The following is a 120,117-nucleotide window of genomic DNA, read 5'->3' on the forward strand; positions in this document are numbered from 1 at the left end:
AGGTCGTGGGTTCGAATCCCGCCTAGGTGGTTTTTCCTTCGAATTGGGCTTGGGTGTGTATAATTGTCAAATTTGTATATGAATTCTCAAAGTACGATGTAAATATCGAAGTGCTGTTTTCGGACTAATGCAAAATAAATAAATAATTGATGATATGTGTCGATTTTAAACTCTTTTTTTATATAAACTAATTTCAGAATAGGCTTTAACAAGAACAGTAATTGAAATACCGATTCAGCGCATACCTAGAAACTTACACGATAAAAAGTATCAGCAAATAAATGGGAACCCCTAATATGTGCAAACTGGAAACATCTGCGGTTAGCGTGTTCATTCATTGAGTGAAACAGGACTCGACGGGCGTTAAATTCCCCCCTTCCTGACCCTTCAGAGAACACACCATTGATTATTCCAGCGGACTCCAGCGCGTGGGCACACACTTCCCTAACTCCCATCGCTCGCTTTTGGACACGGCGGCGGAGTTATCATTGTTTGGCACGCCCCGCACGTCCCCGTCTCTTGAATTGAGAGCCTTGATTAAAAACGGCGTCCTTTGCTTGGAAACTGCGCGTGACTTTCTATCTCCTCCACGCCGTCTTTTGTCTCCTTCCCTCTACCGAGATGCATCTTATGACGCGAATGTTTCCACGCCCCCTCTCCGCGCCCCCCCCCCTTAATCCAGCGGCCGCGTGAGTCACAACTTCCGCGAACATCTCGACAACGGTAAAAACCCACCCAATGTGTCCTCTCGCGGGATGACCGAGAGTCAGTTCTCCTAGTCTGGGGAGGAGGGTTAGATGATTTACGATGCAGCAGCAGCTCCAGCGATGGTTGAAGACGGCCACGGAATTACGAAAGGACGACGGAGCAATGTCAGTTCTATTAGAGATCTCTCGAGTAAATAAAGTAGTTCGTGCTTTTCAACTGACCAATCAAAGTCTTCGCCGCAGGACTGCGTAATTATTTTCATTGGTTGGGTAATTTTTTTTATCCTCGCAAGCCATCAGAAAGGTCAGGGATTCTAGGATGAATTGATAATGTATTTCCGTTGTGAAATGCGTAGTTTCATATGTGATTTGGTGGAATTTGGACATATCAATGATCAAATAATATAATTTTATTATAATATCAATTATTTGTTTGATGATAGTCTATGTAATTGCATGCGTGTAGAATGAAAGGATTTTCGTATGATTGTATACGCCACGGTGGGTATAGTTTTGCATGTATGTGATGATTTTGCATTTGGTTTAGTTTCTTTTTACGCGTGGTGACTTATCACCCCCCGCCACACCCCTTTGCGGCGGCTTGTGGGGTGTAATGTAGATGTAGATTTTTCCACCAGTGAACCAATTTAATTCCGACAAGGTTTTTGTGCAATACATCATCTTCTGGTGATGTACTACATGTACTATTTATTCGATGTACTACAAAATAATTGCCTGTGGAGTATCATAACCATCACCCGTAGATGTAAATCGAAACTTTGTCGAAGATAAACTCATTAATTGGTGGAAAATTACAATTATATGGCCATTATTTAGGTCCACTACATTATCCTGAGTTTTACATAAAATAATTGTGATAAATTCGTAAACAACAGAAATTATGGAGAAAAGCGGAGATACTGGGAGGCGGTTTGATTTTGCAGGTTGGAGTAACAGAAGGGTGGAGTAAGGAATCAGGATATTGGCCATCCAGCTTTCAAGAAATTCACGGAATTTACCTCTTTTTTCCGAGGAATATTTGCAATTTTCCAAGCTATTCCCCAAACAAGTGTATTTTGGAAAAATATTGGCCATGTAGTACTAATTGTGTACTGCATGTGTCGGATATGATAGGAAACGGTTGATGACCGACATCCGGAGAGCAACATAAGCATACCATTGCCTGCCGAAAGTAGAGAATATGAACGAACCAATAAGGTCACGCTGGACATGAACTTACTGCTGTCCCATAAAAGAACGAATTGCACACCGGCGTTTCAGCTAGCGAAACTGCTATGTTAAAAAAAACAATCCGCGGGTTGGTATCGTTTCAATTACATTAAAAATATATGCATGTATCTCTTTCATCAGAAGCCTGATGAACACTAACAAGAAAACCAGAGACACTTTTCGGCAACCAAACGGACGAGGAACACTGTGAAACATTTCCTCTAAGTATTCAATCACAAATACACCACAGCGAAACATAAAATATAAATTGCAAATCAAAAAATTCAGACGACAAAATGGTTAGGTTGTTAATTTCACTTAAGGCATGAGTCATCGCCTCAATTTTTGCAATCTCAAAACAGAGTGAGAGAACGAAATGAGGCAAGTAGGGTAAGAACTGCGAAAAAAGAACAGAATTACACCTAGGTGCGAATTAATGGTGTCTCTCAAATGCATGTCATAATGACAGGTGGGAAAAATTCTCTCTTTAAATACGTTATCGCTGATTTTCTCAGAATAGTCGCCAAATCCCCTTAGTTTTCCATCAGAGCAAAACTTCCCGAGTTTTCATAGTTTTCCAGGTTAGAGTACACCCTGGTAAGGAAAAAAAAGGCATTTTGGATACCGCATTGTGAGAAAAGGAAGGTGATTTTAATTTTAAGAAACACTTCTGGAATAACTCAAGAATAAAAATAATTTCGAAGACCATCCATCTACGAGCGGTATGCTGCCTGTTATAATTAAGAGACACGTAGCCACGGTTAAAAGCGGTCATGTCGTATTTAAATAGCGATGTCCTTTCGAGAAAGGGTAATTATTTAGGAGGCATTTATCATTATCGTCACAAGGCATTAACAGGATGGCCAGTTGCCCCAATCTAGTCGCTTACGTGGCGTGACTTCCTATACCATTACCGCTGAATTTTGTGTTAGAGGTGAGAAATTACATCAGTCATCGACGCTCCTGAGACCAAACGCAAATGTAGAGATGATTTCCGTAATATGAGTACCAGTGACTCAGCTACCTTCATGAATCTCATTCTCATCTTTCACAATGACATCTTGAACAGTTTTTGGTTCTCGATATGGTTCGCGTATGCTATATTGACTATGTTTCCATAAATTAAGCTACGTACTTCACTCCATGATATTTTCCCACCACTTCTGTGCGGGCGTTTCCTCTTATAATTCTGTAATACGCCTCCTTTGTCCTGTTGTCTTGGACGTTAGGTGCAATATGCTTTCCCATTCACTATATCAAGAAAATAAACTGTATATCATCGAGCTTCGTTTCACCTCCCGTCTTTAATTCTCGGTGCGACAACTTGGTTGATAAGTACTTACTAGATCATCCATTTCTAACGTAATTTGCAGGGTTTCTTCCACAATACCTTGTTATACGTATAACCTTTTTCTCCCAGTATCTGAAAGCAGAAAATGGCATTCTGCGTTTCTTTTCACTCCGTTCTCAAGTTCCCGTTTGTTTTTGCAGGTCTGTGCGATATATGATCTTGAATGATCTCAACGTCATTCCTGCTTGATGTGAGCACCGTTTACCTTGGTTACAGTGAACAACGTTAATAGGGCATGATTGTTTTTTAGCCAGTATATGTTCAAATGAATGCATGAACTAATATTTCAGAATATATAGCTGGTACCCTAACACTCCTCACCATACGCAGCTATTTGTGTAAGTGTAGAAGAACGCTGAAATTGGAATTCTATTTTTACCGCACCTGGTACATAAAAGATTAGCGTTAATAAAGTAAAGTACGATGGAAAGGAAACAAACTATGCAAATTTCACTTGAATAGAGATTTATTCACGACCCGGGTTTGAAACACTTAATGTCATCTTCAGGTGACCTGAAGATGACATTAAGTGTTTGAAACCCGGGTCGTGAATAAATCTCTATTCAAGTGAAATTTGCATAGTTTGTTTCCTTTCCATCATGGATAAATTTCACAGGGTTAACCCTAATACCGTTCGGTTTGTTAAAAGTAAAGTACATTTCGCTGATGAATTAACTCATGCTTGTATTAGCTAATGCACACATTGAGTGTGAGATGGTGACTTTTTATTATGCCGGATCACAACAAGGCATTCAGGACGAATCAGCATCGCGGGAATTTGATTCTTTCCGAGGACAATATTGAGGATGAAGAATAGAACCATATCGCGTATTGGACCGCGAATGAAACCAAAACATCGAAGCCAGCGCCGATATCTTAAGCGTGTCCACCTAGACAAAATGAATGATGCCCGCTCATCTTCGCTATTACTATTGAGTCGATTTTATTAAGCGAAAATGAGAATCAGATAATTTTGTCAGAAATTAAAGACTCATGGAGTTACTAGGGTCATTTTTAAAGCAAAGGGACCGGGAGAAAAACGAAGGGACATTGAAGAAAACTAAACAAATGTTATGAATAAAGAAAAATTCGGAGATTCAATAAGGGGTATATGAGAATGGAGAACTACTCAACCACTCTCATGATTAAAAGACAAATGAATGATTAAGATTAAAAATCACAACCTCAAGTGTATCAGCCATTTCAAACTATTTAAATATTCCAATGTAATTTTTTGGGATCTACGGAAACGGGATGCAATGTAAAGTTAGATTATTGTATGTAGAATATCGGAAGTATTTCACACTCGCATGCTAGGCCATAGCCCGTCATATGTACGCTGTTTATAGTTATTACTTTCATTAAGAACACATTTTATTGCATAGCATTTACGACCCAGTAATTCAGTTTTTAGCTTAACATTACGAAAAATAACGGAGGGGTGCTATCGATCAATTTTCGGATGGAAATACTAATGAATGAACCTGTTCCCTCATCACTTGGCCGATAGGCTCTCATTGTTTTTCCTCTAAATTCATGTCAATTTTGACTCCAATCCCACACGGGATAAATCATACTGTTACCTTCCTTATGACTTAAGCTTTCCTCTTTTTAGAGATACATGATTACCTCATCCACATCTTTACTTCTCTACATTCACAACCGAACTGCATGAGGAATTAGTCAAACTGATGAACTAGTAGGATACGTTGACTGAGAAAGTAAATGGAGAACGAGCGTGCAATTTAAATCCCCTGGTTAATATTTGGAGCAAGGTTAGAACAAGGAAAAAGAGGACATCAGGAAATGAAATTGGGTTCATAGTCACAGTAAAGAACAAGAAGCTTTGAGAAATTAGAAATAATTGACGCCTGAATTACCGCTCTTATAATTGTTTTGCACATAAAACTAGAATTAAATAAAGCATAACCCCGAAAAATCATTCTACGTTCGAGTGCATCAGGAAAACGATCCCGGAAATACGACGTTCACTCTAGTATCTTAACTAAATCATCAATCAAACCTCACCTTTCCTTGCACCTGACAAAATACGCATTCTAACAGAGAAATGAGAAAGAAAGGTACGTCTGTGTAGTATTGTGGCTGAAACAGGTTTCTTGTATGAGGATTCAGATTCTAACTAGGGTAGATGTTTCATCATAACTTCGATCCCCACTAGGGCGACCCGCACCGAAAGATACGTAGATAGATATTCGTCTGTATTTTAGGGCGAGATACAGACTATGGTGTCTCTTCTACCACCTTACCCCTAGACAGGAGAGACTTCAAATACATTGAACTCTGTCCTTCAGTTGGTGCGTTAACAAGGTTACCAAAACATCTAGGGCCGAAATTTCATGTTTCCACGTTCCTATGCTAAAATTTTCAAAATTTCCAGATATCTCTCCCGTAATTTGTAATGTAAATAAGCAAATTACTCCATAGTAAAAAATCTTGTCTTTTATAAAAGGTAGTAAAATCTCTAAGTGAAAAAATATTTATTCATAAAAAGCATAAAATTTCTTTTGAATCTAGAAAAGTTCCTTAAAATTTTCAGAAACATTAGCATAATGAATTAAACAACTTATGGGAACCTAAGAGTAAGTTTAGTGCTTTGAACATTGCCGACAAACTCACGGAATAGGACCTGTGGGAGGGAAACCCGCTCCAAGATACTGCTGCGATCACAGCTAGTTTGCTGGTTAATTAACAAAAAACGTCGCAGTAATGGCACAAAAATTCCAGGATATTTTCCTGTCTCTCCAGTCACTTTTAAAATCCAGGAAATTTCCTGGTGCGTGTTTTTATAAGGTATTTCTCGGTGAATTTTGCAAAGGAATGAGTTTATTCAGACACCAGGTTTTCCTCAACCAGTCCTTTCTTTAATGGACCTAATTACCTCAAGTTCTACGGAAGCTTCAAGCGTAAATGCTCCCCTCCCCTTCACCTTGAAAAGTAGTAATAGACACGATACTCTGATTCTTGCGATTGTTTGTTGGTTTATGGTGTATATGTTTGCATGAGTGTTGGATGAAGGGATTTTTGCATGAGTGTGTACGCCGTCGTGGGTGTAGTTTTGCATGTATGTGTTGATTTTGCATCTGGTATTGTTCCTTGTTACGGGTGGTGACCTAACACCCCCCGCCACGCGCCCTTGCGGCGGCTTGCGGGGTATAATGTAGCTGTAGATTCTTCTGGTGAAAAATTCAATCTAACGTGTCGTTCTATGCACATTTTTCTCTCCAAAAATCTTTTACAAACTGATTCCGGGAGGCTTATTACATTTCTACCGCGAAATCCGTGGCAAAAATTCTCATCTACAATGATCATTGACGTCAAGCTGCCAGCGCAGATCCTTCTTTCCCCGCAATCCGTCCGAGCGCCGCCCGTGGGCCACTTACACAGATACACCTCAACATCTGCGAGTTTCCTCTCCGCGGTGACGCTGATATGTTTTGCCCAACTCAACGCCAGCCGCTCGCAAGGGGGACGAAGTAGGTAATGAACTAAGAAAGCACGTTAACAGGAGCAAGAGAGACGAAAAAGAAAAAAGAAAAGAAAATGAAGATGAATTTCCGGGAGTTTGCGCAGCGTAAATCCAAGCGGAGGAGAAGGAGGATCCGTTGGCATCGCGAATAGGCCCTTGAAAAAAATAAAATCCCCTTCAAATTGAAATCCTCCTCGTCGACCTCGACCGCTCCGCGTCGGCGGGAGGCGTGATTTCTAAGAATACGAGGAAGTTTCGGGAGAAGAGCCCAGGAAAAAAACCGAAGGGAGAAGAATGGGGGAAAAAATGGTTAAAAAATAAAGAAATAAAAATCCCAGCATTACGTCAGCGGTCAACGAGGAGAATTTCTCGGAACGGCGTTCAACCGAAGCGACCAGCGTTTGGCCATTCATACGTAACCGCCTGGGGGCCCCTACCGAGTGCTATCCACACACACACACACAAAGGCCTCTTCCCTCCCTCCCTCAACTACCTCTTCGCTTCCCCCCCTCTTCCCATACTCAAGAGAGTCCTCCCACCTTGACCATCTTCGCGCTCCTGGGCTCGTCCCCCCAACCCAACAGCCCTCATCCCGCCCTTCCCTCCTCCGCCCCCATACACCTTTTTCCTGCAAACCTTCCCCTTCCACACGCACGCACCAACACGCCCCCTCCTACCTCCTCCCCACTACGCTCTCAGTCAGTCAGCGCATATGAACTCGACCCATTCCCTATCCAACCTCGCACAGACACGGCGCCGTTCGTGGAGGACTAGCGGGCGCACAGGTCTCCTCTCTCTTCGGGCCTTCCTTCCTCGCTGCTCATCCCTCGAAAACTTCGTCCCTCCCAAGCGTCCAGAAGGCCCTTCCGGAAGCTTAAACGAGGTAAGCGTTGTTTGTCTCTTGGTACTCTTATATTTATCATATGTCCATGGAAATGAATTCCATTCGATAGATAGGCTGAGGAGTAGACAGTCAGTCTTAACAATCCCGCACTGTTCCCCACCAGAATTGAACCACCGCATCGGATGCAGATCGACAAAATTCGAGTACGAATGTACCCTATGTGTATTATCAGTGATATGTCACATTTCCCAGTGCAAATCGGCCAAACAATACCCCCCCCCCTCCGTAGCCGATTACAGAATAGGCCTGGTCCATCCTGACCCGAGCCTGAGTTACTGGTCATTGATTCGTCACCGACGTTGAGCTAGGAAGACTACCTATGTACCCATGTGCGAAGGTTCTTCCGATTGGGTGAGAGAGTTGTGAACGCATGTTTTCGGATCGCTTGAGCCCGGCGCCAAGAGTTGGGACGACCCTAGTGCGGCCGGTTCGTCTGCCGCCTGCGGAGACAATGGCAGTTATTCCTATTGCACAGACTCTATACATGTACCGGAGATTTGGCCACCCTGCTAACATTCTCCGTTGATAGCACTTTTGAAAAGTCTCCGAAAACTATTACTTATTTCGAAAATTTAAATTTTCCATTAGTGTTTAAGCAACTCAATTTGTTTTACTTCGGGGTATATTAAATTCTATCGATCTTTCCCACCATGGGATATATTTTTATTGCCTGTGATTTTAGAATGGCAGCATCAATAAGAGCGAAACCCAGTTCCATATACTATGAGCTTCGTAGCGTCCAGCCGATGTCTTAATTCTCGACGTATCGATACATAACTCCCACCGATGTTTTTCGCTTTTTTTCGCTTCGCACCCAAGTTAAATATGCGGCTTTATTCCATATCAAGTAAATTTTCTCCCTGCAAGCATTTCGCCTCTCCAGTTTGATAATTTCGATTGTAAAATCCCATTCGTATGACAGATAACCGAGCCGTGACCTTTCTTAGAGGGAATGACCTCGTTGTCGAATTATTCCATAGACCTGATATTTCGGATCCGACGCGGCATTTTTCACACAATCGCCGATTAGCGCAAAATTATTTGAAATTCAACTCACAATATCGCTTTCTCGCCTCAAAATAACTACACTAACAAGATATTATATCACTCATGGTATCATTAAAGCCATGGTGAAACTTAAATTTAGTCGTGTTTGGTTCGTGATTGATTTTAGTGAGTAGAGTGGCTTTGTAACGAAGCTCTTCTGCTGTCACCCATTGCGAATCGAATAAAATTGCTGTAAAAAGTGAACAGCGATTTTAAGAAAACCACGGCATAGTCTATCAAAGATTGAAAAAGATGCGAACTTTTTGGTGTATTTTTATCTATATATATATATATATATATATATATATATATATATATATATATGTATATGTATATATATATATACATATATATATATATATATATATATATATATATATATATATATATATATATATATATATATATATATATAACCCCGCAATCCGCTGTAAAAGCTTGTGTGTGTTATGGTACCAGCCATTTATGCATTAATATGCAATTACATATGAATATAGGTTTTCACGAATATAAACACGATTTAATCATCGCTTCTGGAATAGATAATATATTTCGGCGTAAAAATAGTGTTAAACCCCAAATCCGCGTCGCCATGTTTTGATGCTATCTTTGAATGAATTGACGCATTGTACGTGTCGGCTAATTTTTTGATAGTTTTCTTTTTACCCCTCGCATTAGCCATGAAATTAACTCGGCATGTATTCACCCCTTGCCACACACCCTAGCGATGGCTTGCGGAGTACCCAAAAATGTAATCGGGTGCCCCATAACTTAAGAAAATATTGAATCATTGGAATGGGCTCCCACCCATGTTTTTCTTTCAAAAAACCCCGTCACTCTTAGATCGCGTAAAAGATGCGGATAACTATTGACTTTTTAATTTTAACGAATCCATTTGAACTTTATGTAATTAATCAATTAGGAAGTGCCATATAGATTCTTAGTTACTAATTAGAGGCTTGATACGAAGTGTCCTGAGTATTGTCGCAATGTTCTTAACGAGGTTTAATTAGATGATATAGTATACGAAAGCTTTTTATCGAGCTAATCCTAATGTTTCGAATACGAATCCTGGCAATAGTAAAGATCCTTGTTGAAGTTTTCCGACTTCTGAGAACAATTCGCAGCGGACGCTCAGTCTTGGGAACTCCATTATGTGACGAAAACAACGAGGCGGTCCCGACCTGGGCATGGTTGTTTAGCTTGTAGTGGTGTTATAGATTATTTAAACTCGAAGGATATGGTTTATCCTAACAGAATAACTCGACTTAAACGTTATTCTCCTCTTTAGATTGCATGCTTTGGGTATTAAAGACTATAGCACCCTGCCTAGCTATATTGTTCCCTGTCGTTCATTTTATGTCCTCATAGCCCCTAAGAAGTATATCTACATCTACATAACACCCCCCAAGCCGCCGCAAGGGCGTGTGGCGGGGGGTGTTTGGTCACCACCCGTAAAAAGGAACAATACACTCCTCGAATACCCTCAAGACGGTATATATATAACATGTCCCAATGGCATATTCCTGAAAGGCACGAAACCGTCTGAAAGACGTTCCTGTGCTGATAAATAAGAAGTAAAACTCGATGATTGCAGGAATATGAAAGATAAAGGTGCGTCATTCGGTGAAAATACGTGATATCCATAATAAAAGACTTAAACGCAAACTTAAAAATATATATGGGTGTGAAAATTTACTCAGTAGTTTTTATAATGTATTTTAGCAGTATTTTGATATTAAATACCTGTATAATGACGACGAAGTTGGATCTTAGAAAAGTTCATCAATTTTAGCTCAAAGAGTAAATGGATGCGATTGATAAACTAAACCAGAGAACATTACGCATGAGATAAAAGTATTGAAACGTAAAAACAGGTTAAGAAGTATTTCATAACCTGTTAGTCATATTCTCTCTTTTCTTCCCTCTTTAGATCTAATAAAACTATCAAATGTAGTCAGTGTAAGAATTTAATTAATTCAATGTGGCAGTCTCACAACATTTACTGGCTGCCTTCCGCTCTATCGATAAAAAGCGGACGTTGCCGCACTGTCTGCTACTTTTCCTTCCTCGGGAGACGTAGTTGCGACGGGAAGTTGAATCATAGGTACGTATCACCGGAGCCCTGAATGCTTTCCCCGGCGAAAGTATGAGGAAGCGAATGAAGTGCGCTTGATGAAGAAGAATGCCCCTTCGCCTGAGCTTGGCTAATCGCCGACCTCTGTAAATATATTTTCTTTGTTGGATACATTCAACGAGTTAGCAGTGAAGCAGGCACTTTCGCGAGGACAGTTCACCTGCGTATTATAGTTTGGATAATTATTCCAATAGATGTCCTCCTCTATTGCAACCCTCCTACCCCCAACTCTGGTAGTACATTTTCGGGCACTCCTTTCCACCACGTGGACGATCTGGAAGGAGTACTTAGACGTTTACGGCTAAAGTTGGTCATCAGCAATGGGCTGTGTCGATTATATACAAGGTGTATTTAAGAAGTATTGGGAACATTTTTTCCTGACGTGACTATACGTCGCAGCGCGCTCGTACCTCGCAGACACGGTTAAGGGGGGGGGGGTCTGACCTTCAACAGGCGCCAAGTGCCAATCGCCTGCTAGCGTCCGTTCAGACTAGATCGGGATTTTAGTGGACCCCTGTCGAGTGACTCGATGCAAGCTCAAAATCGAGCGAAAGATTGAGCCGCGGTACGCCATCAAGTTTTGTGTTGGGCTGGGGAAATCAGGTACGAATACGTTGGGGATGATTCGCCAAGAGTTCAAGGATGAAAGCATGTCACAAACTGCAGTTTTTAAGTGGCACAAGCTCTTCAAATATGGCTGAGAGAGTGTGGTGGACGAGCCCCGCGCTGGACGTCAAGAACCGACGACGACGTGGAACGTGTGAATGAAGTGCCGTTCATCAGTTTATTCAGACCGTTGGTTAAGTGTGCGAATGATCGCAGTTCGTATTGGCATTGATAAGATGACAGTACACACTATTACCATTGAAAATTTAGCGATGCGAAAGATCTGTGCTATACTCGTCCCGAAGGCACCCAGCCACACCTGCTCCAAGGTAACCGACCGCCTGACGAAAAACGGCGTCACCACGATTGCCCTACCCCTTTTCAGTCCCGACTTAGTACCAGCACACTATTTCCTATTCCCTAAAGTAAAATATTTCCTCCAAGGACACCACCGTGAAACCCAAACTGCTGTCAAAGAAGCTTGCACGCGTACCCTTAAGGACCTTTAGGAATCCGCCTACCAGGGAGCCTTTGAGTCGTAAAAAAACCGTCATTAAAAGTGTGTCGGGTCAAGGTATGTACTCTGGAAAAATTTTAGGCACTGTAAGAAATATTCCCAAACTTTAAATAAATCAATTTATCAGAAACTTTTCCCGATACTTTTTATACAACCGGTGATTTCCGGGATATGTGGTGCCAGTGTCTCTTCCCTTACAACGATCGTCCCTGGAGCCTAAAAATTAATTCTAGTAATAGAGTAGTCTACTAGGATCTATATTCCCGAAAGGATTCGATGGATAGCATAACAAATTCAGCTAACGGCAACTCGAAGCATTTCTTCATTACTTATCAATCCTGTCGGCCGTCACCGGTGTCAAAATATATGCCCAATGCGGGGATCGAACAAGCGACCTTTTGGTTTGGAGTGTGAAATCACTAGAATACTGCATCCGATGCTCACATGTCGTTAACCTGAGCACGCGGTCCACTCCTTCAATGCACTTCGACCAGCCATGTACCCAACACAACTCCACGCGTTCCTTCCCTCATGTATACTCAGCGTTATAGATCTCAGTGGCATTGAAAAGAGAATTTTCTAGCGATTCATTCAAAGTTGTGTCAGCTTTCATGCTTGAATTGGAAAGAATGGTCCCAAAATATTTCGGGTCGTGATATTTTCAGACTAATACGACACAAGCTCTCACGATTCCCGAGTGTTCTTTCTCGTCAAAGTGGGTACTTATTTGGTAGCCCAGAGATCTATAGGAACAAATAATAATAATGCATGCAGAGTAAAACATAAGAGATTATACATAAATGCTACTATATTAATCAATTGAAGATCGGTTTGCTAACCATTTACCAAGCCTCCCAGCGATATCAATCGAATAAGAACCCGTCGAATTCTTGATCGCGCCCCAACTCAATATTTTACCACGCCTACATATACCGTGCGCGTGAGGTAATATTATGGGAATACAAAACGCATCCTATTTTCTCGTTCGCCGTCATGGGGAGCTAGTTTGCGAATTCATCCGTGGTGCTTATTGTAACACGGACTTTCCGGGTATTCGCGTCGCTATTGTCGCGTGCTTTTGGTTCGCCACTCCCTGCCGCTCGCCGCTTCGGTGCCTCGTTCTTTTTTTCAAGGGAATTTATTCGGGATGAAACGGATCTTGGTGAATAGTGAAAGTATTGAGCATGACGGACCAAATCATACTGTAATATTAACTTCACCAGATTCAGCGTTAAAGAAATAAAAGATTTTCTACTATTTTCTTCCGATTATACGGTATATCATTGATATATTGAGGAGAAAAATGCATTTCTCTAATAATATATGGTAAGAGATGGGTATGAGGCAGTAAACTTTAAAGATGACTGGTGTGGTGAAACACAGCGAATAAGAAGGGAAATGATCACTTCTGATAATATTGTGCCGAATTTAATAAACAAAGTTGCTGCTACTTATTTGATCCGCGTGTGTTCTCTCAACTTACGTTTGTCATACTGGAGTTTTTGAATAAAATCCGATGGCACAACAAATAATAGCAGCGAAAACTGACGTTAAATACGTTGATACGCTTTATGTCGATAACATTCCGGACTGACGTCTTTAGCGAAGGTTGCAGCTTCTAACTTTGCTCGTGGTTTTGGATATTGTTCGTTGTACGATTAGTTAGCTACATTAAATGTTGCAATATAATCTTAGATCAATAATAGCAAGCATATGATATCATAATGAGTAAAAATTGAGCAGCTTTTAAATTTGATGTTTCTATTCTTGTGTAGGATATCCCCTTCCTATCAGACCCTCGCAGTGGCTTGCAAAACTACTTACTGCACAGATGTACATAGGTACGATTTGCACCGATAGACGAAGACAAAGCTGACCTTGTCACAGCGCGTGAAGCATAGAGTAGGGCTCATTTTAGGGCATACGAGTAAGGGTCGGTTCTATTCCTTTTACCAGCTACAATTACTCAAAAAGTTTTGGGAACTACGAAAACATTTTAATCTGCGTTATACGTTGCGAGGTGTGGGGCAGGGGATGTTAGGACGCAACCCTTCCTTTTGCAAATTCTGGTTATGAAGAAATTTCGTAATAGGAATATCAGGTTACTGTATGGTTTGTAGAGGATTGTTGTTTCCGTGTGTAAACTTGTTTTTTCTTCCTCTTGATCACGGTCCGTGCTTCATGACGATGTCTTCTCCGTGATCTTTTCCAATAAAAAACATCCCGCATCCCCGTTGATTCTCACCGTTTCGACCGAAATACCGGTATAGCAGTTAGTTTTATTTAATTTAAACATATTAGCTTATGATTTTTCTAATAAAAATCTGTGCCAATAGTTCAAAATTTTAAATTTAATCTTGTTTTTTTTTGTGATAGCGAATTGAGTGAGGGTAGAATTATTATTTCAACCCCTCCATGCTGGAATCTATTTCTCTGATCTTATCCAGATGATTTGATTTACCGAAATATGTGGGGAATGAGCCTCTAGAAAACCAATTTCCCTATACATTTCTAAAAGCCTTTGTCTGCGTATTTACATCCTAATTTTTGCAATTTTACTTCATCACTCTGTTTTTTCCGAGCTAATGTTTGGTCAATATAACTGTATTTCGTTTAACTTTATTCAGCTCCTTAATTTTTTCCAAACTTTTAAAAATAACTCGTTTCGGATCCCGGGACCCTTTTATCAGTAGGCGAACCCTCTACTCACTAGGCTACGATTCCCTCAAGCGTTTCGGCGGTCGCGCATTATTACACGCATCACTCAATGCTTAATTCACGCTATTATTGAATCATTACTCAGAATGCCGTATTTAAAAAAATAATAAGCACAACGTTTCGTTCAGTGGTAAGTTTTTATTTCCGTCTCGGCCCCTGTAAAAAACATTTGCAATATGAAACAAGTCTAGTTCCCGATGTTATTAAAGTAAACACCTTTTCGCGGAAAGTTAACGGAATATATATGGGGAGCTTCGTCATTGCCCGGTTTTAAGCTCTCAAGGTTTGGAGCAAATAGCCGTGTATGTTTTTCCCTTTTTTTACGATCACATACGACTTACAAATCTGTTTGCCAGTCCCCCTTTTGTATGCCCTTGATTGAGTTTATTTTTGTTTCGTGCTCCCGATGCTTGGAATTGTTCGCGGAGGTGACCGATGAACCCGGATGCCGCCGAAGCGATACCAGAATATTAACGCGCTTCAGTTCGTCTGCCAGCGTTGTCGGAGGGTCTTCTTCATTCTCAAGTTTACATTTTCAAATTCAGAGCCGAATATTAGGAAGAAAACTTGTTTTGCTCCTGGGGTAATGAACCACAACGAATACGAAGCGAAAGCATCAACTCTCTTAATCTCGTGCTGAATGTAATAAATTAGTTTACTGTTATACTTCATTCCGTGAGTGTTAGACAAGACTTTTCAGTCTAGAAATTTGATATCAAATTTCTTGGCACATCATAGCAATAGTGCTGAAAACCGTAGTTATGGGTTCCTGTTGGTCACCTTCAGGAAAGGTAGGGGGATCATATTTTGTCCTTGGTTTGGATTATGTGCGTCCTGTGATTTATTAGATCCGTTAGATGTTGCATTATAGCCTTGGGTGTACACATACAAATTACCCCGCAAGCCAGGATGGTGTGTGGCAGGGGGTGTTCCGGCGCTAGCCAATTACGTACAAATATGAGCGTACACATAAATATGAATGTATGTTTACTCAAATAAATAACCATAACACACTCACGCACGCATGGTTATCAGCATCTTTCAGTTATAGGTGTTTTATACTGAATCTTGAAATTTTGCTTTTTATGGATTTTTGAAATGTATGCAAATGCCACCATAACTTAATGATAATATTCAAATCCAAATTATAGAGCAATCTTGCATTCTACAATATTAGAATTTCATTTACAATATCATTTTTTGTCGTAGTTCGTACATGGTAAGAAAGATTTTCACGCTTGAATTATTTCTAACGTCCATACGTACATTTAGGAAAGAGACAAAATACGTGTGAATGTATGTGGTGGACAATCAGCAAGGAAAACTTCTTAATTCAGCAAGGTTGAATTTTTTCTTGACTTAATACTGTTTCACCTAAAGGGCATTATTAAAGACGAAAGGGAAATGTGATGGCCGAGCACCAGAGGATTCTCAGTTCTCACCAAACTTTCAGAAAATTGGATGGGAAAAATCGTTCAAGGTTTTCATAATCCTTTTGAAATTACGCCAGTTTTCTGACTCTATTTTAATGAATATTCAAGATGGGACTGTTTACGGAGTAACTCACCTTGAAACTAACTAGATAGGTGCGCTGCGACGAAAATTCACCATCAACTTTTCTCCCGTGGCGAAACTGATACGTGTGGTCCCTTTGTTAACGGATACAAGATTTTTTAGGGATATAAACTACATTCTATAACCTCAATCGCAGCCAAAATCCACTAATGTGGTCACTCCGACGGGCGAATCACAACAGTGGGTTCATTTAAATATTCTTTACGCTTGCTTGGCGTTGACCTACTATTTTCATCTGATAGATACTGAACCCTAGCTCAAATTTCTCTCTCACATATTGGATACAACTCGTATTTCCTGACGTGCCTAGTGAGTTCATGGCCGTCTACTTCCCTTGGACCACATTTGTTGGCTATGCGAACGACCAGCCCATATTGTCGACTTGAATATACATATACTTGATGTATTCTAGTAGGCATACACATCAACTGATTGAGCATATTGTCCAATTTTAAAAGTGGCTATTTTTTTAGTGGGGGAATTATTCTTTTTTGTTGATGCATCGAAGATAGCTTCAAGCGTGGCATCTCTCTGTGAGAGAGATGATCTTACGTTACCCTCAAATACGTACAAATGAATTTTAATGAAACTCATTAGTCGCACATAAATATTGATACCATTATTCACTATTAACTTTTCATTCCATCTCGCCCTTCGTCGTATTCACATAATATTAGTTTTTTCCTATACAACGTCATGTGAAATCGAGTTCTTGAATGCATTCATTCGCTGATCCTTCTCTCTTATTTCGTAGGGAAGATTAAATCTGTGGTCCATGCCCATGAGTTTATGTGTAGTGGCACTTCTGGCATGTCAGTCAATATGGAATGTTTCCCGCGAATTCGTCTCGATAACAGACGCCGCAAATAATAGAAACAGCATTTATTATAAAATAACTACAGTTCAGCTTTAAGTGACCATCAAAATTCAGTGTCATCTTTAAAGTTTAAGTGAACACTTCAATTTGCAGGATAATGTTTCATTCTTTTCGGCGATTATCATTTTGAAGGAGCAGTATTGTGAAGCGATATATTCGTTAAACTAAGCTGCGCGATGGAGGCATGGTCGTGAAAAATACAACATATATTTTTGGAAATTTCGGTGTTGCCTATTACCTTAAACTCTCGAAAAGTAAAGACTTCCACCAAGTAATGCCTGAAAACGCTTTCCATAATTTTTGGATTCCTTCGCCCCATTGTACGTAATTAATCTTCGTGGAGGAATATTTAGTCATTGAGATGGATAATTACGTTTGTTAATAGAGCTGCGTTGAAAAGATGATTAGTGGCAAATATAAATTTTGGTGTCGTAGGAGAAAAACTATAGACTGGATAGGGGGCATAATTTGAAATAATTCTATGTTGAGTTATCTGATGAGAGAGCAAATAAAATGCGAGGGATCGAAAGGGGATAACTTAAAGGAGCGGGGGCATTGAGAGAAAGGGATAGCTAGTGGAGTGGACGAAGAAGACGGCTCATTAAAATCTCAGAATCTGTCAGGGTGAAGGACAATATTAACGCAAAATATTAGATTACGTTCACCGTTTAATTTCCTCGTGGAATGCTAACTAATTTTGCATATTCCAGAGAAGCGCTGAAATTTAGTTCAAAATAAGCTATACGAGTCCCTTAATTGCCCTAATTTTTCACCCTCCATTTCTTGGAGCTACTCAGAAATACCTATTGGCCGTGTGAACGGCTCTTCTGCTGGGTTGTATGAAAAAGAAAGGTAAGACCGCGCTCGTCGACGCATGACCATATTTCTACGGTCGGTCTTGGTGCAGAGTAAGTAGCGTGGCAAAACGTCGTGGCGTTCCTGAGGCGAGAAAGTGAACTTTTTTTTGTAAAGGTCTGTGGAGTTCGGAGTCGGGGGCGTAATCGTGAGGGGAAGCATTCGGCTTAAACGCATCATTTCTCTTTAATTCGTGTTCTGCTTCCAAGACTTCTCCTATGAACCATTAGAACGAAGGAAGCACGCGTAATTTATTAAATTATTCCCCTCGAGTCTCACGCGACTTGACCGCCAAGGCACTTTCTTCATGAAAAACACGTGTCTCAAAATAATTGCAGTTCATCATAATTATCTTGTGAATGGTTGTAGAGGGAGGAGGGACTCCTGAAAGGCGAATTTTCATTCTCTCCAACCAAAAATGTCATTATTTTGACTGTCTATTGATGTCTTAGAGCGTGTCTTTTTACCACCTTTTTCAATGTTAGCAGCGAGCCAGAGTAGTAATTTCTACATAGCTTTGGGGTTTTGAGTGTGCCTGATTCCCTTCACTTACAGTTCATGGGGTAGAATCGGTTCCGTATGTAGAACGGTGTGCACAACTAGAGCGACGCCGGTTTTAGCACGCCCACGGATGTCCGGATGTACCCAAATGAAAGTGCACTCCAAGCAAAATGAAGAATGCACTCAGTCACTGAAAGTTGCGCAAATTAACTATCGAACGACGATTCCATGGAACGTTTGTATTGAGCTTAAGAAAATTACTTAACGCGTGCTTAAATCTGATTTACAATAATACATACTTATCCTGGAATACGTAAATCACAAGAATATAAAAAGAATTCAAGTTTGGAATACTGTGCTCATTAGTAATATGTCAGGATGGACAAGGCTGTGCAGTGTATTGCCATAAGAGAAGCATCAATCTGTCTCGTAATTTTTTCCTAAATGGTTCTAATAGTCATTCAAGACCTTTTGTCGTTATAAACCTATTCTAAACGGAAGGGGGAATCTGTCAAGGGAGAGAAGCACAGGCCAGTCAGAAACAAATTTGCAAGATTTTTGGTTTAGCTCAAGATAAATTATGCTAAATAATGCGAGATAAAGCGAATGTTTCTATTGTAAAAATTCAGACCGAAAGTAGTGGAACTAAATTCCTTATCGTGTTGTGAGAAATATAATAGGAAACTTCTTTGAAAATACTTTGTGCTATTACTTTTAAAGAGGATTTGGCCATATATGTGACGCACTGAAACACGAACTTTGCCATAATTGCCATAATATATGGTTATCGGGGTATTTGTGACAAAAAATTAGATTTTCCAATGCAATGTGTACTTACAACTGGAAGATTTTTATGCCCAGTAGGAACAATGTTTCCTGGAAAACACACGTAATGATATGAGCCGGGATAGAAATGAGTCTACGAATGGCGTAGGAGGAGAACAAAACCTCCACACTGTCGAACTTCGACCTTGGTGGGTTCGTTACCGCTTCAGAGGACCTCAATTATTGCACACAATAATTCAATACCTAACGATACTTTGAAGTCACAACTTTGTCACTGCCGGCAATGGGGCTTGTCTCCTCGAAAATAATTTTTTTTCTAAACATGTGTTCACCTGAGAGACTCAAAACTTAAATAGCGCAGCGGTAAGAACGCAGGCTGTGACCGCCTGTGAAGAGGAGCGGGGAGGGGGTGAAGTTGGATAGGTTGAAAAGGTAAGAAAATAGGAGGAGAGAGAGAGAGGGGAACACTACTAGGAGAAATCAGCGATGCGAGAGAAGAATAGAAGCAATAACACTACCACCACCACAACGAATTCCTGTGAGAGAGAGAGGATGGAGTGAGAGAAAGAGAGAGGCACTACCACAACTTTCCCACACTGAAAGGCCACCGCGAGTAAGCCGTTCGTTGTTAGGAGCTCAGGCAATTTTCGAATTTGAGCGTCGCGGTGCGATTGTTACTGCATACCGCGCAATCCGTGTATCGAATTTGCGATGTCAATTCGACAACGACGGATCTTAAATTTCGACTTCGCATTTCGCACGCTATATCTTACTGTAATTTGAAAACAGACGCATATACTTCTGAAAAAGAGGATTCAATATGTATTGCTGAAACATTACAAATCAATTGTATGATAAGAAAAATCCGATATAAGGAATACATTTGATCATACATTTGGATCTATTATTTGTATTGCTTCAAATTAAGAATCAAGCGAATGAGGGAATTCAACAAAAAGCATCATGGCAAAACTTTCTAAAACTAAAATCAAGAACTGAAATTGCATTATCCTGCAAACAGTTCAGTTAATAGATAATTAATTGGCTCAAAGAATCTAATTTAGAAATAGATATAGAGTGCTAACTTTTGATATTTTAGAAAAAATAAATGTTAACCTCAATAATTTGTTTTATGACTTTCCTTGAATATCTATTTATACTCACTTCTCCAAGGCAAATGTATGTATGTTGGTTTTTGCGACGTGAAGCCATTCATTTTACGACACGACAGTCGATTTTCTCCGTCCCTCGTGTTCGGACGATATCCGGACGATACGTTGAACACCCGCACTATATCCTCTTCACGTTGATATTTTTATACTTTGAAATTATTATTGGACATAAAATATCGCACAAACAAATTTGAAATATCATGATATCGCATGACTATCGTGGAAAAAGTCTGATTTCAAATATCGACGCCACAATCGTACGTTTTATCGTAAACGAGCACGTGCTGGCTTGTGCGACGTGAAGACATTTTTACTATATATCGACTTTCCTCCTCGCGTTTCCCGTGAATATTATCGATGCGGCTTTAGTGATATCACTGTTGCCGATACGATAAATACTCGTTCTATATCTTCGTCGCATCGATATTTATATGTATCGAATTCTGATATTGGAAATTAAATGTCGCACAACCATAATTTTAATAATACAAATATCACGATATCGCATTCGTAATAAAATCACGGCACTCTTCAATCCTCGACACCGCTGACGTCCACCCAAGATGCATGCTCATTGCAAGTGGAGAGGCCTTCTCTTTGATTTTTTTGCACGTGAGATCCGCGAAGAGCGTATAATAAAACGCCAATTGTTGGTACCCCTTTGTCTTGCCTTCGGTTGTTTGTTTTCTTTTATTTCCGGAGGGAGATGGGGATGCGCGTCTCGCATGAGCATCGCTTTATAATGCTCCCCGCTTCGACCTTGAACGGGAGAGACAACGTGTGAACCGAAAAAGAAGGAAAGTGAAAGGCGGTGGGTGAGTGGGGTGTAGCCGCCGCCAAAGGGAGGCTAGGCTCCCTCCTACTCTCCCTATCTCTCTCTCGCGGGAACGCCTGACGGTTGGTCGGGAGATGGGTGCGATTCGCGGCGGGGTTCATACGCCGTCGAAAGGATACGATGCTCGTGAAAATCCTTCGGAATTGCGACTAGCTCTTTTAGCGTCCGAGAGGAATGAAAGGAGAATGGGGGGGGGGATTCCTGTTCAGGATCGTTAAAAGGCGGTCCCTTCCAAGCGAGCTTCGGTGCGATTTGAAAATCGATAAGAAAAACTATTTCGTGTTTCCTCGCGTGAAAATTGACGACCACGGTGTGATTCCAGAATGAATGTCTCGCATATCAACCTTCAGATATATCTTCAGGATTCATGTCATGCGTTGGAAATGTCCCATGTTTGAAAAAAAAAGTACCGAAGTTATCCCCATCGTCGACTCATTCTTGTCAGTCACCCTTAGTCTATTCGACGACGATCTCCAAGAATCATCCAAAATGGTGTGTGAGAGAGATGGATTCCTATGCCAGGCAAGGTTCAATCATAGAAATCAATGGATTCCAATGCAAATCACGTCATATTTCCAGTGAGTAATATCTGGAAAGTTTCCTCCCTGTCCGCAGTAGTAGTAGTATTTAGGGGAGGCGACCAACAGCTGAGGTCATTTGCGTAATAGGGGATGGACAGGAAAGGATGAAGGGTGGAGAGAAACCCGGCGTCGGCATTAGCCTACTCTTTACGAAGGCTAATGCCAACGCCGGGTTTCTCTGCACCCTTCATCCTTTCCTGTCCATCCCCCTGTCCGCTCAATCTATTTTTCTAGCCGGCCACTTTTTTATATGTCCTCGATCAATAAGTGAGTGATTATCTTTCTGTTTTCCTCTTACTGAAGGGCTGTTTCTTGGATCCAAGAATTAATTCTAGGATCCAAGAATCAAAATTATCCTTTTAAAGTCAAAAAAGGTTCTACGACTGCAACTCTCACTACTTTGCAAAGATTCTTACGTCTGTTGTGAGCGACTTGCGTTGATTTTTGTGTGCAGTAATGCTTATTAAGTAATTGCTTATTAACATTTGAACAGCGATTTGGAAATCTCTTCCGATTTTCAGCCCTACACGTTACTAGTGGCCTATTATAATTATTTAAATTTTATTTCACAGCGGGACCAAATGTAATAGTTGTAAATCCACACGGCGCTCTTGTAACCATCAGAGAGCTTCTGAATTCGTATTAAAAATATGCTTGCACGTCCTCGTTATTTCTTGTTCAATGCTCTCATTTCACAACATTCCTACATTTATTTCCCGCTGAAAAGGCAATGGAAAAAAACGCTCTTGGATATCTACTCGCTTTCTGCTAATGTATACCTTTGTTTACCAGTTATGTCAGAGTGAGGAGTCCGTTCATGAAGTAATCCTTTAAAGTCTGCGATGATGTCATCCATTCGCATTCCATGAAGTACCACAAACAGCGCGCATAGAGCAAAAAAAATAGCGAAGCAAATCGAATGTGTCAATATGGTGTCATGTTGGTTTCCGCATTTTCACCGCGCATGAGAAAACAAAGAAATCACCCGATGAAACAGCGCACTTCCGTCAAAGTGTTTTAGAGTCATTCCGTTATTTCATGGTCAAGAGTTTATCAGGAAAAACTGCGCAGGACTTACATTGTTTCCATTATATTATATTAATACTTCAGTACAGTACAATTTAAAATATTTAATCTCAATGATTGAGCTTGTAAATCAAATTTTCAATCGATTTAATGTCATCGTTATTAAAGTCACTCTGCCGCTTATGTATAATATCAGCGGCTAAATTCCGAAATTAAACTCAGAATATCATGATTATATAGTCATTTTTTATAATATGATGAAAACCAAATATATGGTTTAAACCTCACGTCAAATTATTAATGTATCCAGGAAAAATTCATTTAATTCTAATTGTACCGAAAACGATTTACTTACGCTAAATAAGGAGATTATAAAACAGTACGCTATTAGTGCAAACCTAATCATTGTACCAATCTAAATGATTGTTAGTTATTATTAAGAACCCTGGTGCTATCATCTTCCTACGGTATTTTTCCAGCTATCACTGCTGCCATGTCATCTGACGACGTTCTACCCTTATCGTTCAATCTAGATTAACTAGTCGAATATCCACCATTTCCTCGCCCGACCAGAGTTTTCCCATTCATCTCGTCCTCTAGTAATCGATCTATTAACCTCCAAACACATCATTTTTCCCGTCCCCATTTTCCGCTTCCCTCCTTCCGCAGCCAATCGAAGGCTTAGAAATGAGAAGTTGCCTCATCTTGGACCACTACTCTTAATTATCTCATCAATCCATATTTTTACTTTTTTTCCTCCAGATAGCTCTCGTTAAATCTCTTCTCCATTCTTCCCTAAATCATAACTTCGAAATCAACCAAACTATATCCATATTCGTCATGTATCATGTTTCCTTGTCAAATAGAGTTACCGTCTGCGTCATCGTTTTAAATAGTACTTTCCTAACCTTTCAAGTCCTAGTCTTTCCCATTTAGTCGTTTCCTCATAACATCCTTGACAGATTAAGAAGTGCGCTACCTAGGCACCCAATTTGAATGTTTCCAGTTACTCTTTAAGATTTAAAAAAATTTTTTGAAAATTTCACAAAATCCCGTTATTTCAGGGTGTGTTGGCAAAAAAGAAAGACTCGAATCGACGATCTTGCGTCCTGAACCGTTCCAGTTGTTTCCCAAAATTTCTTGTCCACTTAATTCCGTCAGTAATTACGGCAAATCATATAATAGCCGTATTTATTAGCCTTATCTCGACAATTTTTTAAGACGAAAATTCATGTTTTTATATTGTAAGTTCATAGCTTTGACTCCATGAAATGGTCGGAAACGAACTTAAAATTGAATATGAAATTACCTTTTTGGAGCAATATTTTGATCGTTAAACTTTCTCTGAGTTATTTTAGAAAGGGGCACGCATTCATAAACAGTATCAATACATGGCATTTGCAGCATCTGAATATAAGCAATCGAAAGGCTGTGTTAATTGCAACTATCCTGCTATTTAAAAGTGTGCATTGACAGGATTCAGGAAAAACAGATGGTAACTCTTCGCCAATTCAGTTCATCAATATTAACCGGTGACCGTTGACCAGCCTTTACCTTTGCCACCAGGACAATAGCCTAATTGCAATGGTATAAATTCTTAAATAAATAGATACAGGCGAGAATATTTATTTTTGATGTTGTTCTTTACTTTTCCAGAAGATAAGCTCCAAGCTATGGAATAATTGATGATAATTCCTATTCTGTAGAGTGATGAGAGAAGCCGTTGAGGGGCAAAGATCACTGGCCGTTCTGCTCAAAACAATGAAAAGGCGCGCAATATGTTAAAGCGTTTATAAAACTCGTTAGATTTATTTCAGACTCGACCATGAAGGTTATCTTTTGTTACCAGTATGACTAAGATAAAAAGATCAAAAGCGAACAATGGTATTACTTAATTTAAAAATCAGAGGAGTGACTTAAGTGATTTAGTACGAATTTCGTATGACAAAGAACTTTTTTAATGGGTGAAATAAGCACTTGTTTGGAACTACGTTTTCCGCTAGCATGAATATGGATTTGCACGTCTTTTCCTATTTTTTAGTTGATATTTTTTCTCTTTGTCGAACTATTTAAACACCCTTACACTACCTTATCCCTTACCCATCCCACCTGGTACTTGCACCCCTGCCACACAACATTTTGCTGGATCGCGGAGTATTTACGTAGATGATTGGTTTAGAAACGATATGTTTAACTTACGATTTATTTGAGATATTGCGAGTTTTTATAAATATCTGTACGTTAAAATAGTAAAAACACCTGCACTAGGGATTTCGGAACAGTAAAAAAAATTAAGATTTCAATTTTTGTAAAAAAACTATGCTCGTCTTTTAAATGGCGTTCACTTTATGTTCAAGGTTTTGAACTAGTATTTACTTACGCTGTTATTTTCGTTTGAATATTAATTTGCAAATTATGACACATTATTCTCAGATGACGGTTCGTTAAATACAAATCATCTGGCATCTGAATATGTAGCAAATATGATCACAACTCTCCAAGGACGGAGAATTAATATGATGGATTGGATATGACGCTCGTAGTGGTCATTTTTTGCCTAAAAGGTTTGTTGGTGTAAGCATCGCGATGATGACTTCCACTTAGTCTTAGCGTTAGTGAGAAAATACCGATTTCGTCGGGGAAACGTGATAGGACATATTTGTGTAATTATGGTGCTCTTTCTTATTCGAGTCAAAGAAATGGAGGCAATACATCCGTCATCTTTGCGACGCACCTTTCATGTCACATTCACTCATCTTCTTCTTTTCCTATGCTTGCCCAGCCACCACCATCCCCTTACAGCCTTATTGCGAGGGCATTAAACACATTAAAGTTTAGTATTATACATACTTTTATACCTTATAGTAGCAAAACTATTTTTAACTTTATTTTAATCATCGTTTATTTTCACATTTATTACGTTAACCAAGGTAGTAAAATACAAAACGATCACAGAAACAAACAAACAATGACGCAGAAGGGATGAGTGGCAAAAGGTGGGCAAGAGGGCGGCGAGAGAATGGCTTGTGTGAAAATTGAGCATTTAATTAAATGCTAATTTCAATAGAGGACAAGAATGTTCATGGATTGAACCTCGAGTTCTTTGGAGTTCGAGGACTTTCATTAATGCTAACTTTTATAAAATTTGCAACACAAAAAAATAATTGTTTTAAAGCATAAGTGAAGTCGACCTGAATATGAGCGCTAGTTCCGCACCTTGAGTCCGGTAACCTCATTGACCATGAAGTGCTCAGACGGTGTTCTGATAGCACAGTTCTCTCAATTTTGCGAGTACCTGGCACGATTCGGGTCAGGATTCGGCATTGCTGGAATTGGAATCCTCGTACAACACTTAATTTGTCCTTCTCGTTTTAAGTATCCCTTTCCCTCTGTCTTTATCCTCCTCATCTCATTAAGACGTCCTCATCTTTTTCGCCCGCGGGACCAAGTCTTCCTCTTTGCATCCCGCCTCGCCATCTCACTCCACCCCTCAACATCAGCGGGTGCCGATGCCACTGTTGCAAAAGAGGATGAACGCGCAAAACTCGACATCCCGCCTCCGGAGACTTCGATGCTCGTCGTCCACCTGTGCCCCCACCTTCGCCCACCCTCAGCATCGTAAATTATCCTCCGCGGGGGGGAAAACCTAGATTTTGAATGCACAGAGTACGGCGACGGCTCTGTTTCCTGTCATCATCCAGGCGTCATCCGCAAATTACGTCAAGTTCATTTCAGCATGTTTATACCCATTGTTCCCACTTTCAGAGGAAAAGTTAATGGATCGTTCGATATGATGGGAGTTCTTTCGGTGAAATAGTAAAGAGTAAATCGGTGGTGGTGGTGGTAGTTATTGGTGCAATAAATATAAACGGCTGAATTCACATTTAGGAATTATGCATAGGGTTTAAGTAGGGGAAGTAAGAAACCTCTCCTCCGGCACTATTACCTACTCCTATTTAATTTTCCTACCATATTTCCTAGTTATCTTTCTCTCTATTTTTTGCACCACCGGTATAATAACGGGTTAAATATCGAGACGTGAGTCATAAGATAAAGTTTTGCTTGGATTTTCTACGTGTTATTCTTTTAACCTTGTAATTCAGTTGCAAAAAGATACGTTAAATTAGTATGTATACGTAGTCATGACATAAGTACACGAGATTTGTTTGCGAGATGGTTCGATTGCTGACGTATTTCTGTACTTTAATTTGAAAATATCATTAAGGACGGGATAAAAACACCTCTGCCGGAGGCGGGATACGAACTATAGGATAGAGGGCTCCAGCATTTACTGCTAGATTAGACGGTATTATAAAAAGTGGATGAGGGGCACTTAGAGGTTATTAAAGTATTATAATAGAGGAGTTAGTAGGTAAGCGAATTAGACAAAAGAAAATTCTATTGCTGTCAGAATAAGAATTTTAGAACTTAAAAAATAGTGTATTTATAATCGGGAGTTTGCTTAGAAAATAAGCCGGGTAATAAAGGAGGCTGTAATAATAAAAAGTATGCTCTTTAGATTCTTAGATTAACCTTGCTGTTTTCAAGATCCCTTATTTTGTACACTGTCTTTCAATCAACCCGTAATCCTTCTTATGCTACGAATAGTCAAAGAATGTACATCCATCCCCTAACATCACGAGTGTGGCAAATCACGGCAAATGAGCCCCAAAGAGTTTGACTAACTGTTTTGTTGAAGTATTTTACCATATACGTTCGTATTTTACGCGAATCGCATAAGCTATAGAATATTATCTATTATTTGAATCAATCTATGATATTACTGGTTAGTACACAAAGTTTTCCTCTGGCTTCTCCATCTATTACGCATACTTGACACGAGGAAACTTTTGATAATAATGGTGACGTCACTTTCAAAAACGTCAGTCGTATCCCATCATAGTCTAGCATTGGTCTAAACGATTAAAGGTAGTTTTCCATAGTCATTAAAAAAACTGCATGTCGCCGTGAAATTCTGAAATACGACCACACAAAAAACTCCTTAAATTTTAATATTTATCTCTCCAGTTGTGTGTCCTTATTTTCCACCCTTTTCTTCCCTTGAATAATATTCTCACATCTACTGTCCTTATATATATCACATTGCACACCTCTTTGTTGGTCTTCCTCCGTGCCCGGCTTATTTTCTCCGCTGCTCTACGGACCCATCATCTCAAAACTTTCGCTAATAGCAAATCTTGTCCTAACGTCTCTGCACCCTCGCATGTATACCTACCCTTTTGTGAATACGTCTTTTCGTAACGGAATGCTTTTCTCCCAATTACAATTATTGAAAAAAAATTAAATCGTTCACATTAAATCCTTGAATAACTTTCCCAATCGTGATCAGAATTGTACAAATTAATGGTGCTACAGCAGCCAACTGACATTTGGTGTGTTTTGTCAGCCTATTGCGGAAGTGGAGTTGTGTTGCGTGTTATTCTTACTTCAATCTCGAAATTCCACTTGAACGTTTTCAAAACAATGATCTTCCTGCGACAACATTGTTGATTAAGTAATGTGCGGCAGCTATCGCACTAATATTTGCCGATGTTTCTTCGAAGATATTAATCTTTATTTACCAATGCTGCTGCCGTGGATTTTATGGCTTTTTTTTCAAAGCACTTGGTAGTAGTGGTAGTATTTAGGGGAGGCGACAGCTGAGGTCATTTGCGCCATAGGGGATGGACAGGAAAGGATGAAGGGTGGAGAGAAACCCGGGGTCGGCATTAGCCTACTCTTTACGAAAGGCGCCAAGGGGTCCGCAGCTTAACGTCCCATACTCACTCAAAGTGCCCTCCACAAAGCACCTCAAGTAGGGATCTAGATAGAAAAATATTCAACACCGCCGGGATTTGAACCCGGGCCTGTACGAAAGCCACCGCACCATCTTGACCCCAAGCACTTTGTATAATTGTCTTGTTTACTATTCGTTTCTAGCACCACTCCCTCCACAATTTCCGTATTGAATTTCGCAGGCTCTTCGGCTACTTCATTAGCCAGACCGTATTCTACAATCATAACTGCATGACCACACCAAATGGGTGCAATTCCTAGGGTGCCATCGCCATTTTTGTTCACGATGCGCAATCATTTAAATATCCTTTCCGGCATTATGATTTCTGGTTTGAATTTTCATATGCCATGAAATTAATGACTCTTTACTGCATGCGAATTCCTGCTGTAACTCTAACTACGCTGCCACGTTTCCAGGTGCTTCGAAATGTTCCTTTTTTATAATTTGTAAAAAAACTCATTTACATTGGATGCTTTCCCATTACTAAATGGCCGTTTATAATTTTCGCGTGATTAAAATGCATGACCCCGCTTCTCCGAAACATCTCCTTACCGGCTTTCAAATGACAAGGAATGGGGCAGATGTATGTGTTATGTATAATTAAGTTCTAAACGCCAGGGATGATTACACCATTTAATGGGCCTCCGGTCGATTTCTGAAGGGATTTCCTTAAAATGAAGGCAACCCTCAGGCCGCATGCGCACGATGAAGGGGTTACCCTTCATCATGCGACTTTTCCGTTATCAAGATTACCGCTGCTTGAATGAGCGACGTATTCGTTAAAAATAAATCAGTTTCTGGAAGAGGTATTTGCATTGTCGGTGACGTGGTGTTTCCACACGAAATGCATGTGTGCCCCAAGGAATTTCAATGCCTCCCTGTACTGTAACCAAAAATTACTGAACGTGTAGATCCCGTATCAAGAAAAACCCCTAATATTAACGAAAAATTATTTGATGCAGCAAAAATAAAAGATCGGAAAGATATTTAAGCTTTGTTATATTCAATTAATAAGAGGCCTAATATATACTTTTTTTTGCAAAAGAAACGCTTGGTTTTTCCACATAAAATTTAATCGCGACCTAGATTTCGACGCTCAGCGTCATCATCTCAGGGTGATGATGACGCTGAGCGTCGAAACCTAGGTCGTGATTAAATTTTATGTGGAAAAACCAAGTGTTTCTTTTACAAATATGTATCGTTTCCACAAAGTGACGCCTAAAGTTATCTCCTAATATATACTGCCCGGAAAAAATCCCGCCATGCAATATTGTGAGAAAAATAGCCTTCCTAGATTAGTGACGCCTTAGTCTTCTTCGAACCACCCCCTTGGGACCTCTGACACTTATATCAGCGTCTGTCCCACTTATCAAAACAATCGGCAAAGTGCTTTTTCGGAATGGTCATCAGCTGCCTCGTCACATACAGTTTTATCTCATCGATGTCATGAGTTTCGTGCTGCATTAGCGAGGGACTTAATCCAAGTCACAAACGATGACCCAGGTTTTTCAAAACCTGGGTCATCGTTTGCGATATATATATATATATGTATGTATATATATATATATATATATATATATATATATATATATATATATATATATATTGGTAGCTTTGATTTGCAAATGTCAGCCGTGCTGAATCGTCAGGAGACATGGTAGAGGAGGAATAGCTGACGTCAATTCATTTCATTATGCATGGAAATCTCATTTATCTCCGCATTGTACGTTTAGTATTTTTCCATTATCGGAACACTGCGTTGTCTTTTTTCATTTCCCTCGCCGAGAGCTACCGTTCGATTCCAGGAGATAGCGGATTTTTCACTTGCATTCCGGTTCATACTCGGGTACATCGTGGCGAACACTGGACTGCGATACACTTCCCGTCAGTCGGAACATAAAGCTTGATTCACTTGACGGGAAAAGGGAGCCTGCTTGCGCGGACTCAGGGTATCTCACATCCTCTCCTCCGCTCTCTATCTCTAGCTTGTCATATAATGTCATACAAAATTTTTATTTCCGCTTTACCTGCTTGTATCCCATTGCAACAGGGTATTTTCTGGTCCAACGCTTTTGGCGCTGAACTTAGTTGTTGCATATAATTGATGTATTATTGAAATAAGAAAATTATATTGGGCATTATATCCTTGTCTCGCTCTCGCTGCGAACATTAAAAAACGCAAAAATAAATTTTACGGACTATATTCACGAGTATTGTTAGAAACAAGGTGGGGAAATGGCCAACTCTTTCCTGCTCTTTTTTCTCTCCTACCTCTATCAACAGAGTGCAGTGTTGGCCCTAACTATGTATGTGAACTAGAAATATTGATTTAATGAATATTCCGGCTTGAATATGTGCATAAGAATACATTCACGCCACTAAGTTTCGGGGTAGGTTCGGAAAAAAAGTCTGATTATAGGTCATGATAGGACACTTACTCTCTTTCGTGCTAATAGTTCACCTATATCCCTATCCCTATCCTTGGATAATTCTTTCACCTATTTCACAACAGTCATGCAATGTTTCATATTTGCTTTTTTGTTTCTGAGGCTTCCCTCATAACTTACCTGGGCTACCCTTTCTTCTCACACCATTTACTCCTCTGGAGGATTAGGTATTTTTCCGAAGTATGATTTATTTATTTGAAAGTCTTCTCTCGATTTTTACACCAGGTCAAATATTTTACTGCCGACGTTTCGAAGGTTGTGTCATCATTCTATGGGTGTTGAGTCTTAAGATGACAGTGTTATGTGGGTAAACCAGGTGGTGAAAAAAAGGTGTTCAATGGAAATGGATGGTTAATTATACCCATTCCCATCCCATATCGATTGTACTGACTGGAGATTCCTCTTCCTTTCTCTCGTAGCTTCATCGTTCCTCGTCCGGTGTGCGTCGAGGGGCAACCCATCATGACAACATTACGACTCATCGTGGCCCTGGCGGCGGTCGTCCTCGCGGTGTCCGCTTCGCCGACCAGCGTGGGGACGCCGACCTCTTCCGAGGACGTCACAGAGTCTCTGGAGATAACCACGGCACAGGAACCTCAGACGCCTGTGAGAACCACTACGACTATCAGAACCACCTCCACTACGACTAAAGTCCCCGAGGTGACGGTCGCTCCGGAAAGCAGCGTCACTCCCGCCGCTGCCTTCGTGACCCCCGTGATCGAGGAGGACGAAGAAAAGCCGGATGATCTCTCCAACGTGAGTGGGAAGGCCGTCGCCAATCACTTAACCCGACTCCCGATCTTGATTCATAATTCCGAATCCCATGCATATTCACACGCTTACACAAGCACAGTCCATCTTTTGTCTTCACTTTTTTATGTAAAATTCAAGTCGTATCTAAAAAAAAGAAACAAAGTCACTTAATACGCTAAGGTCTCATTTACAAGCAAACAAACATATGTTGGGCGGTCACCGCGGGCTCTAACAAATAATGGCCACATATAGGCGGTGACCTATGGATAGAGGTGAAGTTGTTTCAGGAAGAAGAAAAAAATCTACGGAATAAAGGACTTTCAAAACCTATTCCTTGGTCATGTGTTTCTAGAATTTTCAATCATACCGCAAATATTGTTTTCCTGAACAATATAATCTCTCAAAAATTATTATTTCAAATTGAAACATTTTTAGTGACTCTACACCTGGAGGTAATCAACGAAAAGATGTTTTCCCTTTGCAACTGAAGGATGATGGGCTTATTCAGTCACAGTCGTTCATTCTTTTTATGTCTGCAAATAATTTGTACTGATATTACTTATTGTCACGTGACGCTTACATATAATCGAGTGGCCACGGAGGAATTTGTCGCTGATAGGAGAGAATGTGTGTAGCGATTTCATGTGAAAGTCGCTAAGTATCGGAGAAAAGTGACCACATTGATATGATTCACTACATGTATACAAGATAAATGCATTTTTATCTTCAATCTGTGAACTTCGATCTTGAATTCAGTTGCGCAAAGCCGGTTATATTTTTTTTCATGGTGATAAATGAGGTGGTAAGGTCGGCTGTTTCATCCTCCGAGGGTGCACGTACGTGTTTAATAGTGGCACCGAGGAAATTACTAGGGCTTTAAACTATGAGGGCCCATTTCCCGTCAAAAATATATTAAATAAGACAAGAAACATGGGATTATATACTTAATCTTCCTTCTCTTGCAAATTTTGCTATCAAAATATAAGCAAGGTTAACTATGTGTCCCAGCAATGGTAATCTAAAACCTAGTTGTTGACTTTTGTGAACATATTGCATCTAGTGAGGTGAAAGAAAGAGAAAAAAACCACTTTGCACTTCCACACACTTTTTTAATATAACACGACCATGGTTTCGATGCTGCGCATCATCTTCGGCTTTCATGGTGAGGTGAAAGAAAGAGAAAAAAACAACTTTGCACTTCCACACACTTTTTTAATATAACACGACCATGGTTTCGATGCTGCGCATCATCTTCCGAAACCATGGTCGTGTTATATTAAAAAAGTGTGTGGAAGTGCAAAGTTGTTTTTTTCTCTTTCTTTCACCTCACCATGAAAGAATTCCACCAAGTTAAGCCTGAAACTGTTAGATTCATATTGCATCTACTCGAATTTAAATAATAGGGATGACCACCCATTCTATGGACTTCCATTCCCAAATCATACCAGATATTGTCGACGAACTTGCCGTCAATTTTCCTAAATTTACTCCAATATCTTTCACATCTAGATACTTATTTTTTTCGAAAATCGTCCGTCATCGCACGGTGAAACACATTTAACTGTAAACTGACGGGAAATAGTCACGATTTCTGCCGACGCCATGCACGAGTGATGACCTGCGGCAAATAAGAACTGATCTATTAACTAAAATGAATATCGTTCTCATCTGAAATTCTCAATTCACATACCATAATCCCAAATACGCATTTCAAATTCTCGAAACATTAAAAATATTTGTTTATTTTCCCCTTTCTCCTTGAGCGATTCTCGACTTATTCCCAATATCCCCGACGGTGTGGGCAACCTTGTAACGTAGGGTGGTTTACTGTCACTCCTTGCCACACATTCCCACAGCAACTCGCGGGGTACAACGTAGATGTAAAGGTGATGACATTCTTCGATTCATAAGATTTATCTGTCCATGCGTTGGGGATGAGGTACGGCGAGCCACCAGGAAAATCAGACGTAGAAATGCGTTTCCAAGGACGCGGAAACTGTTACAAATCACGTTCGTTGATTCTCTCCCGTGAATCAGAAGCCCTGGCTAGATAGTGAGGGGTGCGGTCGTCGAGGAAGTATGATGTCGTGAGGATATTTCAAGGTCTGTAGGCGCACTCCCTCTTGTTCTCTCCAAAGAAAGAGGTGCATCAACATTTGCATGGGGATGACCTAGAATCACTGTCGAGTATTTCCCACAGTAATGTCACCATCTCAAAATATTCAGTACAGACACGGCTAAAAGTGTGTTAACTGTAGGTGCAATATATCTGGTTAGTGCGAACATTTTATGTGCGTTGTCCTATGAGTAACATTTGTCCATCTCTTGAGAGACAACCGATTTAGCTTGCATATTGGAGAAAATCAAAGGGGTGTGTTATGCTTTTTTCCTCAAGTAAACGTGCATACCAATTGACATCATCGTCATAAGTAATCACAGTCAAAATTGGTGCATGCTCACGTCTCGATACATCCAATAAGATAAACTTTAAACCTTTGTGATATTCAATTTGCGTCACAGCATATGACATCTTGGCATTTAATAGTTCAGTTTTTTCCAAAAGTGAAATGAACATGCCGTGCTGAATCTATTCTAAGGCACTACTAAGAAGAAATGAAAAGTATGCGACATATCTAACACGAATAAGGTACACTAACAAGTAACGAATCCACAGCATTATTAGCCTTGCGTCAAAATGTCCATTTATGTCATTCACGAAGTTGAAACAACCGCTGGTTTTCATTCCGGCAAATTTTAATTCAGCTGGCCCAAGGGCGGAAATAGCTCGAGCAAAAGCCGCTCAATGTTAAGAGACATTGGGCGATTTAGCAATTAAGTGACTGAAGCTGGGATAAAGGTTTCTCTGTTCGTTGGATCCTTAAGCATGTTCTTGGAATGAGGAAGGTTGCAAAATGGTAATTTCCATAGTCGCCTCCCAGCGTCTCTCATCCATCGTATACACGATATTCCTACGCTTGTGCATACACATATTTAAGTGAGACCGTCGTTCACCTAAATATGGGAAATTGGCGCAAAGATTATTAATCTAGGGAAATCGACTGCGGAACTAATCGATATAAAGAATCATTTTTCCTTCATTCAAGAACCATTTCGAGTCCTGAACAGCTGGAAGCATAATTTACGACACATTTATCAACAAATACTCAAACGGCTGGTAACCTCTCGCCTCATGCCACACGCTTGCAGTGACGGCTTGCAGGGTAATAATATATGCAGATGGAAATTGGTACTCAAATACATAGATGAGTAGTATAGACGTAGGAGAGAGAGAAAATTGAATTTCTATGGCGTTGAAAATTGTAAATAAATGTGCTAGAGTTGTAGTAAACTGTGGCTCCTTATTACTAAAGTGTTTCTACAGCTTGACCATTAAATACTGAAACTCGATAACATCTCAAAATGAAGTACCCAAATTCATTAAAGTAAAATTTATAATACAGCTTTATCTGCATTTAAAATTTCCTTAAAAGTTACTCGTTTTGATGCAGCCATAATTTCGTAAATAGTTCAGAGTAAGTTACGCTGAATTAAGCAATATTTTACTCGGTAGTATTTTCCGCGAGAGTAAACGCTACTACAGTCCTCCTTCCGTCGTTCGCACTCCTCAAGGTTATAATCTTAGCTTTTTGTTTCTGTGACAATGAGATAAATTCAGAGAATCTGATTTGGACGGGGGTCATGTAAATTTTGGAGGTATTGACGACCCAAAAATTATGCACGATGGATATTACCACATTACGATTAATTGCACTGCGATTTAAATTAAGGCAATGCGTTTTTTTCAATTCTCTGTATCGGTCATCAATTTCATAAATATCCGAAGATAAGGATTAAGAGTTGGTATAATGGGCAGTTTCGTCTGTATCACTATGCGGAGACTGGGGGTGTGCAATTCGCGGGTGAAATCAGTCGTGATTTAGTGAAATTAGAACACGTAAATGACCGAAATGAGAAAGTGTTTGTTCAGTGGGTTGAGTATTAGGCTACTTGATGAAGGTCTAGGGTTCGATTCCGGGTGACGCTCTTGGGCACCTTAGGCTTCAGCAAAACTGTATAATTTTATTTGGTCACCAGATATTCCTGGGAAACCATAAACGGTGCAAGGAACTGGTCCCCCTTACTCTGACGTGTGAATGCCTTTGGGTTGATAACTGTGGTTTTTGGAATGAGCGAAATAATTGCAATGTTTCACTAGTTGAAAGATTTTTCGGACAAAAGTGCTTGGAAACCGGCAATTATACTCATACTGCGCCTGAATATGATGCAGTACACCCAAACTTGATCGCAAATAATCCTTTGATTGGTGGAAAACTGTTGTTATTTCGGTCATTAAATATGCAATGAATGGGATACTCAAATGTGTGAAAAATAAGAGGGTTAGCTGAAAATTAATGCACACATGCTTGTAGAGCGCGAACAAAAACTAATAGCAAGATTGGGAAAAAAGTACATTGAAGTACAATTCTTAAGTTACAAAATCATATATTTATTTTTTAACTTGGTCGCCGTTAAGGCTAACACATTTCTCCCAACGTGTAACAAGTTTTATTCATTCAATCACTGAAAAACTCTTCAGACTTTTCTCGAATCCAGGACTTGACAGCTGCCTTCACTTCATCGTCCGAGATGTAATGATTGCCATTGAGGTGTCTCTTGAGTTGAGGAAAAAAATGACAGGTTGCAAGATCGGGGGAATAAGGAGGGTGCATCTAATACCAAGCTGCGTTATAATGTTCGCAGTTTGCATAGTTACCATAAAACGTTAGTATTTCTGAGGTTTACGGTTTGCAACGCTCCTTCATTGAATAAATTTCGGCATTTCGCATCCCTCACTTCAAACGAAGACTCTCCCAAGTGTCTTTTCACAAGAAAGGTTTTTGGCCCGAGAGAAGAAGGTGATCCTCTCGGCGGCGAGCGTTCACCTGACTCAATGATTCCACGACATTCCTTCACTCGGAATGCTCGTACAATAAACGTGGATTTTTTTTCAATCCCTTTGGTGAATTCGTCAGTCAGGCTTCAGCAAGTCGACCTTGAATGAAGTTCCAACCGCCAAGTCGAATCAACTTCTCCAAGAGAGAATCGTCTCCCGAAAAATTCGTCGCTAAAGAAAATGATTGCGACGCGTTGTTGCTGCGTCATGCAGTCGGGCCTCTCTCGGTCTGAGGCTTAAAGGAAGGCCTCGGGGGGGGGGGGGTGGTGGGGAATAATAGGGTAATTGTAAGATACGCCGTCGGATTAGGTAAGGGTGGAGGGTGGGTGGTGGCATTGTGGGGGAAGCGACCGACGCTGAGAGTTAGGACTTAATAATTAGTCCCACAACCCTGTGGACGAAGGAGATTCACCCGTCCTTAAAAGGGCAAAGGAATTTTTCGTTTCGAAAATAAAATCGCTGTGTACCAGCAGTAGTGGAAAAGTGGCTATTGTCTCGTTGAGCTTGCTCTTTTAGAATGGTAACCATATTGAGATGGAATTTAATCCCTCTCCCTTTTTTCCTCTCCTACCTAATATTTATAATCGGGTGATTTAATTTTAAACAGTGATATATTTGAACTTTGGAGGGGATTTCAAAAATTTTCAACGCATCCAATAATGATAAAAAATTTACGCTTTAGGGATTTGAGGATTTTGGACCCTGAGAGGCGGTCTTTGATTCCCATCAGGTCACATGGTGCGTCATTGATAAATATCTGCGTACACGAGTAAAATAGAATAGGTGTTTATTTTACATTTTGAGAAATCGAGGGGTTACATTTTACACGGAGAAGATGTCCCCGAAATATTTCTATAAACGAAACAAAGATATATTAATATTTTTTTGCGACAAAATATACTTTGCATAGAACGCTATATTGACCTCAAGGCCAATTAGCCCATAATACAATGTTATTAAGAGTAATTAGACATTTATACTACGCTGCGTAATAGTTTTGGTCAATCCTCTCTTTACTTAGCGTACCTACCTATCATCACTTCGCTTCTCACATATATGTACTTCTTTCTCCAATGATATTCTCTACTTGTCTCCCTCACTACGCCCACCTTCATCCAAAATACTGTCCAAATCCGGAACTAATCCGCCTGTTCTATTTCATTTCACCCTAATTTATTGCGTAACTTAGCTGTATTACTTCTAGAAAATCTCAGTACTTTGGTTTTATTGTGGTCAATATTCATCCGATATTATTCTCGTCAAACACTCAAAATAAGCTACACAATCCCTGAAGTAAAAATACACTGGTATTTTAATTTCAGTGATAATGGATTTCCACAATGTTAAACCTGTAAACATCGAATGTAACTACAATCCCTGAACGACATTACGTTCCATAATAGAAAGTTTCATTTGAGACAAAGATCCGAGCATTCTATCGGACATCACCACATAACGGAGGATGCATAGTATGTAAACTCTTTTCGGTATATATACTAGAATATTAAATTTTCCATTACCCAAGTCAAATTCCCATTACCCAAGTGCCACTGAATGCTTCACAAACTTCTTTCCTGCATTCATTTTTGACTTTGTGCAGATTTATAGTGACTGATGATCTTCTTGGGTCTCTCAATTGAGGACTGGGAATAATATCCCTGGACGGCTCCCATTGCGAATTACAAAATGGGCCTTAGGAAACGACATATTACGTGCGAATGGAAAATTGGCCGTCGAAAAAAAAACTCATTTCGTCAACGACTTGCCTTCTACTTAGATTCCAACCCTAGTCCTACACACGTAAACGAAGACTCATACGGAGGAGGAAATAAAAGAAACGCCCAGAAAATCCGAGGTTAAACATGTCGCATCAAGCTCCAATTCCATTCAAATGGCCAAAGCTGCGACGGAAGTCTCTCGTCTGAGCTCGACAATTTGCCCGTTGAATTAATTCCAGTCTTTTTTGTACTCTCGTTAAGCATTGCGCAAGTCAGAGTCACGGCGTGAGCAATTCACATTCTCGTAAGTTAGCGTGCACTGGATCGTGGTTCCTGAAGCCCCACCGAGATTGATTCACAATTGGACACTATGAGTAGCAAAGCCGTACTTACCGAATACTGTCCTTTGACGGTAGGAAAGGTAGGCAATGGCTGAATTATTCGGATAGGTTGCGTTTTTTTTGTATTGTGCATATTCGGTGTACTTTTACGTTCCTCCAAATAAATTATCGAACAAATTTTCAAAATAATTTCCCAGAACAAATTTGCTGGGAGTTACGCCTCTTGCTATCATACTTCAGTTTGTTTATTCATATGCGATATTTATTTGATTATATTCTTGGAATAATATAAATAGTCACCGTCGTCCACTTTTAGGAGATAAAGCCTTTGTAATAATTAGTGTGAAGGACATAAAAGCATAAACTATGAATTTGCGTGTTCTATCTGCACATAGTTTTTTTTAATCCACTGTTGTCGGTGGAATGCATGAAAAAAACTGCGGGCCCAAATTGTTGGCGGTTACAGCTGGTAGGAGTGCTCATATCACAGACCCTGCCAAGCATTTCGTAGACGTAGACGTTGCGACGAATAAACGGCATTGTGTCAGGATCTAATGGTATTTCTCGAATTTAAGTTTATTGCGGATCAAATAATTTATCGACTATCAATTTTGTATCTGCAAACTTGGAAAAATCCCCGTGTCATTGATAATTAATAATACACGTAATGCCTCCCTTGGAAATGCGTGTATTATCGTTACTTCGTATCAAATTTAACTCATATCTCGGTATCTTTCAAGAGACGTTAATATAACCGAGCCTTTTTCCCGTAAGCTCTTTCATGATCGAGTCATGTGATATCTAATGCTCATGTTAATAATATTTTAGGAAATAAACTGGAGTCCACGGGGTGCAAAAAATTTAATCTTTGGTTGATACCACGATCAAGTTCTATATTATTTTCGCCGATGGGGAGAAATACGAATTACTATGTGTTTAGTCTTTCATGTACAACCCAACTGTGGATTCCCTCAAGCATGAGCGTCGCCCGCAGTCGGAGAGTGTCCAGAGGATAGTCCGAAAAAGAGTGTCCAGGGGATGCATTTATCGTTTGCGGAGTATTCTGAGACCTAAGATACCTCTTTTCTAAGTTATGAAGAGCCGCTCGAGGCCAGATGAAGGGGGTAAGAAAGGAGATAGTGTGTAGTAGCATGCATCAGCTGTAATCGACAGCTCGTGAGATTTTTTCCACGCTAACTCACCTAGACTGTTCTCTCGGCGGTTGTTAACCTTCTCATCCCCTCAATTCCCTCGTAGTCACGAGAGAGCTCCACGGCGATGGAATCCCACGATATTTTCTTTTTTAATTATTCGGGGAACCGTGTGAAAACGTTGTTTCCCTCTTTCCAACAGCCGGGGCGATACTGAGCATAAAGCACTTTCGTTTTCCACCAAAGTGCTGTCATCATTAAAATCATAGTGTGAAACCATATCAGTCTAAATGTGTGCACTGCCTGGGATCGCGGAGACGGTCTAAATGAGGTTACCGGAGCGTTTAATTTTCCTCAACGACCAACTCGATCTCAAAGGCCAAATAAATTGCTTTCGAGGAAGGCGTGGATGAAATATAGATAACGCTGCTGATCGAGGAGAAGAACTTGATAATAATGATTTTAATAATAAACCAACCACAGTTATCAACATGAAGGTCGGTTTGATTGGTGAGGGTAAAGTTAACCTAGTACTAAGCCCAACGGAGTGTAATTCAGGATTGTTTTTATTTTATTTTATTTTATTTATATTAACCCTGCTAGCCACCACCAGGGTGTGTGGCAGGGGGTGAATACACGCCAGAATAATTTTACCCGTACATGACCCTACTGCGGTCGAACAATGTTATTATGATCCCCTATCGTTCGTGGAAAAAATGACACCTTTAATCTATCTTTTCTAGGAAAGACATTTCCCCTCCCCGTGCCGCCTATAGTTTCCTTGGAAGAGCTGGCACCCATAGAATCACACAGCTTGGATGAAGCCAAGCGTACCAAAAGGCGTCTCCAAGAATTGAACTCGGTCCTTCCAGTCAATACTCCTACGCTCTACGCACTGAACTATCATTTGAAATATTTCGGCACCAGAATTTATATCACTGAAAGGATGCCATTATATTTTTATATTAACCAGGCAAATTATGTGATTCGTTTTTCCAGTCAACCGGCAACAAATTTGTACACCTTAAAAGAAATAGCCCACATTACATCTGCATGGTATTCTGCAAGTCATCGGGAAGGTGTGTGGCAGGGGATGTAACCATACCAGGAATTTACAGCACACGAGCAGATAAACACCATGCATGAGACAAAACTTCAGAAAAAAATTCCGACATTTTAACCACTTATCGGATAAGAGGAATAAATTACCCTATAGATAAAGAATTTAGAATGTTTGAGCCCCACAATTCCACCCATCTCTCTAAGAATGTTTCTCAAAATGCAGGTTCGTATGCTTTTGATAAACAAGCAAGCCATTCATACATTAGCGTTTAGATGACTTTGGGAAGTGACTTTGTTTCAATACATGGAATGCGCATTGGTGGTCGCGAGGACCACCTTTCTCCCAGCATCCCTCGAATGGTTATCTTTTATTTATGACTCCGAGGTGCACTCCGTAGAGTGATTTTCCCCTCCAACGACAAGCTCCACTTCGAATTTAAAACTAATTTTCCACGGACCGCGGAGCGTAACGAAATAATGTTAGGGTGTCTCAACTTTCCTCGGCGTTTCAACGAGACACCCTGTCGGTCGGTATACGGCTGAACATGGCCCAACAAAAATTTCTGGGCAACTATAATTGGTTTCAGTTAACTGACCTTCAGTCAACTCACGAGGTACAGCCGTAAAATTTCGCACACGACGGGTTGATAAACACTCGGGATGAGTGGAATTTCGCATGAAAGTGTGCACCTTTTATGATAATGCCCCGGACTAACTGTGCATCCACCGGGGGGGTCAACGACTCCGTTCGGAAGAAAAAGAATCTCGCTATTCTCGACGAAAAAGAAAACTTCGAAATCGTTCAAAAAAACTTTGGCGGAACGGCTCTCGCGGTAGGAAACGCGGCGGAGGCAAAGGGGGAGAATAAATTAAAACGGACCGACACCGACGAGGCGGATTCGGCGAGGATGTCCGTCTCCTAAAACCCTTCCAAAACCATTCCACCTCGAGACTAACAAAAGACCCCACGCTGTGGCTTCGAAAAAAAATAAAGAGAACAAACGACAGGAAAATACTTTGGAAGTGAGAAAACGGATAAGCTCTGCGCGCAGGAGGAGACGGCACTCCGGGGGTCCCACTTCGGACGTAACCCTTCGTTACAACCCCTTCTCTCATGCCTCCTCACCCTACAAGCCTCGGGTGGCGGTGAAGGCGAGATGATCCGAGTGTGGAGATCTGATGGGGGGATAAGAGCGAGCTAAGGAGAGAAAGGAAGAGAGAGAGAGGGAGAAAGAACGTGCATGAAGAGGGTTGAGATTGCGCGGAGTCGAGAGGGGGCAATGATCGCAATGGGGATGCGACGGCATTCACGCACGCCCCGCGGCACCCCACGGAGGCGGGTATGGGAGGCGGGGTGGGGGAGAAGGGGTGGCGATACTCACGGCTCTCGGCGCCTCCCTCTGTTCCGGGTGGAGGAGGCTGAGAGGGGGTCGGGCGAGGGTGTTGGGAGTTGGGGAACGAAAGAAAACCCTTCCTCCCGACGGACCGCCGCTTCTCCGGGAATACCTGTAGAACCGGTCTCGCGGAAAAAGTGCTTGGGGGGGAGGGTAGGAGGATCGTTGACCTTCGCTGACCAGGGGACAAGAGGAGGGGGCGGCGGGGGTGTGGGACGGGAGGTGAGTCTGCTTGGTGTGGGGGGGGAAGGGGTTGGGACGATGGGGATGAATGCAATAATACCCGTGCGCACCCCACGGAGATGGATTTGTAAGGAGAGGGGGCGGGGCGGCATAGGATATTCTTTTAAGGTGTGGGAGGCTCGAGGCGGCAGAGAATTATGGTTCCCGCGGGGGAGGCAGTGTTACGTGTCGGGGGAGGGGATCAAACGTGGGAATAAGGAGCTAGGGGAGGAGGGCGCTGGCAAGGGTTGCATGAAGGGGAGTGGAAAGCAATTACTTTTCAGTGCGGAGGGTGGAGACTGATTCAAACCTACGTACCTACTCCTTAACCCCTGCCATCACCCCGCCAGACTTTAATCCGTTGAATTATGCATAAGTGCACACGTTTCGCACCACTTAACACTAAAGCATTATTGTGGCAAAAACAAGTGCCATTATTCATGTCAATAAAAAAAAGTCAGCGTGTGCGTAAAACGAAATGGGTTTTTGCATTCTGCAAGCTTTTAGTCACAAACTCTTGAGAATAACATCACTGTACGAATGCTGTGAAACCTTTGAGATGCACAGGTATGCCTCCTGTACATTTCATACACACCTGAAGAGTTTTTAGTGCTCAGTGCATGAACGAGATTTGCATGAGACAAAATAACATCACCAGTGAATTATTAACTCTAGTATTGACTTAATTCCACTTATATGTAAAAGTTAATTACTTTTTTCACTTTCTTACTACAGCTACCAATTCTTTGTGGTATTCAAGTCCTCAGATGCGAACATGTCTATGTTGAATAACCATTTATTTAATTTTTCACCATTAATGCTTGACGAATATTTGCTTTAAGAGTATCAGAGGTACACCAAATGTTATCTTATAATACTGTTCTCCTTTTCATGCCTCCTTAGGAAAAATCTATATTATTTAGGATACTTGTAAAAGAATAATATGTAATAATTATAAAACTGAATATATTAAATAAAAAAATTAAATAAGAAGTAACTTCAGAATTTTTACAATGTATACCTTTCTAATTTTTTCATTGGTTTCCTTGCGCATCTGTCCTCACGGTGATGTAAATAATGTGTTCGCCTCCAAATTAAATTCATCTTTTATATGATTATTTTCTGGGAAAAACATATTTATATTCATTGGTTTTTTCAATGCTCCACATGAATAAACTAATTTTCTATGTAATATTTCCATAATTTCCATGTTGCTGTATTTATTATATCATTCTTATGTCATAATTCAAGCAACATAGATACGGTAGAAATGATTCTTATCACAATTTATCCATTTTCTCTCTTTCAATTTTATTACTAGATTATGAGAGTAAATTGTTTGAAACTTACATTTCCTAAGCAGGTCCCTGAGCCAGTGTCCAAGGATGCAGAGGGTCCTGAAGTGTACAGTTTGCACGTTCATTCAGATGTGAAGTTCCGTTATGCCACCACAGTTGTCACAAGTCGAGTTGTGAACAGGGGAGCCAAAGCAGCAGAAATAACATTTCAGTTCGTCCTTCCAGAAAAAGCCTTTATCTCCGGTTTCCTAATGTAAGTAATGATAAATGAGCTATTGAAAGGATCTGCATGCACTGACCTGTTCAAATTTTTAGGTTTAATGGTATGAACATATTCCGGCTCATGCTATCGCACAAATTACTCGGTGCATTAATCAAAATCCTCAGGCATAAGCATGCATTGTGGTGGATGTTTAAAACATATATATAACTTATTTAGTTTGATATGAAAAAAAAATTTTAAGTCAATAATGATTTTCTATTAAATAAATATTACCTTCATTCCCAAGATTCCAAGGGTTACATTATTTCTGATAGATGAATTCATAGATTACATCTATAAAAAAAATATAGTGTAGAAAATTTAAGGGTATGGAATGAACATATCTATTAGTTCTTTTGTTTTGATTCAGTTTAACATAAGAAAAATAATATTTGTAACTCCCAAAACCTCCTGTGAATTAATGTTGCCTGTTAATGAATAATTGGGTTTTTTTTAATTGGTGTATATGTGTGTAATTATGTTATTAATTTCTCATTAATAACATTTCTCTCCAGCACCCGCACCAATAGTTCATCTATTAACCCTCTCACCTCACTCTAAATCCTATCTCCTCTCCTCTTATCCTTCCCTACTCATCCCAGTGGTCACCTCTTTCACACAGATGAGTATTGACCACTGAAACATTTTTATTAAACCTGTTGCATCTATTCTTCTCATTTTTGTATAATTGTGGTGGGCATGTCAATTCATTGTGATGTTAAGTGCTGTATTTGTGAAATTATTTGAATATTGTAAATATCAGTTGAATTTCTTATTCATAATTTATTAAGGAAAATAAACAGAATATTAAATGAAAGATAAGAGTGTTTGAGCATTTAATTAAAATTTACCATAAAGGGCTCATATTTTATTTATAAGATGTTTAATTCTTAATGATTGGACTCTTTGGGAATGACATATTTTATTCATGGAATCAACCTAATTTTATTAAGAATATATGCTATTCTTTGAGTTTCCAGACAAGATTAGGCATTGATTTAAATTTACTTATGTTGAATGAACTGTGTCACAATGCCAATAGTGGCTCTAAATAAATTTCCCTTTCATTCTAGAGAGGTAAGAGAAAAAGTGTACAAAGCATACGTGAAGGAGAAGGAAGAAGCCAATAAAGTGTACCAGGCAGCAGTTGAGCAAGGGCACACGGCTGCTCAGGTGGCCGTCAGGTGAGAACACTTTCCCATTTAAAAATAAAATTTTATATCCTATTTCAATGATGAGGGCATTTTCTAATTATGTTATCATGAAGGTTAAAAGGAACTGTGTCCATGTGCCTCATGACTTCAGCGAGTTAGTTATGCTTTTCTGTGTCACCAAACTCTATTGAAATTTCTAATGTGGAATATATTTCATAGATCTTACCAACGAATGATTAAATATTGAACATTTTCAAATTAAAATTGTTTCAATGTAGTAGAAGGGTATAGTTAATGTAGAATAGGGTCATGGGTGTTACTTAGTGAAAACATTTCATTTCCATTATGATAAAAGGATTACACAAGCCAGTTTTAATTTAATGCAGTGACCTTTGCTTCAACACCATATGCCACTTTCAAGAACCTTATCAATGACACAAATGCTTAATATATGGTTAGTATGTCAAATTAAGTGCAAAGATTGACTGTACTATTCTTAATTATTATGGAAATACATTTTTGAGAGCTTAACAATATTTTAATTTCTAAAAGTAAGTATGATCCAGAGTCAGTCTCCCATTCCACTCCTTTATTTAAGCACTTCAAGTTCTAAAGTCTCTGTGAGTGACTCTGAAAATATTTGCAAAAAAGCCAGCGTCACTCAAGGTGGCTCTTTCCTCAATGGTTGTGAATATAAATAGCAATTAAATAATTCTTATTTTATGCTTTCTTCTCTTCTTTTGGACCTAATTGTATAAATATTATTCACTTCCAGCAAATTATTATAAATAATAATTTTTTTACGGGCATTTTCCTTAAATTCTACATTTCTCTTTAAAATAGCCTGGCAGTTTTTGCAAACAAGCTATTGCACATGGTACTCAAAGGGTCAATATATATTATTGAATATATTTTAAAACAAAATAATCAACAATATATGCATACTTTTCCCCACAAGCATTTGATATGTACTCCAAATAGGTGTATAAATTTTTTCTTTTTAGTGCCAGAGACTCAAACTTGTTTGCTGTGTCTGTGAATGTTGAGCCTCAAACCAAAATGACTTTTAACTTAACTTATGAGGAGCTGCTTACACGACGTCTTGGCCTTTATGATCATATTATTCACCTCATCAGTAGTGATAAGGTATGTTAATCCATTTATAGCGTACATCCACCATATTTATAGGCATGAAAAATAATTCCATAAAACCCTAGGTATGCATCATCGCGTATGAATACTTCACATTATTAACAGTAACTACGTGAAAAATTTTCATTTATGTGTTAATTAATTGAGACAAGGCAGAGACTTTCATAGTTCTGGCATACTATATTGTTCTATATCAGATAAAGTAACTAACATCCTCATAATTTAATAGAGTGGAACAAGCACCTTGCATACCAAGTAATTTGCATGAAAAGCAAAATGGTTGACCCTGAAAATGACTTGCTTAAAGAGTTACTTTTTGTATAACTAGTGGCAAGGAGAGGGAAATTCCCCAAATGATTGTGTGCCTGCTACTTTAGATTATCTTTAGCCCTCATTCCGCTAGCATCCAAGTGTCACAAGTGATCACATATTTTTCCAAACTTGTGTTCAGGGCTATTATGGATTCTTTGGAGCAAAGTTAAAAAATATTGTGTGCACGATTATAAAAATCACCCCAAAGAAAAATCTGAAGTGAGAAGAAAGCCATAAAAGAATAAAAATAACGATTGAAATGGAAAGTTAAGGCATCGCAGATCAGGAATAAGGTGTGAGCATGGCTGATCTAGTATGCACATCAAAAATCAGCCGACATAAATGATTTGCATTTTCGTCAAGGTCAAAGACAAAATTAAGTGGATAGATGCTTCAAAGAGAGTGACAAGAATGGGCATGTAATTTATTCTCAAATTTTTAAAGGCTCTTTTCATTATGGATAAAAGAAAGCAATTGCTATGCAACACTATGAACAAGAATATCATTTGTGAGAAGGGGAAATTGGTTTTTGCCGACTTCATCAGAAGATGCGAGGAGAGTTATCGGTTGAAGAAGTAAAAGTATTTAAGAGTAGCCATGTGTGGCAATTTGAAAATCAAACCCCAGCTTGTTTACCATTCAGAAATTCCATGACCCTTCAAGGTTTTTTAAGTCCAAAACAGATGGCTAACAGAGATGTGGAGGTTATGGGAAACTGACATGCACCATGTGTACAAGGAATCACCCTGATAAGGCAGTGGTGATGCGCACCAGAAATTTAGTCAAGAATCATTTTGAATCGCATTTTTACAAAATTTGGAAGGGTCAGCAAACAAAAATGCTTCTATACAGCTTCTAGTAAAAAGGTATTAGGCACGTATTATAAATAATTAACAATTTATTTAGATTCCTTTTTGCTTTTACTAATCAAGTTTGCGCATTCCTGGTTGCTTCATTCTGCGATAGAAGAAAATGTGGAGGTGATCCATGAACCTAAACAATGTATACATAATTTTCTTTGAATAAACTTTGTGCATAATTTAATTTTTTTGGCATGGAATACATTATCATATTTTACATTAATTATTTGCGGAATTTTCATTCAACAAGTGTTTTGCTATGCCAGAAAGATTGGAATGAATTATGCTCGTTGTACGAGGTTCCACTGTTTTATAAAATGCTTATATTTGCAAAATTTAGAGTATTTAAGGTATGAATATATGGACAATTTCTGATGAGTGCATATTTTCGATACTGATTTTGTATCACTGGCAAAGGATGTTTACCTTTAGAAGTAACAAAAGAATAACAGACAGTATCGATATGAAATCTTTTATACTGGCTCCGTGGAAAATTTAATGTGTTATTTATATATTTTAAAATATTTTGTCTCTGCAGTTAATTCGTGATATGAAAGTGGAAGTTGCAATTGAAGAACGTCAGAATATCACAACTGTCAAAGTACCTGAGCCTGCTGGAAATAATGACATTGATAATGTTCCATCAGGTAAGACAAAAATTTCACAAATTTTCTTTTGAATTTCATATGGGTTTTCATTTCATTCATTGCAATTGTCATACAAATGGAAAAGATGTATATACAGTGAACTATCTACGAGGGTCATCCGGAAAGTAGTACCCGTTCGTGCCGCATGAAGTGCTGACGACGCGAGTAGCCGCTGGACGAGGTCAGATAGCTTCAGTGGCTTGTCTGCCTTCTCTGAGCCAAGTTGCGTGACGCTAGCATTGCCTGTGTTGTTTCTGTGATTGTTTACAATGTTTAAAAAAATTGAGAACGCCGCCAGTTGTGAAGTGAGGGCAGTGATTAAATTCCTCAATGCAAGAAACGTTCGCCCATGTGATATTCATCGCCAATTAAAGGAGGTGTATGGAGACAATGTAATGGACGAGTCGTCTGTTCGGCGGTGGTGTCGCAACTTCAACATGGGGAGGGGGAACACACACGACGATGAGCGTTCGGAGAGACCGTCTGTCATTACAGACCAACTGGTGAGCTCAGTTGACGAATTCGTGAGGAACGATCGGCGCGTCACAATTGATGACATCTGTGAGCATTTTCCCAATGTTTCTCGAACAATTGTTCATGAAATTGTTAAACACCATCTGCATTATGCAAAAATTTGTGCAAGATGGGTCCCTCGCGTATCTCAATGAGCTGGCGGCGAAGGACTATGCAGCAGGAATACAGAAACTTGTCACACGTTATGACAAATGCCTTAATTTGCTTGGAGATTATGTTGAGAAGTAGTTTAAAGTATCCTCTTTCAAATAAAATTTTTTATGTTTGTTAATATTTACTTTTGTGTCTTTATTTCACGAACGGGTACTACTTTCCGGATGACCCTCGTACTTTTATAACTGATGAATCAGATAAACATATGTGAATGATTAACAAGCATTTCCTCTGAAATGTTACTCTGTTAACAAGTTCATTTGTATTGTAGATAAAAACTTTATTTGATATATGCCATTTAGTCATTTATTTTTTTCAGTGTTAAATGGACCCATAAAACTTTTCTTGAATATTTCTTAGCACCAAATGTATCGACATATTCATGACCTCATTATATTTCAAGCAATATCAACATAAGTGGCAGACCCAGTTACTCATGTTCAAGGCCCTGAGATGGACATCGGTATTGCTTTACTAAAAGCTTGTAAATTATAACGAACAAATCAGAACAATAAGTCTTGTGATGGAGATTTTCCAAATAATCATTTTTCTTTGGGTCCTTGGCTCTCACTTATATTCTCCATTTCTTACCAATCTTCAGGCATACAGTCCACATCTTATTACTCTCATTATCTTATCACTTATAACTCTTCCTCTTGATGAATCGCAACACTGACTGTATCCTGTGAGAATCTGTCATGTGGTGAAACTTTGGTTCCCACTTAACTGTGCTTTTCATATTGTGCTATGAAAAAGATATTGTTGATGTAATCAGAAAACCCCTGTGTTAATGGGTTTTGGGTGAAGGGTCACTGCATCAGAAATAGAGGTTCAAGTTTTCAAGCGTCTTCTTCCATCTCATTACCAACCAAATAAACAGTTTTCCTGGCCATGAGCATCTCTGTAGTTGGTACTCCACTTCATATAGAATGATATTACTCTGTGATAATCTCAATAGTATACTTATTCAAGCATAAAATTGTGCTTTGTCAATAAATGCCCTTCTGTCAGATACACTCATTCAGAGCAGTGTTTTTTACTAGATTTTTTTATTTTAAGTAAATAGTTATCCTCCCAAATGAAAAACTAAATTTATGTAAATATGTATTTTTCATCATATTGTTGGAAACCTATCTTTGCTTACTAAGGTATTTCTGCACTGATAATCCATTTCCATTTTTTTCTTTTGTAGAAGAATTGGTTAAAATCACCAGGCCAACACCTACAAGTGCTCTAGTAACATATTCACCATCTTTGGACCAGCAGAAAAAACTTCTTGAGATGAGCAAGAGTAATAACTCTGTCCCACAAAGTATTTCAGAAGAGTCCTCTACACAGCGCCTTAGAGTGCAGTATGATGTGGACCATCATTCTGCCAGTGGAGATGTTCTGGTGAGTTAATATCCCGGTATCAATATTTTTGCTTTTAGTTTAACCATTCGATAAAAAGTTAATAAGTCATGTTGCAGTGATAAATTCTGAAACAAAATAGTTATGGGAATGAAGGTAGTGCAGGGTTGTTTGGTACTGACTCACGTGACCTTCAGTTGGGTCTGGACTTAGACTCACTCACTATAATATGCATAAGATATCTTAGAATAATTTACCATTCATCAGATCCAGGTAGGTAACATAAATGAATGAGCAATCTTTTTGGATTAACCATGCTATTTTCTTCCTAAAACCTTAAAATTTTCATAAAGCTATGGTCGTATAGATAACTAAATGCTTTGAAATGTCTAAATACTTCTAGAAAAAGTTTGCAAAACCTGGGGTTTCTTGAGAGTTTTTAATTTTACAAGTTAAAGTGAAGAAAGATGGATGCAAAGCATTTTGATTGGCGATGGAATATTGAAGAATTTGATAGAGGAGAGAATTTTGAGCAAAATAGGAAGGGGCAGGAATAGGATAAGGATGTGGACAGAATGGAGGAAGGAAGTATATGGAGATGAAGAGGGGCTTCAAGAGTAGGATGTTGGGTTGTGTTTTGTTAAGATAGACAAGGGAATTGCCACTGTAGTGTTTGGTAGCTTGTGTCCATACAAAACCCGCCTTAACTGGTAGATAACCAATAGTATTAATAATTATTCCAATTATTGTTTCCCTTGCATTCATTAGCCCTGAGAATTGATATATTCTCCTCTATGGAAAGAAATACATAGTTTTCCTATGCAATGAATGGATCATTTACTATCAACTTTGCATTTTTTAAATTAGTATCATATAATGACTTTGAATCTGTAACAGCAATCTGTTGTCAATATTAGTTCTTTGCCGGTCTTTTTTTTCCAGTTTATGAGATTAGTTTGATTTTTGAGGAAAATATGTTCTGCTATTCATTTCATGATAGGACTGTGTTCTTGTAAAACTATAATTACACCCTTATAAAAATGACTGAATAATAAGGACAGTGTATTTTACATTGTGAATAAATGCAAATAAGGAATGAAAAAAAGAGATTCTGAATATATATCCGTGTATCTCATGACCATATGTTTTACATATTTTGGTTACCTATACTTCCACATGCATCCATTGGCATGGATAATCATGATTTCACTGTATTCTGAAAGGCATATTTCTAATGTCAATATTATTCACAATGTGCCAATTGTAATTTTTTCAAACCTACTGAGCAAATATTTGTTTCTGTTAACTTCCCTTAAATGTACTTTATTAAAAAATAATTGATTTGAACTACATAATTTAAAGATGATATTGAGAGGCACAGTACTTCTAGTTCATGATCATGTGCGATATTTAACAATTTTTAAGTGCCTGATAATCAGAGCAAACTATGCTCCCAAAAATCATTATTTAGGGGATTGAATTCAGTTCATCAATTTCTGTAATTATTCTTACTCAGATTTTATCCTGCATCTATATTCCTGGCTTCATAAAATGGCGTTAAATGCTACCTCCTAACACTTAGTTGGGCAGATGTTGTTTAAAGTGACAGTATAAAGTCCTTAGAAACATTGTGTGGGCATCCATAAATGATTTTTGTTGTAAAAGACAACAAAGAATATTTTTATTACTGCACCTATAAATGCCTCACTCAGTCAATGGAAATCATTCTGCGTAATTGCATACCAATCACCAGAATTGAATAATGACCCTTAATAGTCAAAGCTTGTTGCCTAAAACTAAGGGGGGGGGAAATTCGAATTCCAAAATTCTGCCTATGTCCAAGGATATATAATTGAAGCTGATCCAAGTTGAATATAGCCTGTATATTATTATTAGTATTTTACTGGTTAATTTAGGTTTTGTATTTACATGGTCTATACAATTGTACAACTCGAACAAAATGCCTCTCCTAACAAGAAACAATCTGACATCAGAGGGTACAGTAAGTTCGTCTTCATCTCCATATGCTTCTTTCCTCTCTTCATTCCATCCAACATGCCTATCCTATTCCTTCCCCTTCCTCATTTGCGTTACATTCTCCCCTCTATCACAGTCGTCAGCATCACATTGCCAATCAATACGCTTTGCATCCATCTTCCCTGCTTCCTTTGGATTTCTCCAAACAATTCTCTCTCTCATCCCACCATGCCTAGCACCTCCTTGTTTGTTTTATTTATTTATTTATTCAGTATTAGTCCGAAAACAGCACATTTTGGCCTTTTCATCGAACTATTAACACAGATAACAATGATCACATTTACAAACACCCAAGCCCTAGATGGAGGGAAAGTCACCCAGGTGGGAATCGAACCCGTGACCCTTGGAATGGCAGACGAGGACGTTACCCCACCGCCACCGGGGTCAGCAGTCGGTTTTCCTTTCTATCCACTTCATCTTATTCATCCTTCTCTACATCCACTCTTCAAAAGCCTTCAATCGGTGTATATCATCTTGCTTCAATGACAATGTTTCCACATCATACAAAGCTATGCTCTATATCAAAGTTAACCTCCTTATTCAATGTCCCTATCATCAATTCCTTCCTTCTTGTGAAAGCTTCTTTGCTGAATGCAATTCTTCTTCTCATGTACTTACTACTTTGATCATTTTGATCCAGAACACCTCCAAGATAGGTAAACTGTTCCACCTGCTCTATTTTATGAACTGCTATTTTAATATTTAATTTAGCCTTCCCCTTTCTCAAAAACTGCATAACCTTTTTGTTCATATTTATTCACATTCTATATTTGTCGCACTGGCTTTCCAATGCACTCAACAATGTTTGTCAACCTATGGCTGACTGGCAAGCTAAAGCTTGATCATCAGCAAACACATATTCCTTCCAAAATCATCTTATACATACAATAGCTTCCACAAGTTTAATTAGCATAGTTTTTAGGATCTTACTCAAATCACCAAATATTGTCTGGATCATTGTTCAACAATGTATACTAAAAGTTAAAAATGTCAAATATTGTCAGAAATATTTATATATTATGTTATATACCTATTTAGTTCCTACATGGTGTGCTTGAATGACTAATGAAACTATTTCCATGGTCATAGTGAGTGTAGTATGGAGTTATTTCAAAGTTGGTTCTACTCATGGTTAGCATGATGTGTGCAGCACTTCAAGCCAATCTATCTAGTTTGTATAAAAAAGAACCTATACAAAAGTACCTTGTCAATGATGGTGAGTTTATCATTTTACTGTCCACCAATGCATTAAAACATAAGAAATGGGTAATTTATTGTATGAAGCATTGAATGAACATACAGAAATATTATAGAGCATGTTATCCACAATCCCTCATCTTTTCTAAATAGATGCTTCATTAATATTCATGACTTCACACGTTAAATATTAAGAAACATTAATTGGGAAAGCCAAAAATAAAGTGCTCACTAGAAAAATTACTGAAAAGATTTTTTTAAATGATCCCCATGATCTGACAACATATCCATTTAGTAGAAGGTTAAACATTTCAGGAAATGAGAGTCAAGAACCACTATTCTAACACAAAAGTATGGCATCTTAGGCAATATGTAAATGTAGGCAATTGAGGAAAACATCGAAGAATAGTTTTCATACAGAAAATTACTTCATAAAGCAATGATGATTACCTTATTTCAGCATAATAATTAATTATTTTGCATTAATGTAATCTATCTTTGAGGTGCTTAAGATTAATCAGTTAAAATATAATTTAATGGACCAAAATAAATAAATTAAAAGTATGAGGTTTTGGATATTAATCAGCTAGGTGCATTTGAATGATTAGGAATGAGCATTGAGTAAGATGATACCATTGTATTGCTATTGAAATATTTGGAGCATGTGAATCTTTGGACTGCAAAATCTTTACTGAATTATTCCTACTAAAATTATTTTTACACTATTTTTTTCATAATTTCGAAGGCATAGAAGCAGTGTATTGCCAGCAGTGATGAATTTTTTTCTATTTTCAGCTACGAGATGGCTACTTTGTCCATTTCTTTGCACCAACAGAAGACAGTGTTGAAGAATCAAGGAAACGTCATAAGCATGTCATCTTTGTCCTCGATACTTCTGGATCAATGTGGGGACGAAAAATTCAGCAGCTCCAAGAAGCTATGGCACTCATTCTCGATTCCTTAAATGACAAAGGAGATTACTTCAGCATTGTTCAATTTAGTGATGCTGTGCAGGTTAGCAGACATGCATTTAAATATATGTAATACCATGGATTTAAATATCATTGTACCTCTGAAGTGGTGAATATTTTAACTGAATATACAATTTTTGCAATTTTTTCAGGAATGGTCTCCTTTGACAAGAGAGTCAGAAACCAGCCAAGGAATACATCTGGTTACATCACAAAATATCGAAAAGGCCAAAAAATACATCAAAACTATGGAAGCTTATGGAGGTGAGTTTATTTCTCAGTTATTTGCAGGGTTTTGAATACTCCTCTTCTTATGGATTTAAGCTTGTCTAACATAATTATATAGGATTATGTGGAGGCTTATATTGCAGATATATTTTCAATATTTATGAAAAAAATAGATTGTACAGTATATGTGAATACTACACTGAAAATGCTCTATTTTATGATTTCTAACATCCGTAGTAAAACCCCACTAGGATGTTTACTTTGATATTTTAGTGGATAATTCTTTGTGGAAACTTCAGATATGAATAATTCAGTAGTTTACTTCAAATATGTTGAGTGCCTCAGGATCATGTTAAAAATATATAGGTCCATTAAGGTGACAAACATTTTTTGATGAGAGATACATGGGCCATTGAAGTTCTCAGGAGGGTATGTGCAAGAAAATAACAAATGAGATAAGATACTGCTCATAAAACTTGATTTCTACTTGTAGCATGTAGAATATATACATTCACCAGGACAGGTCCTCATTTGGCAAAGAATGTGGCTTGCATATAATTAGCCCACCAATCCCATCAACAATCAAACACAATGAAATTGTTGAAAGAATACCAGCTCATAGCTAGTCTTGCTACATAACAGAACATCATTCATATGTGTCCCACTTACAACACTCTCCAAATTACTTTGATGATAAATGGTACTGCAGAGGTGTGCCAACAACCATGATTTACAAATTGATTTGAACAATAAAAAGATTAAGGGATGATATGGTAGTATTTGAATAAACTTAATACTGAAAAAAATGCAATTTTTCATTGGGTAAAAACTTTGTCATCATCTACTCCAACTACAAGCAGTCTCATTTATGGAAATCATTGTTATTCATTATGTTTACATTCCACCTGATTATGCCAGAAGCTTCTCTTCCTCTTCACTATGATTGCATTGCTAAATGGAAAAAAATTGTATCTTAAAAGTGTTATCTAACTGCATCAAGGATTCCGTCAGCATCAATTAGCAGCAATTTGGCATTCCTCTTCTTTCTTCGATGATGTGATGCATTGATAGTTGTAATTGTATTTTTAATCTGTTTAATAACTGCATTTTTTGCTGTTACTCATGTTGGGCAACCCTCCCAATCTGTTCCAAATGTTAAAAAATAACTGTGAATCTGAATAGGATTTTCTCATTTTTGTCAGATTTGGAATTTAGTAGTATTGTCAAAGCCACACAAGATGATGCTTTTATAAATCAAACTCAGGAAGTTCTTACAGGACTGCATTTTCTATTCCATCCAGGAGTTTTCTGAAGGTGATAATTTCAATTATTTGTGTATATTTGGTGTTGGTTGTAATCTGTTCACTTGTTTAATGCTGTTTTTAAACTTCTAATTTTGATGTGTTCTGTATTGCATGTTGTAATCTGCAGACAAACAAGCAATTGAAATTGAAAATTAAACAACTTGATTTTTCCACAGAGAAAATTTTTTATTCTTTTTTTTAATCTTTGTAATTAAAATAAAGGTAAAAAGTAAAAAAAATTCTCTGTAGAAAAGCCAAGTTGTTTAATTTTCAATTTCAATGTGAAGATTTTCCACCAAGTCACACCAGAAACTGTTTTATTTAAACAAGCAATTATTATTATCAGCCAAAATTTTGATAATGGTGTACTCTCATCTCCCAGGAACCAATATTGCTGCGGCACTGCGTTTAGGCATTCAAATTGCAGCACGTGGATTAAGTGGAGATCCATTCCGTAGAACAATTGAGGAGCAGAGCAACAGTTCACCTCTGCCACAACCTCTAGTCATTTTCCTCACAGATGGAGAACCCACTACTGGCGAGACAAGACTTTCTAAAATCCTTGCTGGTACAAGGGCAATGAATACAGAAGCCAGGGTAAGACAGTTATGGCATTACATTATTATTATTACATTGATAAATAAATAATCAATCATAATTATATTGCACTGTAAACAAGTTCAAATATTGTCAAGTTAAGACTCTGTGCAGCAAAGAACACTTAAATAAATCTAAAATCTCAAAAAATCTAATAATATATTGAATCACATAACAATTAAAGAAACTGATCCCTTAGATCATTATTCTTAGGGGTTTAAGCTAAGTTTTTCATTTAACTTTTTATTCTCATTTTTAGGCACCCATATTTTCTTTGGCGTTTGGTAATGATGCTGACTTTAGATTTGTGAGAAAGCTTTCCCTTCAAAATCATGCTTTTGCCAGGAGAATATATGAAGCAGCAGATGCAACTCTTCAGTTGGAATCATTCTTCCAAGAAGTATCTTCACCGCTCCTCAATAATGTTACATTTTCCTACATCAATCCCAAAGTAAGGACATGCATATTTAGCAAATAATTATTTTATGTTCAGGTAATGTGTATTATTCAGAGAACATGAATCATGCATCATACTATTCCTGAAACATACAATAGGAATGAAACCTTGATGATTGTGATACTTTATGCATGCAAATTTCTGGAATAACTGAATTTTGATATTTAAGGTATAGAATTGAACTCCATACCATAACGTACATATATATATATATATATATATATATATATATATATATATATATATATATATATATTGTATATTGTTAGAAGCTTAGTATTCTGAAATGTTACCAGCCATTCTAAAACTATCAAATGGTTAGTCTCACAAAAGGTAGTCCATGCAGCATGTATTCCTAAGTGAGACAGCTGCAAAGGCATCAGACCCCAATGGAGCAACCATTTAAGTGATGTTGTTCCATTAAAAACACTAATATGGAAGAAATGGGTTATTGCCTCAATTACCTAATTATCCCTTGAAATTAAGATGGCCAAAATGGTGAAAATGAGTAAGGGAAACATTAGACATGTTGGGTGGGAATGTACAATGCGAGAAAATGGCATTTGGATTTCAATAATCATTTATTTCAATGTGTTGTTTTATGGTCTTAAAGGTTATGCTTGATGTAACATGGTTTTGGGTCCATGAAAAATATACCCTGACCATGGATCGTAGCCTTTCACAGTAATTTGTTGGTTCCATGGTTTCTTCTTAGGTTGGCCTGTGGAATGGGCTTTTACCTCAACATTTCTCTCATGTTACAGCAAGAATTTTAAGTAGCAATGGCTTCACTAAAAGATGCTGGTAGTGAAATCAGAGGAGTGTTGGTTCAAAAATGATCCACATTCAGCCAGACTCAGAAGCCAACACAGACACTGCTTTAACCATGGGGCCACATCATAACTAACCCCCGGGACTGGTGTACTTTCTCATAGGTGACAGATCAAATGAATAGTTTTTCTGTCTTTATTGGTAGCAGCTGACAGGAATAGGGAAGGGATTCACTTGAGTTTTCCTATTCTCATTTCCAAATAGAACAGCATACACCAATGACTATTTGTATGCCACAGTTTTAAAAAAGCACTTCTAGATGGTTTAGACATGTGAAATTTTGCAAAGTGATGTTTTTAGTTGAAAGTCTAGGTGTACCCTTAAATTCAGAACTTATTTATCATCCAAACATGCACCAAAAATTTGAGGTGAAGTACAATTTACAAGGGCAGACAATTATGAATTATTTTTAATATTCTTTTTGGTATCCACCAGTTACCCTTAATTATGATGTATCAGAATCCTGGGGTGAAATGAATTTAAAGAGCTAGCAGCTGAATACTGTTTATCTGCATGCAATATATCATATGTTACTCTTAGTAGCCAGCTAAATAACTGAACATTACCAATGCTCCTTTTTCAATCTATGGCAAAATTTTCTCTCATTTCTTTCATTGGTGATTTCACCACCACATTATTTATCCACTTTTCATATGCGATGATAATAATTTATTTCAAAATGTTTTTCCCTGGGTAGGTTGACCAGTCCTCATTAACGGAATCAACATTCCACACTTACTTTGCTGGCACAGAAGTGGTTGTTGCTGGAAGAGTAAATGATATGAACGTTTCAGAAGATGAACTGGGGACCACAGTGTCATCTTCTTCCTCTTCAGCATCTATGTCCGTGTCTTCACCACCATCTAAGTCAGAGTCAATGGTTGTGGGTACTAGCTCTCAAGAACCACCTTTACCCCCACTAGAACCTCTCCCTCTGAGTGCTACTGAAGGAACAGAAAAACCTGTATCTTCAACTGGAGGTAGGTTCAAAATGAATACTTCTCTTGCTTCTGGTTCCTGTAATATTGAAATTCCAGGAAACAGAAAGTAGAACAAAACCCCCACACATCATGCTTATACAATATAGTCCAAGGAAGCGTAAATGAGTAATGAAGGTCTACGTATATGGGGATGGAATGGAGACTCTTAGAAATGTAAACAATAACTATCCCATTGCATGTCTTTAAGAAAGATGGGGCAAATTGAATGACTGACTAAGGTTTTGGACTTAGCGGGTCTGTGCAAAGATTTCTGTGTAAATTGCCAAGGGAATTTGGAAAAGATATTTTTTCTGAGGATGTTACCTGCATCAGTTATTAAAGTTCGAAAAGTAACAATTCTGAAAACACAGCAAGTACCAGAAACTAAATATCATAATCAGAAATGCTGTTAGAACATGCTTTCCAGATGAAAAACTTGTTTCTGCCCGACATATTGTTTGCATTGCTAATGGTATCTGTTTGACCTAGCATTTTTTTTTTAAAGTGGTTGGTTGAGTGATTTGTGATAGTCCAAGGGTGGAGCATTGGACTATTGACTGGAGGGTCCGGGTTCAATTTTTGTGTAATTCAAGTGTGCCTCTCTGGGCACCCTCAACTCCACCCAAGCTGTGTGATTTTTTGAGTGTCAGGTCTTCCTAGGAAACCATATCACAGTCACTGCAAACCACTGACTCCCTATCCTGATGCATGAATTTCATACACCTTTGGAATTAGTACTGGGTGAGCTCCACCATCACCCTCCAAACTGACCTTAGGATTGATTACTGTGTTTATGGTTTTTATTGCTGGTTGATCAAATCATAAGCTGAAGGGCTGTACCTTTTTTAAGAGTTACACTAAAAAATTTGGTTCTTATTAGGTTACTTAAGTATTTATGAATGGGTAAAATAACCATGCATTTAAAAAATTACCTGTTTCAGCTCAAGACTCATCCAGTGGAGTGGCTCCAGCTGTGTCTCCTCCCTCACTGATGCATGACATTATCATTCCGCATCCAAAATTCCCTCCACCAAGGACACCAGAGCAGGAGATACGCAAACCTGAACCTGGCTCCCTTGAAAGACTTTGGGCTTATCTTACCATTCGTCAATTGCTCGACAAGGACCTAGCTGATGAAGAGGAAAAAGACCCATGGGAACCAACCACACCTGCCCCTCCAGTCGATACCACCAACACCAGCAATAGTGAGTAAACATTTGCTTTATCCCTGAGGCAGTCCCTTATCAAATTAAGTAGGTATCTAGATATGAATTTTAAACCGTATTACTTCAGTAGTGTAACATGACATTCTGGGAAGCTACTTTAAGTCACCTCCTTTTGATTTCAACTGGATTAGATGGCATAGCTATAATTAATAAGTAAGCTGCATACAGTTAGTGTAAAGAATATTTCACAAAGGAGCAACATAACCCATAAGCCAATAAACATAAAAATGACTGCCCAGTTTATTGAATTCATCAGTTTCAACAAGCAAAGAAACGAGAAAGCTCTCTCACATGTTTTTCTATTAATCTTACTTTGAGGCTGGTCTGTAAAGAAAATTCTATGTATTAAATTGAATCTGATTTGCAACCATGAAATTGAACCGTGCTTTTCAATTAAACCTTTACTTTCTATTCTGAAAGGTTCCAAAATGTCTTCTAAACGTTATAATTCCTATAAATTTGTCACAGTGTTTACAGCCAGTAGTTGATTCAAGTTAATAAAATATCATGTGAAATGCCTTGAATATATATTTTTGCTATATAATATTGAAAACTGTTCAATTGACACAGTTGCAACTTCTGATACAGTAAATTAAGATGAAGCACAATTTCTGGTTAATTTTAAACACTTCACTGAACATACAATCCAAAATGTTTGATGTGCCTTATTACAATCCCCAATGAAGTACTTTTTTCCAAAAAAACATCCATAAAAATCTATCTCCATTTTATATGCACATGGTTTATACTTTCCTAAATTAATGAGTCAATAATTCACAAGTCAAGTGTTTGTAAAAGTTATACAATAAATCATCTTGATAATTCTTAGAGGAAGGAAATGTTAAAGAAAGTTTTATGACTTTTTGCTTGCAGCAGAAGGCTAAGCACATCTTCATTGCCAATATAATATTATTTTCAGCTCTTGCTGTGATTGGAGGAATCATAGGAAAGGAGCCCGCACCCCTTACTCCTAAACAGAAAGCACTCCAATTGGCACTTCAGGTAAGCTACCTATTAATAATGAAATGAACTTGCATTCTGTAAAATTATGATTACCTTTAGAAAAGGAAATACCTTGTTCTTCCACATATACTTTATTATGCACAACCTAGGTTTCGATTTACAAAGTCCCTGATGATGATTTTGTATGTCGAAACTTAGGTGGCACATATTAAAGTATATGTGGAAGAACAAAGTATTTTCTTTTCTAATATGAATTGCTTCCACAAAGTGACTCCTCAAAACATTCTATGATAACCTAAGTGATATTTTTGGATAAGGCTGGGTTCCCTAATGACAAACAGAAAATAAGTGGATTCTGCTATTCACACATTCTTTGGGCACACTAACTATGCCAACAAAATTATGTGGGTGCTCACAGAGTGGGAAGACTGGGGAGCTGTACATAAATGTCAATCTCACTTTTGATTGTAAATTAATATTATACATAGTTACATCATTTTTATATCTCTTCAATGAAAAGTCACACTTATTCCTCCTGAAGTTCATTACTCCTAACCAATGTTTTGTAGATTTCTCATGCTGGTGGACACCATTGTATTAAGTGGGCTATACACTCATCTATCAAGCCAACCTTCAGGTCAATTACTGTATTTGGTAACTTATACATACTACACTTATGTATATACTCCTTGTTAGTAGTCCCAAATTCTCAAAAATGTAAGACTATTGACAGAAATATTAAAACTCAATAAAGCTTATTTGCTTTAATGTTTCAGGATCTAAAAATAGTACAATTTTAAGTGCCAGGATTGAATAAAATTTCAGAAAAATATAAATTTTTAATACCCAATGCTTAAGAAGTACAATTATAGCATCATCTTTTCTTTCCATTCAGCTACAGTTTATGTTGGCCTGGCATGTTAGTACACACACATAATTTAGTCTTTCTCCTTAATTGAGTTCAGAGAACATTGCCAATAATTAGATTAATGTGATTGGCCTTTCACCAAATTAACTTGCAAAATAAGCTCAGTCATGTTTTAAGAATAAGACTGAATATTTCATACTTTTTGTTCTTCTCCTGCTTTTTTATAAATGCTTAGAGTGAATATGTATTTACAGGGGAATTTCAATTGGGGATGCGTAGTATTTATGTTTTATTGCTGGTCAATTGGAGAGGCTTATAAATGAAATCTCAAGGTTTTTCTCATCATAATGCCCCTAACAAAACCATTGTACTTTCCTTTTACTTTTGTGGGGGAAAATGATCCCCTGATTAGGCAAATACCAGTTCTATTAGCAAAAATCATAAGCAGTAGTTGTTTACATAGAAGCATTATTGCCCTGTGAACGTTGGTTATGTTCCCATTGAATTGTGCCACTCTGAATGAATCATGAAGTACAGTGTATGTTTCTTAAGCTTATGTTTTTGTTATTCTATTTATACAGTTCATTGTTAACGTTTGATTAACTAATGTATAATGTTCTCTATCTTTGTCAACACAGTATGGATTTGTAACTCCACTTACTTCCCTAGTGGTTGTGAAACCTCCAAAGAAGGGGGTAGATTCTACCAAACCAGTGAGCAGCACAGTCACTGACCCACTTCTAGAAGGTAAAGAAAAGGCACCAGGATTGGGACAATTCATCCAGAATAAAATTGGTAAAATGGCATACCTCTCCACTTTTATTATTAATAATAGTCAAAAGGCCCTACTTCTCTTGGGAAAGAAGCACTAATACAAATTTATTGAAGAAGCTGTTATCTAACATAACAACAAAATCTCATCACAATATAATTATGCAACTTAGTCTTTCAAAATAGCAATCTCATTTTTTCATTGGAGAAAAATATGGAACCAGTTATGCAGAGTATTGATTTTTACTATGGTAAATTTTATCCACAGTCAGACAAAAAATCAATATTTTATTTTCATTAAAAAATATTTGACTAATTTAAAGAGAAGCCTTGGAAATGGAGCCCTTAATCCAAAGCAATTAAAAAAAATTAATAATCGTAATGTTACTAATACATTCAACTCTACATACTACATATGTGCATGGTACAATAGGAATGTATAATTATACATGCATGTAAATATACAGGTGGTTTCCTAGCTACAGATGAGATGCTCTCCTGAAAATTCCACTAGATCAGACTTTTATATAACTCGAATTCCTGATGAAGTGCATGAATGAACAGTAGTAGTAGTATTAGTAATAATAATAATAGCAACACTCTAATCTTCTACACGTAGTAAAAAGAATGCTCATTAGGTTCATCTCAGACTAACAAAATTTAATGAAAAAGTTAAGAATAAAGAAATGCTGTGTATAAGTAATGTGTTAATTAATAGATTTAGCACTAGTGTAAGGATACTTACTGCACCAAGAAACCACTTACACCAGGATCTACTGCTGGAAGCTTTAAGTCAATTTAAATGCCCCATGAAAACAGTCTTAAAGGTAATATAAAACTTTCAAATCCACATTCTGTGTAATCTAGTCAAATGCAAGGGTTGCAGCATTTATTACCATCAGCAGACTCAGTGCAAATAACAATGAATTGTAAATCAGCTGGCAGTTTAGAGTTCAGTTGTATTTAATACTGTAGAGTGCCAAATATTCAATCTTCAGTTACCTAATGGTTTAATAACCATAAGGAAGCAACAGGAAGAGATATTCCCTTCTTTATCATCCAGATATTTGCTCGTGCACAGTTTGCTATGTTCAGTCATCTTAAGCATTTCTCTTTATTAGAATGGCTCAAGGGATTGGACTCAACATGCTGCTTTAACTAAAATTTAATCAATCTTATTTATATTTCCTTCTTAATATTTAAAAAAAAGGTGTCATTTCTTAATTTGACCATTAACATTATTTAGAAAGCATTGATGGAATGTTTCTTCCAATCAAGGCACTCTTTGTATTTTAAAGATAGGTTTTGAGTTGTCCCTAAAGTTTTTATAGGGACTAGAATCATGAGAAGTTCCTATTTTTTTATGCATAACTTCTGCATACCTTCATGCTGTCTGAAAAACCTATTCTCTTTCTTCCTCTACCCCTCTTACTCAACATTCTCCCTTTCATCTAGGCCTTCAACTTATCACTCTATTACTATTGGTAGTAAACCATTTGTGGTAGGCTTTGGGAGGAAAGCAAACTGATCATTGTTACATTCTGTTACACCTTAAAAACACAACCTAGCATCCTACATTACATTTAACTATTCTTCAACTCTAATACTCTCTATCACCTTTTGATGTCCTACATGCTTATCCTTTTCCTCCTCCTACAAAACTTTCCTTATGTCCTCTGCTCTATAGTCTTTAGCATTCCATCACCAATCACAATACTCAGTATCTGCTTTTCCTGCGTCCTTTGGATATGTCCCAACAACCTTCTATCCTACCCCTCCATGCCAGTGCATCTTTGTTGGTTTTCTTTTTCATCAATGTTACCTTTTTCATCCTTCTCCACATCAACATTTCATAAGAATCAAATCTATGCCTCTCATCTTACTTCAGCAATAATATTTCTCTACCAAACAAAACCATACTCCATGTCAAAGTTTTCACTAATATTTTCATGAAATTCTTACTCAAAATTCCTGATGCTTCTTCTCCTGATGCAATTCTTTTCCTGATGTCCTCACTACTATTACCATCTAGGTCCAAAACAATTACAAGATTGGTTAAGTGTTCTTCATGCTTTTATTTTTTCCTTCTAATTGTTAACATTAACTTAGCCATCCACCTTGAAAGCCTCTTAATCTTATTGTTATGTTGATCCATTGCCTATGGCACTGATTTTCTAATGCACTCAACAGTGCTTTAAATCCCTTGGCTGATTGGCTAATTAAAGCTTGATCATCCACAAACCTAATTGATTTTATGAATTCCTCACTGAATTTCATTCCCATATCCAGTTTTTCCTGTCTTTTTTACAGTTTCCTCTACATATACATTGAACAGTATGGATAATAATGGGTGCCTCTGTCTTACTTCTTTTTCTAACACTGCCCACCCTCACTTCAACCATCACATGAATTGTAGCCATTTGGGATATGTACCGCTTGCCCCTAAGTCGCAAATCCCTCCAATCTACTTTCAGAACAACTCATGAAAGCAATACACTTGACATTGACAATACATGATATTGAAATTGACAATAATAGAAGAAAATAAGGTAATGAATTGACTTCATTTTCATGAAACAGAGATATAGGAATTAAATGGAGGAATGCAAAAACTATCCTGGTGTAGAAATCAACAGGTGACCACAAGTAGCTTATAATGAAGTGCCAGTTAATTAATGATACCATAAATAAGATACTGGCTTACAAACACACTGAAAAAGAATTAGTATGCCATGATTTTTGGACATCATAGCTACACTTAAAAGGGAAGAAAGTAGATCTGTCAAAATAAAAAAGATTATAACTAAGGTAATTGTCTATAGTTTAAGTAGGGAGGATAATCTCTTTCTAAGAATAGGGCAATACACACTTGAACAAGTGGAATCTTTTGCTATTTGTGCAGCAAGATTACCAGCAATGGAAGAAGCAAGAGTAGAAATGGTGAAGAGGGCATTCCTCTCAAAAGAAAGAATGACTATTGTCAAGTATTACTAATGTAGAAATTAGGAAGTAATTCATTAAAACTTATATACGTAGATTATATATTTCTGTGGATATAGAATGTGGACAATAGAGGCAGCAAATAAGGAATTTTAGGTAATTTGCTGCAGAATAATGATGAAAATAAAATGAACATATGGTGTAACTTATGAAGAAATACTTGAAAGAGTAGGCAAAGAGAGAAGCCTGTAAGAAACGCAATAGGGAAAGATTAGCTAATTGGACACTTCCTGAAGCACCAGAGTTTACTGATGACCATAAATGAAAGAAAATTATAGGGAAAGATTTACAGAGTAAGATCTAAGAACAAAAGCAGAAGCATTATTAGAATAAAGTAATGGAAAATGTTTGTGCAAGGAGCTATGAGGGAATGGGGAGATTGTCAGGAAAGACAAAGTTTGGAGCATTGATGCAAACCAATCCTCAGGTTGATAATCCCTCGTTTATGAATCGTAAAGCAATCATTATTGAGCAGTCAAACATTATTGCATGAATTTTGCAATGTACAATATTATTTGGTCAGAAGACTTCACTTTTGATTTTTCTGTGTAACTATCAGCTGGAGGAATTACAGATATGTAATAGACAGGCAGTAATTTTAGCTTTGTGAAGATTTTTGGATAGGTGATGGGAAGCAATTTCTGGATCTGGGGAATGATGAAGAAAAAGGAAAATAATTTGCTAAAAGCTACATAATAGATCAAAATCCAATGTCCCTGAAAATATAGCCAGGAGAGACTAGAACTTATTTATATGTCTTTATCCATTATTTTCAAAGAGCCTTTGGTACACTATACTGTACCATTATGGGGAAACTATTTGTAATTACGGAACATTAAGTTGGATCATATGTGATCCAGAGACCATCTGTAAATACAAAGTTTCAGAAGGTGAACAACTTCTGGAGATAATCAGGAATTTGATTGTGAACATCTTTTTCCTTTGAAAATTTGCTCTTTCTCCCTTTGTTATCAAGCTATGGTAATTTTTAATGCAACAATTTCAGAGTGTAAAAATCATTCGCCTTGACCAGAATTCGAACCCAGATCCCTCGATGCCCGGCTGAGTGCTTTAGCCAGTTAAGCTATTGAGGCCTGGATAGCTTAATTAGCTAAAGAACTTGGCCGGGCATTGATGGATTCAAGTTCGAATCCTGGTCAAGGCGAATGATTTTAACGCTCTGCAATGGTTGCATTGAAATGCATATTAATGAATGACTCCATTAAAAGTTACTGTTACGGCATCTCCCACAGTTTTTTGGAATTAAAGCTATGGCAATGTAAACAATCTCATTTTGCAAGTCTTATAAATGATAAACTGTTGAGAAAAACATCCTTTGAGATTGGCTGAAAACGTTTTTGAATATCAAGGAAGAAAGTCAATTTTTATTCAAATTTGTTATTCTTTAATTTACTATTTATTATTTTCAAGATGGCACTCTTAAATCATAGGTTTAGCCCCTCATAAAAAGCTAATTTTGACCCTAACTTTTGAAATTAAACAGGAATGAAAAATTACTTTAAGCACTTATATTTTCAATTTAATTTATCATACATGACCATAAGTTTATTGTTCTATATTCAATTACAATGAAGATGTAGCCACTAATATGATATTCTGAAACAGAATTTTCTCAGAATTTTTTCAGAATACGCCAATAGCCTATGCTGTTAAGGGTGGAGAGGCAGGTTAAATTAGATTTTCAAAGGGATTTTTGAGTGTTAGTACAGCTTCCTGTTCAGTAGAAGCTGAATTCCTCAGCCTATATCCACACTAGAGCTATTTTCTATGCTAACAAGAAATCTGATTGCATTTTTCTGAAAAAATCCTCTTAATTTAAGTTTCACTACTTAAGCCTTAAAAATTTCAATTTTAAAGAATTATTTTAACTGATATTTCTACTGTTGATCTGAAGCATTAATATTTCTTAAATAATATGTGTGCACTTAATGGGCTAATGCGATACATGCAGACAAATATTTTTAGTCTTATTCAGTGGATGTCTTTTTGAAAATTTATTTACTCACACAATTTTAGACATGCTTCAGTACATTGCAAACTTGACATAAATTGATAAATCAACTGTTGCATGGCCACAATAATCATATTTAATGAAAGAAATATAGTGGATTTTGCAGAGAGATGATCACGATATTGTCAATTTTTACCCTGAGTCAGAAAATTTCAGATGGTGCCTCTGGACACCCACAGCCCAAGCTGTATGAATTAAGGGATACCAGAACTTTCTGGGGAATGACAGATGGCTCGTAGGAAGGAACCCTTCCCTTTCCCCTGCTCTGTGTATGTGCATTTTGCATTTTAGGGACTCTCATTCACCAGTTCCATTCTGCAGCCAAACAGGCCTGAATGTTGAAGACTATTTTTCGTAAATTTTCAAGGTCAGATTTAGTGCACTTGCTCTATGATGATTTGTGATGTGAGTATCAAGTAGCACATTTATTGTATGAGGGATGAGGAGTTGCATTGCAAGGGAAATTTAACGGGCAAGTGATGGGTCAGGATAATTTGGAAGGAGGGCAATATGATTTCAAAAATGATTGTTCATGTCTGTTACAGTTCCAATCTATGGCAGTGAAAATATTCAGCTTAATCAGGGACATAATTTATGTCTATGACTGCTCAATAGGCAGAGAAACAGAAATTATGCAATATCATATATAAGATCATACAGATCTGACAAATAAAGTTTGAGCAATAAAAGGTGGTGATTAATTTAACTTTGGTTGACCGTATGTAGTAACTGTTGTTTGTGAACTGAAATACACTGGGGCACACTTTTCAATCTCATAGTTGTGAATTTGCTCACAAAAATCAATACAGTTGTTTGGTTATTTATGTCAGGTACTGGCAGAATCATCAAAACTAATAGTGCTGTGTATGCCATCTTGCCCATTACATGCTGCATTTTTTACAATTAAAGATTAGAAATGTATACCAAATAAAATTGAACTATAAATACAATAACATTGTAATGTGTATGTCAGTACTGCTTAAATATGGAAAATGTGTAAGGATTATCTTAGCTGTTACAAACAGGCAGTGGCGAAATAGAACTGAGTAGATTTGGCACTTCGTTGTGATCTGTAAAAGTATGGTTTGTTGCTCACTTAAAAGTCAGTTCTAACTGAATTTCCTAACCTTATCATTTACAATAACTACCTTCATGAACCAGTGTTTTTGCATAGCCTCAGATTACACAGTCTGCCCTGCAACAGCATTGCATAATCCTGCTAAGGGTACATTACTCTAGCATGTAAAATTGAATCTCAAAATGTTCAAACTGTGGAGATAAGCAGTGTGCAACTTAGTCTGCTCATTTCCACCAAAACCAGTCCATGTCGTTACCAATTTGGGATTGATAAAATTTCTCTCCATGGTTTTCAGCCTGATTTTTTCAGCATAGCTTATAAGGTCTTCAAATGGCCTTATTTTAACATCAAAGATTTTCTAGGCCAAATAAAAACTTATATAAAATTTAAACTATTAACTCATGGGAATGAGCTCTTGTGTGCATAATAAATTAAATGATTTAAGCCACCTAATCAGTAAAACAAAAGCATAAATTAAAATGATCCAACAAAAATTAGATGCACCAAAAAAAAACAAAGATCTTCAATTCTGTAATCTTTTTGAGGAGCCTCTCTAAGGTCCTTCCATCTAGTGATTGAAAAAAATTCCAAAATTCTGTAGTGCCTGTTGCAGCATTTGCACCAATGAGCCCACAGCTGACAGCTGGCTTTGGAGGAGGGATGCTTTTTGCACGACCAGGAGCATCCCCACAATATGGATCATCAGGATTTGCTGGACCACCAGGGTTATCATCATATCCAGTATCTGGAGCATCAGGATTTGCTGGATCACCTGCTTCAAGTGGACAAGCAGGATTACCATCATATGCAGGACCTGCAACATCAGGAGTCGCTGGGCAGCCTGCGTTTCCATCATATTCAGGACCTGGAACACCAGGACAAGTAACCTACAAACCCCCTGTCTATTCAACAACATATGTTGTACCTGCACGACCTTTACCAGGCATAGCTGTAGCTGAAGAAAGTGACATAGAAGTAGAAGACTCCTTGGACTCTGCAGTACCAGAGAAGCATGATATTGAAGGGGGTACGTATAAGTCTATTAGCTCCTGGCATTTAGATTACTGAGGCTATCCTCTCTCTTATTGGTTTACGTTAAAACATTTTGACAGTAGTCTACTAAGTCATGATACACTTGCGGTGGACCCTGGCATTGCACAATGGTGTGCTCTAAAGCTCTTAGTAACATGAAGCAAAATACCCCTCAAACTATCCCTCAAGTCCCATTCCACATTTTACAATAGCTAATTCTTTAGCTCAACACACTTTCTACTTAATTCCATCCACAATGCTTATTCTTTCCCTCCCTTTACCTCATTTCCCAGCATTCTACCCGTATTACCAACTTCAACATCCCATTGCCCATCTCACTTCCCCTACCATCCCTGGAACTTCTCATTTGTTGTCCTTTCTGGCCATTTTATTTTTCCGGCATTACAAGTTATAGGTATATAAATACAAGCAAATTGTTTGGATGCTTTAAGATATGCTTTGTGATGAAGTTTATTGTTGAAGTTTCAGTTAAATAAGATGACATTTATCCTATGAAAATTTTCATTTCACCAGAGTTTAGAATTACTCTCACTGTTTTCTCTACATTTTGTTTTAGTAAGCCTTGAAATATGAACTTGAATCACTCTCATGCATTTTTTAGAGCCAAAACTATAATGAGTGTGATAGGGTGAGGAATGAGTGGGTCATGAAAAATTTTAGACTGGATATCCTGGTAATTCAATGATGAGCATGAAAAACATTGAAAAGGTTTGGTTACATTGAAAAAATTTTAGTATCGAATGACCAAGCTTGTATCACAGGAGGGTGGATACATGGTTTGAAAGGAAGAAGTAGACTGAGAAAGAGACTAGATGATTAATTTAAAATCTTAGAAACAAAACAGTATGTATGAGGTGAAAGAGTTGTGCGAGGAGAGGGTATTATTGAAGAAATTAGTAGATGGAAGCAATTTCCCTGAAAAACTTCAGTGAGGCTTTTATTACCCTTTTTTAATTCATGAACTAACATTATTACAAAAACATACATACGATCATATTCTGCATTTGGGCTATTTAAATGATTTGTTTTTTCATTTGATAATGTCACTCTAGAGTTAGCAAAATTGAATAGCTTTGTTAAGTGCTATGGCTTATTTATTTCTTGTTCTCATGAGGATAAATGAGAAATCATAATTTGTATATGAAATTGGTCTGATAAAATGTTGAAAATAAGCCATTAAATGATATGAAAGCCATGCATAAGTTCTACTGAAACAAAGAAAAAAATAAGCTAGACTCTCAGAATTTATTGAATTCAAGAGTTTTTTAATCAAAATTTCATTTTATAACTCTTCGTATCTGAGGTAAAATTGCTGCCATAAACAGCTATAATTTCCTCAATAATGGCTTTATGGTACTTCTATTCTCTTTTCAAAGATGCAAAAAACATGTTACTTATAATAGGTTGCATACATTTACTGTAAAATCCATGGATCATTTCAGTGTTTTTTTAAATATGTAAACAACATGACGTGGGACCTTTTTGGTATATGGGGCATATTTTGTTGATACTTATGTCAGTGCGTGTAAGTGTAACTGACGGAGATTGATTTAGTGAAATTTTCATTTAGGAAGTGTCCTACTCGAAAGAAGTTTCATCTTGGTTAATGTTTGAGTTATTTTATGACTCTTTGATAAAAAGAACCATTGGGGCAGACTGTTCAATGAGTAACACTCAAATATGTTTAGTTCTAGCTGGAACAAAAATATTGTCTATGCAGTAATTAAAAAACTGCATTTTATGGATAGTTAACTCCTATATTATGTTTAGGTTGCTTCTGATTGCTGACTGAATTTGTTAAATATGGGGATGGGAGGAATATAATCCTTATCTAGGATAATTTAACAAGTGAAAAAATATTTCAATGACATTTTGTGGTCATGAAATTCCTCTAAAGACAATAATTGATATAATTTAGATATTACAGATGAAGCTGCAAAACATCTCACTATTGAAGACATTGAGTGGTATAAGGAATATATCACTATTGAAGGCCAGCTGAATATTACACAGCCAGGTGTAGATGATGAACTGTATGCTGTGGATAACCGCACATGGAGGGTAAGATATGATTTTTATGTATCATGTTATTTATTAAGGCTCAATTTGATTTCAAAATAAATAATTGATATCTAAGAGTATTGGTCATCTCTCTATCTTTCATCATTGCTGAAGTTCAAATAAAATCTTTTCTATTTAATATGCATGTAATTAAATCTCAATGCAGTAAATAGAGTCACAAGTTTTTAAGGAGGAATTCTTCTTGTCTTCAGAAAAACTATTTCTGCATTATATAATAACCAATTGCCATTAGTGTGTACACTAAATGTGGGAATAATACAACATGAACACCACTTGTTGTATTCATTGGAAGAATATAACCTTAAAATATTTCCTGCCCTGCTTATTGAGGCCATCATATCTGCCTCAATTTCCCTTTGATGGCAGGCAATTACAACTTTTCTCTCTTATGACTCTCTTCTCCACATGGAACATAATAATTTACCTGCACTAAATACACTCCATCATTTAAGTTTAAAGAGTTGAAATACAGCAGCATGGGGGATGAAACTTGATGGAAATCGCTATGAAAACTAAAATAATGAAGTCATTATGATTGTATTCTACTAGTTAAAGGTCAGTTTTGGATGAAATCGCCTATAAAACTGAACAATACAATTAGTTGCCTATCCTAACAAAACGACCTGACATCCAACACTACAGCAAGTCCCTCTTCAGTCTGCAGTTTTAAAGAATTGCTGAAGACCCAGGCCTTTCTACATCTACCTTGCCATCAATCCTCATGATGGTTGCCACAATGAGCTTTGTTGAATCATTAGAATATTTCAAGGAAGTGGAAATCACATAAAGTTTCTATACAAAATATCTTGAATAATTCAGAGGTAAACTATCTACTTTTGGATTACAGGGTCATGTTATATCAATTAAAATTTCTTAGTAGACTTATTTTAATTTATGTTTTCAAAAATATGAAACAAACAGTGACTATAGTTGAAGACTGTTCGAAGAGTATGATTGGTATTATTTCCAAATAAGCATGATTGTAAAGCAAGGTTTAAGTTAAAAAAAATCACATGATTATTTTAATTTTTCTAAACATTTTAAGGCAAAGGCATTAAAAATTTAGCTTCCTACGTAAAAATAAATTTTTGAAAATGTCTCATTTAATACGAACAAAATAATTGTTTGTTACTATGTATTACATGGACCATAACTTTTGGAAATAGTAGTCAGAAAATTATACTCTCCATTAATTAATTATTATTTAATATCATTATTTTACAATGGTGAAATATAAGATATGCCAGATAAAAAAAAACAAAAAATATACATTAACAGACATTTGGAGAAATGGTTATAATTAAAAATAAATGGTTACAGCTTGTCATACCTTGACTAAAAATACTCATTTAGGTCCTTAAAACAACTCTTAATTAAAGAAGATTTTAACCTAGGTTTAAACAGCTGATGAGTTGATATTTCGTATGCCTGCGGTCAATGATAATAAATTTTAATGCCAGAATAAGGGGTCCTTTTTGAAACAAAAAAGTGGAATGCTGTATTACAAGCACCATCTTTCGTTATCTTGTGACATAACAATGGACACTCACATTTTTTTTTAAATAGACCCACGTTTTGTTGAACATACACACATACATGATATATATACAAACATATTACAGGTAAGATTTCAAGACTATAAAATATGGTCTACTTGATTCTCTTTTTGGAATTTTGGCCGTATACCTTATAACTTTTTTTTGCATGATCAATACTTTGTTAATGCCCGTAGCCGAGACCCTAAAGGTAATTCCATAACAGCCTCGAGATTGGAAATTACCAAAGTAGGCTGTTTGTAAACCTACTTGATCTACAACCTTTGCTAGGTTTCTTATGGCATCTTATTTCTTGGGATATTCTGGCAAGTTCATGCCATAAATGCCTAATAAGTTAATTCCCATTTTAGCTTTCATCAATTATTAAACCTAAAAAGTTGATACTGCTAACTTTATTCAGAAGAATATTTTTGATGTAAAGATCCATGCCAGGTTTTTTTTTTTAATTGTATAAAGTTTGCTTTTTCAAAATTTATTGTAAGTTAATTTTTTATGAACCAGTCTCCTAAGAGCAGTATGGAGTTATTAGCATTAATACTGTAGTAGACGTCCCACCTGTGCAGATATCATCTATGTCCCATTACCAACAGTAATTTATAATAAACTAATAATTATGTACTTTCTCCTAGGAAAAAATAATCATTACATAAGATGTGAAAAGCTTTAATTCCCTGCCTTCCAAAATTTCCTTTCTAGGAAAATGATACCTTTGGTAACTGCCAAACTCCAAACAATGAAGAAGGATTCTGCCGCCATCTATCCACTTGCGTTCAGAATGACTTTGTGAAGAGCTATACAAAGTTCATAGAGTATTTCTGCCCTATTGACAAGTAAGTTGGGCCATATAAAATGTAATGTGGCCAGGATCCATTATTTTAATGCTTGAGAGTAAAAAAAACTTTGTTCATGAAGTTTATTTTAATTTAAAGTTAATTAAATTTATTGATCAAAAATAATTAATTAAAATTTTATACTTTCATCATTGTAATAACATTTTTGAGAGTACAGGCATTAATTAAAAACTCCATTATGTTGAGGGTAACTTTGCTTTGGTAATAAAAAACGTGTGTTGACATTTTGCATTATACCAGGAGGATTATTATCAGATAATTCATTCAAAACTTATCAGAACCAAAAGAGTCGAATGCTTGCATTAAGGAATGGTAACTTCTGATGCCAATAGAATTTGGATTCTTCCCTATGATGAAGGTAACATGAACTAATTTTTACAGAATGGTTGGTGTCTGCTGCCCAAGCACTCATATGCCACCTCCAGATATGAAAGAAACAACACTGTTAGCAGAATCGATGCCTGGTGATGGAGTAGAAGAGGAACCTCACATTATGGTTCCACCAATGCCTGTTGATACAACAGAGGAAAAAATAATCACAGAAGACCCTTAAAAAGTGGACAGTCGACTCTGATTCAAATGTGGAAATTTTTTTGTACATTCAAGTTTTTACCCATTAACTATCCTGATTCTCATTTCATCAGTGCTCAGTGATTGTTATGCCAATCTCTCCAAACATATCGATATTGTAATTTTTACAGTATTAATAAATCATACATAATTTTTTAATCATTTTATACAGTTTTATTCCCAAAAACACCAACCACTCCAATGCTCAATCTCATGTATCCTTTTACTAAATGTAAATATGAGGGTAATTTGAAAAGTTCTCGGGAACTAGAAATAAACAACTTACCTCAGTGAAACTTTTTTATTTTCTAATGTAGTCTCCCAGTACACCAATGCACTTGAAGGGGATTGGGATAATGTGGTGGCTAATGTACTGGCTTCCCATTGCTGCTGGTTTGAAAAGTGGCGGTGGCAGATATTTTTCAGTGGTATCCCAATCCCTACTTGAGGTGCTTTGTGGAGGGTACTTTGAGTGAGTCAGTATGCCGTCCGTCGGATGGGACGTTAAGCTGCGGACCCCTTGGCGCCTTTCGTTAAAAGTAGGCTAATGCCGACGCCAGGTTTCTCTCCACCCTTCCCTGTCCATCCCTAATGATGCAAATTACCTCAGCTGTTGGTAGCCTCCCCTAAAACTACTGCTACTATGAACATGGTCCAGCAATGTTCCAAAATCTTGATCCCTTCTTGAAAATTTGATTCCTTCAGGCCTGTGAAATCCCATCTACTTTGGTTGTTAGCTCTTTGTTTGAAGAGAATCTCCATCCACAGAAGATAATTTTGAGCTTGGGGAAGAGATGAAAATCTGATGGGAGCCAAATAAGGCAGGTGAGGAAACAATTCGTATCTTAGTTCACATCATTTTGCCATGGCAACGACACTTGTGTGGTGGTGCCTTGTCCTGATGAAAGATGATTTTCTCCCTTGCCAAACCTGGCCTTTTCTCGTGTACTCTTTGCTATAGTTAGTCCAGGAAGTTAGCTTAGTATTATCCAGTAATGCAATAGTTTACCATGGTAAACCCACTATAGTGAAATTGGTATTTTATATTCTGAAGATACATTTACCTCAGTAAACAATGTAATAAAAATCTAAATTCAATATTCTCATTTCCTGTTTGCAAGATGGTTATTTGCCCTCATTAGCTAATGTAAAAGCAATTTCATTGTGAACTTGATTTTGTTCCTTTACATTTTTCCATGGATTTTTTAAATGTGGTTTAAGAATGACATGATGGCATCTCTGAAATTTTTTGCATATAGTTGAAAAAAGCAAGACTTATAGAAGATAAAATCAAAGTACCAACTCATTTTCTCAAATAATGTCATTTTAAATACACATTCAGAGAACTTACACAGAATATACCCATTGAATTGAGAAGATACCAAAATTATCACATCATTGTGAACAGATATTTAGGAATCTAATTAAGGACTGTGAAGAAAGGGTAACCAGGCATAAATACAAATTATGTTCCAACTTGAATTTTAAACACATATGGACCAATAGGTATTATATTCCAACATAATCCCATGGAATGAGATAGAATGGCATAAATGGTAGTTTTCTAGTTCCATGAAACTGGGTAAAATGATATTGTAGTGTTACGCTCCATCTCATTAATGATCTTTCACCCACTATGCATCATGGAAAGTCTTCAAAATCTTGGGAACTTCAGCATATACATAAATGCAACAATTTCAGAGTGTAAATAGAAGATCAATGGATCTGAAATTAATTCATGAATCTGACAAGAATTATGTCATAATGCACTGGAACCCAAGCAAAAAAGTCATGCTCTGACTGGCTAATGTTATATCTACGAATGTTGAGGAAAATTGGAATTCTCTAAAATCATTAATGCCATGACAGAAGGTTGATATATAATTCATTTTTCTTTTGCTAAGGGGACCACCTCCTAGTCCAGAAACTTCACTAGTCTTTCTATATCCTTTTCAATGATTTCCTTATTGAACTGATATAAATCATAAACACTGCTTTCAACCCAAGTTCAGTTTGATATGTGAGCAAAGAGCTCACTCCACACTAAGCTCAACAGCTACTGAAATCCACACATCAAGGTAATGGGGGGGGGGGGGGTAGATCCTTTCCCTGTGCCACCTATGGGTTCCCAGGAAGTTCTGGTAAATAACACAGCTCAGGTAAAGCTGAAGGTGCCCAGAGAGGTGTGCCTGAGAATCGCATGCAGGACCTCCAATCAGTAGTCTCCACTTTACTCAAAATATATAGATTTCAAATGGAATAAATATGCTTAGCTTTCTAAGAATATAGAGACTTAGCTAATTTTTTGATGATCATGCTGGCATGGGAGATCCATTACAGTTTTGGATTAAGACAGAATTCTTATACTTTGACATGTTTAACTTCCTTTGGTGGGAAGTTTTTCCATAGTCACCACTAAGTAGAGCCTGAAATCACTTAATTTAATCCTGTTCAAATATGGGAATCACACTGTCTACCGATAACTGCAATAATAGCCAGCTTTGTAAAATCCAGATCAGTGTGGTACTCATGGCTTGTATCTAAAAATTTACATTCAGTAGATATTTCTCTCATACTGTTTCTGATCTCATATAACTATTACATATTTGTGTTGTTTGTATTGTCTTGTGGGGTCCATTGTATTTTATACACTTAATTACAAATAAATATTATTATTATTATGCTGCATACTGCTTTGACCGGTGGATTTTGAAAGTGAAAGCCTAACACTGTCATGTGTTTGCAACTTTGTACATGAGATTAGGATTTTTAATTCATAAAAATGTTTTCTCCATGAAAGAAGACTCTTGAATTCATCAAGGTAAAACCTCGTTTATGAGGAATGGATAGACATAACGAAGATCCTAGGAGAGATATTTAGAACTAATGACCATGGTTTTGATGAAAGATGACTTTGCTTTTCCACAGAGACTTTTTTTATCATAGGCCAGGTGTTAGGCTGTAACGAAACCTAAGTTGTAATAAAAAAATTATATGAGGAAAAGCAGTGTCTTCTTTCATCATGAAGGATTTCCACCACGTTACACCTGAAACTGTGTCATTGACCATAGTCTATTTATTAAAGTAAATAGGAAAGGGTGAATTTTTGTAAATATTAAACTGGCATAACATAGGTTTAGACATGACCAAAATTAGAGTTTTTACCAGGTTGCATTATTGGTCTAGAACCCACAGTATATTTTACAGTGATTCTGTAGTGTAGGAAATATATATAGATAGAATAATTAAGGTCTTGTTATATGGCATGTATTTCAGGTGAGAAAATTAGGTTTGTACTCAAAGAGCCGACACCATCTAGGTACTGAGGTCTAGTCATATGGAGAGGAGATAAGTCACAGTTGGTGAGATGTATGCAATGTTCAGATCGCTTTCACTCATTCAAATTTATAAAAAGTTAACAACTGCAAACAAATCCTCAACCTTCTCGTGAAACATTTCCCAAACTAAGGAACAATTTGTGGGCATTTGACTTCTCTAATGTATTGTTCAAATCATATACCAAAAATACCACCTACCTGGAACATTCAAAACAAATTAATTTACATTATATCACAAATACCGTTGATTGCAACCAAGTCAAAGAAAGCGTGAAGACAGCACCATAAAAGAATATGTGAAATTGGATGAGACAAGTTGGGCATTTCATTGTGACTTCCAATTCAACCTGGATTACATTTCAAAAACTCAAAATAAGTACAAAAAATACAAGTTTTCTTGTCTGCCATGATTAACGAGGTGTAATGTAATTTGAAATGACCAGGGAATGTTCTTTCATTTCGTGGTTGAATACAATTGAAATAATGGAAAAATGCAATTTTTGCATAAAATTGTATTTATAAATAGTGACAGTATAAAATTGTGTAACAATTATTACAACCGTTGAATGAAATGTACATTTTAAAAGTGATCATTACCTTAACAGCACATTTTATGTGTGAACTAAGTACTTGCATAAGACAAAATTCTCAGCATTTAACCATCATCAGCTGATTCAACAAAGTTAATTAGAATAAAACCTTGTTTACCAGGTTACAATACAAAAATAATTGCCTCAACGTCCCGAAATATATGAATGAATATATTTTTATATAATATCTTTCCGCCACATTAACTGTACATTAAGTCTTTGCCTTTTTAATGCGTTCATAATATTTTATTTTCACAGCTATTGAACCACAGAATTTATTTCACGCATTTCATTTTAAATATCTATCGTTTCCTTTGGTCTTGTTTTGACATATACATAAGCCACTATCAACAGAAACACAGCCACTATTGCAGGGATAGCAACTGTAAAAACTCTCTTCTTGTTTTCTATAAAGTCCTTCTTCCTTTCTTTTTTCTGCTTATTGGTTTCTTTAACTTTTCCCTTTAGCTGACGCATTTTGTTAAACCACCTTTAATCCTTTGGGCTGCAACCAAAGTCAGCCAATTTTGAAAAACCAATTAACCGAAAAACACTGAAAAGCTTGTTATGAGCATTGGAACTAGTTCAAAAATAAATTGGTGAAAAAAGAACATGAATTACACAAGTGCCACGTACATATAAATATTCCATGCATGTAAATAATATGATATTAAAATATTATATGGACAAGACAAGGGCAAATTTTTTAAATTGTCATTCACTTCCAGAGCTCCAACATTTAAAAGACTTACACGCTTATTCAGGAAAGTTAATCTGATCCAACCGGTAAATCCCAACCACGAAACCACTTTCACGTAATCAATTTTGAAGAGATGAATAAAATTTGGCGCTAGTGACGACCGAGTAGGAGTAACCATCGGCCAACACATCAAACAAAAAACAAGCGTAAAATTTAAAAGGCGCGTACGATAACGGTCAGTGCTAATAAATGTTGGAGTTCTGTCTGTAGTTTTTGAGTTTGTTATTGACGTTTATGTTCAAATCTCGTCAAAAGTTACTATGAGGGATGATCTAAAGGCATATATAGTTATCTATTTGCCCCAACCCTGGTTACCCATCGGTTTGTTTTTCTGGGTATTCTACTTAAAGTGAATGCTTGGTGTTTTATTGCTCCGAATATGATTGACGATAAGATCATTGGAAGATCCAGCTTGAGCGGCAGGAATTACTTATTAGTTGACCTGGAACTTCTTCAAAAGGAAGAATTGGCTCAAAGGCGCAAACTAAGGATACAGCAGGTAACTTGACGAAGTAGTCTGCTATGAATGCCAAGCTAAAAGTGTTTTATATGATACGTAGGTTGGATCCTCACTCATAAGAGAGGGGATGTGAATCCGGCATATGATTTCTGGCAGCCCTATAAGGCATAATGCCAGTTCAACCAGTCAGAACTCGTTAAACGTATCGTAAATTGAAAAAATTCTGTTTTTATGCCCATCTAATTATTTTAAATTTCAGGTTCGACTTCAGTCAAAAGATTTGGCCACTAGGGTCCTTCAGGACGTTCGAAATGAGAGGAAATTGCAATTGAAGAATATCCAAAACAGGCAGGCCGATGAATTTAAGAAGTTTCAATCAAGAAAACTGCATGAAATCAACCTTAAGTATAAGGAGAATATAAATACAGGACAAATGGCAGCATTAGCGTTGGTATGTACGCATAATAGCCTAACACGGTATTCTATTTTCATAAATTTGAGTTGAATGTATATTTGTATATCTATTCGTAATTTTTAGCCTGATCCAAATGAGGAAATCAAACATCAAATTAAGAAAAACACAGAAATAGCGCAGGTTCGAGGAAAAAAAGCTATTTCTCATTTAAGAACTGGAAAGGAGGTTTCGCGATTCCATCAAGAAAAGCTTGTATTACAGCGAGACAAAGCTAAAACACTGGAAAAAATTCGCTCGCAAATGGTATCATCTCTTTCCTGCGCCAAAACGAAAAGGTAAAAGACATTTTCTCTTGATTTTTGCCATTTTTCAAAATAATTACTTTTTGGTTTGCCTATGAATTATTTATGTTGGTGTGAAGTAATTAAAGTAGGCGTTGGAATTATATATTGAATTAAATTTTAGAAAAGTTACCAAATCAAACATTTTGAAAGAAAGATTTCTTATTGTCAGCACTTGTGTAGTGTATGGTGTAAGTTACGTAAAGTGGTGTTTTTAAGTGAAATTTTCCGGTAATATATACTATATTCTTTGTGTAAAGGTCTGCTTATCCTCAATTTACCCAAAATGATACATAATCAAAATTAATTTTCTAAAATTCACTTAAAGCAACATTTGAATTTGTTATCTGCTTTAAAGGACCCGCTATTGGATTAGTACCAATTTTCCCAATAACAAATACCTGATTTTGAATGGATATAATTTTTTTTCTCTACTGGAGTTACTATGAAACCATTAATTTGTATCATTTAACCCACTGTCAATAATAATTGGATGCTTGCTTGAAACCAACTTATATCTTTGAAATGCAAACTTTATTTGGGATCAATAGGAAAGAAGCTCACAAATCCTTGGATTCTGGAGAAAGACTCTGCTCAAATAATGTGACTACAGAATTGTCTGAACCTGGAGACAATGAGGTACCTGGAGGAGGGCCAAATGAAGAGGAGTTGGATGAGATGCCAACATCTACAGTTGTCCCAAGACTTTGTTTGGAGGACACTCCAACTGAGAGAATGCACAAGAGAGAGCCTGTTTTATCATCAATAAAGGCAATGTCAGGGAAGAAAGTTCCTTCCCCTTCAGTACAAGTATACGACCACCACAATCCATGCACAACCACCCAGAGACAGCCTCCTAATGTGAGGGTGGAAAGAACATCTTTGAACTTTCAGGTTTGACATTTATTTTCATAACTTGATGATGTCAGTTAAAAGAAAATGTGCATATCGTGTGGATTTGTAATATGTAATTATCTTATCTTATACCTATAATTATAGACTTTAATAACTAACACTGCCATCTTGCCCATACTGACGACTGTATTTGATAGTTGATATGTGATTACAATATTTGTGCTTCGAGTTGTTTAAGTAGTGCCAATTTTCATCAAAAATAAGAATAACATATTTTTTGTAAAATCATAATCAGAAAGAAAATTTGAATCGCCCTGACACTTGTTGGTGCAATTTACTTAATTTTGAAAAGTTATCTCCTCAAGATGATGAAGTAACATCAAAACCATGATTTCAATATATTATTTATTATTAAAAGTGGAACAGTGTAATTATTTAGCTGGTTGTCCTTTAAATTAGTGGCCAAAATATAGGTTGTGGTTTATAATCTGTACCAAAATTTATAGATGACATTTTGATAATTGTGAATAATAGATGACAATGTACTGTATTGAATAAATGATAATCTTAAAAAATAAGCTTATAAAAGCACCAAACTACAGAGCATCAGTTCATCCCCATGAATTTGTGTCCAAATAATTAAGCATTTTCGTAGTATGTAATTTGAAAAAGTGCTCAATGAAATTTTGTGCCACCATTGCTCCATAATTAAGGGTAGTAGTAGTAGTTTTTAGGGAAGGCGACCAACTGCTGAGGTCATTTGCACCATAGGGGATGGATAGGAAAGGATGAAGGGTGGAGAGAAACCTGGCGTCGGCATTAGTCTACTCTTTACGTAAGGTGCCAAGGGGTCCGCTGTTTAACGTCCCATCCGACGGATGGCATGCTCACTCAAAGTGCCCTCCACGAAGCACCTCAAGTAGGGATCGAGATACCACTGAAAAATATTCAACACCGTCGGGATCCATAATTAAGGGTTTTAATAAAATGCTCAAGTGAGGGAAAGTATATGAAATTGCATTGCCTATTACCTCAAAAACCTCTGCGCATTGCCCCTGAAATGATCCATTTATATGCTCGTGCTCTTTTGAGTTATCAAGGAATATATTAGGGTTCACCAAGCAGTGACTCTCCGTACAAACTTAGGATCAAAAAAGTAATGATCCAATCCTGTGGAATACTTCACAGTATACTCTGAATGAGTATTTTAATCTTACTTCTTTTCAGCTCTCCTCACTTACTCATTCTTGCAGAGTATTCTTAAAATTACACTTCAAGAATTGTCTGAATTACTCTTTAATATCATTAATATGCTGCGGTTACTATTTTCATCAAAGTATTAATATAATTCTCCATGCCATAAAATGTTCTATATTTATTCAAAATAATTCCCATTCAATCATTACCACCCCTGCTGGCATCCTCTTAAAAAGGTGCAATTCATTATCATGAATTTTCACCTATTAATGTTTAGTACCGAATACTTATTCTGTTTTTCTAGTTTATCCCTAATGTTTTGCTCTTCATTGTTTTCAGACAAATGCAAGAGAAGCAGCTGAGTTGGAAATGAAAGAAGAGGCAGAAAGGCGGGTTGCAGGGACTGGGGCTGAGGATGATGCCAGGATAAAGAGAGGGAAGAAAGCTCTGGCAAAAGAATTGGTTCGTAGGGATTTTGATCGTCTTATGACGCGATTAAATGGTCTTGCAAGGGTGGAACGAGTGGCACGTGTAACAGAACTTCCAAAATTGCCGGTGAGTTATTTTCTTTCAATAAAATCTGAGGCAGTGATTACAATGCACTTTTTAGCAAAATTCATGACTTCCTTCTTGATTTTGTTAGTCTTTTGAGCTGTAAGTCATAAGGTTGATGATGTCTGGAAAAGAATAGGCTGTAGTCTTGAGAATGATCTGTTGAGTGAAATACTAAAGCATAATAGTATTTGGTTAGCCTCACGGCGATTGCTTCAGGGTCTGAAAAATCATTGATTTTATGATGTGGCTGATGTAACAATTTTTTCATTCCATCACCAAAAACTCTTCCGATTTTTCTCAAATCCAGGCCTTGACAGCTGCGTTCACCTCATTGTCCAAGGTGTAATGATTACCCTTGAGTTGTTTCTTGAGTAGAGGAAATTAAATAAAAATCGTAAGGTGCAAGATCAGGGGAATAAGGAGGGTGCAGAATTGGTTCAAATTTCTGGTTTTGCAAAGCCTCTCCATTTGCACGTGAGGTGTGTGGTCAAGCATTGTCATGTTGCAAGATTATTGTCGCCAGGCTGCCTCTAACACGACGAACTAGGCATCGGAGGTGTTTTAGAGTCCGTATGTACTGAGAAGAATTTACTGTTGCCCCTAATTCTAGACAATCAGCCACATAAACTCTGTGAGCATCCCAAAACACAGCCAAAAGAAGTTTTTTTGCAGATGGTTGTGTTTTTGTTTTTTTCACCCAAGGAGAAGATGAATGTTATCATTCAGCACTCGGTCTTTTCTCTTCAGGGCCATAATGATGGACCTATGGCTCATGCCATCACGATATTCAAAAGAAAGTCGACTCCATTGTCATCATAGTGCTGCAAAAGTTGCTCGCAGCATTCCAATCAATGATTTTTGTACTTGTCTGTGAGATGGCATGGTACCCATCGTGAACCGATTTTCTGGTATCCCAGTTCAATGATGAAGCCGACACATTCCTTAGATATTCCAATATGGTTTGCGGTATGCTTTTGAGTGATTTGTTGACCATTTTGTATGAATTCGTTAATGAGTTTGTGATTTTTATCGTCTGTGCCAGTGATCAGATGTCTGAGGCATGTTTCATCAACAATTATGGCTTTTCCAGACTTGCAACCACAAAGTTTTATTATCCATCGATTTACATTAAACCTATCAACAGCATCGTCACAATAAACATTCTTTAAATGACAATAAATCTCAGTAGGAGTCACTTTTTCAGTGGTTAAAAATTCGATAACAGCACGCTGTTTAACTTGCGTTGAAATAGCTCTAGAACATGTCTCCATACTTCCACTTCTCAAAATGCCCTAGATGAACGCAGTGGCCTCAAATCTGCACATGCATATTGAGGGGGAATGTTACTTCCACATGACACCTGGCGTGCTTCTGAAGGTCATAACTCTACAAGTTTCGTTTACACTCTACAAGCATGTGTGCATTAGTTTTTAACCTACCCTCGTATATTTGTGACAACTTCTCACTGGATGTACCTGTAAACTGGAATTAACTGGTACTTGGGTATGCATCCTATGTTCGGGCAAAATAGTGTCCCTTTGAAGCCAAATGATATATCTATTTTGTTATTACTTATCCCTTATTTTTCCTTTTTATGTAATTTGGGGCCACAAATATTATCGAATCTCAATGAATAAGTAACAATTAATGATTTCACATGTGTATAAATAATTTACTTTTTTTGTATTCTACAATTGTTGAAGCATTCTTAATATAATGATGAAGATAATTTCAAGTGTTGTTTTCAACTAATTTTCTTGGCCATCATATTTCCATTTAAGAATACTAATCTTACTCAAAATTGTTTTCTACTTTCATGAAAGTGTAAGATGTCAGTCTTCAATCTGTTAGGTGTTTCTGAGTTTTTCCTCTATTTCTCTTATTTTGGTCACATTCCCCATATAAAGAAAATACTAACCATAATTTCTTATTTCATTTGCATCACTACAGTCAGAAATATACATGAACGAGGAAAGAACGGCTTTGAAAATCCTGAAGCAGCAGCAGGATTTGGAGTCTGCTTTTGAAGGAGTCCTTCATGGAAACCCAGGAATAAACCTCGGGAAAGATCCACTTAAATCAAGGGACGATGCTAGTCAAATTCCTTTGGTGGTGGAGCAGGCAACTTTCCCTGAGGGGTGGAAGATTAAGTCAAAGGACCAAGTAATTGACACATCACACCAGAAATTGAATGTGGGCATATGTGACCATGGTGTGTATTAAATTATTTTAATGTCTGCTTGGAAATGATTAATGAGTTATAACGAATATAGTTTCTTACTCTCTTCTTTAACTTATCAACTAGTAGCATAATTTTTTTTTATTAATAACCAGAGGGGATTTAGCATGATTTTATATAATTTTAGTAATATCTCATGATGGAGAAGAAGTTGTTGCAAGTTATGAAAATTGAATTTCCTGGAAACCTAATAGAAAAAGTATCTAGAGAAGCGTATTTATTTTAATATCAACACATTACAATGTAAGTATTGAAAAAAATGTGTGAAATAAATAATAAACTCGGTAATCAGCCCACAGGTCAGTTTTGGTAGGTGATGATATAGTTCATCCAGTACTAAGCTTGACGGCGTGTGAAATTCACACATCAGGGTTGGGGGGGGGGCAGTTCCTTTCCCTGTGTCGGTTCGATTTAGATATTTAACTGGTACTTTTCCTGTGCCGGTATAGATATTTAAATAGTATGTCCACTAATAAGTGATTTCTAGCATTCCATTATTTTTTTATTAATGCAAATATACCTTTTTATGGATTTTGGCATAATGATAATGAAGTTTTGGCATTTCTACTTGATTACCTTAAATTTTATATGAAGGGGCTCCTTTTAAGGTAATTTAGTTGGCTACAGAGAAGAGAGGAAAATGTGTTTTTAATTTTTGTGAAATGTTGAATGAATGTGTATTTAGAGGAATGAAGTTAGGCATTTTTTAGCAAGTTTTCTGCTGAAATCATTGAATTCTGAATCTTATGTGTATAACTACATAACTATCTTCTGAAAGTTACGAATGATAAAAGCTGAAGTCTTAAAAATTATTACCACCTAGGAATGAGCCAGAAGTATTTCATGTGCCAGTCTTGACTTGCCAAGTAATCAATGCCAAAGCACTACATAAATGTGATATTAAAACATTCCCTGGTTATTCTGCTGCATTTACTAAATTATCAAACTGTATTAAGTTTAATTTACTCGTAAGTCCCAGTTACCAAAAATGAGAAGAGAGATAATGTTCTAAGATGTAAAGCTAATCTGCTGAAATGTGTGCTTTCAGAGAAGCAGTGAGTAATATTTGCATAAAAAATAACCATCATATTTTTCATGTAAAATGAAAAATATCCAATTTTGAAAAGCATAAATTATGTACTTGGCAAGGGTTATATTTTTCCTTAGCAGCCAATGGCATTCACCCAGCATTATGGTATAAAGCTCAGGTGGTCTACTAAGTCTCTTTTCTCTTTAAATATGTACCACTTCCAAGCATAAGACTGAGTTATGTAAAACTATTAGATTTGATTATCTGGTTTATTTTATAGGCAGATTTTATTCTTTCTTGAATGTGTTGGTGAAATAATAAGTGGTGTGGATGTGTAGTGAGTAATATTCAGGGTTAATCAGGGTACTCTTTACTTGAAATTTAGTCAAATTAAGCTTGTAGGTTTAATTTTTTTCTCATATTTTCCAGTATCCAGCACCTCTGGATATGAGGCTGAGAATTCTTTTAGCAGCATTCATTCCACTGTAAATACAGTTGACCTAGAATCTGATGAAATTGACCATCCAAACAAATCGATTGATAGTGTGCCCCCCAAAAAACACATAGAAGGAAACAAACAGAAGCCAATCTCAGAAGAGGTCAGTAATTGGAAATATTTAATGGAAAGATTGAATTGCGTCTTACAATAAATAGAATAATTTAGTAAAATTAAGTGGATATGCTTAGTGATTTAATATTAAATTCCATCCATCACTTTGGTTGGTATCTTTGCCAATTTGAACGTATTAATTTGAAATTCCTTCTTGAAATTTGCCATAGAAGGAATATTTTTGGAATAATTAAGCAAAATATCCAAACTCTTAATGAAGTTTTTATCATGGGGAACTAAATATGCGTTTTATTAATTTCAGGGAGCTAGCAAAGATTTGAGTATGGATCAACAGGAGTTGCAAAGGCGGATTAAAACAGCAAGGTTATTGCTGGAAGAGAAAGGTAGGTCTATTTTCAATCACCACTGCGTTATCAAACTGCATTTTGTTAAAACCAAAGGCAAAGGCAAGATCGATTAAAATAACACCACTGCTATAGTTAGTCCTCTCTCCACCTCCCAAATCATAGCTCCACCAAAAAGGTTTATGCAAGGTGTGATATGACTTCTCATGTGCTGATAAACTACTAAACTCCTTAAATACTTGATTTGAAAATGATCTATGGAAATAGTCAGCATGAACTACTGAAAATGACTGTCAAGTCTTTCATTTCTTTTGGTAGGTCATACAAGTATACTTGATCCTGTAAACACTTAATAGGGCCATCCCTCTGTGGTTGTAGCTTTGATTTGTTTCTTTTTTGCCTCCTTCAATTGTGCAACCATAAACGCGCTTTCTTCATTTTGTCATCTGTTTATCATTTGATTTATTTTTATCAGTCCCTAATGACATGAGTGACATCTGGTTGTTATGTTTGCAGTTCTGAAGCATGCCATAACTGTAGGTTGTTCATGCAATGTAGGTTGTTCTTATTTGACAAATGGAAAAAATTCAGTGCTTTCCAAAAATTTGTCATCTTAAAACAAATAAATAAACATATCCATGACACTCAAGCATCTTAACCCAGTTAAAATATATTTTAAAATGATAATGTATTTATTACATCGGTAAGGCACATATGATAAACACCCAAGCAAGAAAGTGGCCCTCAGAGTAGATGTGAGAGTGGAACATGTGAGAGTTTCCATATTTTGCCTTGCTGTTTATATATATTTCCAGAAATTTCTCCTGATCATCCCCTACATAATCATTTGCCAACCTGTACATATCTCAGACTGCTCATGTGCTAGTGATGGATTGAGAGTCTTGATAAGTAGTCTTAGGAAGAGGTTTAGGGCAGGCTTGTCTATTATCACCTGTGCTGTTCAAATATATTTGGAGGAAATGGTTATAGAGGTATGGGAAGAACTGGAGATAGGAATGAAGGTCGGTGGGGAATTCACATAATCAGTTAGGTTCGCTGATGACTAAGCTTTGACATGATTCTGTAAGGTGCATAAATATGCTCATTGAAACAAGATTGTGGGTATAGATTGGGGGCTTTTGAAATGTGGTTTTAGGGAAGGACAGACAAGGTGAATTGGACTAGAAAACAAATGTGGAAGTGCTAGGTATGGTGTGGCAGGAGAGGGGATTGCTGGTAGAAATCATAATGAGACAGAAAACTAGGATGCAGTGCATATTAATTGGCATTGGGATGTTAAAGACTGTGATAGTGTGGAGAACGTTAAGAAAAAGAGGAAGAGGTAGAAATTGGACAGGAGAGAGTATAAGAAGGCCTTAATTTAATGTTGGGTGTCAGGTTGTTTTTTGGGAGAGGTGATCGAATTATCGTTGTACCATTATCTAACCTATGCCTTTCCAAAGACTACCTTAACCTTTAGATTACCAATTAAAATAATAGTATAATACCCTTGGAAGTATTAAAGTTTCCAAATATGTATGTAAAACATATATATTAACTTTGATTAATAATAAATAGGATAGTATTCGTAGTTGCTCATCAATATTTAGAAACTTAATAAGTATTTGCTCAAATATAGCAATAATATAAGTAAGTTTGATTTCCATGTGCCATGTTTTATTTTTTCGGTTAACAGTTTCTTTTTTCTTTCCTTTTGTTCATTAGCAGTATAACATTATGTGATTGAATGAATAAATACTTAAAATATACTCTTTCAGAGTTTAACATGTACTCTTTCAAATATAAATTATACCATATTAACTTTAAATGTTTCCAAAGATGTTTAAGATGTGTTTAATTACAACTTTGCTATAGTTTCCATTAAATATTTACATCTATGCAACTTTTATTGATGTGAATTAAGCAGATTTTTCAAAAAATCAATTTAATTCTGTGTTCTTTCAATGTTTGATTGTATATTCCTTGACATTTTCCCTGGTTTTAGAGGACGATGATATTTCTGTTGGTCCAACCCAAAAACTGGTTGATGAATGCAACCTCAATGCTGGGAACCAAAATAGCAAGGGAAGGTCTGCCTGGTGGTGCTCATTAACCAGTGGAAGAAAGGAAACCCAGAGTCCACCTCCAGGTAAAATTATCGTATATACATACCCTTCGTTCATTCTATTTTGTGATAGGCCAAGTCAAGAGGTTTAATTTAAATTGTTTCATGGCAACTTGTGTGCATATTTTAATGATTAATTTAGAAATTATCATGATTTATTTTAATTATTATTACTTTTTATTTGCCCAGAGATCACAATACAAAATTACCAGGTAGGTGGTGTATGTACATGATATAAGGCGCGTCAAAAAGGAGCCAAGACACAGGCTCAATTAAGGTATATAAAAGAAAAGGTGCTCATAGTTGCAAAAATGTTTGGCAAAAATCCATGAACATTGGCTGTAACATGCACATGCAATATCAAATTCAGAAAAATCATTGATCACCAACATGAATCAGACCATGACCATTGCTAGAAACTAAAAGTATGAACTTACTGGTCGGGAATATTGTTGAGATATTCGTCAACCGAGTAGAACATATTTTGCGCTGTAGATATCTTTTTAATTTATGCCTGAATGCAGCAGTTCCCTTTGTATCCTTGATACTTTTGGGTAGTTTGTTATATAATCTGATGCCCATTTCATTTGGTCCTAATTTCAATGCTTTAGTTCTTATATTGCCATAATGGATGTCATTCCTGCCTCTGGTGTAATGATGATGATAGGCAGAGTTAAGAGAATAGTTGCCAATGTTATTTTTTATATATAGAATTAAAAACATAATATAGATGCATGGGAGTGGTAGCAAATTTAATTCATGGAAAATAGGCCTTGATGGAGCATTGTGAGGTTTCCTGTTGATGATTCTAATAGTTTTCTTTTGCATTTTAAAGATGGTTTGAGAAATAGCAGCTGGTCCCCATAATATTATACATAAAAGTTTTTGAATGCCTATGAAAACCTAAATGATTGAATGCAATTGTTGGTCTTAAAAGATGGAATAACTGTGAATGAAATCATTGATTGAGTAGCCACCCTAAAATTTACTTAAATCTAATTATCCCTTTCAGAGACATGAAGAAGTAAAAACATAGTACTTCTGCCATCATGATTCTGGGTAATATTCCGGAAAAATGGCTGTCCCCCCCTTTCAAATCTTTTGGAATTCTCACTTTACAATGCCTATTTGTTTTTATCTCATAATGATTTTTATTTGTCAGCTCAGAAGATTATTTGCAATCAAGATGAATAGTGATGTCCCTGAATAATATAACAGAGCCTCCAAAAAATTTAGGATTGTCACACATAATTAAAACCTTTTTAGCAATAACCTAATCTTTTTAAGGGGTAAAACTATTTAATTGCCTACCAGGAATACTAAGGGAAATCTCTAACTCCCTGCAGTTTAACCAAAAAATATACCAATGTCTATATTTTATTTTACTGATGAATTCATGCTTGTAATGTGATTTTTTTTGTCAAGAAAGGTTGGGGGGAGTCGGACACTTTTACAAACATAAGAGAACTTCAGGATGATAAGTCGTTAGAGAATTTCATAATTGTAAATTGTCAGGAGTCTTACAAATTAAAAAAGAATGGCAGTCCTTTTTTGAAAATGATTTTAATGGCATATTTACCTTATCTGTGGAGTATGTTTTCACTATTGAATTAGGGCATTTATTCTTAAAATACATGAGTTAATTTTATTGAGCCTGACTCAATCACATTAGCTATGGAGATTTTCACTTAATTTGGTTGAAAATAGATGTTTGTGTATTTTGAATTTTTTTAAATGCATCCATGGTTTAATTGTCATGAATCATTGTATTTCAGCATTGGTTGTTGAAGAGAAAGATGATGTGAAAGAAAAAAATGAAACTGAGAGAAAAATTGCAGTTTTTAAACATTCTTTTGAGCTGAGGGGGAAGACCCTTGAGGAAGTAAATTTGCACATGCAGAAAAGAAAAAAACCTGGGTTGCATGTGGATACTAATGAGAGCTCATCCAGCACCACCTCCACGTCGTGGAGATTAGAAGAGGTGCAAGTTGTCGTGAAGGTGGATGACCAGTCATCAGAAAGAGAATCTTCTGACAGGGGTGATGCAAATATTCTGAAACCTAATATAACCAGTAGAAGCACTTCAGGGCAGACAAAGTCTCATAGGGAAAGGAAGAAGAAGAAGGCTGAAGAAAAGCAAGTGATAAAACTGAAAGAGGTGGGCATTTTCTCCATACTATCATTTAACAGATGAATTAAAAAATAATAATATTATGACTTGTCGAAGTAAATGGAGATTAGTGAATTAGAATATGTATTGGATACTGTGGCAGACTCTAATTTGTGGAAATTCATACTAAATGAAAGTAGTTATGTATCATAGTTATCTGCTGTCCTTTTGATAGCTCAAGTACAGTATACGAGGGGGGACCCAAAAATAACAGGAATGTTGTTATAGATTCTTTAGTTCTCAATATATTTACAATTAATTTTTTTCACCTTCAAAGTATTCCCCATTGACCACGATGCACTTCTCTAAACGATGCTTCCATTGTTCGAAACATTTCTGAAATTCATTTATCGAGATGTCCTTTAGGCCTTCTAGTGATTTTTGTTTTACCTCCTCCACATTGTCTAAACACTTTCCTTTCATGTCCCTTTTGAGTCTGGGGAACAAAAAGAAGTCACAGGGAACTAAATCCGGTGATTATTGGGGGTGGACAATCGATGTCATGCTGTTTTTTTGTCAAAAACTGCATCACGGAGAGGGCGGTATGAGCTGGCACGTTCTCATGATGGAAGAACCAGTCGCCTGTGTGCCGAAGATCTGCTCTAGAATCCTCTGAATTGAACTCCATGGCACTCCAGATATCTCACAAAGTTGATCAGCGGTTCTGCGACTGTCTTAACGAATGATGGCATTGATTTTGTCGATGTTTTCGTCAGTTCTTGATGTTGAAGGGCGGCATGGATGGGATTGGTCTTCAATTGACATTTTACCATTTTTAAAATGTGTAAACCACTCGTAGACTCTGGTTTTGCCTAGGGCAACTTCCCCATAAGCAGTCTTGAGCATTGCAATAGTTTCCGCAGCCGAATTCCCCAAAATGGAACAAAATTTCACTGCAGCACATTGCTCTTGATAATCCGCCATCACTTTTTTCGTCAAAATGAAAAAAGTTGTTTAACTGAAACAGCTCTCACGGACGGGCCGATCCAGTCACAGCAACGGCACTGCGCATACTGATTCAGGAGGCATGAGCCTGATGTACGACTGGCCAAACAAATGCTTCCCCCACCCTCGCTCCCCACCGCAGCCCAATTTACTGTACTTTTGGCTCCCCCCTTGTATCTCAATGTTCAAAGCATCACTTTCAGGTACTGAACATCTTTGTTGCTGAAGATGATATTTTTTTATCGAAACACATTGTACGTTGGCGACAAAAAGAAATGCCTTATTTTCATTTCATAAATTTAAGTTAGTAACAATCCTCAGTTATCACTGTTCATTAGTAAGTAATATGTAAAAGGTCAGATATTCGCAACAAAGTAAGTACTGTAAAACTCACTTTTGGTGCTCTTTAGGGGAGCGAATGATACCATGCCATTAATAAGATAGAACCTTATGCAGGACATGACAATACTTTGTTGCTTATGCTTTGAAAAATAGTCTAAAATTGAATGTTAAAACTTTCATTATAAAACAGATGTTATCCACATGATTAAACATGGTCCATTTAGTTAGAATTAGTGAATAATAGCAACAAAATTGCATAAAATACTTCAGCTTTTAATATTTGTATCAAATGAAGAAATATGAGACAGAGGAAAATGAGGTATGAAAATCTGTTTTACTTTGTGTGCCTCAATTTTCATTATATTAAGGTAAAAGCCCATTACATATCTACTCAATTGTAAATTCAGTGTAACCACTTCTCTAAGTCATAGTTTGATGCAATGCCATCTACCCTGTAACTATGACTGAATACTCCCCCAAGGAAAAGTAAATAACATGGCATCTTAGCCATTTTTTTTTTGAAGGGGCACAAAAATTTCATGATTTTTATGGACTCAGCTTTCTTCCCTGGTGACTGGAGGATGCTGTCTTCCTGTTTGTTGGAGCTGAAATAACTCTTAGCCTCCTTGCATTATGCAGTGAACTTGATTATCCGCGCTTTTCTCTTTCCAGCACCTCAAATTTTTAATAAAATTACAATCGCAATGATAATGAAATGCTTTGAAACCATCGATATACCTTTTAAAAAAAATGCAAGTTTAAAATACCTTGGTTTTCTTAAAAGTTTTTAATATCACAAAATCAAAATTTGTCAATAGTAATTAATGTTTTGATTTAAACATTTTTGTTTATCCCATTTTCATTTCATTTGTATTCGTTAGCTGTAAGAACTCCATGTGCTCCTTTAAGGCACTTTACTCTGAAATAAGTAAGTTATTCATTATTTACACAGCATTATTTCAATTGGTATCATATAATGAATATGAATTCATATCAGTGATCCTGTGTTAATGTTCCTCCGGCCCGAATCATTTGTTTTTTCCTAGCTACAGGACTGGCTAGGCTTAGGACCATCACTATGCTTTCTCCTTCAACTGGTTAGTTGATTTGACTTAGGTAATCAATACATTATATATTTATGCCTTGCACTATTTACCTCTTCCCAGTCCAGTGAGAGGAATTAATGTTGAATTTTTTTTCAGTATGGCTGCTTTGGGGAGTTCTCAACAAAAAGAAAAGTTTTATCTACTTGCAACAATTTCAGAGTGTAAAAATCATATATTTTTTCTTAACTTTTGGCGAATTTGAGATATTGTTTAAACATTTTGCTCTTTGAACATTGGGCTATTCTTCTTTTAGAATTTTTATTTTTCTTAACATTATGAAGCTTTGGAACTGACTCCAAATAATCGCACCTTTAAGTAAGAACTAGATGTGCTAGCTTTTGTGGTATTTTCTCATCAACGCGCAAAAATTTCAAAAGATAAACAATTCATAATGGTTATTCATAATGTTACCGTTTCATTCTAATGCGGATTACTGTAAAATTTCTTGACATGCTTTGGATTAATGTAAACTTTTGCTGAGTGTCTGCTGAACTTAAAATGTCATAGTCACGTAAATATCAAAATACAGTCATAAAATTAAGATAAGACTCAATGCAGCGATAACAGAGTGTAAAAATCATTAGCCTTGCCCGGGATGTGATTTTTACCCTCTGAAATTGTTGCATTGAAATGCATATTAGCGGATGACTCCGTTGAAATTTACTGTTACGGCATCTCCTGCAGTTTCTTGGAATTTGTGGAACTAAGCTGTGAAGTAATCTTCCTGAACAGTTAACCTATCCCTAAAAAAAGGCTAATCTGGATTTCAACTATCGGTGTGCTGAGTCAACTAAAGATAAACACAAATATTCCATGTATGATATATCTTAATACAAATTTGTTAAATTAGATTTTACTTTTAATTATAGGACTTGACTTCAGCCAACTAATGGGTTATATACTACAGATTAGGCTGAAGTTTTTGTGGAATTCAAATTGCCTCTATCATGGATTTTGCAAAATAGAATTATTTGCTACTTCTTAAAACTAATGCAAAACAGCAGAAATGGTTGAGAAAATATTTATTTAATGATTTCTCTTTCTATTAATTTAGTTGGAAGACAAGATGGTTCCTAAACAAGACAAACCCTCGCTCAAATTTCCCGATGTGAGAGAATTGAGAAGAAGAAAAGAAAAATCTGAAGTTGCCAGCCAAGAGACTCAGGTCGGGAAGGATTTGGCTTTGAAGGCTCCTAAAAAGAAGAGGTACTCATTTTGTTGTTATTCAGTTGCTATTAAGTCATTGCATATATTTTTACAGTGCTGCTCCAAGTCTGGAAGTATACAGAGCATGAATTTTTGAGAGAAATGAGTATTATTCCTGAAAAAAACTGCAGAATCAGAGGAATTCATTTAAATGTTCAAGAATTATGAAAATTTAGTTTTTTGTAGATTGAGGAGTGTGTCGTCAGACTTAAAAAAAATACACACCACTACTACTCATGATTGATGCTTCTAAATTACTAATTTAGAACATTTTACTACTTAATATCCCCAGTGCAATTACTTTCATTAAAATATCCATTAGAAAAAAATATACTTTTGGTTTAAAAATGCTAGAAGAGTCGGAGGAAATGATAATTTCTGATGCGTAGCAATCAAGTTTAATATTCATTCTTCTCAGTTATTATCCAGTATTATCTTGCCATCCCCCATCAAGCATGTGTATAAAAATCCATTGCTCAGGCGAACTAATTCATACTCACAAATAATTATGTTTATCTCTTTATTGATGTTATAGACACCGGGGAACCTTGTCCTAATCATAAAAAGTATTTTTTTAAATTTCTTGTGAATGCTGCTGTTGTATGATGCCAAAAAAGTGTGTTTAGGGGTCACCACTGCAGAATTTCTCATAAAACATTTGTTTATGACCATTAAGGGTCACTGGCCAGCAGAAACTCAGGTGGAATGTAGGCTTCCATGGTGAAAAGTATTCTTGAAGTTGTCTCAATTTCACTCTGGTTAGCATTGAAGAATATCAACCTTTTAATGGCTGAATCCACCATCAAATTCTGGATGAAGATCAATCCAGAATTCATTCTGAAGGTAGTGGCAGAGTCAGCTATTGAAATGTTAATTTTCTTCTACACTAAATTTTGTGATAACTGGCACTTTAAGAAATTTTTGTAATGCCATTTGGAATGATAATTGTGTTTGCTTTTGTGTGTTTTTCATGGTAACTATTCAACCTCTTTTAACTTCTCATTCCTTCAAAATAGCTTATCTTTAGGTATTTCAAATTACTTGTCCTTTCAATGGCTCTAGTTATATTCTGAACTCTGTCATAAATTGTTCAATGTTTATTTTATGAGCATTTTGTGACAGACCATCTCGCCTTTAGCACATTATCATAGCTTTTCCATCTGAGAATTGATTTGTAGCTGCCATTCAATCAATCCCATTCTCTGCCTATCTCTTCACTCAATCATTATTTCTTTTGCTGATATCTTCCACCACTTGCTTCTTGTAATTCACTTCTAGGCTTCCTCTGCATTCCTTCCTTTCTATAATTCCTTTCATGGCTAAGGTTCTCAAACATAGCAGACAGCCTTGATGATTTCTGGTAGATTCCATAGTTCGACTCTTCAATCTCAATGACTAAATGTCAATGTTAATTGTAAGGAGAAAATCAAAATGATAATAGTCTCCTAGTATCCTTCCCCTCTGGAAGTGGCTTTAGGGGTTAGGTGGTAGAAGAGACGCTCAAGTCTCAATCTCACCCTAAAATAAAGAGGGTTAACTATCTGTCTAACATATGCCATATCCAGGTTTTCGGTATTGTTTGTGCTATAGAGGCTGTTGTATGAAAAGAACCCATTTAATAATTATCTTGTAAGAAAATTTCAAGGCTGGTTAAACACTTTTTCAGGGATTTAATGGTTAATGCGATGATTAACAAGGTAAAGTCTCAGCAACAGGAAAAGCATTTATTCAAAATGGGACAAGTCCCGACTATTTTAGATGAATAATCCTATACTGTGGACAATATCTTAGAGGTTTTTATGAAATCAATGTTTTTCCTCTCAAATTTTTATTGTTTATGTCAGTATTTTAATTTTTTTGTCTTTGGTATAACAATAACATTAATCATGTGTGTGTGTGAATGAATTCCAGGGAAAGGAAAGAGGCTAAGGAGCAGAGGCTAGGCCTGCAACCACCATTGAGCGATTCATCCTACCTCAGTCCTCCAAGCCACCAAGAACTCTCGGACGCCGACCGGGCTAAGGTTCTTTTAGATGACATTCGTTCTCAAAGGAAGAGGTTGGAGGAGTGGGTGGGGCTGAAAGAACACGGAAATGGAAAAGTTAACAAACCAATTGGGGATTATATCCAGAGGCTGCTGTCAATGACACGGGAGAGCGTGGCAGATCTGAGTGTGAGTGACGTGTCCTCTCCAGTCCTCTGTCTGTCTACTCCTGTTGTTTCGGATGCTAGCTCAGTGGTGGAGGTAGCGGAAGTTCCCTTGCCACAGAAAAAATATGAAGACAAGGCAGTCGGGACAAGTTTTGATGATTCAGTCGAAGGTCAAGAGACGGTGCCCACATATGTTCCAGTTTTGGTTCAGAAGAAGAAGGGTGAAGCACCAAAAGACAAAGAATTACCTGCGGATGTCCCCAATCTTGGATTTAAAGGGGTGGGCATGTATACTCCAGTTTTGGATCAGAAGGAGTTAGATGAAGCACCAAAAGATGAAAAATTCCTTGCAGATGTCCCCAATCTTGGATTTAGCGAGTCTTTAGCTGAGGTGAAGCTGCGAACAAAATCTCCACAGTTTGGTCCCTGCATTCTTCCCAAGGAGTCACCCTCTCCTGTGCTGGTTATACCAGAGCACCACTCCAGACCTCCTAGTCCCCCTCCGCCTTCTCCCGAATATGATGAGCTGTCCGTACTACACTCACAGCGGATTTCACAGCTTGGTGCCAAGTTGTCAGAGATTCGAGAAATTAAGAAAAGGCTCCTGACACCTTTACACTCATCAGACAGTGAATCGAATACTAGCCCCAGTTCTTCCACAACGAGTAGTAATGGAGAGTTAAGCAGCTCCATAGGAGTGATCGATAGCAGTAAGAAAAGTGATGAGTCCTTATCTTCAGAAACCAGTGGTCGAAGAAAGAGTTGGGAATTACTTTTGCAAGATCGTAATGGCAGTGAGACCCCAGAGCCTGAACATGTAGCTGCTTTGGATGATCAAGACTCAGAGGTTGGTATACATAAATTTCAATACTTTTTTGTAATGTGTGTTATCACAGGTATTATGTTATTCATTTAAGTGAAAATATGAATGGAGAGGATTTCAGCGGAAGTAAACTTTGCAACATGGATTGAAATGGAAAACCTTAGAAGTTTTATGAATTAAAGGAACTAATTATAAGTCACGTAGTGCATGGTTGGTAACTTTTAAGGGTTGTGCTAAGTGGAGCATTGAGACAAGATCTTCATTCACAGCACCACATAAACTATCTTAGCATTAAAGAAGTGCTGCAAAAGTCTTATGATCATCATTTAGTTCAGGACTGTTAATGATAATATTTTGGACATGCCTGTATACTGCAGTTTTGGATTTAAATGCTATCATGGACAATATTTCTTGACAAAGAATGAGGGAATTTAAAAATGCTATTATCACATTCGAGTGCGATATGTAGAGGTGTATAGTTTTTGTGTGATGCTTCATTTATGCACAAAGCATGGTTAATATTTATGTTTTGGTGTTGTGAAATGAATAAGCAAAAAGAATTAGTTAGTCAGTAAGTAATCATTGTTAGAGTTAAATACATTTTACTGCATCTATTGAAATAATGAGTGCAAGGATTAATTTTTTATTTTAGGATTCTCTTCTGGAAAAATTGCTTCTTGAATCTCTTCACCTCTCAGAGCCGAAAAAATCCTTCAGGCCTAGTGAAGAAGTGAAAGCCTCTCATAAGTTTGGCCCTGCTAAAGTTGGACCCCCTCCTACGGCCATGAAAGGAGGAGTATGGTAATTATGTCTCGATATATTAAAGTGCGTACATGCATGTATGGACCAAAATGTTTAGCCTACCCGCAGAAGACTCGAGAAGTTGCCATTTTGCTCACTGGTAGGCCCACTTTTACATTACATCCAGCTTAAAAAAACTGCAAAACGATAAGTTGAGTCTCTGTCATCCCCTGGGGGTGCAGAAAATGGTATCGCCATACAAATTTATGGCAAATGTTATGGAGAACCCTAAAATGTCTATCTGATCTCCATCAGTTTGGGTATTAAATACAGGGTGCGGCAACATAACTTCCTTTTTTGAAAGCGTTTTGTGTTTGAAAAAAGGAAGTTATGTTGCCACACCCTGTAGTTAATTACGATCATTGAAATTAATTTTTTGCATTAAATGCTGAATATATTGATTCTGCTGATGATTTTTTTCTGTTATTGCATTGTATGCTCGAGTATTTGACCTTAGGAGAAAAATTTCTTGATGTTTCGAGGTGGTGGACACACGAAATTATAACATTTTTGTCTGCTTAAACTTCTAGGTATTAATATTAATACAAGAGAGGAGATAGAATAATGTGAATAAAACTGGCAACTAATGGGTAATGGTCATGGGAATTACTCAGGTCTAATAATATTAAGAGTGGGGAATGATTTTTTGGAATAAATGTAAAGAATAAGGGATCCCAGTCAGTACTCCATAAAATACAAGGTTTACCCTGAGGGAAATTTTAATTTGCTACCACCTACACATAGTATTTAGCTTTCACCATTTTGTAGATCTGTTTAAATGCAATTTGACAATGACATTGCCCTTGTTCTACATTAATTTTGTAGTGTTTCATTTGAAAACTCTTTAATTTTGTCAACCAGTAACTAAGATTTTTTAAGCAAGTGATTTTTTAATACATAAATTATAAAATATGATACTTTTCTTTTGTACTTTTTGACTCTTGTTTTTTTCTCACGGAGAGGTCTGAATTTCCTATAATTAGTAAGATTATAAGAAATTCAGACATTCTCATCATGTGATAACTCTTACTGAGTATGTATATATATGGATGTAATACTATTTTTGAAGAGTTTCATACTCTTTCAATAGCCTACTTAAATTTTCCATTGAATTTTTTACAGGATTGGCAGTGATTTCCAAATCCCTCATGAGCTATCAACCATTACAGAAGTTGATTCCAAGATATTAAGTACTACTAGTCTTGCTCTGCAAAAAAAGGAGAAGGTAAGCATTTGGCATTGCTATACCCAAGGTTTCTCTAGGCTTGCTAAAGGGCTAAGACAATTAGAGTGGTGTGTAAAGTGGGTGTAAGTCTTTGCAAGAAAAGTTCCACACCCTACACTACCAGTATGTTTTTTCCTTCAATTCTTTTGTACATTGAACTCTTTAAGTTAATAGTTTCATATCTCACTACATTTCTTAAATGAATAAAGTTCATGCTAGGCTGAGAATTTTGATACGTTAGTGAGCATCTTGTAAGTAATGATTTTGTGAATTGCTTGTATTAAGATATTCTCAGCAGTGAAATGGCTATAATAGGCACAAGTTTATCAAGTTATATCCTATTTTTATAATAACGCTGTATATTCCATTATAGCGTGAAGGAATATTATCAGTAGAAGTATAAGCTGAACCAACAAACTTAGTCATTATTCAGGTATACCTGACACCAAGCAATCGTAAGGACTAAGAAGTAAATGGGTTATACAATCAGAGGATATAATTAGGGGAGGTAGTAATAGTTGGGGGATATAATAGGGTGTGTTTCTGCTGGGAAACATTTGATAGTGATGGGGGATTTGAATGCAAAGGTAGGCAATAAAAGAGATGTTGATGAGGTGAGGGATTACTGTTTAGGTACGAAGAACGACCGCTGAGAGAAAGCTATTGAGTTCTGCAGGAGACTGAGGTTAATGATTACCCACACTTGGTTTACCCACTACAAAAGGTGTAGGTACTCATTTTCATGGAAAATGGTTTAGGGACAGCGTGGTCATTTTGCAGCTCCCTGGGAGTAAATGCAGACTCTGATCACAATTTAGTATTCATGAAGTGTGGCATCGGATTCAAAAAGTAAAAACAGGGAAGATGGTTTAAGAAATGGAATGTAGAAGCATTAGCTAGGATGTCAAGGAAGGATGTAGAGAAAATGATGAGTGAGGAAAGGGAGTTGGGTACTACCAAGGAAAAATGGGAACATATCAAAAAGCAATATCAAAAGCTGTAAATAAAACTATAGGGAGAATAAATAGGAAAAATACAAGGAAATCATGGATTATGGATGAGATGATTAGAAGGATGAGAGAATTGAGTGAAAGGATGTAAGTACATAATTATGTCGATGGAGGTAGACAGAGTTAAGTAGGTCATTCGATACATATAATACTTTTCCTGAACTTACTCATGTGCTGATGAGTCACTTAATTTTCAAATTGGCGATCCTAAATTTGTTTGAACAGTGGAAAATTACAATCTCCTTATTGATTGAATTGAGCTCTTACGGCTGGAAGTATTGAGTAAATGAAAAAAGTCCAATAGCGGTAAACAGTTTACCTTTCAAAACAAAGCACAAATAAGGTTAGTTGGCAAATGCCACAAGTGAAAGGGAGGGGTAAAGGATAAAAAAGGAAAGGGATGAGAAAGGTGACTATGAAAATACATATTTCGGCCACAAAGTAGCCCTCTTCAGCGCACTGAAGGTTAATCGTCAGGACAACACTAGTTGAAGTAATTAAGTAAGATCAATCTTATTGTTGTTATTCCATCAGGAGAGATTAAATTTAATTGTATCCTGTGATTGTGCTATGCTGAGAAATTTTTACTCATTGGTTTCTACTTTCTTTCTTCATTTGTGAACATTGCATAATCCTGAATGCCTGAAATTAATTGATTTTCTTTAAGTTATTTTACTTCATGTGATTTTGCTCAAATGAACATAATGGTGTTTGCGTGAAGAGTACATGGATATTTCAATTAAGTCCTTAGGAAAGTCAGAAAATCAAATTAATTTGGTTTGATTTTTTTTCAACAATCTCCTTTTAGCTCAATAAACTTCCCAGGGTTTCTCCAACTTTTTTAAGCCATCCAAAGAGTAAGATTTTGGAAGGTCCTCAAAATCTGTTTTGGAGATGACCTTCTCGTTTGGTGAGAGTCATTTTCCACCAAGCCATTTTTTCAAGTTTGGAAATATGAAAAAGTCACTGGGGCCAAATCTAGTGAATACAGTGGATGTTGTAAAAATTTGAACCACAATTGAATAATTTGTGACATTAACTTGTTTTCCTCACCCAAGCGGTGCGATAATGACACATAAAACTCTCAATTTAATGTTTGTCCTTTTTGCAAGTAATCAATCCACATAGATGATTCTGCGCATCCCAAAAAACCGTGGCATCACCTTTTTGGGCGATTTCATTGTCTTCGCCTTCTTCGGAGCCACATTGCCTTTAGAAACCCAATAGGTTGACCAGTGCTTTGTCTGTGGAGTGTAGTAGTGCTTGATCCATAATTCGTCCACAGTAATTAATCGACGCTGAAACTTGCCAGGAATGCGATGGAAAAGCACAAGCCTAGCCTCCAAATCGACTACACGATTGTGTTTATTTTCCACTTTGTCAAATGCGGAAAATTTTGGCAAGAATTTTTTCGTGTGCAATTTTTTTGTTCCAAGCTGAAAGCACTGTGATTTGTCTGTGGCATTAATTATTTTGAATGCGCTGTTTCATCAATCACCCCAAGCTATATAGTGAATTTTACGCGATTTAAACACCAGGAAGGAGAAAAGGAAAATCTGTGATAATGATCAAAGATAAGTCAGGAAAAATATTAGTTGAACCAGAGGAGATTCAAGACAGATGGAAGGAATGTATAGAAGAACTGTATGATAAAGCCATTAGGCCAGCAACTTTAGACATATGAAGAGAAGTTGATAAAGATAAAGCTAGATTAGGTTCCTAAGCTTACTCGATGACAAGAAAGGAAGGACATTATGAGAATGAAAGTCATATAAGAACTTAGGGGTAGACAAAATTCCCATGGAAATACTTAAAAGTTTAGGAGAGTAAGAGGGGAAGAGTTGTCATGGACTAATTTGTGGCATTTATGAGGGGGAAATTTGGCCAGAAGACTTTGGTGGATCAGTGTCAATTCCTATTCCCAAAGTCCACAAAAATCCTCAAAAGTACTCCTTCCTACATTGTCAAGCTCCAAATTTTTCTCAGGCAATACCACCTCTCACCAAGTCTTTAACAAATGAATTCCAGTTCCATGCCAAAAGTAAATTCCAAGCCTGTTTATGTCCCAGGCCAGCGTTCACTATTCTCCACGAGATGCTAACTCCTTGAGGAGACCGCCTTGATAGCCAGAATACTGATAATCTGTGGTTAATCAATAAAATGTGAATTCATCAATAAAATTAGTAATACTGTTCTTATTTTAAGCGAGTGTTATATTATTTTAATCTTTCAGGATTTGACTACCCAGCATCAACCAGAGCCATTGGAAGACCCCCTCAAGGCTCCTGAAGTTATTCAACTGAAAAGGGTCAGGCCTCCACCAAAAACAGATGAAGGCGAAGACACCAGCAGCAGTTGGCTAAAGAAGATTGAAAATCTATTTTTGGAAGTAGAGAGTATTCTTCCTGGTTCTACAGGTACCAGAACTTCAGCAGAAACCACTACACCTCAGGAACAGAAAGAGGATGAGGAAAGTTCTGATGAATCTCTGCCTGCATCATGTGATAGCTCAACTGGGTTTCCAGAAAACCTAGACGAAGCGTTGCGAATATTAGGAATCTCACCCACTATCCTGAAGGGTAGGAAATCACAAGCATCCAGGGAAGTGTCCCCAGTCAGTTCCCACCATTCTCAAGAGTCACCTGGAATCACTCATTCCGCTCTAGGCAGTACTCCGAAAGATAGAGGTGTTGTATTACTCACCATTGACGGTGAAAATAAGACAAATGTGTTGTATCCGGAGGTAGAAGAGCCAGGTGCTGATTCAGAGAAACCAAAATCTCTGCTCCAGTTCACACCATTAGGGTCTTTCAAAGAGTTGTCTCTGAGCACATCAAGCTCAAAGTCACCAAGCCTGGGCAAATTTGCAAGCAAGGGCATGATGGAGGAGGTTGTGCCAGAGAAGTTGAACTTTCAGTCCACACCAATTGGCTCGGTGAGGGATTTCACCTTTGGTTCCGGTTCATCTTCAATTTCCGAGGGTAGGGCTAAAGTTAAGAATAAGATTGTGCAAGGTACTTCACGGAGTATGGGTGAGAGTTTAATGGAACTGGAACTGTCATCTTTAAGAGAGAAGTCGAGCTCAGAGCAGGGAAAGTCCGATCAAGGTTCTCCAATCATTCCAAAAGAAACTCCGCAATCTATTTTGAAACACTCGACACCTTTGCATAGTTTTAGTGGTGAAGGGTCATCATCATCCAATTCAGAGGAACGTAAGAGGAGTCGGACATGCTTCCCTTTTGTGGGAGATTCAGCTCCTTCGTCGATCAGTGGGGGGAATGCTTCCGAAGGGACAGATTGGAAGCATATAAGTGATGAGAATGACGTTACTAACAGAATGGACGAAGATCTAAAATAAGATTGTTTTATTGTTGGATGATTTCTATTTTATTCTGTTGTTTTTCTTTTATTTATACTGTTTTTGCCCTTTTTTGTTTGACGGGATTACTTGGTCAACTGCTTATTCTTTCATCCTATGGAATGAAAGAGCTATGGACAAAACTCTTTCTGACATTATGTTTGTGTTTTTATATTTGGTTATGATTGAATTTTCCAGATATTTTGTTTTTTGTTAAATTATTTATGTAAATATTAATATATGTTGTTAGTTTTTAGTATTTAATCTGTGTAGTACAGAATGATTTCAAAGTATGTATTTGGATGATCTCAGGATAAACTTAAAAATGCTTATGGTCAGAAAGGAGTGGCTACTCATTTGTCAAAATTAACAGTATAACATAAGTGCCTTGCAAACAAGCAATATATTTACTGTCTTCTGCAAATTTATGATTGGAAATGTATTAACATGATGGTTCCTTTAAAGGTTACTGTACTGCATGTGAACTTCTTCTACTATCAACTGTGCAATCTATGAATTTGGAAAAATCTTTCCGTTAATAAATATTAATGGTCCGTTTAAATGTGTATTTGCCTTGCTCAATGAATGATGACAAACTTGTGTCAAAATGTGACATGTTCCTAACCGAATAATGGCTTGACATGAGAACACGATTTTAATTGCCATATTAATATAACTTTGGTGTTCTTTTAAAGACAAATCAAACAATCTTAATCGAAAGAGCTCTCTGATAGCCAAATCTAAACTTGTTATTGAACACTATTATTAGGTATTCCATTATTAATGTACCTATCACGAGTATTGCTATTAATAGTGGTACTTTATTTGGTAGATTTATGATGGACTTTGTCAACTACTGTAGTCATGAATGTTAATTTTTACAATGTCTCATTCGTTAGCTCTGTATTCATTTTTATGTCTTGGCTACGTTCCATCCAAAATGCTTGTTCGTTTTCTCCCTCCGCCTCACTTTCTCAGCATTCGCCCCTTTATCACCGTATTTAGCATCCCACTGTCTCTTAGTATTTCCTGCATCTACTTGTCCCATCTTCTTTGAATTTATACAAACAGCCATATCTCCTCTCCAACCATGCGATGCTTATAACTTCATTTTCCCATCTATCCTCTGTATTTTCTCCATTCTTCTTCATCGTCACATCTCAAGAACCTTCAACCCATGCTTATCCTCTTGTCTAAACAATCAATTTTCTTAGCTGTACAAAACTATGCGATGGTCATCTCTTGGATAATGATGGTCATTGGAAGGGGCTGCAGTAACATTTGATAACCTAATAATTTTAATTAATAGAAGTACCAATTTAGTATTCAATACGTTTTTAAAATATGTAATTAATTTTATTATAGAAACTGCAGATTACAGATGATTTTGATTTAATCCCTGAAAACCAGTAAAAAACGTGAACTTTACAGCATTCAAAAACAGAATTAACACCATGTGTATTGTGCTATTTTCTTCTTCTGTTCATCGTATTTTACCTCTTGTTCATGCCGTATAAAATGCCTCTTGAATTTTTTCCCCTATCTCGCTTGCCTAACATTCTCTGTTTTATATGCTGTCTTTTTTCCATGAATCCCAAGCGCTGAATTCCCTTGCCGTAGCGTATTTAAGACTGGAAAATGCTTGCGGTTATTCTACACCATCTGAAATTCGGGAGAAAATGGGCAAAAGCATTTGGAAATGACTGAAATTTGGATTGATAATCGAAAAGAGTAAATGAAATTCTGATAATAAAGAAAAACCTCTTATAGTAGTGAAATCAGTTCGTGTTAGATAGAGGTGCTAACCCTGGCTAATAGCGAAACTGTTTTCGGACCAATGCTAGATGATATTAGGCATGGCACACATCAAATCACCTAAGATTCCAAACAATCTGGGGAAATTCAGGAAAAATGCCATGTTCGTTGGAAAAATCGAAAAATTATTCAGGAATGGGAATCCATAAAATGAGTGGCTGCCCTACAAGTCATTCTTTATTTATTTTACTTTTTGTTTGCGCTAATTTTCCTTGCTTTTCTCCATGCCCAATTCTCAAGAGCTTCAAATGTACTCATTTTATTTTAACTACACATTTATACTCGGTCTTTTTTCTACGAGACCAGGTTACGTAATTACAACACGCTAAGCTCTATTTTTCTTTTATATTATTTTTCCTCTATTTTTGTCCACAAGAATGTCGATGGGAAAATTTCAGTGGTGTCTCGTTTCCTTCCACAAAGGTGTTTATAACGTGACACAATCACTAATGACAAACGGAGGCTTTTTAGACAGCATGAAGGCATGCGAAAGTTATGACAAGCTTCAAGGAAATAATGCAGGGCACACAAAATGAAGTTTTCATGCTACTTCAAAAGAAGTCGTTTGGGGCTGTCAAAAGCATACTTTATTACGTTGACCATCTATAAAGAATGTACCCTCACAGGTGCCCTTGTTTCATGTGTTCATACATAACTATGCGCATATCTGATTTGAAATCTTCATTTTGTGTTCAGTTTAATTATGCTGAGTTAATTTTTAATCATCTTCGGCAAAGCATTCATTACACGAAAAGCGACCGGTTTTAAAAATTAAATATTCTGCTCGATGTGATTCCTTTTTTTATGGTATGGATATCGAAATACTAGATCCAACAATTAAGATTTATTTTTTTGCAAATAAAAGCAAGTCATCTGAAGTGAAACTATCGAGTAGCCTGGGAGTAATGGTATCGGTATTCACATGTCCCTGCTGGATTCATAATTAGCAAAGCGTCTGTTATCTTCATTTGCCAATTTAAATGAATGAAAAGCACAGTGAAGGAATTTTCACATGAAAAAGAGAGGCAATATCACCGCGGATTGAAAGGGAAGTGGAGTGATAAGTGGTCAAAATTCATATTAGCTGCACAACTTTTAACGATGCGTTCAGATTCGTTTCCGCTATCTTGGCGGGCGTTCACTATTATGGAAATATCTCCATCCTCCGTCCCTTCTTCGTGATCGCTTACCATCACTTTTCATCATTTTTTCATCGGAAGTTTCTGAAATGTTTATATCATAACCTCTTCCGTTTATGGCATGATGTTAAGTATCGCGTGAGTCTTAAAACACAATTGTGCTGTTGATGGCTGTTCAAAAATAGTTTGCGACGAGAAGGTTGTTACTCATCGACATGCTTCATAATAAAAAAAATGTTAAAACTAAAATTCATGAATCATGCGTGCTCATTGGATCATTCATAGATGCTCTTACGGGTTTCTTTGCAGGTTTAATTTTACCCTTACCTTATGTCTATTAACGAGCCTTTTCGCTGTCGGTAGCGTTTTCATTTGAAAGCTATCATTTTTATTGCCTTACCAGGATTACCTTCATTCACTAATTTTTCCCATTTGACCTTCTTTACTGTTGTTTATCGTAAATATATTTTATTCACTTTTCTTCCGTTTATCATCGTGTACTCGTTTAGTCTCCGCCGCATCCATGCATTGTTTCATACAGGTTCTTGTGTTCCTCAGAATTTGAATACTCCCCGTCGTGAGTTTCTATAATCGCATTCATCCATCGCTTCATCGGTCCTCCCCTCCCTCTCAAATAGCTCTCTCTTCTTTTCTATAACCATATGGTGATTAGATTCTCATCCATTCTCTCAGCATAACCAAATCGGCGCAGCGAACTTAGATACTCGTCTATTACCAGTTCATCCAATCCACATTTTACACACCCATTCACTACCCTCCACCTACTATTTTTCACCAATAACAATCCTGAAACAGTACATTTATTTGCCACATATGTTTGTAGTGGTATACTCAAGATTCGTTTACATATAATGATGCGGGTAGGAATATACGAGTACTTTAATTTTTGTCTCTTTACAAAGAAAGATATTTTGTGATACTGCGCATTCCACCAAAAAAATCCCCATCTTTTGTACACATTTTGCCAAGATACAGACGGAAAAAAAGGTTTGCAACACCTGACTTATGCCCGAATCCTTTCTGTACCAGAAGTCTACGAGTAAAAGTACACAAGCTTCATAATTTGTGATTATTGAGATGCATAAGAATCGTGGCGAAAAACAAATAAATTGACCTTGAAAACTGTGGAGAATTATATCATATTAATTGATCAATATTTCCAGAGAAGAGCGAAAATGTAGCCCTATTTTAATACACATTATTCTATGAATGCTTTCTTGTCAATATCGCCCGTCTCGGTTTTCGATGTCTCCCAGGGACTCCCTCTCGCCGGCCTACTTTTTAAACATCGCCAAAGGAACTTCTGAAAGATGTCTCTTTTCAAAGATCCGCAAATCATTCTCTCCCGGTGGTGCCGGCGTTCTTATCTCATCCCCCTCCCTCCCTCCTCTCATCGCTCACAAGCTAGGTATGTTTACTCGTCTCTTCTCCATTTCCAATCTGTCTCCGCCCTTCCCCCTCTTCCTGTGGCCTCTCCTACTCCCCACCCTATGCTCACTCACATCTTCCCCGACGTCCCAGGAGCCCTCCCCCGCTAACCCTCCCATTCCAACTCCGCTTACCCTGCCCCGAATACACGCCGTCTTCCCTTCCAACTCACTCCCGACGGAGGCGTTTTGGCTTCCGCAAGACCGCATAAATGATCCGCGAACTAAGATGAGAGTGGTCGCTCCTGAGGACTGGGAAGCCCGATACTGGGCGGAGCAATCGCACTTCCATTTGCGAGGACGAGTGATACTTGAGTAAAAAGGGAAAGAGTGTGAAGTGTGATTAGATTAAAAACTGTGCGTTAAACCTCTTCGAACGCGAGGGCCTGTGAAACGCATCTTCTGCTTAGGACTAAATTTTTCCGTAGAGTTGTTGGAATGAATTCATTCAATCCATAAACCGCCATTTCTTCGAGAAGAAAACATTTTTAGGGTAGATTGGAACGGGTAAACACTGCTTTCAAGAAGTCAGAGTAGACATTTGTTATGAATGAAATGCGATGGATAGTCACGAGTGATGAGATTCGCGCTTATACGTTTGCAATGCCTTGGAGACAATTGAGTTCGCTCCTGACCGTAAACGGTTTTCACATTTCTTCTTTAGAACCGGAACGAAACGACCCTTTGCGTCGATCATTTAGACAAAGAGCTACCGCCCCTCTCTGATAAAAGAACGGCCACAACCCCGACGTTCGTACCTATCTCCTTAAACTGTTCGGTAGTTGTTTAGGCAAGCACTACGTACTCAGTTCCGGTCGGTGTATGGAGGATTTTCTGGTCTGCTACCTATTTACCTCGACTTGACGGAGTTCCAAGTTGCCATTTCTTCTGAGATAATACCTACACTGGACGTAATTGTTTAACGGGGTACCATTCCTCAGTCGATGGACTTTCGGGGCTTGAGTTACTTGGCGGGTGAGAAATGCACAGTCGCTTTTGACTCCAGACGCTTTGACAGTTGGGACCGTGCCCCGTGTTGACGTTCCCCCTTTTGGTATCCTCCAGGTTAGGGTGTTCACTCAGTTTTTTCCAGGCAAGGGCGGCGTTGGGTTGGCTGGAGGCGAAACCACCTTCCCGGGGCATTTTACCGTGCGGGGACTCCGATCAGCTAGCTTGGCGCGGCGAGGACAGCAGTTGAGGAGTCCCCGAGAGTTCGAGACGAGCTTCCGACAGCCGCCCCGGCAGAAGGCGCTGCAACGTCCCGGGAGAGGAGAAAGAGGACGAAGGAGGAAGCAAGAGGAAGGACCATCTACTCGAAACAGTGACGAAAGCCAAGAAGAAGGGATGGCGGTCATGTGCATTTTATTGAAAGTCCAAATCCAGGGTCGAAGTGACTAAGTGGGGAAGTTGACTTTTTCCGAGGGCTAAGAGATCAGTCCGGAAGGAAGCGGGAGAAGGGGGACGCACTGACTGTTGTCGCAACGGTGGACTTTCCGGAAACTGAGCTCGAGGTATTTAATCATGCAATTTTGGCGCTAGCGCATTTTGTGATCCCGACGAAACGATTCACTAATCAGTAGAAAGGTTTTGCCATGTTTTGCTAACCATTAGAATCAGTAATGTCAAGCGATTAATACAGGCGGCCTTAAAATCATTTTAATCACTGATCAGAATCGCCTTTAGTTTTTCGTCCGAAGGTGGCACTTTCAGCCTCTCTCTAATTCATCCCAATGGCAGTTTTGTTTTCTTAGTTGTTTTATATTAATTCCTTATCCACATTTTGAATTTTAAACTTATTTTTAAAAAATTTCCCTGAGTTGTCCTTTCGTCTTTCAGTTGTAACTTTACCTTTGATTTCTCCTTCCATTAGTATACCAATTATTTTATATAAATTTTTACCGAATATCCTTACAATCCTCTACTTGATGCGGGAATCGAACTTATGGCGTTTATTTTAGCCGGAGAGCAACGTATCGAACTCAGGTTTAACTTCTGCTTGTTCACAGTGGTACGCCAACTAAGGAAGAGGACAAAAATGCCTAGGTATTTTCCATTACACAGAGAGTTTGCAAAACCAAGTCCCAAATAGTGAAACTGGATGCATATTCATTCAAGTTATTCTTTCTATTGAAGATAAGTTTCGGGCGGTCCCTAATACGTAACTATTATCTTCTTGGCATCACAAAAGCTTCCATTTGTGTGCCTCAAATTATTTCTTCTTCATTTATTCGTAACTTATGCTTATCTTCATGCTGTTCAGCAAGCCTATTCTCTCAATCCCGCCTAGCCAACATTTTCCATTCTATCGTGACCCACAAAATCCCAATAGCTCTCATTTGATTATTTTTCATCACTATAGAATATTTGGTTCTTTGGTGTTGATAGGAAATGTTCGTGAGTGGAATGGAGCGAAGGTCGCTTAGTCTTATCCCCCAACGACAGGAGAGTCGCAGTTTACCGTCCCACCCTATGTACAATACGTATATTGTCAAATTTGAGATGGCCTCCCCGCGGCACCCAAATACTGATTGAAGTTATACTGAAAATCAAGTCATCGCCGACAGGATTAGAACCCTAGACATTAATTGAGAAGCCTATGCGCAATTGTAATTGTGGCTGCTATTAGCGGACGCGGTCGATATCTGACATTTGTGTCATTAGGGATGTGTGGAAAATTTGATAAAGTTATGATATTGAGGAAAGGGTGGAGGTAAACCCCGCGTCGGAATTGGCCTGCTCTTGGCGAAAGGTGCCAAGGGATTATACAGTTAAGTGCCCCATCTAATCGACGGTGTACTCAACTCCAAAACTCTTCTAGCTGACACCATTTGACCCTTGTTCATTAGCGTATGAGATCATATGATCAAAAATTAATTTTAAATGTCACTGGCCAACCATCAAAACAAAATAATAAGTTGCTCCCTGAGAGGTATAATGATACAATATGAGAAAGTGAAAAAAATTGAGCATAATGCTTATGATAAAACTTTTCATTAATCATTTTGATGATAAATATAATATTAACACCCATTGGTATTACAATAATGACGCGCAATACTTACTTCAAATTAACCCTTAAAGATTCGTGCAAAAATAGGTGCCGATATTATTTCAGTACCAGTTATCAATGTTAAACACAGATGGTAGCGTTAAAAAATATTTGTTTCTTTAAAACATAACGTATAGTAGTCGTCATCCGGATAGAATATATTATGTGCGGGAAGCTCCATCTTTGTTTTTCACTTACATTACTCGGTGCCATTACACCATATCAAGCCTAATACGTTTAAATGGATCCAGTGCACTATGCTATGAAATAAGATAGATATACACCATCCTTAAAAGCGTACATATATATCGTATACCGTGATCTGTCAAATCAACCTTCATGTTGGTTACTTTTATTTTAGCGATTAATTTACGTGAAAATGGCTTTTATTTATTTAAAGTTTGTGTTGCCTTTGAATTAAATAAGTAAAACATTGAAATAGGTTTTAACAACAATCGCAAGTTCCTTTTACATTTGAATACGAAACAATAAAATCACAGAAAGGAGGGGGACCGGAATGGTGCGGTGGCTGACGTACTGGCTTCCCACCTAGAGGGCTCACGCTCGAAATCCCGGTGGCGGCAGATATTTTTCAGTGTTATCCCGATCCCTCTTTGATGTGCTTTGTGGAGAGCACTGAGTGAGTGAGTACGCCGTACGTCGGATGGGACGTAAAGCTGCGGACCCCTTGGCGCCTTTCGTTAAGAGTAGGCTGATGCCGACGCCGGGTTTCTCTCCACATTTCATCCTTTCCTGTCCATCCCTAATGGCGCAAATGACCTCAACTGTCGATCGCCTCTCCTAAAACTAGCTACTGCAGAAATAAGTGCAGTTCAATTTCTTTCATGTTGCGAATCGAGCGCAAGCATAATTTTCAGATATCCAATTATTTTTCTTGAGCAGCCAGAAGTCGAAGCGGCAAATTTCGGTGTTCCACATGAACCGATGGCTTCAGTACTGGTACCGTTGGTCGTATCGAAGTAAAATATAATTAGTACCCTTTTATATCACTATACTGATAAATTCCAAAGAAACTGCGGCAGATGCTGCAAAAATAACTTTTAACGGAGTCATCCGCTAACGTGCATTTCAATGCAACAATGTCAGTGTGTAAAAATCATTCCCCTTGACTGGTATTCGAACCCAGATCCCTCAATATCCGGTCGGACCTCGTTCTATTGCCAAACGGGAATAAGATTGAATATGTGAATTTTTAATAGCCACTGACCACTGAAAACCCGCCTATTTAAATATATTTTATAAATTCACGGTCGGAAGAAGTCTAGCAACACAAAAAATCATGAATAAACGGCATAATAATGGAGGAACATGTGAAAGATGATAATACTAGAGTAGCAGGGACAGGAATTTTTTATGCTTTAGATTTAGGTGAGTGTCTAATAAAAGGTAAAAAGCTAAGTGGTCTTGTAAATTAATCATTAATCGGCTGCTAAGGTCATAAATTTACGTATAACGCCATTTAGGTATTTTTTATGATGGTTAATCATCAAGTGAAAAAAAATTGTCTTTTCAAAAGCATATTTTTCATGATAGTAAAATATTCATATTGTAATTAAAGTTTATTTGATGTCGAGGAGGCATATCAAATCCATTCAGTATTTTGATTTTCGGTTAGTTCATTACGGAATCAATTCATTAATCTGCTTCGGTTGTTTAGGCAACGTAAAAGGGATAAGGTTCAAACCATAATGTAGATTACTTGCAGGCAACGAGTGGAATTCACGCAAAATTGTAGCGTTCGCCACGTCACCGGGCTGCTGCTGCGTCGCACATGCCTCGTAGAACGCGCAACTCATTCAACGTTGAGGAAGAATCAATGCGGAATAATCGCTCAATATCCGATCTCGATTCTTTTTTCATTGCTCAAGTGGAAGAGAAAAATAACGAGAGAAGTGAAGAATCGGTCGTGATTGGTGCGTAAATCCGGAGGAATTTCCGTTCTCACAGCGTCGTTTGCAGATTTTTTATTACTCGATTGCCCTTTAAGAGCTGGCGCTCACTTCCTACGAATCGCAAAACAGTTCCATCCTCTCTCTCTTTCTCACTCCTTCCCCCCTCACCCTCCCCCGCTAGCGACTCTTACGGTCTCTCGCCCCCCCACTCACCCCAAATCTCCTTCCGGGGACCATTCTCCTCCTCTGGCGGCGGTAGTGCTCAAAACCCTTCTTTTTACGGTCCACGGGTGGGGGAGGGGCGCCATATAATCCAATACTTTCCACTCACTCCCTCCTCCGCCCGCCCATTTTCTTGTTTTTAAGGATCGCACGCGAATAAACGAGCGGGTGGGGATAGGGAAAGTTGGAGAGGGAAATAATAAAAATTCGATTCTCCTTTCACCCACCTCCCGACATACCCGAAGCCCGCCCCTCCGTCCTCCACGTCCGCCTGAGCCTCACCGGAAGGAATCACAAACAATCGTTTATGACGGTCCTTCAAATCCTTTTGACTTCGATCCTGTTTTGAGCTTTGCCCTTCGGAAAAAATCCCTCCCGTTTGGCAATTCGCTATTTTTAAACGGACTGTGATTCTCATCCATTACGTTATTTCACCTTCGTGACCGGCTGGGTTTCGTGTGGTTGATACCCCGCGTTGGTGTCTGGGTGTGCGTGTTTGCATGCGCCCGTGTGGTTGAAGTAAATCTACCGGGCGTTAAATATTTGCCGCGGTAAATCATTCGGAGTGGCAAGAGAGTCGGTCATCTTTGGAATTTCGGAGTGTCGGGATAACTGGATCGTTTCGGTGTGCTTCTGTTTGAGCTGTTTGCTTCGAAATTTACGGTCGCTCCAGGAAATCTCGGCGGAAATAATCGAATGACTTTGATTCAAACTGATATTTAGGAATACGGGATAGATATAAATGCTTGTTGAGGGGAATCGTTCTGCTTGAGAAGTAAATTGAATATTATTTCCTTACGTGATTTTGTATCGTACTACCGATCGGCAATCACTTTTAATTTGTTTTCATCGCAGCATAATTAGGTGAGATACAGTTAGCTGCATAGCTTCCTGTAGGAAACCTTAGGGATAGAGAGGAAGCGACTTGATTAATAATATTCTAATATTAATTTATTTGGAGGATTGTGTGATCCTCTATTTCATTTTAAAGTTAATAATCACGACCCATTAACGCAGAATGTCATTTATACAATTCAAGCAACTTAGCCAATGAGTTGATCGCGGATTAATGTTATGTTTAATTAAAACAAGCGTACATCCTCGAAACTTAAGTGCTTTTATTCGTGTGCTTACTTGAAAAAAATCTGGATTACGATATGTTCTCGATGGAAATTTGTTTAGTTGCGGAAGGCTGAACGATGCATTCACAAAATGATTGTGAATAGCGAAAACTCTTTAATTTAAACTATACCATATCTACTTATAAAAAACACCTGAAACTCGCAAAATACATCAATTAAATGGAACACGCGGCGAGTGGAAAATTCTGCATTTAATATTTCAATATTGTCAGCGAAATATTGGGGAAATATTAGAAAAAGTTACAAGATATCAAATTAAAAGTAAGATTCCGGATTCCTGTAATAAAGGCACCCGCCAAGTACAGTAGGCTAAATCGAATAAGATTATCAAAATATGCTTGAGCATGGTTTGAGTCTGCCTCGACGATTCGAATGATGTAGTCATTAGGGATGTTCTAACTCGATTGCAATTTTACTCCCGGTACGAATGAACGACTTTGCAGTGTATTTCGGGGATTTTTTTACGACTCTCCGTGGAATTAGTTGCTATACTTGCCCTCCACATCTACCCATACTCCTGGTTTGTGAGGTGACGATCCTATGGCCGATAATCATTTGTTATAAAACTCGATGCCGATGTTTTTGTTAACTGAGTGACCACCCACAGGAGTGAGAGCTTGACAACGGGGTGGACATTCAAGTTGTATATTTAATGACTTAACCACGGGCAGTACTTCGATACTGTTTTCTTCCCCGTTGTCCAGCTCGTACTCCTGCGGGCGGTCACCCAGTTGACCGGAATATCGTTATGGAGTTTCATAATAAATCATTATTGGCAAATAAAAATGAAAATGTATTTGTTAAAAATCTCGAGACGGTGATTGGAATTATTTATGTCCTAGTGTCTATTTCAATCCCAATGTATTAAAGCAGCTATGAGAATTATGGTCCATGTGAAAGTCATAAATACGATTTGGGGGAATTGAATTGGGGCAAGGGTCTCCTTGCTGATGTTAGCTTCAATTTTCTTAATTTCTGCTAACAGGATGCATATATTATTGTTTGTATATGTACATACGTAAAGAACTCATGGGTTCAGTTGAGGTATTTTTAGAAACAGTTGGCTAATTCAATTCCAGTGAATCAGTATATTCGTATACTCTTTTCGCTCCACTCTTAATCACTGCAATTTAAATTGCTAATTAAAGTCTGTTCTACATTAAGTGGCGTGTTGAGAGAAATGAATGCAATGCAATTTTTCAGAATATAATTTTCATGGGTCTCTTTTCTAATTCTTTTAGGAGAAAATTGTTTATAAGTAAACTTGTTATTCAAGTTTATTTCGTGTTGTCTACACAAGGGTACACTTTTCATAGCACATAATTACACGTTGCAAGTAAAAACACTTCTCACGAAGCTTAATTTTGACGAATACATGACTCATTCAGTGAAGAACAAGTTGGGTGATTTGGCGACTAGTGGATGTTGGGAGTGGATGAGCATTTTGTTTTCAGTCCTAGGTTTCGTATTACTGCTTTAAAAATTGTTCACTTTTTCCCCCATTTCAACTTAAAATTTCTTTCGCACATTTTCGTGCCACGCACCTGCATGGTATTAGGAATCCTTTTGGAGCCCTTAGAGCCTCTACCGCTGATACGCCGCACCGGCCAATTAGTGTGGTCATTGTTATCATCTCCCCTGAGTTCAATTGAACTCAGTTCCGAAAGTTTCATTTCTTTAATTTCGTTCGTTGGCAACTAAACGCTGACTTGGGACACTGCCCTGTCTCGCTTCTAAGAGCTTTATTGTGGAACGGACACTGATAGTAAAAGAAAGTGTTAACAAGAACCTCAGAAGCCGTAAAACATGAACTGAGAGTCTTTTATCTTTTTGATCTTGTTACGGGAAGAAAATATTCCCAACGATATTTTGACTTTTTAGTGTTTGCTTTTCTCGTTGAAGTCGATAAGGCGTACGTTGGCCTTGTCTCTCGAAAAATGGCAGTAGGGGCGGTATGCGGAAAAGTCAAGGGAAGGAAACAAATAAAAAGATGAAAAGCCACAATTTCCACTCTTGAAACAAGAATTGAAATTTTTTATGGCATAGTTTTCGACAAGATAGATACATTCGGTGTTTTTTTTACAATTGTAAACTCCCTTTATTCATAAAATCACAATACTGCATAATAGGTTTATAGAAATTGATGATATCTGTAGCTGTATTATCTAAGAATTACGGTGAAACCTTTATACTACTAAACCGGGATAAAACAGAAACCTCCCAAAGCTGGAAATATATGGGACTCTTTACATGTAATAATCGTTTTTCTCTCAATTTGATATCTTTGAAATACGTGACCCGAGAAACCCGAGATGGAAATCATTCGTGTTAACTTGTGTCGTGCAAATGAAACAGTTTTATTGGGACCAATTAAGACGGAAATGAAATTCTAGACCGAAATTTTTCAACTAGCCTGTTCCGAACTTGTTCAGTGTTTCAACGCGAATGGCGATCGTAAATCCATTTTCTTTTTACCTGTTATATTAATTAAAGTTAAATTATAAAAGTGAATTACATTAAGTGATGATTTTCATGCTTTTGATTTCCAAAAGGACGCCAAGTCCATAGCGTTAACCTGTGTCCGACGGAAAAAAATCACGTCCCGAAAAAATAACGCTCCACCTGTATTTACAGGTTTTACTGTAGTAAAGCACTGTAAGGCATACCCTTCATGAAACAGGTAGTTCATGTTATTACTGTGTATGGTTAAAATACGTGAACTCTTTAGGAATATAAACTTACGATATCGAAATGAATGTTCTTACTCTTTTTAAGGTAATCTACCGGTTAAGGTAGGTTTTTGGATGGACACAACTACCAAACAAACATTAAAAAAAAATGATGTTCTAACTTATGTAAGTTATGCACATATATCTTCCTCTTCATTAATATAGTGTTCTTCAAACATCTTTCTAAAACTACGTTTAAAATGGGATGAATTGGATGTTTTTCGCTGACTGAAATAATGCTCCCAATGTTTTCACCTTGAACAGCTATCCGTGGTAGTGCCAGGTGGGTGCTAGACCTACTCATAAAAATTAAACGATGGCTTTAATGATAAAGACTTTACCATGTTTAATAATATTTGACCTAATAATAAAGATAGTTCTCCAGATTACCTTTGGAAGATATTGGCAAATGTGGCACTTAATTTAGTGTGTTCTCTACCAGGTAGACACTTTGGGGGCGAGAGCTTATATTTATTTTAATCAACAAGTAAATATAAAGTTTGGGAGTCTAGCTAGATTCCTCCCAAGTGCGTCGTACGTAAAATATTTGGTAACGATTGACCCTCTTTTAAGTTCTGCAATGTTGGCGGGGGTTCGCGCGAAGCCCTAAATCGTGTTCTTAGATCGGGATAAACCCTTGACCAACTTATATTTTAGTTATTTTACACATGGAAAAATGAATTGTTATTTACTTTCTAACGGTAAATATTCTAAATTCCTAATAGCGAGAGTAAAAAAATGTCAAAATAATAACAGAGTACTCTCCCTCCCTATGAAAAAGACGGAATATATTTTTTTTATCCAAAACTTTTCTTTTAAGTTACGTATTTAGAGTAGTGTAGATTTGGCGATCTCATTTCAAATGCACTTACCCTAAATCTTTATTTTTCCTGTTCAATTTATTAATTTTGTTGCCCGTCTTATTTTTGAAAAGCTTGGGCCTGATTTTGTAAAAAATATTTTTAATGAAGATGACTATCAAGACAGCAGCAATATTGCTGTAGGCAACGGAACCTATTCCACTAAAATACACTTGATGTACAGATATAATCAGATATTTAAAATGAATCACAAAACTGCTATTCACTCCAATCGACAATCATTTTAAATTTATTTCGTATTCCATCATCTATATCCGCACGATATCCCACATCACGGTGAGAGCGTGTGGCATGGGTTGCGCCGTTGGAGAGGAAGAACCAAGTCTCAAATAACTGAATTATTTCACATACAGCAGCGTTCATTAAAACTCTTGAATTTGTATCGACCTATTCATCCTTTCTCTTTTCTATGAGCATATTACCATACCCTTTTTAACATTTAGTTTTAGACCACATTCGATACATTACTTGCGAATTCTGTACACATAGCTTACAATTATTTTGCAACGTGTACGGATAACTATTATTTCATAAATGACGCCATCGGCGGCGGAAAGCCTGTTTTATTTTTTTTTAAAGGAATCAATTATGTCGAGCAGTAAACGATTATCGCCCTTTCCTGACGGGTACCAGAAATAATTTGACTTAATCGACACTCGAACCGCCTATTTATGTTTCTCATGCTATTGGAGATCAA

At 37.4% G+C, this 120,117-nt stretch overlaps 3 protein-coding genes across 8 annotated transcripts; 2 read left to right on the top strand and 1 right to left on the bottom strand.

Annotated features, from left to right (window-relative positions):
- Positions 1–7,493: 7,493 nt before the first annotated feature.
- On the top strand, positions 7,494–75,288 carry LOC139686782 (inter-alpha-trypsin inhibitor heavy chain H4-like). Of its 5 annotated transcripts, none has more exons than XM_071583824.1 (19): positions 7,494–7,658; positions 31,576–31,912; positions 44,115–44,302; positions 45,385–45,495; positions 46,470–46,611; positions 48,328–48,436; positions 50,316–50,515; positions 54,503–54,721; positions 54,831–54,942; positions 56,593–56,807; positions 57,067–57,258; positions 58,793–59,075; positions 60,017–60,280; positions 61,221–61,303; positions 62,771–62,927; positions 69,615–70,040; positions 71,985–72,127; positions 74,401–74,534; positions 74,937–75,288. In XM_071583824.1, exons 2-19 carry the CDS (start codon positions 31,619–31,621, stop codon positions 75,106–75,108), a joined length of 3,444 nt encoding a protein of 1,147 aa, XP_071439925.1. In that variant the 5' UTR covers positions 7,494–7,658; positions 31,576–31,618; the 3' UTR covers positions 75,109–75,288. The 5 variants fall into 5 exon arrangements, with proteins under 5 accessions (XP_071439925.1, XP_071439926.1, XP_071439927.1 ...); XM_071583825.1 differs by having other exon boundaries at positions 71,994–72,127; XM_071583826.1 differs by having other exon boundaries at positions 69,627–70,040.
- Positions 75,289–78,966: 3,678 nt separating this feature from the next.
- On the bottom strand, positions 78,967–79,899 carry LOC139686849 (single-pass membrane and coiled-coil domain-containing protein 4 homolog). Of its 2 annotated transcripts, none has more exons than XM_071583925.1 (2): positions 79,806–79,899; positions 78,967–79,633 (listed from the first exon to the last, which is right to left on the bottom strand). In XM_071583925.1, exon 2 carries the CDS (start codon positions 79,528–79,530, stop codon positions 79,348–79,350), a length of 183 nt encoding a protein of 60 aa, XP_071440026.1. In that variant the 5' UTR covers positions 79,531–79,633; positions 79,806–79,899; the 3' UTR covers positions 78,967–79,347. The 2 variants fall into 2 exon arrangements, with proteins under 2 accessions (XP_071440026.1, XP_071440027.1); XM_071583926.1 differs by having other exon boundaries at positions 78,967–79,558; positions 79,806–79,888.
- Positions 79,900–80,593: 694 nt separating this feature from the next.
- Positions 80,594–105,485, top strand: LOC139686851 (uncharacterized). Its single transcript, XM_071583927.1, has 14 exons — positions 80,594–80,724; positions 80,812–81,023; positions 81,581–81,923; positions 83,421–83,636; positions 85,587–85,848; positions 87,335–87,504; positions 87,778–87,859; positions 89,826–89,969; positions 91,721–92,103; positions 95,563–95,714; positions 97,626–98,712; positions 99,341–99,489; positions 100,612–100,714; positions 103,958–105,485. The coding sequence occupies exons 1-14, from the start codon at positions 80,707–80,709 to the stop codon at positions 105,080–105,082; spliced, it is 4,446 nt and encodes a 1,481-aa protein (XP_071440028.1). The 5' UTR covers positions 80,594–80,706; the 3' UTR covers positions 105,083–105,485.
- Positions 105,486–120,117: the final 14,632 nt, after the last annotated feature.

Source organism: Hetaerina americana, unplaced genomic scaffold (genome assembly GCF_022747635.1).
Source record: "Hetaerina americana unplaced genomic scaffold, ioHetAmer1.1.p SCAF_15, whole genome shotgun sequence".
NCBI classification, from domain to species: domain Eukaryota; kingdom Metazoa; phylum Arthropoda; class Insecta; order Odonata; family Calopterygidae; genus Hetaerina; species Hetaerina americana.

Excerpts from the sequence above, each read along its gene's own strand:
- LOC139686782 (XM_071583824.1), top strand. The coding sequence starts at position 31,619 with ATGACAACATTACGACTCATCGTGGCCCTGGCGGCGGTCGTCCTCGCG. Across the intron at positions 44,303-45,384 it reads TTTATCTCCGGTTTCCTAAT|AGAGGTAAGAGAAAAAGTGT; the intron begins GTAAGTAATGAT and ends CTTTCATTCTAG. Across the intron at positions 54,943-56,592 it reads AACTATGGAAGCTTATGGAG|GAACCAATATTGCTGCGGCA; the intron begins GTGAGTTTATTT and ends CTCATCTCCCAG.
- LOC139686849 (XM_071583925.1), bottom strand. The coding sequence starts at position 79,530 with ATGCGTCAGCTAAAGGGAAAAGTTAAAGAAACCAATAAGCAGAAAAAA.
- LOC139686851 (XM_071583927.1), top strand. Across the intron at positions 92,104-95,562 it reads AAGTGATAAAACTGAAAGAG|TTGGAAGACAAGATGGTTCC; the intron begins GTGGGCATTTTC and ends CTATTAATTTAG. Across the intron at positions 98,713-99,340 it reads TGGATGATCAAGACTCAGAG|GATTCTCTTCTGGAAAAATT; the intron begins GTTGGTATACAT and ends TTTTTATTTTAG.